This window comes from Myotis nattereri (assembly GCF_964212035.1).
Source record: "Myotis nattereri genome assembly, chromosome: 6".
Classification (NCBI taxonomy): domain Eukaryota; kingdom Metazoa; phylum Chordata; class Mammalia; order Chiroptera; family Vespertilionidae; genus Myotis; species Myotis nattereri.
The window spans coordinates 44,259,917-44,404,095 of NC_138081.1; the positions used below are offsets into that span (position 1 = coordinate 44,259,917).

General features: G+C 39.1%; 1 protein-coding gene and 1 pseudogene across 2 annotated transcripts; one reads left to right on the forward strand and one right to left on the reverse strand.

Annotated features, from left to right (window-relative positions):
* Nucleotides 1-11,656: 11,656 nt before the first annotated feature.
* CEP162 (centrosomal protein 162) lies at nucleotides 11,657-87,515 on the reverse strand. The gene is made up of 28 exons (XM_081094085.1): nucleotides 87,254-87,515; nucleotides 86,112-86,225; nucleotides 81,239-81,353; nucleotides 77,783-77,929; nucleotides 77,271-77,454; nucleotides 75,057-75,121; nucleotides 72,503-72,621; nucleotides 68,547-68,577; nucleotides 66,516-66,632; nucleotides 58,900-59,091; nucleotides 58,241-58,322; nucleotides 53,297-53,576; nucleotides 52,136-52,391; nucleotides 47,783-47,913; nucleotides 47,292-47,519; nucleotides 46,592-46,732; nucleotides 44,933-45,045; nucleotides 42,373-42,478; nucleotides 37,454-37,580; nucleotides 35,874-36,037; nucleotides 35,042-35,146; nucleotides 31,834-32,046; nucleotides 30,639-30,782; nucleotides 30,136-30,533; nucleotides 27,326-27,467; nucleotides 25,202-25,300; nucleotides 23,150-23,284; nucleotides 11,657-13,186 (listed from the first exon to the last, which is right to left on the reverse strand). Exons 2-28 carry the CDS (start codon nucleotides 86,169-86,171, stop codon nucleotides 12,980-12,982), a joined length of 4,101 nt encoding a protein of 1,366 aa, XP_080950211.1. The 5' UTR covers nucleotides 86,172-86,225; nucleotides 87,254-87,515; the 3' UTR covers nucleotides 11,657-12,979.
* Nucleotides 71,491-71,963, forward strand: LOC308521200 (transcription factor BTF3-like; annotated as a pseudogene). Its single transcript has 2 exons — nucleotides 71,491-71,554; nucleotides 71,682-71,963. The product of its transcript is annotated as a transcription factor BTF3-like (transcript).
* Nucleotides 87,516-144,179: the final 56,664 nt, after the last annotated feature.

A 144,179-nucleotide genomic window follows, 5' to 3' on the forward strand; every position in this document is an offset into this window, starting at 1 on the left:
GTCAGCTCCATCATGGGGAAAACTCCATCTGTGGACCTGTAAAACCAAGGAACAAAGGATTGGTCCCCAAGTATCTGTACTACGTGGAGAAAACCCCTCACAGACATGGGAAAAACATGCAGATCCCCCACACACAGTGGCCCCAGCCAGGGATCCGTGTTTCCTCTGACCAACATTAGAACAAAACGCCGCTGAACAAAACAGCATTACTTGGAGACCTGCTTCTGTGTGGTACCGGAGGAGAACTAAGGCTCTGGGACACGTAGTATATTGCAAAGCACGGATCAGGCCAAGCTGGGCTTCGAGCAAATAATGAATCTCTGGAAGGCTTGAATGATTCCTTCTGTTGGTCAGTATTTATCAGTATATACCTTTTTTCTCTCTCTAACTTTGGACCTTTGTCTGTCTGTCATTCTTTTTATCTTTAAATCTATGTTTTAATTTTTACTTTGTTTCAGGCAAATAAATGAAATCTGTGAGGCTATCTTTTACTTGCAAGTTTATTCTGTCTAAACATATTGTGATTCCTGATGATGTTTCATTTCTCACATCTGTTTTGTGATTTTTATTTATCTATTTTTCCTGCTTTGTATCATGTAGTCATGGCCAAGAGCACGGGGCCTATAGATAGCCTGTCGGGGCTCGGATCCATCCCTTGCTAACTGTGCAGTCTTAACCAGGACACCTCGTCTCTTAGAGATTCAGTTTCCTCTGTACAAAAAGGGGTACTACCCAACTCAAAGTTTGTGAGCATTAAGTAATAAAATATATAAAACACTTAGAATAGTGACTGGCCTAGCCTACACATTCCATTTTAGTGCCTTTGTATTTATTCTCTTTTTAAGCAAGTATTTTAGAGATTACTCCTGAATTTTAATGAATACACTAGATGTTAAAAGTTAAAGTCTGTTGTTTAATCCACCCAATTGAATTGTATATCAATTGTTATATATATTTTATTTTCATAAGGTCTGGGTTTTTTAAATTGATTTTAGAGAGAGGAAGGGAGAAAGAGAGAGAAACAGCGATGTGATCAGTTTCCTCCCATACGCTATACGCGCCCCACCTGGGTACTGAACTTGCAACGTGGGTAGTGCCCTGAATGGGAATCGAACCCGGGACCCTGGGGTGCATGGGACAGCACTCCAACCAACTGAGCTACATCAGCCAGAGGCTATTTGTTCTTTTTAAAAAATATGTTCTGTTCTTTTTACCTGGTGTCCTGATTTTATTACACTTTCTATGGTTTATTTTTAAAATGATTCATCCGTACTTCTTCCAGGCTCTCTTTTAGGTTGCTTCATGTGGTAATTTTAGGCTCTGGAATACTAAGCATCCTAGGGTTTTAGGGTTTGCTTTTTCTACTCACAGTAAATTATGTTTGGCTGTTCTTAGTCCGTGTGTGTGTGTGTGTGTGTGTGTGTGTGTGTGTGTGTAGAATTGTGTGAGTTTCTCTTTAGCGAGGATCATTTTATTTCCTGTGATTGTCCCATGAACCCCGGTTTATAAAAGTTTCCCTAGAGAACAAATCTGTGTTGCTTATCCTTAGGCTCCAAGTGATTTGCTCAATCTGGAATTCTGTTATATTTTGCTTGCAGATTCCTGTATCCTAAGTAGAGTATAACTAAGGATCCCACATCCACATGAAGGATGAGCTGAGGGATTAGCTTTTTGAAGGGAGACTCTTTTTTCCTAGCGACCCCAGTAGCACCAGCTTCCTCATCCCTCTCTGGTGGCAGTGTGTAGGTCCTTTGCGTCTCCTTTTCTTTGACTTCCATGCAGGGAGTCTCAGTCAAGCAAGAGAGTGTATCAGGCATGAATCCTTTTTCCTGAAGGAACATTATTACGCTAATCACTCACCGTGTGGATTAAAACCCCTTCCCTCCAGGGCACCGTGGCGCCAGCCCACAGCTTCCCGTTCTGGCTTTAAGTTTCCTGTTTGTTTTTGTCACCTGGGAATTTCTTTTTCCTTCACAGTTAGCTCACGGTTATTTTTTGTTGTTGTATTTTATCCAATATTACTAAGAGTTGTACTTTTAAAGGGACTCACATTAGCTCAGCTCACCACGTTTCTGGAACTGAAAGCTCCCGTGCTAGAGTATCTGTCAGAGTCTTCTCAAACATACTGCTCAGTGTATTTCTCTGGTGAAAGCCTTTGTCTTTTCATCTATTTTGTCCATTATTTCCTCCATTTTATTGGACGTATTATTTTATAGTCTTTATTTGCTGGCCCTGCTACCAGGGCTTGCATTTGTTGTCTAATGTTTTTTATTCTCACATTATCAATCATATAGGCTTGACATATCACATGTCTAGCAATTTTTTATTATTCAGCAGACACGGTGAGCAAAAAATCCAGTGACACTATATGCTGTCACCTTCCATGAGAGCAATTTCTCCCCTTCCTGTTAGGCAGGTCGAGTGAGGGGCTGATCTACTCACTCTAGTCAGGCTTGGAGATGGGTCAGGACTAAATTGCAATTTTAAAAATAAATATATATTTATTGATTTTAGAGAGGAAAGGAGAGGGAGAGAGAGATAGAAACATAAATGATGAGAGAGAATCATTGATCAACAGCCTCCTGCACATCCCCACTGGGGATTGAGCCCTCAACCCAGGCATATGCCCTGACCAGGAATTGAACCTTGACCTCCTGGTTCATAGTTCAACGCTCAACTACTGAGCCTCACTGGCCAGGCCTAAATTGCAATTTTTAAAACAACTTTGCAGTATACTTGACAAAATAACTTTCATATGCTTAAAGTATTTAATATGTTTTGACATATGTAAATTCTAATAATATCATCGCCACAATCAAGATATGAACATATGCATTAACCACAGAAATTTTCTTGTGCCCTTTGGTAATCCTTCCTTCCCCATCCCTTCCCCTGAAACCAACACATGTGTGGACAATTTATTTTCAATATGGACACAAAGGGAATTTAATGGGGAGAACATCTTTTCATCAGATAGTTCTGGAATGATTACATGTCAATATGCAAATAAATGAACTTTGATCTGCTTTTTATTGATCTGCTCTCTGTCACTCTATACTGGTTTGCATTTACAAGATATTTGTATGATGCAATCATGCAGTATGTACTCTGTTATGTCTGGCTTTTTCATTCAGCATAATTATTTTGAAATTCATCCAGGTTATTGTATCAATAGTTCATTCCATTTTATTGCTCACTATGTTTCATTGTATGGATAATCATAATTTGTTTATTTACTTGTTGATGGACATTTGGGTTATTCAGAATTTTGGCTATTAAAAATAAAAGTGCTGGGAATATTTGTTTACAAGTCTTTGTATGAATATATACTTTTATTTTCTTTTGTGCCTAAAAGAGGAATGTCTGAGTTATATGGTAGGTAAGTGTATATCTTTATTTTTCACTTTTCTTTTGCATTTTAATTTTATTTTTTAATTTAAATTATTGTTTAGATAAGTGTATATCTTTTTAAAAAACTAAGTTGTTTTCCAAAATGGTTGTATCATTTCAAATTCTCTGAGTGTATAAGAATTCTGGTTGCTCTGGCTCATTGCTAACATCTTCTAAGGTCAATATTTTTAATGGTATCCATTCTAATATGTGTGTGTAATAGTATCTCATTGTGGTTTTTAGTTGCGTTTCATTAATGACTGATGGTATCCAGTATCATCTTATATGCTTATTTTTCATCTGGATATATTTGGTGAAGTGGCTTTGTTATGCCCAGATTTCAAGATCCCCCAAAGGACATCACCAGGGAGCACCGAGTCCAATGCAAAAGCATAGAGTCTTTATTCAATCCTGGGACTTGGTCCCTCTGCCTCCCCTACCAACTCAGCGATAGGGTGCGAGAGGGCCCCGAGTTCCAAGAGAACAAAGAATTTATAGGGCTTGGGGTCGGGGGGTGGGGGCACACTCTGACCACTGATTTGGCCGATTCCCGTTGGTTGAGTGAGGGCCGGGGGCTAGTGACACAAGGGCAGGGTGCAGCTAGGGTCTGGTTACACAAAGACTGGGTGGGGGAGGGGGAAGGGTGGAGGGAGGAGGGTGGCTAGCATACTTTTGGCCTTGGGCTAGTTTCCCCCGCTTTCCCATTGGCCGAGATAAGGGCAGGCTGAGTAACTGATACATTCTGGGGCTTTTTCTTGGAAGAGGGGTTAGGGACACAGCTATCAGACCTGTTCTGTCCTTTCAGCTTTTCAAGTCTTTGGCTCATTGTTTTTTTGTTTTGTATTATTATTGAGTTTTGAGAGTTCTTTATTCTGTATATGAATACTTCATCAGATATATAATCTGCAAATAGTTTATTTTTGTCTATGGCTTGTTTTTTTCATGTGCTTAATAGTGTCTTTGAAGAGTGGTAAAGTCCAATTTGTCAGTGTTTTTTTTAAAAACATTCACTTTGACAAAATAAATTAAGCTTTATTGTACTACTAAAACGGCTTACACTTTTAGTGTTATATCAAATAAATCTGTGCCAAACTGGAGGTTATAAAGTTTAATCTTATGTTTTCTTTCTAGAAATTTTATAGTTTAGGTTTTCTGTGAAGCTCTATTATCCATTTGGAGTTAACTTTTGAGTATATTGTTCACTTCTTTGTAAATGGATATGTAATTGTTCCAGCACCATTTCTTGAAAGGATCCTTGAAAGGATCAATTGCCTTTGTGCCTTTATTGAAAATCAGTTTTCAATCTATGTATTGGTTTATTTCTGAATATTCTATTCTGTTGCACTGGCCTATTTGTCTATTTTGTGCCAATATCAGACCTCTTGATTACTGTAGCTTTATAGTAAGACTTGAAATAAGATAGTATACGTTCTTTAATTTTGTTCTTTTTTTTTTGAAGTTGTTTTTGGCTATTTGGGGGTCCTTTGCCTTTATGTAGGAATTTTAGAATCAGTTTTTATTTATTTATCTTTTAAATATATTTTATTGATTTTTCACAGAGAGGAAGGGAGAGGGATAGAGAATTAGAAACATCGATGAGAGAGAAACATCGATCAGCTGCCTCTTGCACACCCCCCACTGGGGATGTGCCCACAACCAAGGTACATGCCCTTGACTGGAATCGAACCCGGGACCCCTCAGTCCACAGGCTGACGCTCTATCCACTGAGCCAAACCAGTCAGGGCTAGAATCAGTTTTTAAATTCTCTTTCTTAGATACTGTTCTGCCAAAATTCCACCCCTTTCTTAAGATTAACCTCCAAAGCCATATATTCCAAAACAAGTTTTTTTTTCTTCTGTACTCCATTCCCACTTCATAACACTCCTATTGCATTTATTCACAGTTGGCTTTATGTGCTTGTCTGATCTTTCCTGCCATACTGTAAACCTCCCAAGATCAGAAAACCTGACTTGTCCCCTCTGTGTGCTAAAAAGCCTCGATTTGCAGGAGTGAGCCTTGCATTCAGAGAGGGCTGCAGAAGACATCTGTTCATTTCCTGCATATTGTTAAGGAACCCAGCAGATTTAGAATGATTTATTTTATTTTTTGTTATCTCCAAGATCTCTCAACCTTTATTATTTCTGTTGCTATTACTGTACCTTCAAAGAATAATGGGACAATTATTTTCCACATGTCAAAACACACTCATTGACTTGTGATAATCATATGCAGCCGTGTCAATCTATTTATTGTTCAGATACTCCTTCAACATTGAGCTCCTGGGAGAGTGTCATATCTTTAAAGCTATCAATGATCTCTTCGGTTCCATGGCAGTAGTAGTACCTCAACTCAGACCTGTTGTATTTCCATTGGTTCCTTCCAGCTCTGTACTAGCCCTCAACAACAGTTACAGCTTTCCCTTTAAAAAGCCTGTTATTCTCAGGAAAAAATTTTGCATGGAGTATCATCATGTCCTATCTATCTATCTATCTATCTATCTATCTATCTATCTATCTATCATCTATCTATCTATCTATCTGTCTATCTGTGTTTTTATTGATTTCAGAGAGAGGAAGGGAGGAGAGAGGGATAGAAACATCAATGATTAGAGAGAATAATTGAATTGATCTGCTGCCTCCTGCTCACCCCTCACTGGGGATTGAGTTTGCAGCCAGGGCATATGCTCTGACCAGGAATCGAGCCTCCTGGTTCATAGGTCAATGCTCAACCACTGAGCCACACTGGCTGGGCTAATCATGTCCTTTTTTTTGAATATATTTTTGTCTTTTTTTATTGCTTAAAATATTACAAAGAGTAGTACATTTGTCTCCTTTTTTTCCCCCTTGACCTTCCCCCAGCCTCCCCTACCCCCCAGTGACTTGTGTCCATTGGTTATGCTTATATGCATGCATACAAGTCCTTTGGTTGATCTCTTCCTGCCGCCGCCCCCCCCCCCCAACCCTCCCCAGCTTCCTGCTGTAGTTTTACAGTCTGTTTAATGCTGCTCTGCCTCTGTATCTATTTTTGTTCATCAGTTTATAGTGGTCTTTATTATCCATAAATGAGAGGTCATTTGGTATTTTTCTTTCACTGACTGGCTTTTCACTGAGCATAATGCTCTCCAGTTCCATCCATACTGTTGGAAATGGTAAGAATTCCTTCTTTTTTACAGCAGCATAGTATTCCATAGAATTCCACAGTTTTCTAATCCATTCATCTGCTGATGGGCACTTAGGCTGTTTCCAAATCTTAGCTATGGTGAATTGTGCTGCTATGAACATAGGGATTCATATATCCTTTCTGATTGGTGTTTCTGGTTTCTTGGTATATATTCCTAGCAGTGGGATCACTGGGTCAAATGGGAGTTCTATTTTTAACTTTTTGAGGAAACTCCATACTGTCTTCCATAGTGGCTTCACCAGTCTGCATTCCCACCAGCAGTGCACGAGTGGGAATTTTCTCTGCATCCTCTCCAGCACTTTGTTGATTTGTTGATGATAGCCTTTCTGACAGGTGTGAGATGGTACTTCATTGTTGTTTTGATTTGCATCTCTCGGATGATTAGTGACTTTGAGCATGTTTTCATATGTCTCTTGGCTTTCTGAATGTCCTCTTTTGAAAAGTGCCTATTTAGGTCCTTTGCCCATTTTTTGATTGGATTTTTTATCTTCCTTTTGTTAAGTTGTATGAGTTCCCTATAAATGTTGGAGATTAAACTCTTATCGGTGATAACATTGGCAAATATGTTCTCCCATGCAGTGGGCTTTATTGTTGTTAATCATGTCCTTCTTATGGGAGAAATTCAGCCCATTGATCTGGTAGCAAGGAGTATGTTTACTTATTAGGAACAGATAAAATGGGAAAACTGTTTTATCATCCAACAAATTAGCAGCATAACTCTATGAGTAGGAAAATCAGCTTTCTCATCACCAAGGCGCCATGTCAATGTGACACTCACTGTGGGTAACGATTTCTCCTGTGAGCAGTTTGAAGTTTAAGGCACTTATGAATGGATTTTGTTTTTCTTCCTTAGTAATTACATCCTCTAAGATTGTATGGATCCTGTGTATTTGTGTAGCACAGCTCTAATCTTTATTAAAGCATCCTGTGTTTAAGGGCTAGTAGACAATTTGTTAGAAAGTAAAAATCTTAGATTTTTGTCCTAAACTAGAATCTTGATTAGTGATTAAAGAAAACTCACATTAAAATCTTAAAAAATTATGTATAATGTCAGAGAGGTACTAGACTTATCAAGGTGATCACTTTGTAAGTTAAGTAAGTGTCTAATCACTATGGTGTACACCTGAAATTAATATAATATTGTATGGCAAGTGTAATTTAAAAATTAAAGACATTATTAAAAAAATCCATGGCCTAAAAAGTCTTAACTACAGTGACATAAAATAAAAAGACAAACACTGTAGCAGTTATAAGCCCATTTCTGTGGCAGTGTAGCAATGATTCCTTCTTTATAAGAGTGTGAGAGGCCTGTGCCATCATTGTCCATGTCATTGTCATTATGGAATTGGTGCCTCTAGGCATTAGGAAAATAAAGAGATGGACAGGGGATGCGTGTGTATGTGTGTGCGCGCGCGCGTGCACGTGTAAACAAAGAACGATAATTAGACATAGGATGCAGAAAATATGTTCCATTCAGAGAAGAATGTGATCATGAAAACCTGGTGTGGTGGACAGAGGAAGTGGTGGGAGTGATTTGGTCCAATGGGAGCACGAGGACACAGCAGAGAAGATAGAATAAATGTCATGGTTAGAAGATTAGTAGTTTGGTTTGAATGAGGGGAGTGTGAAAGACAGAATCCACCCTCTTCCCCCCACCAAACCAAGGTAGCCACCTGTGAAGATATTACTGTTCATGGCGAAAGGGGCTTTGCAGATGTGGTTAACGCGCCTAAGTTGGGAAGAGGCCTGCATTATCCAGGTGGGCCCAATCTAATCACGTGGGCCCTTAAAAGCAGAGAAACCTTTGCAAGCTGAGTTGAGAGTCAGAGGGAGATGGGACCGTGGAGGAATGCTCAGCGAAGTGAAAGGTTGCTGGCTGTGAAGGTGGAGGAAGGGGGCAACCGCCAAGGAGTGTGGGTGCCCTCTGGAAGCTGGAAAAGGCAAGGAAACATTCTGTCCTAGAGCCTCCTGCAGCTTCCCTGATTTCAGCCCAACGAGAACTGCATTGGATCGCCGACCTACAGAACTGTAAGATGACGGTTAAGCTGTTTTAAGCTGTGAAATGTGTGGTGATTTGTTACAGCAGTAATAGAAAACTGACGGAGGATTTGTTTAGATTAGAGGTCTTGGAGTGTGGAGAGGAAGGCTGGGATCAGACGGAGTAGTACCTTGAGGCTAAGGTAAAAATTCTGATATTTACACCTAGAAAACAGCAGGGTGAAATGGGGTGGTGGTGTAGAGTTTTAGGAAGAACTACCTGGCAATGCTGTTTTGCTGACTGTTTGGAATGAGAAGAGCATTGGGTAGAGAAAGCAAGTAAACCTCAATCAAAAAAGCAAGCAGTAAAATGGTGACTGGGCTTCAGTGGAGGTGGGTATGGACAGGGAGATGCGTTATTTTGAAGGAATTGGCTACAGGTTTGATGACTCCATGCGGGGGAGAGTTAGCTAATGTGTGGCCTAAAGGTTTGCGCCTCCTCGGAATTCACAGTGAAACCTCATACTTGGGGCCTTTGGGAGGAGATTAGGATTATGAGGTTGGGAGGGCAGAGCTCATATGAACGGGATTAGTGCCTTTGGGAGAGTCTCAAAAGGGCTTGCTGTTTTCCACCACATGAGGATTCAGGAGAGAGCCATCTTCAAACCAGGAAGCGAACCCTCACCCAGACTCTCCATCTTGGACTTCCCAGTCCCCAGAACTGAGAGAAATGCTTGTTGTTTCATCTATGGCAATTTGTCAGAGCACACCGAATTCACTAAGGAAGTCAAGGATGCCTCAAAGTTTAGGACCGACTAAACAATGTTGAAATCCAGGGGAGCGGGCAGCTGGTTTCAGGGAGAGAAATTAGCTGGTTTCAAACATGTTGACTTTTATGAGAACGGTGAGTAATTGGGGCAGGAATTGGGAATAGGGGCTGGCCCTGAGGAGAGGACAGGCAGACCCAATGTGATCCCGCTGTCCCTGGGAGCAGAGTTGTGCTATGAATATGAGAATAGCTATGGTCTCTGGGGTGTATTTGTAGGTGGAGGTCAAGGGACAAAAGAAGGCGATTTGTTTACTAAGCTCCTATGTGTGAGGGACTGGGCTGCTGTGAGGGCTCTGGCCTCAGGTCAGGGGAGTGAGCACCTGGCTGTTGTCAATAGGCTCCTTGCATGTGGCCATAATGAGCAAAACAGATACGAAGACAAGGGCATGCAGGTGTGTGGTTATTTACACTGCCTGCCTGGAGCTGGTGGGAGGCAAAATAAAAGCTGCTTCATTTCACTGCCTTCTCTAATAAGCAGGCTCAGTTCCACCCTTTTATACCAATTCTGTCCCTCATGATTTCACTTTTACCTTCCTCACAAATCCTTCCCCAAGCCCCTTCCAGACTTTTCCCTAAGGAGTTACACAGGCCATGCGCCGTTGTCCTCATCTGTCCTCTGCAGCAGAACTTCACTGTGACATAAATACCCTGAGGTAGGACCCCCCCATCAGCAGGCAACCTGGAGGGGTTCAAGTGCAGAGCAGGCTGAGACTAGCTCTGCTGGGCCAAGCTCCTGGTGTGCGCTGGCCTCTTCACTTTTGTGCTCCAATGCATACTTGGTACAATTGTCCTATTGTTTTTTGTCTTCTCCTCATAAGGTCTAGTCCATTTCTCGTTCTATAATTTACTAAGAACTCATTTTATTCTAATGAAACTTGGTGCTTCTCTTCCTCCTCTGGAGAGTTCCTTTTATTGATGCTGCCCTATTACTTACAACAATCTTATAAAGTAGGTGTAGGTGGCAAAGAATATCTTTCTTCCTGTTTGTACTCTTTAGGTGGTCATGATTGACGCTTTCAGCAAATCTGGAGAGAAAAATGGATCTGTGGTTTAAAAACGGATCTATGGAGGGAGGAAATGGCTCACTAGCACTAGGTCTACTCTTACCAAGCTGGACAGGTATTGAGAAGAAACACGTGGCCCTAGCTGGTTTGGCTCAGTGGATAGAGCGTCAGCCTGTGGACTGAAGGGTCCTGGGTTCAATTCTAGTCAAGGGCATATGCCCGGGTTGCAGGTTTGACCCCCAGGAGGGGCGTGCAGGAGGCAGCCGATCAATGACTCTCATCATTGATGTTTCTCTCTTCCTCTCTGAAATCAATAAAAATATATTTAAAAAAAATACATGTGCTTTTTTAAAAAAAATCTTCTACATGTGCTTTTTATTAAAGACTTCTATAGAAACTGAAGAAAGGCCATAAATGGTTCAAATACTACAACAGGATTACTCATAACTTGGAAGGATATTCAAACTACACTCTTTTCACCACTGAGGAGCTCTTTGAAACAGGATGGCTGTTGTAACTACAAATAGGAAAAAAAACCTTATTCTGAGTAAGGTTACGTCTTATTTCATGTGCGTGCAGATCTTGGACTACTTAGAGTCCTCGCTGGTATGGGTGGGAAAGGGAATGCTTTCACCTTCTAGACCTTTAGTCATAAATTTAGGATTCTTGCAATATGGAATGAGATCTTAGTACTAAAGCCCGGATTTCCCAGGGTAGCTAGTAGTTGTAGGATGCTATGGGCTCACTCAGAAATCTCTCTGCACAAGTGTGTTTCAGCGGTAAGTCATGCTTTCTGATGAGGTTCCTGAAGGGAAGGCCTGTGGATGCCTTATGACATTGTGAGGAGGTGGGACTGGTAGGAGGACTGATATTTTCTGGATCTTAAATCTTCATACAAGTGTCTAAAGTTGTCTATCTTCCATGTTCTCATCCTGGACCTTTAGTGTATTGACTAAGGGATGGAATATGGTTCTTGCTGGTTTTAGTTGTAACTAAAAGTTCTGAAAGTACTTATGGATCTTTAATCTGTAAATAGAACTGAAGATCTGACATGTGCACAGCTTACTCCAAAACAGAATATAAAATCCTCATCAAAATAGGATGCACTTTTGCTGTAAGTAATCATCTATTCGATGCTTGCGCTTCTTGTGTTTCAGAATCAGTCATGTTTGTGCCTGGAATGAAGAGCCCATGAATAGTCAGTCAAAAAGACAAAGTGAGGAATGGGTGTAGCCATAAATTAATAGGTTTGAAGATAAAAAACACATAGAGCAAATAATAACCAAAACAGTTTATATTATAACTTAAATTAGGATTCTTTCACATGAAAAAAAATAGCAAGCTATAATGCTTTTTCTACCCTCTTAGGAAAAGGACATTAAAAAATGCTGAACATTGACATTAATTTCCACATTTCACATTTGCTATCCATAATTCCACCAAGACCTATTTCACGAGTCCTTTATACAGTGCTTCACACTGTGATTATTATTCTAGAATTGCATTTATTAGCCTGTGGTTATTGCGCACTTGGAATGTGGCTAGTCCAAGATGAGATGTGTTTATAAATGTAAAATATACCAGAATTTGGAGAGTTCGTATGAAAAACTAATGTAAAAACCCAACTTTTATATTCACATTTTGAATATATTATATAAATTTCCAAAATCAGTTTCATTTAAAAAATATTTTTAAATGTGGCTACAATAAAATAAAAATTATACGTGGCTCACATTAATTATACTTCCGTTGGACAGCGCTGGGCTAGAACATCTGAAAACAAAGTGGCTATAGCTTTAACTGACCAATATCTTATATACTCACTATCTGCTTCTGGAAATGGGAATTGCAAAGTAAAATAACAATCTGGCTGCTTTTGTGCAAGCTTTTAGTTTTTTTTCTAATGAACATATATTACCTTTTAAATAGAAAAAGTAAAAATGTTATGTTCTGTCTACAATCTTAGATTTACAAAAAATGGACTGGCACTTAAGACGTGTGGCATAGAACAATTAAACCACATCTCCCTAGTACTTGTTTATATATTTTGCACTTATAGCAGGTGACAAAAATGAGGCACATAGAGGTGGGAGTGGAAATCTGGGTGACACAGTTCACTATCTACTACACGGAAATTATAATCCTTATTCAGGTTATTGCGGAAACTCCTGCTCGGTGACTGGCGATGTGGCTGTGCAAGCCACTGTGCTCACATCCTCCCTGCGTCTCCACGAGAAAGAGGACCTGCTTTTCTGGCACTTAACAATGGCAGAGTAGGTGCAATTTTCTTTTTTTTTCACATCTAGCATATAAGTGAGAACTTTTACTATGAAATTCACTAATTCTAATCACCTGACATAAAGAGACTTGTCCGTAAATTATTTAAAACATGACTGGTTAAAGATTTTCAGTAAAATATGCTACAATGCTTTTTTTTTTCTTATTGGTTAAGAGCAATTTATTTTGAAATGTTGCTTTTGTGTTGTTTCCTGGGAACATCCTGGAACACTTGTTTTCAACAGCCTTCTCTGACGAGGCCCGATCCCAGCCACCATGCATCAGGCCCTTCCGGGAGGTCCTGTGACGTCTGAAGTTCTAGCTAATACTGTGGAGCATTCACTTCCTCCGCAAAGGCAACGGGCACAACCACCCCCTGCCGCTGCAGCTCTCGGAGAACATCCAATATCGAGTCTAATTCTGTGCGGAACTTGTCCAGCTCACGATTCTTCAACTGTGCGAGTCTTTTCCATTTCTCAATTTCTTTGTTTTGCTCAGTTTCTACTACTTGGTGTGTCTGCTGTATTATCTGTAAATAAAATAAAAAAAATTTCATCTCAATGTTAGAGTTCACAGTGGTGGTGAAGGACACTTAACAATTCCGAAGAGCTAACGTGGGACAACGCGGACAACAGTGAAGCTGTGGCCTGCACAGGCTTCACTGTGTAACAAACAGGATTGCAGGGAAGGTGGTAAGAAGAGGGAAATTTAGTATCTAATTCTGCTAGGGAGTTTTACAGTATTTTTTTTAAAGCTGTGAATAAGAGTACCATTTAAAGCATCAGAAATTATTTCTAATACCTTGGTATGAATCCAAACAAATCCAATTTGGTCAAGGTGCACACCCAGCCTGTGGGAGGCAGCCTGGCCCCAGAGTCCCTGCTGTTAACTATCACAATAGGCTGCCTTGCATTTGGGGGTCAATTTTTTCAATGATGAAGTGAGGGTACCCTGTCAAGTACCTGAAGCGAATCATTAGGCACAAGCATTACAAACCATAGAAAGCTAGACATACAAAGACTAGTTAGGGCAACAAAACCAATAATGTTTCTAAATGTTAAACATGCTAAACATCTTCAATATAAATTTTTTTTTTAATCTATAATCCTGCCTTGCTATAGAATAACTTCATGATTCTAAAATAAAAGCACTTCAGAAACATTGCGTAAACAGGTGCTTGAGTTAAGGGGAACACAAAATGCTGCATAAATGTTCCATTCTAAGCTAACACCATCACCTCACGTAGTTTCAAAATTGTTTCCTTGTGATGAAAATTTGATTTACTTTCCTAGCAATTTTCAAAAACACAATACAGTATTGTTAACTATAGTCACCATGCTGTACATTACAGCCCCAGAACTTATACTGGATGTTTGTGCCTTCTGTCTTTATCAAGTCTCACCCCCCACCCCCAATTTTATCTATGAGGTTTTTTTTGTTTTGTTTTGTTTTTAAGATTACACATGAGGTCAAATAGTATTTGTCTTTCTCTGACTTGTTTCACTTAGCATAATGCCCTCAAGGTCCATCCACATTGCTGCAAATGGCAGAATTTCATTTTTTATGGCTGAGTATTGCTGCACTGTATGTATACACCCACATTTTCTTTATCCATTCATCCATCAGTGGACATTTACATTGTTTCTGTCCTAAATAATGCTGCACTGAACATGGGGGTTCAGCTCTTTGGTGTAGTGATTTTTGTTTCCCTCAGATATGTAAAGTGGAACTGCTGGATCACTTAGAACTGTTTTTGGTATTTTAAGGAACCTCCATACTGTTTTCAATAGTGGCTGCACCGATTTACATGCTCACCAACAGTGCAGAAGGGCTCCTCTGTCTCCACATCCTTACCAGTGCTGGTTATTTATCTTTCTGATGACAACCGTTCTAAACGGCTGAGGTGGAATCTCATTGTGGATTTGACTTGCATTTCCCTAATAATTAGTGAACTTGAGCCCTTTTTCATGTACCTTGTTGACCATTTAAATATTTTCTTTGGAAAAATGTCCATCCAGGCCCTTCACTCATTTTAAACCACATTCTTACTGTTTCTGGGTGTTGAGTTATGCGGGTTCCCTGTACACTCTGGACATGAACTCCTTATAAGACGTGTGGTTTCCAAATACGTCCTCCTACTTCATGTTGCCTTTTTTATTTGGGTTTGTTGCCTTTCATTTTGATTGTTTCTGTAGCTGTGCACTTTCTAGCTTAGTGCAGTCCCACTAGTTTACTTGTTTTGATGCTTGTACTCTAAGTCTCATATCAAAAAATTATTAAGGTACTTGTCAAGCTCTTTCCCTGTTTTCTTCTAGAGTTTTATGGTTTCAGGTCTTACTTGAAGTCTTTAATTCATTATGAGTGATGTAAGACAGGGATCTAGTTTCATTCTTTTGCATGTGGATATTCAATTTACCTAGAATCATATATCAAAGGGACTATCATTTCTCCACTGAGTATTCTTTACTCCCTTATCAAATACTAGTTAACTGTATATGCATAGATTTATTTCTGGGCTCCTGATTCTATTTCACTGGTCTATGTGCCTCTTTTTATTGCAAGTACCATACTATTTTGAGTACTGTAGTACTATAGCTGTGTAATATAGTTTGAAATTAGTGTGATGCCTCCAGCTTTGTTCTTTGTTAGGATTGGTTGGGCTATTTAGGGTCCTTTGTGATTCCATATGAATTTTAGAACTCTTTTCTTTTCTAATTATAGTCATGAGCTACTTAACAAGTGGGGATACATTCTGACAAGTGTGTTGTGAGGGAATTTTGTCATTGTGCACACATAATAGAGTACACTTATACAAACGTAGGTGGTATAGCCAAGAGCTTGGACTAATAATTTCCTCAAGCACGAGGGAGAACACAGAATTCATTTTCCTTGAGCACACAGGGGTTGTGACTGATGCAGGTGAGCCAGGTTGTAAAGGTAAAGTCGCTTCAGCCACAAATACTTGCAGTGACAATCACTGGGTTGTAGGCCTAGGCAGGTTAGCAAGTGCAATGCAGCTCCTTAAAGCCTCACTGGTACCTAATACTTATGAGGAATTTAGCAGTGTATGTTGCCATAAAAGGAGTTTATATTCAGTTAAATGTGTGTCAGAGTCTCCTTCAGTGTTGATATTCTCAGTGAGAAAAAGAAAGCATTCCCTGCACATTTAAAGCTTTTTTCCTTTGTGAACAGTCAGGTGTCTAAGGAAGCTAGGTTTTTGGCTAAAAAATTTCCCATATTCACTACAGTCATAAAGCTTAGCACCAGTGTGAATTCTCTGGTGCTGAGTGAGGTTATAACTTTGACTGAAGGAATTCCCACAATCAGGACACTCATATGACTTTTCTCTAGTGCAGTGATGGCGAACCTTTTGAGCTTGGTGTGTCAGCATTTTGAAAAACCCTAACTTAACTCTGGTGCTGTGTCCCATATAGAAATTTTTTGATATCTGCAACCATAGTAAAACAAAGACTTATATTTTTGATATTTATTTTATATATTTAAATGCCATTTAACAAAGAAAAATCAACCAAAAAAATGAGTTTGCGTGTCACGTGACACGCGTGTCATAGGTTCGCCATCACTGTTCTAGTGTGAACTTTGTGGTGTTTACGGAAATTAGACTTTTCACTGAAGGACTTCCCAAAATCAGTACATTCATATGGCTTTTCACCAGTATGAACTCTGTGGTGTTGGATGAGGGTAGATCTAGGACTGAAGGACTTTCCACAATCACTACACTCAATATATCTTTTCTCCAGTGTGAACTCTGTGGTGGTGAATAAGGGTAGAGCTTCGACTGAAGGACTTCCCACAATCAGGACACTCACATGGCTTTTCTCCAGTATGAACTCTGTATGTAGAACGAGGGTAAACTTTTGTCTAAAGGACTTTCCACAATCACTCTACGCAGATGGCTTTTCTCCAGTGTGAACTCCCTGGTGTTTTATGAGAGCAGTGCTTTCACTGAAGAACTTCCCACAATCAGTACACTCATGGGGCTTTTCTCCAGTGTGAATTCCATGTCGATAGAGGTTAACACGTCTAAAAACTTTCCTACATTTGTTACCCTCATAATTCACTTCTGCAGAGCATATACCCTGACGCTGAACAACTTTCTGCAGCTTTTTCATATTCACCCACTGATAATAAGTTTTTCCACTGAGAAATTCCTGTGAAATCTCACTGCCACTGTGTGGCTCTCCAGTGTTGAGAGTGGTCTGGTGCTGGAGAAGCCATATGATGCCTGCGAAGACTTTCCCAACCTCCCTACTGATTGAAGGCACCCAAGATAAGTAGAAGTTGCATCTGCTCACAAACGAGGCCTTGTCCGTAGCGTCTTTCCAAGACTTCTCTCCACTGGCATCCCTCTGTTGCTAGTGAGGGTTTGCAATGAAATAGAAGTTTCTCAAACATGCATCACTAAAGAAGCTTTTCTGCTCAAATAATGCTGCTTGTGACTCTGTCAGGTGTAAAATATCTTTTAACACCGAGACACACCACTTACACACGAGTCTTCTGGGTTGCTGGAGCTGTCTTAGAAGGCCTGATCTATGACTCTCCTTATACAAATGCACTCTCTCAGAAAAGGCCTCTGCATCATCTGTTTTATGCCAACCTACAGATGCTACAAGTGCAAAGACTTCCAGCATCACATTGCATTACAGAAATCTCTGAGCCTCATCAGGGAGCCCCCACTCTTCCTCAGAGAAGGCAATGGCCACGTCCTCAAAGTTCCTATCTGTTCTGGACCCTGAGACCTGGGCTGCAGGACCTGAGAGGCGCCCACACCTGAAGCTGGAGGGTTAAATTGGGTGAAGTTGAGTTGAACTCTGTAAGCAGAAAGGAGTCTGGGAGGCACAGAAGCCCCAATCCCGCAGGTTGCAGCTCAACAAACCTCAGACACACAGTGGGGAATCTGCCTCCTCCTACTCATGATCCTCTGCCCATTTCTAATCTGATTTATTTTGGGGGGGTGTTAAGTTGTATGAATTCCTTATATATTTTGGAGATTAACCCCTTCTTGGATATATCATTGGTGAATGACTTCTCCCATTCAGTAAGCTGTATTTCCATTTTGTTGGTTTTCTTCGCTGTGCAAAAGCTTTTTAGTTTGATGTATTCCCATTGCTTAATTTTTTCTTTTGTCTAAGGCAGTGGTTCTCAACCTTCTGGCCCTTTAAATACAGTTCCTCATGTTGTAACCCAACCATAAAATTATTTTCGTTGCTACTTCACAACTGTAATGTTGCTACTGTTAGGAATCGTAAATGTTTATATCTGATATGCAGGATGGTCTTAGGCGACCCCTGTGAAAGGGTCATTCGACTGCCAAAGGGGTCATGACCCACAGGTTGAGAACTGCTGGTCTAAGAGAATATTCAGAACTATTAATAAGGGTGATGTCAAAGAGTTTACTCTCTGTTTTCTTCTATGATTTGGGATCTTGCTTAAGTCTTCAATTCATTTGGGATTTCTTTTTATATACAGTGCAAGAAAGTGACACAATTTAATTCTTTTGCATATATCTGTCCAGTTTTCACAATACCATTGGTTGAAGAGACTGTCTTTACCCCATTGTAAATTATGCCCCCTTTGTCTGAGAATAATTGATCATATAGGCATGGGTTTATTTATGGGCTCTCTATTCTATTCCATTGACCTATGTGTCTATTTTTATGCCAGTATCATGCTCTTTTTATTACTATAGCCTTGTAGCATGTTTGATAGCAGGTAGAGTGACATTTCCAACTTTGTTCTACTTTCTCATAAGTGCTTTGGCTATTCGAAGCCTTTTGTGGTTCCATGTAATTTTTAGTATTATTTGTTCTAGCTCTGTGAAAAATGCCATTTATATTCTGATGGGGTTGCACGGAATCTGTAGATTGCTTTGAATAGCATGGACATTTTAATGGTCAATTCTCCCTATCCATGAGCATGGTATACGCTTCCATTTATTTGTATCTTCTTTAGTTTCCTTTTCAGTGCCTTTAGTTTTCCAAGTACAGGTCAGTGCGCTCCCACAGCCAAACTCCCATGGCCGGCCAACCTCCTGTGGTCAGCCAACCTCCCGTGGTCCCTCCCCCCGGCCCCGATGGCTGGACAAGCCAAGGGACCCCACCCATACACCGGGCCTCCAGTGTTGAATAAAAGTGGTTAAAGTGGACAACCCTGTTTTGTTCCTGATCTTCAAAAAAAATTTTTTTTTAGCTTTTCACCATTGAGAATGTTAGCTGTGGGTTTGTCATGCAAGGCCTTTAATAGGTTGAGGTATGTTCAGGCTGGGTGCATGAGTTGGGAAGGGCATTGTCTCTAGGAGTCACCAGGATGGGGTGAATGGTGTCAGCCAGGTTAATGGAGAGCTACCATTTGGCCCCAACCTTCATCTCCCAGCTGGGTGGGAAAAGGGCTCAACAGAAGAACATTGTTGCCTGCCAGTGCTTTGGTCCCTGGAGAGAGCTGGCTGCCCTTGCTCTGAAGCTAGTCAGCTCAGTTCCTCCCTCATATTTCCCTGATGCTTTTTTGAGCTGTTCTGCCTGTGCTCAGGTCCAAAGGGACTGAGTCTGTGAGCAAGTGAGTTTGTGCACAGCTCCTCAAGAGGATCACCTGGTTCTCCAGCAGCACTCCATCTCACTCAGGTGCAATTCCTGTTGGTTTTCACAGCAAGAAGTTATGGAGCCTCCTCTTCCTTAAAGTGGTGTCCTAGGATGGGGAGTCTGATCTGGGTGGCACCTCTAGTACCACAGCTGAGATCTCTCTCCTGATTCTTAAAGAATCACCACACTGTAGGTGTGGGACCGGCCCATTCTGTGTCTCCATCCCTATAGTCTTGTGTGGCTTCTTTATTATATCATTAGTTATACGACTTTTGTTCAGCTAGTCTTTATGTAGTTCTCAGTTGTGAGAGGAGGCAAGCATAGTGGTTACCTACTCTGCTTCTTGACATCAGATTTTAAAATATACTATTTAACAAAGTTCAAATATACAATACTAGAGGCCCAATGCACAGAATTCCTGTGAGGTTAGGCCTTCGCAGCTGCGATGGCCTGCCTTGATCCATCGCAGCAGAGGCGGCTGCAGCCCCGGCTTCATCCAGACCTTCGTTAGCATATTAGCTCTTTATTATATAGAATAGTATTATTAATTGTAGTCAACATGCTGTACATTACATATCCATGACTTATTTTAACTGGAAGTTGGCACATCTGACCCCCTATTCATTTTACCCATCCTCACCTCCCACCTGTGGGGACCATATTGTATTGGGGTACATTCCCCCCATACCCCATTTTTTGAGTTTTACCATGGAAATAACTTGAATTTTGTCAAATTTTCTGGATGTATTAAAATAATCATGCAATTTTTATCTCTCATTTTATTGTGACACATCACATCAATGATTTGTGGGTGGTGAACCATTCTTGCATCTCTTGAATAATCATGATATGTGATCCTTTCAATGTAGTGTTGAATTTGGTTTCCTAATATTTGGTTGAGGCTTTTTGCATCTATGTTCAATGGGAGATATTGTTCTGCATTTTCTTTTCGCCACAGTATCCTTGCCTAGTTTTGGTATTGCTGCTCTTGTAAAACAAGTTTGAGAGAGATCCCTCCTCTTATACTATTTGCAAAAGTTTGGGACTGGTATTCATTCTTCTTTAAATGATTTGTAGAATTGGCTAGTGAAGCCATTGGAATTTTAAGGGATTTTTGTTCATTGATTTAATCTCTGTTCTAGTGATTGGTCTGTTCAAATTTTGAATTTCTTTATGATTCTGTCTTGGTAGTTCGAATGTTTCTAGGAATTTGTCCATTTCTTCTAGGTTGTTCAATTTATTGGCCTATAATTGATTGTTCATGGTAGTGTCTTATGATCCTTTCTATTTGGTATCAGTTGTAACATCTCCTCTTTCATCTCTGATTTCATGTATTTTAGTCCTCCTCTTTTAGGTTTGCCTTTATCTTTTTAAAAACCCAACATTGTTTTATTGACCTTTTCTACTGTCTTTTAGTTTCTATCTCATTTATTTCCACTCTGATCTTTATTTCCTTCCTCTAATTAACTTTGTGCTTTGTTTGTTCTTCTCTTTCTACTTCTTTTGGGGTATAAAGTTGTTTGTTTGAGATCTTGTCTCTTGATGTAGGCATTTATTGCTACAATTATCTCTTAAAACTGATTTTGCTGCATATCATAAGGTTTGGTATATTTTCATTTTTAGTTGTCTCAATATATACTTTCTCATTTTATTTGTTCTTTGATGCTTAATGTTTAGGAGCGCATGGTCTAATTCACATATTTGACAGTGCTCCTCCTGTGTGGTTTCATAATTTCTTAGCGGTATGCTTCGAGTACTTTGTGTCTTTTGTGTATATACTATAAGCTTATCTTTGTGGTGCCATGAGGATTATTTACATAAGACAACTTAAGTTTTAACACATTCTAAAGCCCTACATTTTTCTTCCCTGTTTTGTTTTTGATGTCACAATTTCTATCTTTTTATCCTGAAGAAATTATTAGTTATATTGTAGGTCACTAGCTGGAGGTGGAGGTTTTTAGTGAGATTTTGTCTCAGCCACCCCTCCTACCCCCAGAGGAAATTGTTCTATTCGTAGCTAAAGATTTAGTGTGTCCATGGCAGGAGGTGAACTTTGTAGTCACAATCTGATTGCCAGTGGTTGAGCCCCATAGATTCTCCCTGAAATCTCCAACAAGTGAGACTAAGTGGGCCTCCTGGGAAGCAGCCCACGTGGTGGGCAGGCTGGATGTTCACCGTGGGCTTTTTCCCACGGGAGAACCTGTAGGCCGCAGGGTACCCTTTGGTGCAGCGCTACGCCGGCCTGTGGGAGGCGATGCTGTCAGAGTGGCTGCTCCTCTTACCCTTTTAATGCAGTGCTTCTTGGTCTCTGTGGGACAGAAGAGTACTTCAGACTCACCTGTGTTTTGATATTTTTCACAATTGCCTTGCTTATGAATTGTTGGTTGCTAATTGGTCTTTTTGTGAGGGAAACTCAAGTCAGAACAACCAATGTTGCCATTTAGATAACATCTTAATTTAGCATTTTACTATGAAACTGAAATCCATCACCTTCTCTATGAATCAAAGATATTTTTAAAATCCTACTGCACTTTATTGCTTTAGCAAATAAAACAGTCAAAATTAGAAAACATATTGCAATAATTGTCCCAAAAGGTGTCTACACACCTTAACAGCTAATAGCTCAATTTTGAAAATGAAATGTATTTTAATAAACACTACCTTTATAATTATTCAAACTGTGTGTACACAATTTTGTGACACCATACTAGTATATGTAATTTTTCAATAAATACATATGTAACATTAATCACATTTATAGCACTATAAAATAATTGTCATTAGGCTATATGTAATACAGTATTTATACAAGAAAGAAAATTTTCTACATATTTATCAACAACTTACAACCATTTTCTAAATAGGCATTAAAAAGTGACACACAAGGATGGGTTCTGGATAAATAGTGATGCCCTATGATGCTTTAACTCTATTGTGGATGATTATTTCTCGGTATGCAATGTGTTTTTAAGAGAAGTCCACAAATAAGAGTAAGAATGAGAAATGAATTTCATTCATCTTGACATGATTAAATAGACCTAGGGTTTCTCTGTGGAACTCGGGTCAATCATAAAGCTTGCATGGATGTGGTAATTTTTATTTGCAAAGAATATTTAACTTACACTGATTTAGACTGAATATGTGCCACCCTCCTACCCCTTCATATGTTAAAGCCCTAACTCAAAGTGAGGCTGTATTTAGGGTAAGGAACTAGTTAAGCCAATATGAGGTCCCAAGGGCGAGACCCCAAACATAATTAGATGATGGTTGGATTAGTGTTCTTAAAAGAGGCACCAGAGAGCTTTCTCTCTCTATTTTCCCTTTTCCACCCTGCAGTGCACACTCTGAGGAAAGGCCCTTTACAAGCCAGGATGAGAACTTTCACTAGAAAATGAATCAGCTGGAACTTCGATCTTGGAATCCTAGCCTCCAAAATATGAGAAAATTAGTTTGTTTTTTAAGCCTCCCAGTTTGATATTTTGCTTTGTCAGACCAAACCAAATAATAACAAATTCATAACTTTGTTCAAGCAAAGTTAAATATCAGCACCAAGGCTAGTCCCCAAACTGCATCATCATGCCCTTCTGCCATTTTTAATTTCCATTAATTCATCTGTTTGTGATTAAGAACAGTAATGATATTACTAGTGCTAGGCACATAAGAACATGATACAAGTTGTTTCTCTATTTCTTTACATATAAGGCAAACCAATCTTCAGGTATTTGAGATTTAAAGTCATTTTTCTCTGAAAAGCTATATATTTATTAAATAAGATCAATATATAATGGAAACACTTTACAAAGTAAGTTTTGCTAGGGATGACAAAACTACAGCAAACTGGAGGTACTTCAAAGTGAAGAACTATACAAATATGTACATGTGATTTACTACTTTACCTGTTGAAGTTCTTGCTCTCTTTGTTTATGTCTCATTTCCATCTGTTTAATTTTCTTTTCTAAGCCCATGAAATGTTTCATCTCTGGTGTATGGTTTTCTTTGGCCTCTCTCAATTCTTCTAAGAGTTTTGTAATCTAAAATTGAAGTATGAAGTAAATGAAAAACTATGATAAGGGAGTAATTAATTTTTAACAGGTAGTCTTAAGAAGGAAGAATATTAACCACATATTTTTTGTGTAAAATTTCACTAGATAAGAGGTTTCTTGTCAACAAGAGTTTTTTAAGTTGTTAGGATAATAGCTTTCCTTTCCTAGTCCAGGAAGTAAAAGGGTCATCCTAGATCTGAACTAACCTCACAATCCAAAAGTTTCAGATAATTGGCCCAGCTTTCCCTCCCATGTATGCCAGGCTGGTTTATGTCATTCAAAATTAAGCTGGGCACTTATCTTTGTTATAAAGTATTTGTTAATAGAGTGATTAATTTTAAGATTAAGTAATACAGAAACAGTTCAGTAAATATGGATCCTTCTTTTGTCAACTCCCTATAATCCTATTTGTACTTCTCTTCTGGCTTTTATCATTTTATAATTCATCCCACAAATAAATGTATGCACATGAAATAGAGATAATGAAGTAATAAACTTTCTGTGCTTGCTGTCTTAGGTTGCAAAGATGAAAGACACATGGGGAATTGCAGTTTAGTCCAGTACCTCTTTTTTCTGATTATAGCACACAGAGAAAACGGTAATATTTTATGTCAACAGGGAGTTAAATGGAGGGGATCTGAAGGATCTTTATATTGGGTTTGATGGAACAATTCTATTTTCTTTATATCACATAATTATAATTTGCTAATATCAAAAGACAAAATAATTAACAAACAAATGAAAACAGATAAAATTAACAAATTCAATTGTTTTACATGGAAACACCCACTACCTAATAACATTGACAATACTAAACATACACACTTCCTAAATTAGTTTTAAAAATGTGAAAATACAAGCAAATTGAGTCAAAGGCGAATCAAAATATTTTTAAATAGATATGTAGACTTTAATTGGATGATCTGCAGAAAGATCAGCAGAAATTTAGTTCAAAATAAAAATACAGAAAATTTCTCTTCATTTGTATCTACTTAAATGCACCTTTAAGGGTATAATTAAAGTTGAATACTTATTTTTATAAAATTCTTGCATTTTGGTGAATATATGTTGATAACTGGATACATAAGCAAAGACTGATCAAAAATGCTTCCTGTTACTTAGAAAAAAATGGTGCCGAAACCAGTTTGGCTCAGTGGATAGAGTGTCGGCCTGCGGACTGAAAGGTCCCAGGTTTGATTCCGGTCAAGGGCATGTACCTTGGTTGTGGGCACATCCCCAGTGGGGAACATGCAGGAGGCAGCTGATCGATGATTCTCTCTCATCGATGTTTCTAACTTTCTATCTCTCTCCCTTCCTCTCTGTGAAAAATCAATTAAAAAAATACATTAAAAACAAAAACAAAAACTGGTAACGACCTCAATGTTCAACGAAAGGGCTTGGTTACCTCAGGCAAGTTATTTAATTTTTCTTAGCATCAATGTCTTTATAAAATGGGAGTAATAGTGCCTAAGCTTTGGGGTTATTGTGAAGAACCACATAGAGCTCATATCACAGTGCCTAGTATATACTTAAAGTAAATACTTAAAAATTGATAACTCTTATTGTTATGAGTTTTTGAAAAAAATCTATTTCCTGTAGTTATATTATTGATGATCTAACACCACTGTGATGATTACTTTACCTATTTACTAACTAAATTAGCTTAGTACTTAATGCAGAAATGGCTTTAACCATCTAATTTTACCTACTAAAAATCTACCCCAAAAATATCAATATCTGGGGAAAGCAGGTTTCCAGAAACAAGATATTAATATTATCTTGACTGTGGTATTTTTAGGTTATGTCTATTTGTACATTTAAGTTAAAAATTAATGCAGAAATATTAATATGATTGAAATGGCTAAGATAAACTTATGTTAGCCCAATATTTTCGTGATTTCTTACCTCTTTCTGTAGGATTTCTTCTCGAACTTGAGAAACTATAAGAGATTCTTGTTTATCTTGTAGCTCATTAACTTGATTTTGGAAATGTTTTATAAGTACCTAGAAAATTATGGTAGAAGTTCTGAGTTAAGAAAGTTCTTCCTTGAACATTATTTGAAAAAATATAAGAAAGCCAATTAATGACTTTTGTTTATGCTAAAAACATAAAGATCCTAATATTTTAAATTACAAAGTTCTAACATAGGAATAGGTTGCCATAGGAATTAAGTTCATTGAATTAAACTCATTGAATAAATTCATTATTTTGTTTCTTTCAACATTTAATATAAAGCATCACATATTACAAATTAATGACTATGTAACTACATGGCTTTTTATCTCTAGTATTTTTCTCCTGAAGGCTTTAAGATAAACCTCTAAAAAGTGTAAGCATTCTTCTCTGGCTGGTGTGGCTCAGTTGGTTGGAGCGTCATCCCATACACCACAGGTAGTGGGTTTGATTCCCAGTCAGGGCCACATACCTAGGTTGCAGGTTAGATCCCTGGTTAGGGCAAGTGCACCTGTGGGAGGCAACCGATCAGTGTTCCTCTCATTCTAAAAATCAATAATGATTTTTAAAAAGTCTAAGCATTCTGAAGAAAGTGGCCAATATTATCTTTATACTTTGTGATTAAGTAGAATATTAGCTTTTATTAAAGAGCTATTGACTAAATAAAGATAACACAAGCTTAATATCTGTGAAATAAATGTTAGTCTCATACTTTTAGACAAATAAATGGAAATAACACAATACTTCTATCAAGAAACTGAAAAAACAGGAAGAATTCATCTCTTATCTCTAATGTTTTACTTTTATTGTTTTTATCATCAGACTATGATGATTTCCATTAACTCGAAATTTGCAATATTATATTTAGAATTCTGGGAAAACAATGCATTTATGGCTCTAGGGCATAATACTACTTTTCCCACCTCTTAGACCGCTCCTTACTATATAATCACTTGATATAATGTTTACACTGCACACTAACACCCACTCTTATGAGGAAAAAGACCACAGAGCTTATCTACAAGTCTATATAAGGGTTACTTTTGAAAAGTACTTTAAATCTCTTTCATTTAAGTATTAAAAAGAGTCACAGTTATTTCTGAGCTGAGACTAAATTATAGACCTCATTACATTTCACCTTTAAGTACCCCAAATACTTCAACATGCATTTCCTTAAAGGGTATTTTCTCTAAAAAACACAGGAACATTTTTACACCAAAAAAATTGACAATAATTTCATAACATCTAACATATAACCAATATTCAAACTTCCTCAACTGGAGGATTTGTTTTTTAATTAAGATTCTACTAAATAATTATGGGTAGGAAAGGTGGTGGTGAAATAATTATTTCTTTTATTTTTAATCCTAACCCGAGGATGTTTTTTATTGATATTAGGGAGAGAGAGAACCACGAATAGCTGCCTCCCATACCTACCCCGACTGGGGATTGAAGCCACAACCTAGTTATCTGCTCTGACCAGAAATTTAACCTGAAAAAGGGCCACAGGGTAGATATTCATAGGTATCTGAGTAGATATACACAGTAAGACACTTTTGAGGAAATGTATACCCTGTCAGCATACCCTGTCATAATTTTAAAAAGACTAATTTAGATCTCTCTGTTCATTATTTTATCCCAGGTGCCTGTCTATAGACCCAGAATCATTATTTGTTTAATGAATAAAAGGTAATGGGGCAAGAATAACCAGGACAATTACTTGTCAGTTGGGACTTGGGGTAAAGGGAGGTTTTTTAAACATTCAAGTTCAGGTACTAAGGTTACAATCACATTAGACACAGCCCTCACCCATCCATTAACACCTACTTAGAAGATCTACTTGAGAAATGTAGGGATGAAACTGTACCAGTAAAACACTTATTTAGAGTATAACTTTAGAATAGTTTAACATATGGCAATGGCATCCTCATAAACATAAAATCAAGCCAACAACACCATTTCTATCACCAACATACCGAAGTGAAGTTAAAGTATTTCCAAATTAATGTTCTGTTAACAGCACTGAAAAAAAAAAATCACATTTAAGTCTAAGAAAGTTTGTTAAAGTCACCTACCTCTTGAGTTGCTATTTTACGATTTAATTCAGCTACTTTGGAAGAGGAATTTTCTACTGCGTTTTGGCAAAGGAGTTTCTCTATTTCCCTCTGATGAGATGCTTTGAGAGATGTGATGTGTGCTGCAGTGTCTTCCTTGACCCTTTAGAGCAAATGAAAGAAAACCACATATAAAAGCAGCTCTTCAACCGTTAATTCAGAAGCTAGCACAACAGCAGTGTAGAAGCAAAGGGAGAGAGGGCACCAGTATCCACTGCATTGTGCTGGGGGACTCACTCATTACTTACTGCCTAGAACCACTCCACGAGCTCACAATTATTGACTGAGTTTAGGAGAGAAGAATGTATCTAGGATCCAGATCAGTAAGCTGCAGACCTGTGGTTCGAGCCAGCACATCTGAACCTTAGAATCCAGGGCAGGCCTTCCACTCTATCCCCAGTGTGGGGCTGCACTTTCTGAGGGAATTGAACGTTCTAAATGTTCTGTGTGGATTTAAAGCAGAGGGTCTGTCTTGTCTTTTCAGAAAGACTAAGATTTCTTGACCAGATTGTTATTTGGATAATCACAACTGTTCCCTTGAAAAACTCCAATGCTTTGTCTAGCCAACATTCTTCAGTTTCTGGCCTATGCGTATGACTCTGGGCTAGTTGCATGTTGTGAGAATAAAATTATTTTTACAGTAATTCTCAGGACACAGGATAACTGAACCTAATTAATTTGTACTGTTAAGTATGAGAGACTATTCATTTGTCTCTGTGACAAAATTTATGCATTCAGAGGCAGTTTAGTAAATGGTGAAGTTACAACTAAAGAGCTGATACATTACTTATAGCTAAGTATTTCCTCTCTTATTGGAAATATTATTTGAAAATGACAGGATTTTAATCAAAGCAGATATTTAGTAAATCACTGTTGATACCTATTAACATAATAATTCCAAAACTACAAACATCAGTTGCTCATTTGATTATATGAAAATCTCTTAAATGGAAACTATGTGATTAGGGTCCTAAGAAAAGCATAAAAATCTGAAGCACCCATGGTATAGTGCTCATAATAAAAAACTGCCTGAATCTGGAACCACGGAAGGTTATATCTCGATTCTCAGACCCAGAGCTGTCTGAGAAACAGATTAACAATACTCAAAAATTATAAATGTGTATACAAAAATTTACAGAAAACAAACCCTGAATTTTAAATTATTTCTAGGAAAGAATGTGATTATCTACAAATAGCTTCATTGATACTATCACATTCGGGACTATAGAAAAAGTTTCAACGTGGAAGCAATATGGTTACCATGATGAGTCAATGAGAGGTCACCACCAATCAATCAATAAACCTCAACATGTTAGGTATTATCTGTTCTCATTCTGCTTCCTATGCTCATTTTGCCTGTATTCTACCTGGACCTACCTCTTCCTTAATTCAAGAACTCATTACACACCGTGATACCTCTAACTCTGTGTTCCCTGAGTAGTCAAATGTATTGACATCCTCATCTTCGAAGTGCGTTACTGTATATTCAATATGTAATTTATATATTGCTTTATAAACATTAAATTAGCCCTAACCGGTGTGGCTCAGTGGATAGAGCGTCGGCCTGAAGGGTCCCAGGTTCGATTCCGGTCAAAGGCATGTACCTTGGTTGCGGGCACATCCCCAGTTGGGGTGTGTGCAGGAGGCAGCTGATCGATGTTTCTGATACTCTATCCCTCCCCCTTCTTCTCTGTAAAAATCAATAAAAAAATATTTTTAAAAAATTACATTTTTGTACACCTAAAGATTTAACTCTCACACTCAAAGCTATTGTGTTTACAGGTTGTAAAAGAAGTATAATCCTAAATCAGTTCTCAAGGAGCTACAAGATAGAGTTATGATTAGTGTTTCGTGGTATATAAATTACATAAGAGCTCAAAGGCAGAGGCAGGCAATTTCCTGGGAAGGTCTAGGAAATATTTTGTGGAAGAGGCAGGACTTGAAACATGAACAAGCATAAGGCAGTGAAGAAATTCAGCAAGTCAGGCTTAGAAAGTCTGATTTTTGAGGAGGGAGAATAAAGAGAAGTCATGAGTCAATTAAAATGAACAGAAAAAAAAGTTTTAGTCAGAGTGGCCAAATCATGGAGGTTAGGGAGGGAACTACTCAAGAAAGCAGCACAGTGGACAATGTCAAGGACAACGAGGATGGAGACAACCCCACTGGGCTGGGAAAAGTCATTACTGAGAGACCAGGTTTGAAAGAATGAGGAGGAGAGCCACATGGGGAAAAAAGCAGCAGCTACTTGTGGGAAACTGGTACAGAAAGCCAGAAAGGGGACCAGAGCTTGGTGTGATCAGGCGAAAAAACTGAGCATGTTGGAAACCTCAGAGGAAAGACAGCGATAGTACTTGGAGATTCTGAGGAGGAAAGATGAATGAATGTGACCACAAGATTAATTTAGAAGAGTTAATCTGGAAAAAAGGACCCTGTCCTCTTCGAATGTCACCCCTTTTTCCTAATAGCTGTTTTTGACAGGAATCTGCCTATGGCAATTACAAATAATGACATTCATTTGCAAGAAGGCCCACTAGCACCATTTGAATTCTTGCAGAAAAGACAAGACTGGGCAGCCCAGGACATGGTGTGGGTTCACATGGAGATTCAGGTTCATCAGAATCTGGTTCCAAAATGAAAGAGATCTATGCTTAGCAATGTAATACTACTTCTTAAAATTCAGTTCAGGGTATAACTAATTATCTAGAGGAAATACATCTTATAATTTAAAAACTTATCTTTTGTCTCCACATATTAACAAATTTACATTTTACCTTTTCATGGAATTCTCAAACTGGTTCATAGCTATGTCAGATTTCATCTTCAACTCATTCCTCTCCACAATTACTTTCTCCAGTTCATTTTTCAATCTGCAGTTTTCTTGCAAAACCTCTGAAATGTGGGAATCAGTGAAAGTATGTGGCTGGTAAAGCTTGCCATCCAGGGTTCCAGGGAAGGAGTTGGCACTTCCTTTACCTGCGTGCGAAACCTCCTTCTTTACCCTTTTTGCAGTCATTTCCTCCCTCCCCTTGGAGTGCTGACTGGATAGCATCATTCTCCTCTCCTTCTGCAGTGTCTCCACAGTTCTCGAAAGGTCTCGTATTTCTCTCCCCTTTGCCGCCAGCTCCTCATTGAGTCTTGCCAGTTTAGCTTTAGCATGAGCCTGTTCCACCTGGAATTCGATAGACTGGAAATCATTATCATCTGTATTTTTCTTGAGTTCTAACTCAGCATTCTGTTGTTTAAACGTGTCTATTTCAGCTTCAAGGTTTCTTACAGTGATTTCATGGGCTTCCTTAATGTCGTGAAGTTCTTTCTCCAGTGCTTTAACCCTGGAGTTGTCATGTTGGTTCTGGGATGCTGCCTTCAATTTGTGAGCAAGCAGCTGCTCCTGTTCCTCTAGTCTCTGTTCATACTGAATCTGAAGAAAAGAATCCATGTAATGTCAAACCACTGCTAAATATTTCATTAGTTACTGAAGCCCTATATCCTACCAGGACCTACCAATTCCTTTTTACAGGCACTCATTACACACTGTGATGCCTCCAGCTCAGTGTTCCTTGAGCCAAATGTATCAAAGTCCTAATCTTTGAAGGGCATAACATTATATAGTCTCAATATATGTTACACAATTTCAGAATTAATGTTGCTTCATAAACATTAACTTACACATGTTTTTGTATCCCCAGTGCTTATTTTAAACCTTACAATCAAAGCTATTATTGTATACCCTTCTCTATGCAAATTGACAAACTATATACTCTTTGAGGATAAACAGGAAAAGCGATTGGGGATACTGAAGTCTTTAAGGTATAGAACATTTTCAGCTCCTAATAGCAATTTAGAAATCTCATATGGAGTTAAGTAAGTTAGGTTAAAATTTGTATCCTGGAGATTTTTATTATAAATGAAATAACCTCAATAGATTACTCTGTGGAAAGAGACACTGATACTGTTAGCTCATTCATTCAATGAATATTTATTTTGCTATCACTGCTTTCCAGGCACTGGGCCAGATTCTAGGGATAGAGAAACTCAGTTCTTGACTTCAAAAAGTTCACAGCCTGGTGAGGAGAGTGACATGGCAACAGTTCCGATGTCCTATGACCCCCTGTAGTAATGGGCCTTTGAACATGCAAATTTCAGTGGAAATATTTTCAAGCATAGCAATTAAAATATTTTATACTGAATATATATCAGAGATGCTTTATTCTGCCTTTTCATGACTTAATTTACACTGACTCTAGTATCACTGAGAGGGGCTCATGTAAAGATTATCCTGTGCTTGATTATTTCACGTTTCAAGTTACTGAAGGGGGACAAAAAGGTAGGATGAATCTAGGTTGCTTTTGCAGCTGACACTCAAGGTAAAGGTTTTGTGAGAAAGGATGTTTAGAGCTATTTGTTAAGATGAGACCTAAGAAGTGTCTGTCCCATGGTCCATCTCTAAGTCCCATCTTTACGGCACTTACCTTCATTTTCTGAAACTCTTGTTCCATGGTACGAAGGCTTCTCTTTGCTTCTTCATCTTTGCCCTCCAGATCGGCTTCTAGTTTTTTAATTCTTTTTTCCATAAATTCCACTGTGTTTCTATCTACTGTATCACCGGCTGCTGATGCAGCCAATATTAAAGCAGGTAAAGAATTAGGATATCTTCTCTTTAGAATTCCTTCCATTTCCTTAACCTAGTAAAACATTTTTGTATATATGTAAGTTTGCAAATATATAATTAAGCAGTTTAATATAGATTACGCTATATCAGTTATGTCAGAGATACTTATATTGTATCTCACGACTGAACTGAATGCACAAAAGCACAAATTAATTTCAAATTTTACAACCTTAGATTGATTAAAAAATCTTACAGTATAATATCTAATTAATTACTGGTGAATTTATAGAAATCATCTTATATTCATTTGAAACAGATCTTGGGACTATTTTACTATTAATAATCAGTCTTTTTGATGACAAAGCTCTTTTCCCGCCTTTTTTCTACAGATCTCCTCTAATGGTAGTTATGCTGGCTATTGACTGAAATATTACTTATATGCACATGAATGTGCAAACTTATTGCAATAAGCATACCCCTTCCTGCAAGAATCTCCATCCTACCCTAACCCCCTCCAAATGAAGTATAACCTATTTTAAAATGACTTCAATTAGGAAGAAGGATTAGATGACAAAAATGTCCATTTAGCGTATAAAAACAACATATTATATGGTCTTCCTGGAGAAGAGAATGACACCAGGGCCCACGGAAATTAGAGTTTGATTTTATATATTCATATGTGTGTACTCCTTCTTTTGTTAACGGTATTATGGTTAAGATATCTTTGGAAAACATATACTAAAACAATATTCTTTTAACAGTTTCTAGTCTCTGAGTATGCAATCAAATAAATAAATAGCACCTAAGAGACAGTCTGTGCAGCTAGAGCACATTTGCTGTTAAGACTGTGCCTGTAGCTTTATGACCTGCGTCAACTCCTTAAAATCTCTGCTGCTTCATTGGCAAAATGGGGATGATAATACCAGTTTCATGGCATTGATACAATTAAGTGAGGAACAAATGACGTTTATTTTGGTAAAGGGCTTAGCAGAGTGCCCACCATCTAGGGAGGCTTGATATTACTGTCTTTTATTTTGAGCTGGTCTCAGAAACTACCTCCCTTAAGGTAAGATGGGTTGCTGGTGTTCAGCATCCTGTTTATAAATTGAACATCGTTCATGTTAGGTATTGAAGGGTCACATCATTTGCAAAGTTAACAGCAGATATTTCCGTTCATAAAAACTGCTTGCACAGTCACAGATGTACCATAAACTGGGATGTATTCAGATATAAATATTGATAACTTATTTGTCTACAAAATTGTCAAAGCTTTCCTTCCTCTCGTATTTAAAACCTAGTTATTTCCATTAGATGTAAGCATATAAGGGTATATACATATACACCAAATGTATTAAAAAGAAAAGATCTAACTCTTAACATATTTAACAATACATTCCTTTAAAATTTTAAGAAATATTTTCAATCTGATTTTGATATCTTGAAATGTATATTTTTACCTTCTTTAATTTTGCTTTTTAATATTATTCTTTAATCACTGATACTAGTGTGGCTGCCATACAAAGTAAAAAATTTTTTAAAAATTCTCACTGGAATATCTATTAAATAAAAGTATGAACAAATGCATATAATTTGATTTTCACTATAATATGCATTTAATTAGCTCCATTTTTACTTATGTGCTATTTAGAAAAGAAGATATATTATTCTGTAATTAAGCTATTTCAGAATATATGGCTCCAAAATGAGCCTGAATATATATAATATATCTTGATTATAAAATAAGTATTAAGGTTTAACATCATTAAGATAGAAATGTTTATGGGAATAGAGTTAATAATATCTAAAATGTACATGCAGCCAACTATACAAAATACTACTAATGATAATATTTTAGAAAGATATAATCGAAGATGATACTAATACATTTTTAATGGAAGTGTTAATGAAAGAGGAAGGTTATGAGGGGGGAATGGACATATGTAATACTTTCAACAACAAAGATTTTAAAAAAAGAGGGAGGTTACTTTTGTAAAGCATATTTCTGGTCATTATCACCATTTCACATCTTAATTTTGCTATTAAGCATGCTTAATATTTTTCTCACACATTCAGTTCTATATTATTTCTTTTAAAATAAATGTATCTATTAGAGAGGTATTTTCTTTGGTTTTGTTTCTCTCACAAATCTGGATGGCTAATCTAAATCTAAGCACTGAAAAAGAGCCCAGCAATCCTGGTTACTTCAGAATATTTCTAGCTCTTTAGATCATCTTGTGGTTCCTTTCCGGGAACTGAATCACACTCCGTCATACCTTTTAATATAAGAACAGAGCCTATAAAAGTAACAGAGGTAACTTTTTGCTTCGTCTTCCTTCTTCTCATGAAACTGAAATAATATTCAGCTTAGTGATGACCTCACAGTTTGGGGTTTGTGATGGAATAATAGCCATACACTTAAGTGTCATTACTTGACTGAAAACTCATGCTCTCCATCAACAGCGCTGGAATACCTTATTTTAATATTTAGTTATGAATAGAAAAAACTAATTATAGAAAGTTTAAAAACAGAAGGAAAACATTAACTAATAAATATTCCACCCCACAAAATTACTTCAATGAAAAAGAATCTTTATCATAATAAAAATCACTATATGATTTTTGACAAAGGTCCCCCAGTTACACTAACTAGGAAATGATTATTTTTAAGCCTAAATAATGAGTAAGAGCTCAAAATTATCGCCAGCTCTTTGGGTGCTGAATGTTCTGTTCCCAGGGAGTCTGGTAATGCTTCCCAGCATTGCCAACATGTTCCCAGCTCTACACCGAGTTTCTAAATTCGGCTTCCTCTTCCTTCATGTCTAATAGAGCTGATGTAAAATAACCTGTCCTCAATAGGTCTACCAGCCAATGAGGCACACAAGTTTAACTCTTTATGCATAAACTACAGATTATATAAAATGATACTGTTTACTACTTTTATTAATATTATTTTAAATACGTATGTCAAGTAGGGGCAGTTTTATATTACCACATCTTATAGAAACTGAAACAAGAAAAAACACAATAGACTACATATACCTTAATGAAAATTTACCCTGAACACATACTTGTCGCTCCAGGTCCTGGATTTTTTTGGCATCAGCTGCTTTATCTTTTAAATGTGTTTTCCTCTCAAGAGATGGATTTCCAAATTCAGCTTTCAGTTTCTCAGCCTATCAATAAGTAAAAACGTGTAAAGAAGCATATTTAAAACACACCCGGGAAACACAAGGAGGAAAGCTCAATGGAGTTTATTCATTCGTTTATTAATTTACAGACATGGCACTGTGCTGGCAAGGTGGGGGTGCACAAGCCAAACCAGGTCCCTGCTTTCTTGGTGCTTATGCTCTAGTGGAAGGAGAGAGTTGATAAGCTAATAAATTAATAACAAAATAACCTCAGAGAGTGCCTTGAAGAAAAAAAAAAGAGTGAAGGAATGGGAAGAAAGGGTCAGAGAGGACAAGGTTGGCAGCTACATTAGATAAGGTGGTCAGGAAAGGTCTTTCTGGGGAGTAGAAATTTGAGCTGCGACTTGAACAAGGAGAGACAAAGGAAAACCAAGGACAGAGTAATCTAGGTGAAGGCAACAAGTGGTGTGAGCTTGGCATGTTCAAGAATCAGTGAGTGCTGTGGTGTGGCTGAGGGAGAGTGGTTTGTGGAAGTGTGGTTTGGATGAGGCTGAAGAGCAGGCAGAGTGCAGACCACGTGGGAACTTGACAGGTCATGATAAGGAGCTTGGATCTATTTGCAGAATAATCTAAACTAGACTACACATCTAAAAGCAAACCCAAACCAGCTATTTTAATTCAAGAATTTAGAGTATTAATGACATAAGGCTAAGAAAAACTGTTGAATGCAATAGGGTGGACCCACAGAAATACACTCTAAATGATCTATTACCTCAAGTTTGAGCCTCTCAATTTCTTCATTTGCTTCTTTAAGTCGAACTGCATCTTTATCCAGAAGTTCCTGATTTTCCGCATACCACTGTATTCTTTTTTGCAAACGACTAATTTCTTGTTTATGTGTTTCTTCTAAAATTTTTATTTCATATAATTTTTCACCTATAGGATAAAATAACTCAATAACAACTAATTTTTCAAAATATGAAAATTAAAGATTTTAAATGAAAAACAATGCCTAACTAATAAAAGCATTATGAAAAAATAAGAGGCAAAAACCACTGATGAGATGCAAGGTAGTGTCTAATTTAACTTATTAATAAAGGGAGGTGAAAACTGTGTTCTTATCTTAAATCCTCAAACTTAGCAAAGTTAGCTATGTAGACATTTTCGATACATCAATTATCTTCCCACTGACTTTCATTATAAAAGTAAACTTGTGCCCTGACCGGTTTGGCTCAGTGGATAGAGCGTCAGCCTGGGGACTGAAGGGTCCCAGGTTCGATTCCGGCCAAGGGCATGTACCTTGGTTGCGGGCACATCCCCAGTAGGGAGTGTGCAGGAAGCAGCTGAATCGATGTTTCTCTCTCATTGATGTTATTAACTTTCTATCCCTCTCCTTCTCCCTTCCTCTCTGTAAAAAGTCAATAAAATATATTTTTAAAAAAGTAAACCTGTTTCCATGGAAAAATAAATATTGGATTCAAGATATAATAAAAATAGAGTATTCCTACAATTATTTAAAAAGTAACAATAGCAAACATTAGTAGGTGCTTACCATGCATGATTTTTAACACAACTTATATGATGGCTTTCATTCTTATTCTCTTCTTACAGATGAGGAAAATAAGTATAATTTCCTTACAAACAGGTAAGTGACTTTTATTGTACATATCTTGTACTGAAATCATAATATTGCAGAGGAAATATCTTTACTTTGGCAAACAAGAACTTCTGATCTACCTTTCTGGCCCTATGTTCTGCCATCCAACCCACAGTGCACTCAGCATCATGCTTATGAAACACTAGAACAGCAGCCTGTTCTTCACTTCTGAATCTTACCCTTTGCCAGGACCCAGCTCAAATGCCACACCTCCCTGAAACTCTTGCTTAGCACCCTGACTCATATTTATTTGTAATTGTTTCATATTAAACTTTTTCATTCTTCTCTTACTTTCTCTTCTTTTCCCTGGTAGAAAATGCCATATTTATCCTTGTGTTTTCTACAAACACAGTGCAGTGTTATTTGTTCTTTGGCAAATACCTGAGAGCCTACATTTTAGACCTGGGGATAAAAAGGCAGACCAGACCCTCAGAAAGGTCACAATCTAGCTGGGATGACAGATGTAAACAACTAATGCTGCGAATTAAAAATAGACCTTGATTTTCTTTGATCTTATCATTATCCCTGATAAAGCCAATCAAATACACATACCTATTACTAATTAAAAAAAAGTTTCTAACATTACACGTATTTCAAGGAATAGCATTTGATTATACTGTCCATATGCTATTACTTGAATTCCTGATTAAACAGCTATGAGTATAAAGGTGAACTGTTTTAGCTCAGTGTGTTACCTGTGACATAAGCAACCTGATCTCTGGCATGGTCTCTGTCTTTCTTCATTTTTTCCAAGTCTACTTCAAGAGCTTGTTTGTCTTGTTTCAGTCTTTTGATGTCTTCCAATAAACTGTTTTTTTCTTTCTTGATATTCATAGAAATACCAAAGCAAATTTTTTTAAACCAACATAAATTGTAGCATAGTCTCTTTCACACAACCTATTACAAATCCTAATTATCTTTCCTAAATTTTAGCTCTGACTTTATCACACACACACCCCAAATTATTAATAGCTCCCCACAACCTACTAGAATCAGCTCTAATCATCTAACTCAGTACAACCTGAAAGACCTTCTCATCTATTGTTCTCACTTCTGGATACTGCAATAACCTGCCTCTTCCACTCTCAGCATCCATAGTCTATTCTCACAGCAGCCAGAGGATTGCTTTAGAGAGTCCGTTAATATCACTCCTTTGTTTGAAACTCTCTGGCTGCCATCCTCCAAGGACCCAAAGTCCTTACCATGACATTCAATGTCACATACAGCAGCCTTGCTCACATTTCTGACTGCACCTACTACAATCTGCCCCCTCCCACTCCACTCCCCCGAGACCTCCTAGTTCTTTGAACACGCCCAGCACACTCCTACTCCAATGTGTTTGCACTTACTATTTCCTGTGCCCCCAGATAGCAGGTGGCTTGCTCCTTCACTTTTCAGGAATTCTGTTCAAATGAAGCCCCAGGAAGACCTTCCCTGATCACTCTCTAAAATAGCAACCCCTATCCTGGCTCCCAGGTATAATGCTTTATTTTCTTCTAACAACACTCATCACCACCTGATATATGCTTGGCACATCAAAAAAAAACGTGGAGTGAATTCTCAATATGCCTTATGTTCCACACTCCTCTCAATGGCCCCCATCCTGGTGCTTGACAAAATCATACCTCTCCTTCAAAGCTTAGTTCAGATGGGGCTATTCCTGATTATTCCCTCCCTTGCGCCCCCACAAACTTTCACTCTACCTCTAGTAGAGCATTTGTTACTTTCTGTTTGTGTACATGCCCTTTCTCTTTATTAGGCTGAAAGCTCTCTGAGGATCCAGACTGATTTATTACTGCCTGTTTACATTATGGGGCTAAGCACATGGCAGATAATAAATGTACACTGAATTGAATTCTTGGGCTCATGGCAGTAAACTTGATATAGTTACGTTCCAAAATAAAAATTCTTACAAATTATATTTCCTTACAATTTAAAATCTAGTCTTATATATGATCTTGGTTTCTATCTCCATCACAGACTTAAACTGAATCATTTCACTGTTTCATCTTCTGCAGATGTCTTTTCAGGAGAGCAATGAGTTTTTGAATGCTCAAGTATCTTTCTACAAATACCCTTTGTTTTGTTTAATTAATTCAGCCAATTTAGAAATGTTCTCTCGTAGTGTCTACTTCATAGCATTATAGAATTTTAGAATTCAAAGGAACTTTAAACATCTTGAGTTCAAACATGCAATCACTGCTTAAATGGATGTCCATTTTATGCTTGCATCTGTCCAAGGACTGAGACTTCCCACCAGTAAGAAGGCCAGTATGCCCACGTCAATCCAAGTACTTCCCCTCCCTTGTACTGGGAGACATCCAGATAGGGCCTCTGCCTGCCTCTCTGGTCTTACCTTCCATCACTCTCGTCCTGACTCACCCACTTCTGCCTCAGAGGCCTCTGCTTCTGGAAGGTAAGCCATTTTTTATTTAGGGCTTGTGTTTTCCCCATGGCTAGAAGGATTGATCTTTGCAGTTAGCTGCTGCTTCTCTTTAGCTCTCAACTCAGACATCCCTTTCTCAGAGAGTGCCTCCTCAACCACCCAATTGGATACTGCCTTCCCCCACCCCACCCACCATTATTCTCTACACTAGAGGCCTGGTGCACGGATTCGTGCACATTGAAAGGAAATTAATTAGAAGGGCTGGCAGGGTGGGACTGGGCAAGATGGGCCGGACATGCCCTCAAGCCAACCTCCCTTGGTCCCTCCCCAGCCAGCCGTACCCGGGGCAGCACCAGGGCTCGAAAGGCGACTGTGGAGTGAGCGGGGTCCCTTTGGCAGGGCAGGTCCCTTGGCTCAAAACCGACAGTCCAACATCCCCCCCCCCCCCCCGAGGGGTCCCGGAGTACAAGAGGGCACTCTGCAAAGTTGCTGTTGCTCGGCAGCTTCTGCATTAAGCATCTGCCCCCTGGTGGTCAGTATGCGGCATATCTACCAGTCGGATGGTTGGATGGTCACTTAGGCTTTTACATATATAGATTTACTTTCTTCAAAGAATTGACCACTATGTGCAGTATTTCATTGGTTTACTTACTGTCTTTCCCACTAGAATATATGTTCCTAATGAGCAAGGTCCATGCCTACCCTGTTTTATCTACTGTTTTCCCAAGGCCAGTGTGAGTGCCTGGCACCTGGCAGGTGCTTGATAAAGACTGATGGAATGAATGACCTGTGGTCAGCCTCATTCTCCTCCCCACCCTGGTTACTAAAAGGAAAGGGCTCAAGACCTTTGTTATTAGTATGTATCCATCCATAGTTTATAAAGAACCAACTCACATGTTAAGACTAAACCAATTAGTATTTTTAAGATACAAATTAGACTGTACACAAGTATACTTGATGTGAATATCATTATATTACAGATTTATCCCAGTAGGAATAATGTTTGCTCTAAAACTACTTAAACACAGAATACCAAAGGGAATAAAAATAAAGGTATTTACATCCCACCTTTTAGTATTTGTACAAATAAACAAATCCCCAAAGAATTTTTACCTTAAACTAACACTTTTTCTTTTCTTAAAATTTCTTTTAAGGTTTTCTCTGCCTTTGGTAGTTTCACCATAATGGGCCTAGATATAGATTTTTAACTTATTTATCCCAAGTAGGACTCACTGTGCTTCCTGAATTTGAGAATTCATCTCTTGTAATTTCTAGAAAATGTTCAGCCATTACCTTTTAAAAATACTAAATACTCTAACATCTCATATTTCTGATAATCTCCATTTCTCTATTTTTCTGTGTCTCATTCTAAGTTCTTTAGATATATCGTCTAGTTTACTATTTTTTCCACAGTTGTATATGATTATTTAACTTCTCACTTATTTTTTAGTTTTCAGGAATATATTTTATTTCAAAAGTTGTTTATTTTACTCTGAATTTGCCTAGTCTGTTTCCTTCTTTTGCTCATAGTTTATTTATTTAGTATATTTAATAATTTTAAGGCTATTTATTTTATAGTCTATTCAGTAATTCTATTGGGGTGCTAATCCTAATGTTTATTAAATCATCCCATGCATGCTCATTGTGGATTGCTTCTTTGGGTTTTGTAATTTTGCACGGTGAGCATACTGTCAGCGGGATTTTATCTGTAGGAATGCTGTGTGAGCTCAGTAAGGCTGTATACCTCTAAGAGTTGTTTTGCTTTGTTTCTTCTAACACATTAGGGATCATCACTGATTCTGGACCACAGTTTATTTTTCTGCTGTTTGAGCATGACTATCCCCTGCAGGTAATGTCAATTCATAAACTAAAACACAAATGAAGGCAGAAGAAATGATATTTACACTGAAGAACCAGGAAAGCACAGGCATCAAGCAGATGAGACTTTTCGCCTTCTCTATCTAGAGATCAAGTGAAGACAGAAAAGCTTACTCGACATCTCAGCCACCTTATGAAGGTGGGTGGATTTTCTCCTAGTGCGCTGCTTCACTGAAGGATGTAGCCGCCTGATGTCCTGGGATCTTGTCTCTATCTAATAGTTATTCTGTACATACTCGCATCTGAAGAAAGTTCTCTAATGGATTCATATTTGCAGTTGCATTTTATATACTACAAAAACCTGTTAAACATCAATTATTAAACTACTAGAGGCCTGATGCATGAAACTCGTGCAAGAGTAGGCCTTCTTTCCCCCGGCTGCCAGCACTGGCTTCCCTCACAGCCCCGGCTTCGTCTGGAAGGTCATCTGGTCTAATTAGCATATGATGCTTTTATTATTATTCTAGATGGTATATGTTTAAATTTCTATATAACCATAACCTCAATTTATATAATAAATTTCTGATTAAAATGTGATATGTAATTGGAATTTTTCTAGTTTTCATAATCCTTCAAATAGAGTGGAAGGGCTTTTTAGTTTAGTGCTATGGTTCTTATGGGGAGAATTAACTGCCCTCCCACAGGGAGTGTTTGAAAACATGGCAGTGGTTTTGATTCTTACAATGATTGGTAGGTGCATTGCAGAGAGAGCTTATAAAAATTATGTAATACATGACATTGTTCTACTTAAAATAGAATTAACCTGCCCCAAGTGTCTCCTATTGATAAATACTGCTCCATAAAATTCTAGGCCATTTTCTTTATAATACTACAATACAATTAATAAAAATAAAGAAAAAATAGGGAGTAACTATTCCATTTTACCTTTGTGGTATGTATGTCAGACACAAATCTTTATAGATATAGTCTCTGCCCCCTATAAGTGCATAGTCCACTTAAAAAGCCAACTATGTTTTTAAGGTGAACAATCATCTTCAAATTATTTTCCTATTTAAGCTGTACATTTTCCATGAGGAATCTGTTTGAAATAATGTATGCATACACTAGATAAGTTTAAGCCTCTAACATGGATCCATATAATAAAAGCCTGAAGAGAGGCTGTTATAAAGAGGATGCCATCTATAAAGCCAGAATTACATTGTTTCCTCTACATTAAGGTTACATGTATGTGCTAAATGCTAATCTTTGATATTTTTTAATTTTTAAGTGGTATGAAATTTATAAAAGGATCTTATTCATTCATAAATTACAAAGATTTTTATACATATGCTAATTTTTAAAATAATAATCTTTACTATTGTTAATAGTCAAAATCCTTATTCCACTTACCTGTGCCACGCGTAGTTCTGTTAACAGATCTGTAAAATTCTGGTTTCTGGTGGGCTCTGAATCTTCAACTACCTGAGACAGGAAACGATTTCTTTGCATCTGTTCTCTGATTTATTTTGAAAGTAAAAATGTTTTTTTACAAGGTATTCTTTTCAATGCAAAATTTTCAATTTTTAAAAATTAAAAACTCTATGTGAGTCACTGAAGCTAACTAAAAATAGAACTATAAAATTCTTTCCTCTCAATTCCCAGAGAAGAAGAAATCAATGTCACAGAAAGATGTGCTGCATATTTCCTGTGGTGCTGTGTACTCCCTGTCACATCATTCTAGACTCCTTTCTGAGAAACACAAATTGCCAATCATACACATGGCAACTAACAAACCCAAACAGTCTACTATTTTTACCGTAGGCTCAATTTTTCTGTCTGCTTTTTTCCCCAGAGACATTATATAAGAAGTTTAAGAATCCATATATGATGATCTAACCCTAATGTACAAAATAAACCGTTTATTTCATTATGAAAGTTCATTTAGAGTTTCCGTTTTCGACCCTGGAATAGCTCTCTTTTAATAGCCAGGTAGTATATGATCTAATATTTTTAAATACTTTATTGAAATATCTGTGAAGAAAGCAGATGTAAAGCTTTCATGCATCAGAACTGTGCAGATTATTACCCTTGGGATGGGGTCGCACTTACCTGTGAAAAAGAGAGTTGTTGTTTTTCTAATTTACAAAAAAGTGGCATTGCTTGCCAACCTCTATACCTTCTAGCTTTGTCTGTCTATTAGAAGGTGCACTTTTTCTATTTCCCATGAAAGATCAGTATAAGCCAGTGGTTGGCAAACTGTGGCCCCTTGAGTGTGGCTCTTCCACAAAATACCACTTGCGGGCACGCACGCACAGTGTGATTGAAACTTCGTGGCCACACTCAAGGGGCCAAAGAGCTGCATGTGGCTCGTGAGCTGCAGTTTGCCGACCACGGGTATAAGCTAACAGCAGCCCTGCCTCTTATACCCTAGATCAGCGGTTCTCAACCTGTGGGTTGCAATCCCTTTGGGGGTCGAACGACCCTTTCACAGGGGTCACCTAAATACATCCTGCATATCAGATATTTACAATTTATAACAGTAGCAAAATTACAGTTATGAAGTAGCAACGAAAATAATTTTGTGGTTGGGGGTCAGCACAACATGAGGAATTGTATTAAAGGGTTGCGGCATTAGGAAGGTTGAGAACCACTGCCCTAGATCAAGCATGTCAAACTCACGGGCATGCCTCATTTATTTGGCCTGTGTTAGCCTTTAAGTTTGACGTGCTTGTCCTAGGCCAGTGGTTGGCAAACTGGCCCCTTGAGTGTGGTTCTTCCACAAAATACCACGTGCAGGTGCGCACGTACAGTGCGATTGAAACTTCGTGGCCCATGCCACGGGGCCAAAGAGCCGCATGTGGCTCATGAGCCGCGGTTTGCCGACCACTGCCCTAGGTTATCTCACAGCAACAAAAAAAGAGCAGGAAGTATGAATAAATACAGCATTCATGACATTCACAGCCACAGAAGCTTCTTCTGAGCAGTCCTAAGAGTTAAGTGTTTATGTGAAATGATGCACAACTGGTAGTCATCTCCTAAAGGCAGAAGTGTCCTAGCATGCCCATGTTTATGGATTCAGCTTTTTCACTTAGTATGTGAAAGCTGGATGTAGTAACATCCCAAAGACCTGAAATATCTTCCTAAGTAGGTGCTCATGCTCCATCTGCTCACTATGGTTAGTATTGGTCGATAACTCAAGATTCTCCTTCTCTGGAGAAATGCCTCAGGTAAACAGCAACTCCTCCCCTTGGTCCAGAGCAGTGGTCGCCAACCAGTGGTCCATGAGGTCTGAAAGGTTGGCGACTGCTGGTCCAGAGGATATCCCTCAACTGCTTCCTGGGCTCCTCATGGCCAGTGACAGACTTGCTTGGGATACAAAAGGCTGCCCTCTCTTGCTTCAAATGGGGACCAACTATGTGGTGCAAGCTGTTCTCCCAAGCTTCCTGGCGAGAGCAGAATGAAGGTACTCTCAGCTGAGAACACACTCTTACCTTCCCTCCCCCTGCCCATCCCTCATCTTGCTTCTCTTGCTCCTTTTCTCCTGAGTAATCCCTAGGAATCACCTCCACAAAGACCTCCATCTGAGACTCTACTTGTATGGAACCTGATCTAGGACAGTAAGTGATATTGTATGATTTTTGTTTTGCATTATTATGAAAGGCATTATTACTACTATCATTACATAAGCATCTCAGGCTTCATGATCGATCAAGAGGAATATTATATGTTCAGTTTTCTGAAGGTGATCCCAAACTCAAATATAAATATGCTGAATACTTATAGTATGTATTTCTCATCTAATACCAAAAGAAAAATCTGTTAAATATTCAAAATATCTAAGTTATGAAACTGTAAATCAGTGTATAAAAGTTTTTCATTTCTAAGTATAACTAAGTGTATTTTTAATATAACAATAAAGTGCTTAGAAGTAGTATAAGTATTTTATTTTAAGAACTTAAAAGGGACTTACTTTAAGGAAGCTAACTCACTGAATAAACTCTGGTTTTCCTTGAACATTCGTTCCTCATTTTTCTTGTTTTGTTCTTGGAGATCTTTCACTTGATTATACAATCTTTCATTTTCCTTTTTATAAATAGAAAATTACATTTTAGTTGAAAGTAGTACTTACATAAGTACATATGCTCATAACAGATATACTTTAACCATTTTTAAGGTGTTAAAAAATTTCTTCAGTTTTTGAGTAAGCAAAATCTTTTAAAAATTCTTTATTATCATAGAAGGATAATCTATCTGAAAACAGTTCTTTCCAAAATGCTTATTTTTTTAAAAAAAGTTGCAGTGATTCCCAAAGCCAAAGCGCCTAAGGTCAGAATGAGATACTGCATTTCACAAGAATAAATGGGTGAGTGACTGCAGGAATAATCACATTCCAACACTGTGTTCCAGAGGAAAGTACATAAATATATAGGAACATAAATTTTGTGTTATCATTGTGGGAGGGGATGGTTGGCAAACTTTTAGGTCTGTGAAATCCTCCTAAAAACCCATGCTCTGTACAGCAAGATCAGAATGGCAGGCCAAGCGTTCAGAAACGTCTTATTCAAGGGTAATATGTCCTACAAAATCAGTCCTATTTTGGTCAGCTGGTGTGGCTCAGTGGTTGAACATTAACCTATGAACCAGGAGGTCATGGTCCGATTCCTGTCAGGGTACATGCCCGGGTTGCAGGCTCAATCCCCAGTGGGAGGCATGCAGGAGGCAGCCGATCAATGATTCTCTCTCATCAGTGATGTTTCTATCCCTCTCTCCCTCTCCTTTCCTCTCTTTGAATCAATAAAAATATATTAAAAATCAAACCTATTTCATTTATAGTAACTGTTGTACTCTCTGATGTGGTAATGCTTTTTTTGGGATGTCCCTGGATGATAATGCTTGTTATTGGTAGGCTCAATGTTTAAGTTATGGTTGTCAAAACAGAAAATGGTAGTAAGATAGAAGGAGAAGGGGAGGGAAGAGACTAAGATGAAATCTCATGCTGGAGATTACTAAACCTATCCTGGTTGACTGTCAGGTCAACATCACCAAGATTCCATCACATATCACGGATATTTGCCTTCTGTAGGACACATTTTCTCTCATTTAATTCAAAATTTTTTCACTCTCAACTGATTCACATTTTTCAATTGAATAAACTATTCAATATTATCTACTGAAAAGCTTTATAGAAAATAGGAAAGTTTTTAAGGAACATGACTATTAAAAATAATGACAGGCAACATTCATTGATTGGTTAGTCTGTGCCAGGCACTAAGAGGTTAGTTTGTGCTGTTTTAATTTTATAGCTGCCTTAGGAGACAGGTACTATTATCATCATTCCCATTTCATGGATGAGAAAATTGGGTTAGAGAAGTAAAGTCATTTGTCCAAGACTGCACAGCAGATGGTAGAGCTAAGTCTAAAACCAGGTTCTTCGAATTTAGAACCTGTGCTCTTAACCACTCTAATTCTGTCCATGAGAAATGGGCAGACTAGTCAAATTATCACTACCTCATATTTGCCAGAATTCCCATTACCTGTTAAATGAGCACACACACATTTTAATATTCCTTGTTTTTATAATCAGAGGATCACAAGAACAGCCTCACTATGTGCTGAAGAACCACCATACCTGTTGGTATCCTTGAAGAAGTGTCTCTTGTTCTTGTATTTCTTTTTGGATTTGCTTCAATTTTTCTTCAGTGACAGGATCAGTTGTTTCTCCAACATGTAACCACCTTTGTTTTTTGTTTGTTTCTCCAAAGCTGTTTACCTTGAGAAAATGTGGAAATTGTTTTATTTGGGGAAAGAAATGATGAAGTGAGAAGTGAGGAATAACAGTTTATAACCACGGTGGAATAAACATAACACCAACTACAGTTAAACCATTAGTATCGTTTTGTGCTAATGGTTCTGAAATGGAAGTAACTCAGAAATGCTACAGAGTGCCATTCTCTTCATTCTGACCTTCTAGAGTAGTTCCTTCTGAACTGTCTTCTTTGAAGGTCACAGTGAACTAAGGCAGCAGTTGCCAACCGGTGGTCCGTGAGGTCTGAAAGGTTGGCAACCGCTGAACTAAGGGATTTAGTTTAAAAATACTGCTAAAAGAAGAAAAATATCAGAATGAGCTAGTATATGTATTTTGATTCCCCCCCAATGGAGTTGGAATTAGAGTCTTGTGTAAATCAGCACTCTCAGGAACTATGCTCATGTTTTATACAGCAAATACATCAAGCAAACAGCCCGAGGGAACAAAAGGTGCCAATGCATTTAGCAGAGAGTACAAGTTCTTTTTTAATCAATAAAAAAGAATAGAACAATGTGTCTAGTACCTTGGTTTGAAGAATATAATTGTCCTGACTCAATTTGAAGAGTTCCTTTTCCTGTTGCCTTTTTAGTTCTTCCATCTTATTTTCTAACTCTCTCTCTTTTTCTGAGAATGTGACTTTAATTTGCTCAATTACGGCTTGTGCACCCCTCCATTTTTCCTCTGCTTCTTGAACTCTTTTAAACAAAATTAATTCTGTATCCATGTTCCCATCACGGTATCCTGAAGAATCCTTTTAAATAAAAGCATTACTTTGTTATAGATTTACATATAAGATTTAAAGACAGGTGATTTGAAAAAAAACAAAAAAAAACCCACAAAGAATAAAATGACAAGGTTAATAATGTTCTGCTAAATAAGAAAAGCAATACCTGTTCAATAAGTGAACACTTGAAGCAAAAGAAGTTTCATATATTTAATTACTTATAATTTGGTTTTAATATGATTTTAGAACATAAAGACACAATGAATATTGTTTTGAAATTTAATACCTACATTTTGAAAATGAATACAGGAACCAGTTTCTGTAGCGTCGTCAGACTTCTTAGGAGTAGCCAGGCAACTTTCAGTTTTGGGAGCTGGTTTACCCAATGCAGCAGGCTTGAGTTTTGTTTCAGATAAGATTTCTAAATATTGAAGACAGTAGATAAAAACACCACAAATGCAAACAATGTTGAATGTGTAATCCACAAACAATGGATTATGAAAATTCGGTCAAATTGAACAATTACATAACAATAAGATAAATGAGGATCTTAAAAAGGCTGATGTATAAAACACTAAACTCAGAACTGTTGTCCATAATCAACATTCTACTCAATTTGACACAGAAGGTTAATGGACCTAGGATTCATGTCATATGACAAATGGAGCTAAATAAATGTGAGAATGAGGATTGGGATAATACAAGTTTTGCTACTTTTGAATAAAAATTTTTTTTTTAAAGTTCACAGCACTAAGTAAGAATATCTAAACAATTAAGCAAAGAGCGGCTAATAACTTTATGAAACACTTTAGTTGAAATTAAGTGTGCTTTCAAAACATACTTTTTATAAGTAGTGTGTATCAACATATTATAGTATCAGTGAAATAATATAAATTGCATGGAAACTTTATAACAGCTAGTCAAAACTGATTTTAAAAGATACAATACTGCTCTAATACCCTGATAATATATATTCAATTAGAAAAAATGTGATGACTGTATAATCTGGTCAAATTTTCAACTTATAAGATACCTTGTAAACCCCAAACAGTAGAAATAATTCCAAAGCCAATAAATTCAGTTAATAATAAAAAAATTAAGGGAAATACCTACAAGAGATCTTGAGGTCCATATTCAAATACTACAAGTTGTGAGCTGATATTCAGGTAAACATTACCTGATTGCAAAGCAGTGATTTTCAACCTTTATCATCTCATGGCACACAAACTAAATTTCTGTGCACACACACAAATATGTTTTTTGCCTATCTGACACAAATAAGTATATTTTGACTGACACTGGGTAGCTATTATTGTGTTGGCTGTTGTCATTTTTTAATTTGACAATCTAAGGGACAAGAGGTCAGTAGCCCCTGATAAATATGTATTACAAATTTTGAAATTCTTACGGCATAGTGGTTGAAAATTGCTGCCTTCTCTAAGAATGAAGAATTTGAAATTTATATCTTCAAGATGCTAAATTTTTAAGTCTAAAGTTTACTTTTCCATTAAAAGTGAAATACATGGCCGAAACCGGTTTGGCTCAGTGGATAGAGCGTCGGCCTGCGGACTGAAAGGTCCCAGGTTCGATTCCGGTCAAGGGCATGTACCTGGGTTGCGGGCACATCCCCAGTGGGAGATGTGCGGGAAGCAGCTGATCGATGTTTCTCTCTCGTCGATGTTTCTAACTCTCTAGCTCTCTCCCTTCCTCTCTGTGGAAAATCAATAAAATATATTAAAAAAAAAAAAAGTGAAATACATGGTTATTAAAGATGTGAAAAATAAAGAAAAGTCTAAAGAAGAAACAAGTTACCAATAGTACCTCACCCAAAGATTTCAATCTTTTTTCCAGGCATACAGAGATTTCCTTACAGAACAGTAATCATGTTTAACTGGACTGTTTGATTTAGGTTTTCTGGAGAAATTTCTTAAAGCATTTAGTAAAAAATGGTTTGAGTCATTAGAAAAGTAGACATTAATCCTTCCAAATCACTGAAGGCTCATTAATGTGGCAAATGAATAAGTTGTGGTTTGCTGGCATGGTGATTCTCCCTAGGACAGGGCAGCCAAGAGTGACAGGTGGATCTTGTTCAAGCTGTAGTCAATCATTGCTTTTACACCAGAATTCTCCCTAAGTTCTTAATTTTGATTTCACTAAGTAATTATTTTCCAATGATATGCAGACAGTATTTTCTCTCTTTATACATAAAATAAAAGTATCTAGATATAAAATTCAAGCATGAAAACAGAATTTGGAACCCATGAGCCCTTCTTGAAAAAAAAAAATAATGATTACGAAAATTCAGTCAAATAAGAAACCAATCAAAATAATTCCAAAATGGAGAAGCTATGGCTGGTGAAAAGCATTCAATCTCTTTAAGAATCAAAACCAAGATCTAAATTTAAAAGCTGAGGGAAATTATAGATGTAGGAGAGAATAAATATATCTTCAACAAGAAAAATTAAACCAACAAAAAAATGGGTACGAGGGTGTGAATGGGGGATGTAAGAGTTACACTTTATAGAAGGGAAAACTAGTAATGTATAAAATTTAAAAATGCAGTTAAAAAGAACACGGTTTCGACAACCTTTGAGGGGTTTTCATAACCTATTTTCTTAAAGCAGTGTTTTTCAACCTTCTGGCCCTTTAAATACAGTTCCTCATGTTGTGACCCAACCATAGTTATTTTCGTTGCTACTTTGTAACTGTAATGTTGCTATTGTTATGCATTGTAATGTAAATATCTGATATGCAGGATGGTTTTAGGCGACCCCTGTGAAAAGGTCGTTCGACAGCCAAAGGGGTCGCGACCCACAGGTTGAGAACCGCTGTCTTAAAGGGATCTTCCAGGATATAGTATTTCTTAGAATGAAGTTTTTTTTTCTTTTTATAGATTTAAGTAAAACCAAATCTAATATTTTATTTAAAAAGAACTTGTAAAGTGTGATCTTATTTTTATAAAATATTTTGTCCATTTATCCATAAGTCTGCCTCTCTCCTGCCTTCCAACTATTCAAGCTTGCTTCTATCTCTGTAAGTACATACATAGTGAGAAGCATGGGCCAGTTGTTTCTGACTAAATTACTGCTTTCTTCTTTTTACTTTTCTGTATTTTTTACTTAAATAATGAACTATTCCTTTCATGAAGACAGAAGTCTTTGATGCATAAAAACATTTAAATATGGGAATTCCTTGGAGATATTGTGGGTTTGGCTCCAGACCACTGTAATAAAGCGAGTATTACAACAAAGTGAGTTGTAATCTGTGTGTTGTGGAGGGTCTTGCCCTCCATCTGTAAAAAACATACCTCCAGTGAAGCTCAATAAAGCAAAGCGCAATAAAATGAGATATGCCTGTACAAAGTGGTCCTGAAATGGATAGTTGTAAGGAAAGGCAGGGGAAGATACTTTAAGCTAGAAATGATTTTTCCAATGAGGACAGTTCTCTGACAACTATCACCATATTACAATGATGAAATCAGTCACTTACTTAATTTAACAACAAAGAAAATGTCAAAATGTTTCCGGCTCTATTACTGTTCTACCTTTCCCACTGGAGTCTAAAGGCAGCAGAAATATTGGTGTGACCTGAACATTTCTCTTTATTTTAATAGTTGCATGGGCTCCAAGTTAAAAATTACCCTTTCCAACTGCCAATATAAATGACTACATTAGGAAATAAAGAAGCATTATGATGTATAAAATATGCAATATGTGATAAATAAAACATCCTACCTCTCCAAGTCTATACTGAACTAATGTCGAGACAATCTATCAACCTTTATTTGTAGGTAGCCATTCGCATTTTGAATTTATAGCTCTGGTAAACACTGACTATTACAGAGCCAACCAGATCAGGAAGTTTGACTTTCCTATCTTATAGTCACATCCCATATTTTCTGGGTATCATTCAGGAAAACCCAGAAGTAATGATGAAAAACCTTCTATAAATTCAATCTTTCAGAAATGAATGTGTATCTTAAAGTTAATTCTTTTCTATGAATAAGGAAAGTTCATAGAAGGGAACAGGAAAAGTAAAGAACAAGGAAGGTAAAATAATACACTACCGGTGACCCTTGAACAATTCAGGGGTGAGAGGTGCCAACCTTCTATGCAGTCGAAAATTCACATGACTTTACTCCCCAAAAGCTTAAGTACAAGTAGACTATTACTGACTGGAAGCCTTACTGATAACATAAACAATTAACACGTATTTTGTATGTTATATATAATACATACTGTATTCTTACAATAAACTATAGAGAAGAAAATGTTATTAAGAAAATCATAATGGCCCTAGCCGGTTTGGCCAGTGGATAGAGTGTCGGCCTGTGAAATAAAAGGTCCCAGGTTTGATTCCCGTCAAGGGCACATGCCTGGGTTGTGGGCTCGATCCCCAGTTGGGTACTTGCAGGAGGCAGCCAATCAATGATTCTCTCTCATCAATGTTTCTATCTCCTCTCCCTCTTCCTTCCTCTCTGAAATCAATAAAAATATATGTATTTTTTTTAAAAAATCATAAGGAAAATACATTTACAGTGAAAAAATTTCACATGTAAGTGGACCTGCGAAGTTCACACTCACATTCAAGGGTCAACTGTATAAACACAGAACTTTATTATGAAAAGAGTATATGATGATTACCTTTTTTCCTGGCTTGATTTGAGGTGAGAATGGATCTCAAATTTTTGCTTTTCATCATGTCCTTTGAAGTTTTCTTTTCAAGAGTAGAAGTCTTGCATGGTGAACTGGGTTTTCCATAGCCCGAGCTCCTAACTGACGCATATACACCACTCTGGGGTTTTCTTTTAGCTAAAGGAGGTGCATTTCTGGCCTTCTTGTATGGTACCTCTTTACCAATTACAGCCCCTTCTCCAGAACTGAGTTGAGGTCTAAAAGTCTGCATATAACAAGTACAAATTCTTTAGTACTTAAATGAATTTCAACTATAGTTGAAAATGAAGAGTTAACAGATGGCAAAATCATAGTGATTACTAAATAACATAGTTTGCTGAAGGAAACCACTATATTAAAATTCCCTAAGTCCAGGTCATCAGAATTTTAGTATTTTGCAGCACATCTTTAAAGTTGGGAGTAAAACAAAGCAAAATAATACGAAATAAGCCTGCCAGAAAGCAATATATGTAATTTTGAGAATTAACACAGAGGGGAATGAGAAGAAGATATTTTGAAATGGCAAATTTTATTTACTTTTTCCTCCAGATTTCTCAAGATAAAAAAAAAGAAATTTAATACACTGCCTAATTCTACACACAAAATGGGAGATAGTTTATGATAAACACATAATTCCAAATTACAAAATAAAATACTGGGATCATGAAACTGTAAATCAGAGTAAATCAAGGACACAGGAAAAAGGAACAATGATATACAAGTTTCTCAAAGGTTTCTGATAGCATTGATATGAAATGCCAACTTAACCTACTTTTGCAGAACAGACTACTGGAAAGATTGAATGAAAAGCACTAAAATGATGAATAAACTTTATTTTATTATGCTACTCAAATACTGAACTATGCTTACTAAAAAAAAAAAAAAAAAAAAAAAAAAAATTAATCAAAGGATGGCCTTTAAAAGAAAGCTAATGCCTTAGAGGTACTTTGAATTTGGGGACTGCAGGCTGTTGTAATAAATATTGCTCACAAATATCCAGGATCTATGTGGAGGTTGGTAAGTAATCAATCCCACAAACTTAAGAAGTACTTATGTATTAAGAACACTTATATAATTTTATATAACTTCATTTATCAATATGTCAAATTAATTTAAATTATAAACACTTACTTTCTTTATTTTGTCTTCCTGAGGTAACACTGAAGGAGCAACAGATATTTTTTTCCGCAAAATGTCAAGGTACATTTTATCTATACATTCTTCTGTAGTATTTACTCTTGGGCAGCAATTTTCTATACTTTCATTTGTTGTCTTTTGCAAAACCACATTCTCTTCATTTTTGTTAAATAATTGGTTCACATTTTGTGGTTCTTGAGACACATTTGGCTTCATCTTAAAGGGTAAGGGGCTTATGACTTCAGTTTCTTTACTATCAGCCTGTTTTTTATAGCTGTAAAACAAAACAGGACACAGAGGACACATACTCTATGACTCCTCAAATATCAGTTTTATTAATACACACACACTATATATTTATATACACACACATTTAATATGCATAATTATTCAAATTAGGTAATTAATATTAAATACATTATTTACAATTCTGGTCAACAGGGCATACTCACATAGTATCGTATAATAGTTCTGAATTTCAAATAATAATGTTAAGGCAGTATAAGGGAATACATGAATGACTCTGAGGCCTATTTCAAAGGAAAGCCAAGCCAAACAAGACTAAGATTGCTTTTGTATAAGAAAAAATAAAATATGAACTTTTTATAATATATCGTTTACCTATACCTTATAATTTCAACATGCATTTGTGGCAGAAAAAGCATTTTATATATGTCTAGAAGAAACTAAAGAAGTAATCATAATTTATGCCAATGAGGTATAGAATATAAATATTTAAAGGCATACATTTCATCACAGTATAGGAAAATTTTTAAAGTAAAACAAAGTCACGAGGATTTTGAAATAAAGTCATTTCTGTGGTTTAAAACAGTTAAATGCAATCTAACATTTCAGACCATTAGATTTAAAAAATACGGAAAATATCCCTTGAAATTTCTAAATGTTGTTAAAGATCAGCATATTATGGGGACTCCAAGAATATGGATATTGTGAGCTCAGCTTCTGGCTGAGCAGCGCTCCCCCTGTGGGAGCACACTGACCACCAGGGGGCAGCTCCTGCGTTGAGCATTTGCACTCTGGTGGTCAGTGCACGTCATAGCAACCAGTCATTCCACTGTTTGGCCAACTTGCATATTATGCTTTTATAATATAGGACTAGAGGCCGGATGCACAAAATCTGTGCAAGGGGCTTGGCCCTTGCAGTCGCGGCAGCTTGCCTCTCAGCCCTCACAGCCACGACGGCTTGCCTTGGCCTTCACAACCACTGTGGCTGCCTCAGCCCTCCCAGCCCCAGCTTCACCTGGAAGGTCGTCCAGAAGGTCGTTCGGCTGTCTGGTCTAATTAGCATATTACACTTTTATTATTATAGACTAGAGGCCTGGTGCACAAAAATTTGTGCACTCAGGGGGGGTCCCTCAGCCCGGCCTATGCCCTCTTGCAGTGTGGGACCCCTCGGAGGATGACCACCGTCTGGCTTAGGGGCTGCTAGCTCCTAACCCCTCTGCCTGCCTGCCTGATCACCCCTAACTGCCTCTGCCTGCGGTCCTGATTGCCCCTACCTTGCCCCCCTACTGGCCTGATCAACCCTAACTTGCTCCCCAGACAGCCTGATCGCGCCTAACCACCTCTGTCTTGGCTCCAGGCCTAAGCCACAGTCTGGCCTCCCTCTGCAGGAGGTGACCTGGTGGATCAGGGGAAGGCGCTGCCCCCATTACCCCACTGCTGCTGCCACTGTCAGCCTGAGCCTGGGCCCTTCGCAGTCACCTGAGGCTTCCTGAGCCTCAGCCCTCACAGCCACTGCGGCTTTGTCCGCAAGGTCATCCAGAAGACGTCCGTCCTAATTAGCATATTACCCTTTTAATAGTATAGATGGTAGTTCTTCATTAAGAGCAGAATGATGGAAAATGGCCTAATTAAGGAAAATCCCCATTTGAAAGGTGTGTGTGCGCGCATACGTGCGGGGTTGGGGGTGGTGTCTTCAAAAGGTCTCTCCAGTGGATTTCAATTTGCTAATGATTACTGTATTTTCCTTTCTGAATGGGAGTACTTGTTGCAATTCACCATTATATATATCAATGGTAGGAGTGAGGCAGTTATAACTTGCCTTTTTAAATCACTGGTTATTAGACAATCAGGAGCCACATTCAAATTTGATGGAAAGGACTACACTTTACCTGGAAATCCTGGCCTTTTTGAGGGATACAGTCCTGAATGGGACTCTGAGCTGCCTGCTATGGGAGAGAGTTAAGTGGGTCTGTGTATGAAGAAGAGTGAAATAGAAATTTGTCTATTGGAAGGATATATTCTGGTTGATTCTGCCTAGATGCCTATCAAGCTCATTTATTTTTCTCTCTGGGTATACAAGCAAATCGCATTTCCCAGACCTCTTGGATCTTGTTAGCTAAATATGCTAGGTCTTATCAATAGAATGTGAGCTAAAGCAGTGGAATACTGTTGTGTTGAGGCATAAAAGTATGCGACACCATTCTTTTTCTTTCCTTATCAACTGGTTGGATGAGGCCATGATAACTGTAAAACCATGTGTTTATGACAGAAGAGGCCTGAGTCCCTAAATGACTGTGTGTAGCAGAGTCCCACTCTGACCCCACTCCCACTGACACTCATGAGATTATGATGTAAGCGAGAAATAAACTCTGATGATGCTAAGCTAAAAAATTTCAAGGATTATCTGTTACAGCAACTAGGATTATGTACCCTAGAGTTTACTAAAGAATTTTTGGATATGTGTACTAAAGTTTATACTACTAAAATTTCTACAATTATTATTATGCCTTTAAGGTAAATATACTTGTCTTTGACTTTTAAACACAAATGTAATAATCTATATTTTAGAATTCACATTACTAAAATGCCAACAAAGACACAAGATACAGAAAATCTCTTCAGTAACACTAACATATCCCCAAACGATACTGGTGAGTAAGCACAATATGTCTTTTAAAAGTAAGTAGCACTGAAGATCAGTGGAAGAATACTAGACTTAGCATGCAAGTAGATGGGTTTTAGTGTAAGTTTCACTGTATCATTTTTGCTCAACTAGTATAAATGTAGAAACAAGGCCAAGAAATCACTGCAAGTGGATTTCCATTACAAGGGGCTCCAAATGTGTCTATTAAAACATAAATGAATGAATGGATGACAGACTTTTCAGACATATTTCATGGACATCACAGATCTGATCATGTAAGTGGTTAAACACGTGGACTTCCTGTGTATCCTTTAAAGCTTATTGTTCTTACTTGTGAAATGAAGATAATAATGGAATAAACTTCATGGAGTTGCTCTAAGATTAAATAAAATAGTGTATGTAAAGAATTTTGCATAGTACTTGGTCCACAGTGAATATATGATAAAAATGCTGGATGTTATTGTTATCATCATCATCATCATCATCATCCAGTTGTTGTGAGAGCTCCATGACTGAAGTGACTTTATTGTAGTCTCATCACTTGAATGATGGGGATTAAGGATGCCTGTCCTACTTCTTATAAAACCCCATGAGGCCCTACCCAGTTTGGCTTGGTGGATAGAGCGTTGGCCTGCGGACTGAAGGGTCCCAGGTTCGATTCTGGTCAAGGGCACATGCTCAGGTTGTGTGGCTCAATCCCCGGTGGGGGTTGTGCAGGAGGCAGCCAATCAATGATTCTCTCTCATCATTGATGTTTCTATCTCTCTCTCTTCTTTCCTCTCTGAAATCAATAAAAATATATTTTAAAAAAATTAAAACCACATGAGATAATGAATCTGACACTCTAAGTCAGTGGTTCTCAACCTTCTGGCCCTTTAAATACAGTTCCTCATGTTGTGACCCAACCATAAAATTATTTTCATTGCTACTTCATAACTGTAGTGTTGCTACTGTTATGAATCGTAATGTAAATATCTGATATGCAGGATGGTCTTAGGTGACCCCTGTGAAAGGGTCGTTCAACCACCAAAAGGGTCGCGACCCACAGGTTGAGAACCACTGCAAGTGATACACAAATGCAAAGCTGTTTCATGATGAGGTTATTGTGATGTGCTATTCTGTATCAGAGCTGGAGCATTTTCTCCAAGTCCACTTCTCTTGTGCCCAAACTCATCCTCTGGAAGGATGGCCAGTCCTAATTACAAAACTAACTGGCTTATAAACAAGAAAAATCTATGACTCATCCTATATAATAAGGAGGTAATATGCAAATTGACCCTCATGCCCTCACAAGCAGGCTGCGTGGGGTGACCAGGCTGGCAGGGGGGTTAGTGAGGGACAAACAAATGACTAAACAAGTAGGCTGCATGGGGCGACTAGGCCAGCAGGGGTGGGGGGGGGGCAGTTAGGGGCAACCAGGACAGCAGAGGGGCACAGTTGGGGGTGACCAGGCCAGCAGTGGGGGCAGTAAGAGACGACCAGGCCAGTGTGAGGGGGTGCATTTGGGGATGACCAGGCCGGCAGGGGGGGGGCAGTTAGGGGCAATCAGGCCGGCACACAGAGGCAGTGAGGGGTGATCAAGCTGGCAGGGAGGGGCAGTTAGGGGCAACCAGGTAGGCAAGTGAGCAGTTAGGAGCCAGCAGTATCGGACTGGAGAGGGTGCAGACTGGGCTGAGGGGAACCCCCACCCTGCATGAATTTCGTGCACCGGGCCTCTAGTATACAGAATAACATTCATTTTCCATCCCTTCATTCAAAATCAACTGTCCCTGAGCTATTTAAAGCTGAAGAGATTATATTTTTCAGTAAAAAGCTTTAAGACTACATAATAGCATTTATCTATTATTTTCTTATTTTAGCACTAGGAGAATTTTGATGAACTAATTGAGTAAAAAGAAGAGAGTAGTGGCTCATAGGTAGATACATACAAGTTACACTTTAATCATTCACTAGGAATGATAATGTAGAACAAATGATTCCACAATTTTCCAGAGACAAAACAATAACCAATCAAATAACTTGCACAATCCAATGAAAAAAACACATACCTTATAGGTTGTAAATCCAAACCACTGATCCCAAAGGAATCTATTTTGATAGTTTTCATCAGCTCCTCTACTGTGGGCAGATCTAAGAGGGGAAAAAAGTTAAAATAGCAACCAAAAATGTTAGGTCATTTGCTTCATTTTATGTATCATACCAACAAAATTACTTTTTCTCTGATTGATATAGTTAACAAAATGACTCATACAAGAAGCCCATTGTAAACTTCCTTGTACCAAGACAACTTCCGTTGATAGTTATTATTTGAAATATATATAACTATATATTTAATGCATAGGCATACAAGTCTCAAATATATGTATCTGGGTAGAGCCACATACACTTTTATTTGCTAAATATGTATTTAGTTGATCCCTACTGTTCTCTATTTAAAAAATAACTTTAGTATATGTTCATGGAAAAGATTAAAAAATGTGAAAACAATTCAGTAATTTTGTAATTTGGTCAAAGCAGATTAGAAAGGAAACTGAAATTTTATCCCATGTTCAGCTCTAACTTTACAGTTAAATCACTGATTTCCAGATTTCATTTGAACAAACCCTTTAAATAAATCCAGAGATTGAGAAATAATCATTACGGCAAATTGTGTCTAAATTACACTAAATTGGAAACTGTTCAGAGAGGATCTTAAATAAGCTTTTACCAGATTCCGTAGTAGAAATGTTTTTGGAGGACTCTTCACTTTCTTGAGGATGACCTTTCTCTGAGTTCTTGACATTTTCCATGGCGGCAATCTCAATTCTTTGTTCATCAGAATTTCCCAAGGAATGGGCTATATGACAATAAGCCTGATGAAGAGCTTCAATATCACTATTGCTTTGTCCATAAGAAACACCTGTTAAAATGAATGTAATCTCCAGTATAATCCACAAAACATGAGAAATATGTAATACTAATGTCATCCCTTAATCTGTGAAGAATGGTGAACAAGGCATAGGACAACAATGACATTACAGAGTTACTAGTAAGTACAAAATTAGGTAATATGTAGGTAATGGCCTACCAGTATAAATCACAGCAGGCTCAATAACTCTTCAGAAAGTTGAGATGTGTCCTGACATGGTAACTATAAAATCTGACTCCACTAGTTAACTGCCCTCTCTTCCCACTACCCTTAATTCAAAATAGTTGAATAAAACTATTCCTAAATTTCCTAAAGTGGCCCAATCATCTCAGGATTTTGTCTCTCCCTTATCAATACCACTCTTTTAGCTTTCCTGTGTCACCAAGCAGTAGTCTGCATTTCTTCAACTGAAATTCACTCTTCTAACTTTGCAATTACATGGGTGTTTGCAATTCAGTGTGTGCCAACTTCCTGCAAAAGCTGCTATAATGAAAAACAATTTCCTAATGGCCAAATCCGGTCATCTTTAGTTCTCAACTCCGTGAGACATCTGACACTGTCCTTTTCCTGGGATCTGTCCTGCATCCCTTCTCCTTGTTCATCCCATCACTTTAATGGCTACTTTTCCATCTTTTAAGGTAAAATTAGAGGCCCGATACACAAAAATTCATGTAAGAGTAGGCCTTCCTTCTCCCCCAACTGCAGGCACCAGGTTCCCTCCACCACCTGGGACCCGGGATTCCCTCCTCCAGCCGCCGGCAGGCACCGCGACCCAGGTGGCTTTGCTCCAGCCCCGCCAGCAGGCACCCGGAACCTGGGCGGCTTCCCTCGGCCCTGGCTTCGTCCAGAAGGATGTCCGGAATGAAATCCGGTCGAATTAGCAAATAACCCCTTTTATTATTATAGATTACTAGAGGCCTGGTGCACAAAAATTTGTGCACTCGGGGGTGGGGGGTCCCTCAGCCCGGGCTGTGCCCTCTCGCAGTCTGGGACCCCTTGGGGGATGACCACCTGCTGGCTTAGGCCCGCTCCCTGGGGGACTGGGCCTAAGCTGGCAATCAGACATCCCTCTGGCAGCCCGGGAGCCCTTGGGGGTTGTCCACTTGCCAGTGGGGAGCAGGCCTAAGCTGCAGTCTGACATCCTTAGTGCTGCTGAGGAGGCGGGAGAGGTTCCCACCACCACTGCTGTGCTGGCAGCCATCAGCCTGGCTTGTGGCTGAGCAGAGCTCCCCCTGTGGGAGCACACTGACCACCAGGGGGCAGCTCCTGCATTGAGTGCCTGCCCCCTGGTGGTCAGTGTGTGTCATAGTGACCAGTCATTCCCAGTCTTTCTGCTGTTAGGGTCAGTTTGAATATTACCCTTTTATTATATAGGAAAGAGGCCTGGTGCACAGGTGGGGGCCAGCTGGTTTGCCCTGAAGGGTGTCCTGGATCAGGGTGGTGGTCCTGCTGGGTTGCCTGGCCAGCCTGGTGAGGGGCTGATGGCTGTTTGCAGGCTGGTCACACCCCCTTCAGGTTGGGGGTCCCCACTGGGGTGCCTGGCCAGTCTGGGTGAGGGGCTGAGTGCTGTTTTCAGGATGGCCAAGTCCCCCGGCAACGGAAGCTCCCAGCCTCTCCTTTTTTTTTTATTTATTCTGGGATTTGTTTACCTTCTATAATTGAAACTTTGCTGCCTTCAGTGGAGCTCAGAGCTGGCTGCGGCAGGCGGGAAGCTTGGCTCCCTCCATCACTGGAGCAACCAAGCCTCCTGCTTGCTCCAACTCCATGGCTGCTGGCCGCCATCTTGGTTGGGTTAATTTGCATATAGTCGCTCTGATTGGCTGATGGGCATGGCTTAAGGTACAGTCAATTTGCATGTTTGTCTTTTATTAGATTAGATTATAGATGGCTCATCTCAGGGCTCTATCTTTAGCCTTCTTTTTCAAACTACCTTCCTACTCTTCTTCCTTTATGCCTAACTTTCATCAAAACCCTTAGCTTCATCTATTACATATACGCTCATGATGCTCATATCTGTGTTATCCTTTTTTAAAAAAGGTTTTTTTGATTTTCAGAAAGAGAGAAAAGGAGAGGGAGAGAGAAACATCAATGTGAGAGTGAAACACTGATCAGCTGCCTCCTGCATTCCCTGACTGGGGATTGAGCCTGCAACACAGGCATGTAATCTGACTTGTAATCCAACTGGCAACCTTTTGGTGCACAGGATGACACCCAACCAACTGAGCCACACCAGCCAGTGCTGTCCCTATTTTTTTTACTGACTAAAGACATTTAGATTGTTCTGTAAGTCACATCTAACATATCCCCAACTGAATTTAATATATTCCCAAGTAAAATTTGTTTTGCTACCAGTATTTCCTATTTTAGCTAAGGGCATCACTAATCACCTAGTCATCTGAAATAGAACATGATGTCATTGTTCACTCTTCCTTCCTTGTTACCATTCTCCTCCTTCTCCCAACTGATAAATTCTGAAAAAAAGAATTCCAGGAACCTAATGAGAACAATGGTCTAATATTTCTATGAGTATTCTCTTACATTTTGTAACTTTCATTATTAACAGTGGAATTTTAAAAATTAGAGAAAAGAATAAGAATCATAGAAAAGTGGAAAAAGAGGAGAGACATGGGATGACCCATCTCCTTTTCTTTTGATACCCGTGATTAATTAATTAGTGCTTAAAAATACAACGGTATATGCAACCTCATCTTCCTCTATATAAACTTTAATTTGCATAGTATACAACTCTAAGGGGCTATTTTTAACTTTAAATGTAAGAGGCATCCAAATGCCACACAAAAGACTGTAAGAATGCCTTACAGTGGGTATCTTTCTAATGCTAAAGGTCACAACTGCTATTTGTATGAAGCATGCCCCCAATAAGTAATAGATTTGCTTTAAGAAATTAAAAACAGCCCTAGCTGGCTTGGCTCAGTGAATCCTGCGAACTAAAGAGTCCTGGGTTCGATTCCAATCTAGGGCACATGCCTGGGTTGCAGGCTTGATCCCCAGTAGGGGACGTGCAGGAGGCAGCCGATCAATGATTCTCTCTCATCATTGATATTTCTCTCTCTCTCTCTCTCCCTCACCCTTCCTCTCTGAAATCAATAAAAATATATTTTTAAAAATTAAAAACAAAAAGGAGAGATACTTAGAGCAGAACTGTGAACAGTTAAGTGGCAAGAGGCAGAGATTTTTAAATAGGACTTGAGGAAAAAGATCTTGCCTGTTAAGTAAGCCTAACTCTTCCCCTAGCCATGTTACACTGAGTAGCATGACTGAAGGAGAAAATTAATCTTTATGAAGAAAGGAAAAAAGGCACAGGTGTTTCTTTTCTCCTCTACAAAAATATCCTGAGTAGTTAAGTATCTGCTGATATATGTAAAAGAAATGACCCCAATGGTAAGTAGCACGGCAGTACTGAATGCTCATACCTAATTTATCAGGTGGGAGGTGTCAGAAAGAAGTTCAAGGCCTTAAAGCAACAGTAGAGCAAACATGCAGAAAAACAAATGACCTAAAAGTTACAAATTAAAAGTAGAGGATAGAGAGGTATAAGGTGCTGCTCAGGAAACAGCAGGGAGGGATACTTTTCTCCTAACTTTACCCAAGTGATATTAAAATATCTGAGTCATACAAGTTAACTTTTTTCATGCCCTTTATGAAAAAAGGCCTGACTAGTCTGCCTTTTACATTAAAAAGAGAGTATTCTATGTCGCTTATTTTAAATATTATTATTATTATATATTTTTATATAAAAAGCTTGTATTTTTCCACTTAAGAAAGTTGAGACAGGTTAAACGCTGAGTTACAGAGGCAAGCGTCAGATTGTGGAGCAATACTGTCACCTTGTGACTGCTCCGGTCATGCAGCCATAGCACAAAACGGTACTGCCTGAGGGACAAATGAAAACAAATGGAAGGCTAGATCTGGCCTGGTGTTAGGAAAAATTCAATAAAGCACAAGAATTACATCAATGTTATTTTAAAAAGATGATCTTTGACAATGCTGCACCTAATCTGAGCCTGCTTAATCCTAAAAGAATCATGGTAAAAACAAACAAACAAAAACAGAAACTCCACTGATCTTTTCAGTTCTTAACCCAAGTTCAGATACTGATTTGAAGATTTCAAGTGTATTTCTGAAGTACCAGGTAAATTCAATATCTCACAGCTAATCCGATTTATACTATAATGCTTTCAGGTTCTTTATTATAACTTGTACTATTAACCAACAGTTGATATAAATTATAATGATAACAACCACTGAGTTGCTATTACTTGTTGAATCTTAACAATGTACTATGCAACATACGTTATTACAGCTGACCATCACAAGGCCTAATTTTAAAGAAAAACAGGCTCAGAAGCATTAATTGTCCAGTGTCAACCAGGAGATAATTGGCAAGGATGAGAATAAGAATCAAAGGGTACATGACAATAAAGTCATACTCTACTATATTTCAGAAACTGACTCATCAAAATATTTCAGAGACTAGAATACTTAAGAAATAATACCAAAGCCCTAACTAGTTTGGCTCAGTGGATAGAGTGTCAGCCTGCGGACTGAAGGGTCCCAGGTTTGATTCCAGTCAAGGGCATGTTCCTTGGTTGCAGGCACATCCCCAATAGGGGGTGTGCAGGAGGCAGCTGATCGATGTTTCTCTCTCATCGATGTTTCTAACTCTCTATCCCTCTCCCTTTCTTACTGTAAAATATCAATAAAATATATTTTAAAAAAAGAGAAATAATACCAAAAAACTACAGCTTTATATAACTGCTTGGATCATGTCAAAAGAATTTTTACTTTTAGCAATACATTTTTTTTATTTTTGAGGTTTTGTTTTAATAACCTACAGCAGTGGTTTTCATATTGTATTTTATAAAATCATGGTATTTCAGGGAAAATCATGTGTTCCACAGATCTTTGGTTGAAATTTCATTTTTAAATGTGCTTTAAAACTTAAAAATTGTACAGGAAGCTAATCTAAACACTCAAATGTGCCACTTATGTAACTGTAGTACTTTGAAGACCATCAGAGTCAGAACTTTGCCTCTTGCTTTGTTTTCATGCATATCTTAGAACAAAGTTTTTCTGGCCATACTGTACATACATGACCCTATAACAGAGATGGCGAACCTATGACACGTGTGTCAGAGGTGACATGCGAACTCATTTTTTTGGTTGATTTTTGTTAAATGGCATTTAAATATATAAAATAAATATCAAAAATATAAATCTTTGTTTTACTATGGTTGCAAATATCAAAAAAATTTCTGTATGTGACATGGCACCAGAGTTAAGTTAGGGTTTTTCAAAATGCTGACATGCCGAGCTCAAAAGTTTCGCCATCACTGCCCTATAATGTATCACTGATTAGAAAAACTATAGCTCTACACTGGTCTTTTAAAAGAATTCATGTCTGCTTACTGAAAACTCTGCAAGTGGATCTACTATCACAGCACTTAAGTGAAATGAACTTAAATAAACAGCAGTAAGACTGAGGAACATGCTTTTGTCATAGCAGAATACTCAGGTATTAACAAGTAAATGAGTAACTTGTCTTGATGGGAAAATTCTATTGTAGTTTTTGACTTTTATATATTTTAAAATGGAAATGGGTGAAACAAGTAAAATAGTGGTGACTCTTAACAGTGACTAGAAAAAAAGAAGTCTGAGTAGACTTTGTAGTTTGGGTCATGATCTGGTTGCTGATTACATGGGTGTTTCAGTATTTGAAAATTCATTAAGTTGCACTATTATGACACACTAGAGGCCCAGTGCACGAATTCATGCACCAGTGGGGTCCCTCAGCCTGCCCTGTGGGATCGGGCCAAAACTGGCTCTCCAACATTCCCCTGAGGGGTGCCGGATTGCGAGGGAATGCAGGCCAGGCCGCGGGACCCCACTGATGCATGACTGGGGCCGGGGAGGGACCGTGGGAGGGCTCCAGGGCATGTCTGGCCCATCTCACTCAGTCCCAATTGGCTAGACCCCAGCAGCAAGCTAACCTACTGGACGGAGTGTCTGCTCCCTGGTGGTCAGTGTACATCATAGCGAGCGGTTGAGCAGCCTTAGCATATCATTAGCATATTACGCTTTGATTGGTTGAATGGCCAACCAGTCAACAGGACACTTAGCATATTAGGCTTTTATTATATAGGATGTTATACTAGTAGGTATATTATACTTTCTTATAGATATACTATATTTCTATTAAGGAAGAAAAGAATTAAAAATAAAATTCAAGTAGATATTTGGAGTTGGGTTAGTGATTTATCAATTCTATTGCTCTTGTTTTCCAAGTGTTTAGATTGGTTTACTTGACCATACTGGTCAACTGAATCTTGAAAAGCAAGCTGATTAAAAAGTTCCCATTTGTAACTATTTATATAGTAAGTCAAGAATATTTTTGCATTATACAACAAAAACAAAATATACTAACATATTAAATCTGATGGTGATATGAAAATATAACAAATATCTATAAACTTACGATTTCAAAAGTTTCAAAGGAGCATTTTGTTTTATCTTTACTTGTAAATGTTATAAACGTAAACATTTATGTTTATACTGACAAAATACCATTTTTATCTACATAGAGTATACATAAGATTTCATTTGGAGATAGATAGGATTCCACTGCTTTAAACAAGTTTACAAAGACAATGTCCTAAAGATCTTTCCAAACTTAAGTCTAGATGGTCCTAGGCATCTCAAAATTTTGGGATGTGATCCAGCTTTTTCCTACACAAAGGGAACTATATAAAATCACAATAACACTGAAGTTTTATTTCTCCTATACATGGCAAATTTAACTGAATACCCTGGACAGGGACAAAAAAGTTAGTATTTACTCACTGTGCTACACATTGTATGAACAGCACTCACTTATTAATAAGCATTTACTTAAAAACATATTTTATTTGGCTGTCTAGCATTAGGTGTCACCATTAGCAAGTTCAGATTACTGAAGTTGTTAAATATGGTAGAAAATATGAGATTTTAAATTTTATTGTCAATAGTAGAGGCTTGGTGCACGAATTCATGCATGGGTAGGGGTCCCTCGAACTGGCTGGTGACAGAGGCCTATCAGCAGGCCAGCCAGCCAGGGGAGAGGGAGACAGACCCTGGGAAGTTGTCCAGCTGGGGGGTGAGGGGCCAGGGAAGGTTGGCTGTGGGAGTGCCCTGACCACCAGGGAGCAGCTCCTGCATTGAGCGTCTGTCCCCTGGTGGTCGTGCACGTTATAGCGACTGGTCGACTGGTCGTTCTGGTCATTCGGTCGTAATGGTCACTTATGCTTTTATATATATAGACAGTTATTATATAGTTATTATGTATTATGTATAAATGAAGTCAATTAGTCATAAAATATTACACATTTAGAAAATACTGAGTTTTCAAACATTTTTACCTGTTCCTGTCATTTCATTGTCAGTTATTTCGGGCAGAACCTTTGGCATAGTAGTTGCTTTATCTTGTTCATCAAGGTTGACCTCTGCAACAGAATCGAATGAATCAAGCAGCACCACTGGAACAATATACAAAAAAAGTTATTAGGAAAATAAAGAAATTTGCATGGTCCCTTTAAGAAAGTATTTTAATCATAGGCAGTCCATATAAAAACAAAGATATTTACACATAAAGAATATAATCAGGTATCTATTATAAGCAAGCATGGTTTTCTCCTTATGTATAAAAGAGTAAGTTTACATTAACATACATACCTATGCTTACATACAGGCCTAATGTACATTTATATGTGGAAGGTAAAGGGCCTGAGAAAAATAAAATACCCCAACTTTGTTGAGGTATACCTGACACTTGACAATGTGATATATTTATACTTTATGAAATATTTACCGCAAGGAAGCAAATTAACATCCACCACCTTGAATAGCTATTTAGCTGTTATATGTGGTGAGAACACTTGAGATCTCCCCTCTTAGCAAATTTCAAGTACATAATACACTACTGTTAACTACAGTTACACACTAATCTCTTGAACTTTTTATCTTGCATTAACTAAAACTTTGCATCCCTTATCCAACATCTTCCTATATCCTGCTCTTCCAGCGCCTGGTAACCATTATTCTATCCTCCCTATGATTTTGGCATTTTTAGATTCCACATATGAGATCATGTAGTATTTGTGTTTCTGTGTCTGCCTTACTTCACTTAACTAAATGTCCTCCATGTTCATCCATGTTATTCAAATGGCAGAATTTACTGTTTTTTTACAAGGCTAAATATATATTATTATTTAAGTATTTAATCCATTTCACATTGATTTTTGTACATGTTGTGGATAGGGGTCTTCTGTATGTGGCCATTTTCCAAATGCCATTTATCGGAGTGACTATTCTTTCCTGTGTATTCTTGGTCAAAAATTGACCATTTATACTTAGGTCTATTTCTGGACACTCTATCCTGTTCAATTGACTTATGTGTGTTTTTAATACTAATAGCATGCTGTTCTGATTACTACAGCTCTTTAACAGTTTGAAATGTTAAGTAGAAGGACATGTGATTCCTCCACTTTTGTTCTTTCGCAAGACTGAGTTGGCTATTTGGATCTTTTGTGGTCCCATATGAATTTTAAGATTGTTTTTGAAAAATGTCATTGGAATTTTGATAGGGAATGTACTCTATTTGTAGTTTATTTTGGGTAGTGTGGACATTAAAACAATACGAATTCTTCTAATCATGTACATGTAATAAATTTCCATTTACTGTGTCTGCTTCAATTTCTTCGATATTTTGTAGTTTTCAGTGTACATATTTGTTACTTCCTTGGTTAAATTTATTCTTAAGTGTTTTATTCTTTTGAATGTAATTTTAAATGGAAATATTTTCTTTTCATGATGTTTCTCTGATTTTGGTATCAAGGTGATCTCGGTGTCATAAAATGAATTTCAACGTATTCCTTTCTGTTCTTTGAAAGATTTTTAAAAAATTGGTATTGATTCTTTGAACATTTGGTAAATATAGCAATGAATCAATCCAGTCCTGGGCTTTTATAAAAAATAAATTTTCTTAAATATAACAAGGATTCAAGATAGGGAGAAGAGACATATTATTGAGACAATCTGTGAATGTTAATTCATTGGAGATATTAAAAAAACAAGTACAGCCATGACTGGTTTGGCTCAGTGGATAGAGCGACGGCCTGTGGACTCAAGGGTCCCGGGTTCGATTCCAGTGAAGGGCATGTACCTTGGTTGCGGGCACATCCCCATTGGGGAGTGTGCAGGAGGCAGCTGATCGATGTTTCTCTCTTATCGACATTTCTAACTCTCTATCCCTCTCCCTTCCTCTCTGTAAAAAATCAATAAAATATATTTTTAAAAAAACATAAGTACAAATAGTGGTTTATTCAGAATTATTTAGATGAAATGCTGAACAATTTTTTGCCGACTAAAACGTAAGTATACACAATATTTACCATTGGCCAGCATGCCAGTTTTCTCTTCTTCCTAAATTAAAGGTAGAAAAGAATTGTATCATTTAAAACCAGCGTTATGTAAAATGATAATGGAAATAGTAACAAAATTTGAAAGCCAGCGCTCTACTCCATTATGAAAAGATCAGGAAATATTCTTTCTAGGTTTATCACCTTCAGTCAAACGATAATTCTGGGGAGTGTAGCTATTCGAGAAATTACAGAAGTTTCTTCAGAATCTTGGCAATTATCAGTAATCCTATCTAATAGACAAACATGGTAATTGACTGTACCTTCGCTACGCCTCCCATTGGCTAATCAGCACAATATGCAAATTAACCACCAACAAAAATGGCAGCTAATTTGCATACTGCAGGCAGGGCGGGACAGCGCCATCCCGGGGCAGCCGGGCAGGGCAGCAGCAATTGGCCGGCCCGCCCAGGCATCCCATGTGCGACCCGACCCAGGGCGGCCGGGCGGGGAAGTAGCGATCAGCCGGCCCACCCGGACGTCCCGTGTACGACTTGTCCGGGGCGTCCCGTGCGCGACCCGACCCAGGGTGGCAACCCAAGCCCTGGAACGGCCCTTCCATGTGCGCGACCTGGGGAGGCGGGGCAGGCACCGAGGGATCGGGACTGCCATCTGCCACCTGGGGAGCAGGCCTAAGCCAGCAGGTGGTTATCTCCCGAGGTTTCCCAGACTGTGAGAGAGCACAAGTGGGGCTGAGGGTCACCCCCCCACTCCCCCTCCCCCGCCAGTGCACAAATTTTTGTGCACCGGGCCTCTAGTTAATTTATAAAAGCCTTGTTTAAAGTATCCAGATGCCCTCTGCTCATCCACTTTGCTCAGAAATTCTTTTTTTAACTCCAGGATAACATGAATACCTCATATAAGAGTCTTTCTAATATAACATCAGCATTTCCCCCTTACTGTTAAAAATTAATGATTAAATATAACTTGTACTCATGGTTTCATCTACATTTTGAGAGAAAATTTTCAAAAAGGTAGGCCACCAAATGGTAACATAATTGAAATTCATCAATATTATAGGATCCCTTAGAATAAGTTTTCTAATTAGTGTCACCTATATTCTCCACTCAGATAGGCAGTATGTAGGATTATCTATATATACTAGAGGCCTGATGCACAAAATTCATGCAAGAGTAAGCCATCCTTCCCCCGGGCTGCCGGCACCGGCTTCTCTCTGGCACCTAGAACCCAGGCTTCCTTCCAGCCACCAGCAGAAAGTCGGGATCCAGGCTTTCCTCTGGCAGCCGACAGGCACCCAGGACTGGGGCTTCCCTTGCAGCCCCGGCTTTATCCAGAAGGCTGTCCAGAAGGACATCTGGTCTTATTAGCATATTACGCTTTTATTAGTATAGATAAAAGCCAAGCAACTGCAATGATGGAACAACCAGAACAACCAGTCACTATGATGGGCACTGCAGCAACCAACCAGCCCCACTGGGGCCTTATGGGCCCCCCTAACCTCTCACAGCCCCTCCCCCTGGCCTGCTCCGCCCCCGATCAGCCCCCCCACCCCCATTGTGGACAGGGCCTGCCAGCCAACCACTCACAGCCTCTACCCCCCACTGGCCCGCCCCAATCAGCCCCCATCAGGGCGGGCTGGCCAAACCCCACCAGTGTATGAATTTGTGCACTGGGCCTCTAGTCTTATTATAACAGAGCTTTATTACCTTCCTATTTTTTTAAATATATTTTATTGATTTTTTACAGAGATGAAGGGAGAGGGACAGAGAGTTCAAAACATCGATAAGAGAGAAACATTGATCAGCTGCCTCCTGTACACTCCCCACTGGGTATGTGCCCACAACCAAGGTACATGTCCCTGACTGGAATTGAACCTGGGACCCTTGAGTCCGCAGGCCGACGCTCTATCCACTGAGCCAAACTGGTTAGGGCACCTTCCTATTTTGATCCTTACCCAGGCAACTCTCTCCTAGGTTTCCACATTTAGGTTAACACATTTTAATGAAGGCTATCCTTCCTTAATATAGCACACCACTACTGATGTGCCGTCTACTGATCTATTTATTTTTCATAAAATATTATAATTGCCATATTCCAAGTATAAACCCCATTACATTTCTAAGGATACTCATCAGATCTCTTTAATTTGGGGGTATTTCTAAGGTCACCTGGGTTTTTCCACCCAAGTTACATGATACAGACACTCAAAGGCAAATTACTAGGTTAGAGTAAGATAATTTTCTTAAGAAAATAATATTTATTAAAACCTAAAAGTGTTCCTTACTTCTTTTTAGATAGTTAATGGCTTCACACATGTTCAAAACATCTAGTCCTAACACGTAGTCCCAAAAGAGACTGTGTTCAGATCAAGACCAACATAATAATAATTGTCCTACTGGTTACTATTAGATAGGTCAAGGATAAGTTTTATCAGATAGGCAATATGCTGCAGTACCCTTAACTAGGTTAAAAACTGAAAAATGAGACAGAGTACAGCAATGTTGAATGTGAAGAGAATAATTTATGATCGCAGACACTAATGTTACTACTAGCATAAATCCTAAGGAGGGGTATTTATTGTATTCACAAGGACAAGACCTACCAAAGGAAAGTGTAATTTATTATGTCTGCTTAAAATTTGACTTGAGATTTTAATTAAGTTTTCAACTTCTAAAGCTTAAGTTAAGGAAATTACTTGCCAAAAGATACCCTTAAGAATATTACCAACTGCCATGATATTTCATTAAGATTTACACCACACTGACATCCTGAGTTAAGGAAATGTCTGTATGTTAAGAGACCTATAACTTTACAACAATAAGCAAGACTATAAAGAACTGATCTTGCATCCCTGCGTGTGTGTGCTTCTTCTCAGCTGGTCTGCCCTAAAACCCCCCACTCAGCCTTAGTCCCCCACTCAGCCCGTTTCCTCTCCAACAAGATGAAAGAAACTATCATGAACCAAGAGAAACTTGCCAAACTGCAGGCACAAGTACACATTGGTGGGAAAGGAACTGCTCGTAGAAAGAAGGTGGTTCACAGCACACGATACAGCAGATGATAAAAAAAAACTTCAGTTCTCCTTAAAGAAGTTAGGGGTAAACAGTATCTCTGGTATTGAAGAGATAAATATGTTTATAAACTAAGGAACAGTGATCCACTTTAACAACCCTAAAGTTCAGGCATCTCTGGCAGCGAACACTTTCACCATTACAGGCCATGCTGAGATAAAGCAGCTGACAGAAATGCTATTAGCATCTCAAACCAGCTTGGTGCAGGCAGTCTGACTAGTTTAAGGAGACTGGCTGAAGCTCTGCCCAAACAATCTGTGGATGGAAACACGCCATTGCTACTGGAGAGGATGAGGATGATGAAGTTCCAGATCTTGTGGAGAATTTCGATGAGGCTTCCAATAATGAAGCAAACTGAATTGAGTCAACTTCTGAAGAAGATAAACTTAAAGAAGTTTCTGGGAGCTGGTATTTTCTATTATGACTGCTTTTTCAAATTTTGTTTATGGATCTGATAAAATCTAGATCTCTAATATTTTTTTAGCCCAACGCCCCTGGACATAGCAGCTCTTTTCAGTTTTTGCTTATACATAAATCATTCTTTGCAGCTAATTAAGCTGAAGAAGCTTGGGAATAAAGTTTGAAACAGGTTAATAAAGTTCTCTGCCTAGTATAGTTTTATTTTTTATTTCATTGACACTGATTCATACACAGAAAGCAAAGTTGTTTGTAGAAAGCTAATCATGGCATATAATATGACATAATCTTTGATGGAATTTTATTAAAGATTTAACTGGTAGAATCATGTAATAACAAAGAAACAAACAACAAACAAACAAAAAAGACTATAAAGAACTCCATATTTCGAACTCTCCAAATAATAACAGCTAAAGTGATAAATTATGAAGTTATAAATTTTGAAGTTTCAAAATTGTCAAATAGATAATTGATATGTACCTGTTTGGGTGCACTTATTTTTTCTGATTTGGAATTTTCTTTGGAATTTGTTTCTTCATCTTTAGTAGTCAAAGGTCCATCAATATCCTCCTCATCTTCAAAATCATCACTGTAATTTTCTGAAGAAAAAAATTTTAAAAAATATAAGGATCACATAAAAAAAATCAATTTCCAGGAAGTGACTGATTTCAAAAGGAAGAATTCCACATAAGAATAATTTATTGAAATATTGACATAAATATAAATTAACAGATTTTTTTGCAAAGATTTAATAATTCAATTTTTAAGACTGTCTTAATTTTATTCCATTTTTTGTCCTTTCAAGTACTTTTATTTTTAATCTTTGATAGTGTTAACTGACTAAAAGTATGTAGAGCTACCCAAGATTTTATATCATCTTTAAAACAAATTTTAATATTTGTTTTTTAAAGACAAAAATCTCAAATTGCTTACTTATAAAAGCCAGCACTTTTGTAAAATGTTGACTCATAAAAGCATGGCTTTTGCTTTTTTTTAAAAAAAAGTGTCTTTTAAATTGATTTTCGAGAGAGGAAGGGGGAGAAAGCGAAACATCGATGTGAGAAACATCCATCAGCTGGCAACTATGTGCCCCCTACCAGGGATCGAACCCACAACCCAGACATGTGCCCTGCTTGGATTGGTGCATGGGACTATGTGCAACCAACTAAGCCACACAGGCTAGGGCTATTCATTTTTTAAGTTGATTGATTTTTTTGGTATCTATAGGTATCTCTACTATAAGCTTTAAATGCTACTCATGAGAGGTCTATCTCTGATACTTCCCTGAGGAAATAATGGCCTATATGACCTTCACTGTTTCCCAACACTGGGCACTTCTCAGCTAAAAGTCCAAATTATATCTCAATGACTTTGCAGCAGATGGGAAGGGTGTGTCCATGTTAACATGATTCCATCAGACTATTTATTGAGAAGACAAGGCAGGGATGATTTGGCCAGGATCTATTCAACAATTTGTAACTTGTTTATAGCTCTTATGAAGAATTGACTGAGACCTACAGGCTGTAAAGCGTAATAACCTTTACAGGGTAGAATCAACCATTCTAGAAGAAAATGCAATCTTACTTTTAGTTCAAAAGATAGATCACATTCAGAAACAGGATGGCCTGATGGGAGAAAGACTGCATGAGGTACTAGAATCTGCTTTTGGAAAGACTGTCCTTCAGTCTTCTTTTAGAAAGGAGGAGACAACTTAAATGTAGCTATAAATAGAAGTGTGGGAATAAACTTGAGAGGGCTTGGAAATTAAACAGAGATGCTTCCACTGAGATCTGCCTACAGAAACATTTCCACTTTAGTTCATAAGGAATATGAGGTTGGAACAGCATGGTATTATAACCTAGACAGATAAGCTAGGTTACCTGGTTAGCATCTGTATTTCGAAGTTGAGAAGCTCACCTTTGTTTCTCCACCATTTGAGAAAAAACAGTGGGATTTTTAAATATCAGTAGACACAATTAAATTCAGTTATTGAGAAATTACTCTGTATTAGACATTGTTCTAGGTTCTAGGACCAATATGAAAATGATGAAGATTCTAATATTCTAGGTAGGAAGCACCAAATTTTAAGTAACCTAAGAGATTAAATTTGTTTAAAAAGAGATGATGTACAAGGAGGGGGGAGACAATGAACTTAGACAACTACTTGGGATTTGGGAACTACTTCCAATCAATGGAAGGGAATGTAGTATTTATGGGATTACAAACAGGTAGTATAAGAAACAGTGCAAGTAATATAACACTTAAGAGCGCAACCAGGAGCCAGTAGTCTTGGACTCACTACCTAGTTCTACTACTATCAGCTATAGAACTGTCAGCAATTGTAAAATATTGTTTGAAAGTAGACTCTAATAAGATAAAGCTGCATATTGTGAATCTTAGGGCAATTAAGACAAAAAATACAGCAAAAATAGGTATAACCAGCCAAATGAAGGGATAATGGAATACTATAAATACTCAATCCAACAAAATGCAAGACAAAAAAACCACAAATAAACCAAATAAAAAAAAAGATGGAAAGATACAAAAACAAATAGCAATACAGTAAATAATCAATCCAAGAAATATATTTTTATAAAGTGTAAAAACACTTGAATTAAAAGTCAGAGATTGTCCGATTGGATAAAAAAAGCAAAACCCAGCTATATGGTATCTATAAGAAAATCATTTTAAAACACAGATACATTAAAAGTCAGTAGATGGAAAAAGATGTACTGCCACAATCAAGCTTTAAAGGTATTTGTCTTGGCTCCACAGGTTTCCCTGCTACTAGCACAAAACTCCTTTTTTCTGTCTTCCCAACTGGTCCACAGCCCACTCCCAACAAATAAGGCAGCGGTGGACTTTTAACAACTTCCTGGTGGCTCAGGTTACAACACAAGCAATTCGCTCTACCTGTTTGAAGCTCTTTCCAAGACAATATGATTTCTCTTTAATTATTTTTTTCTTACCAATATCTTTATTAAAAGCTATATTATCTTTTCAAATACTGTAAACTTTAAACCAATGAAATTACCTGCCAGTTCAAGTTTTGACTCATTCTCATGTTTATCTTCGGTTAGTTCTATATTAGCTTGATTACTAGAAAAAAATATTTATTTAATTTAGTATTACATGTTAATAATACATTTCCATGAAATCCTTCGTGTATATTTTTTAAAACCTCTAATATTATGTATTTCTTCTCAAGTTCTATCAAAAGCAAAAAACTTGGGAGCTATAAGCAAAACATTTTGAAAATAACATTTCCTTACAGCTTAATTGTAGCTGACAAAATAATACAAAGGAAAACATGCCATAATTTTTAACTCTATACATAAATTTGTGCATTTACATGTCTCAGGCTCCAGATGTCCTTTTTACACTAAAGATTAGGACTTGACAAGTTATGAGAACCACTGAAGTCTACAAGGAGGCCAGGAAAAAAATACCATAGTCATTTACATGCTAACAAGCAACTTACTCCTGAAATAGCAGCTAAACAGGAGTCTTACCAAGCTCATGGCCAGTCAAACCCATGGCCAGTGGGCCTCATGCCTCATTTAAACCCGCCAGCCACGAGTTTGACATGCTTGCAAGAAAAACTCAGCAAGGTAACAGAGAAGCTGGAGCAAGTCTGAATTGCACTGGATATATTAGTTCAGATATGCTTTTTTTCAAACCCAGGAATCAGTTCCACCTTTTTCAGTCCATCAGTCCTGTTGCCAGTGAGATTAAAAGGTCCAAAAAATTGTAAAACTACTAGAGGCCCAATGCATAAAATTCTGCAAGGGCCTCTACTGCGGTGGCCCCGCCCGCTGTGGCTTTGTCTGGAAGGACATCTGGTCTAATTAGCATTTAACTCTTTTATTATTAGAGATATTAGTAATAACGGAAAATAATTTTGCATTTCAATACTGTGCTGCACTCTGACTAGTCTGTTTTAGAGCAAAAATATCAGTAGTTAAGAATTTTGTTAAGAAATCAGAAAAAAAGTTAAATATTGCAAAGGGGCAAAATCCTGTGACTAATAAACCTATACAGGCTTAATCTATGTTGTCACTAAGGCAATCACCATGGGTCTGCATGTTCCTGATGGGTATGCCAAGAATGCAAGGCATGAAACCCCCCTTTCCTAGTCATTTCTCAGGGTTGTGTTGGCCGTGAGCAACCTTGAGAGATGAACCAATGTTTCTGCCCAAAGAGAAGGCTTGTTTCCACTTTACTATAAAGCAGTAGATTCTCTAAGCTCAGTGACAGGTCCTCTCCTGTAAAGTAACCCGCGTGTGCCGACAGCCATCATGGACCCTTTGTGTTGCCCTGTGGGCCGTGTGGGGCATAGGGAACTGAGGCAAATAAATTTGGCACTCAGGTACTGAACTGATTCTGTTGAAATAAAGCCTTTATTTTTGAGAAATAAAGCCCTTTGTTTCTGACCCAGAAATCTTGTCAGCATTCATAAAACTGGCAGGCTAACTTGTTAACGTCCAAGTAGGGTAACAATCTCAGAGCCCACACAGTACATGGTAGTCACTGCTTTGTCCACCATCTGTAAGAAACTAAGCCCCGTGAGGAAAGCAGGTACTAATAATTATAGTTTGGTGTTCTTCAAAATCTTAGAATTATAATCTGACTTTCACTTAAAATTAAAATATTAAATGATATATAAAACTGAGGAAATGAAAGATTCAGGTTTCACAAAGATCTTGAAAATGTCAAAAGTCTACCTTACTTACAGAGGACAAGCTCAGTCAACTAGCAGGATTTCCAGAATAAATGAGGTGTTCAAATAATCATTAGGGTCAAATATACACAAAGGTAGGACACAAACCCTGGTTTGTGTCTTTGCTCCCTGGTTCCCCAACCCGTTTCTGTTCCTTTCCCCTCTGAGTATCTAACAGCTACCTGAAGTCAGTTATTTACCTTATCTGTGGAAAATCACTTGGTAAGTTACCTTCCTAGTAAGGTCTTTCTGGCAATGTGCTGTTAGTCTCAGTAATATCTCAGGCATGACATTCAGATATCTGGAGGGAGAGTGGGCTCTCGAATACAAATCAATGTATTCTGTTCACATAAAAGAAAAACTCTGACCAACATAATAAACAGAGAATAGAGTTAAAAATAAGATTCTACTTTTGCCTGTTATAATACTTACCCATTTTAGTCCAAGTATATACCAGTCTTCCAAAAAGTTAGAAAAACACACACAAAAAAATCATTTAACGATTAGTTTATAATATAGTTACATTACCTATGTAAAGCTTTAAAATGTGTGGAGTCATTGGAATCCAATTCCTTATTTAATCTTGAATAATCAATGGAAGATGTTAACCCTTTCTCAAGTCTGGCAAAAAATTGCTCTTTTTCTTCTTTTTCTTCGAATGTGTCCAATCCCAATCCGAGAACACTATGATTGAGCTCAGAAACTACTCTTTCTAAATGAAGGCACAAATACATTTTATTAACATACAAAATTTTGATAAAATTAATTTTAGTGATGCATTTAACATTATATAGTAAAATTTTAAAAAATATAAAACATACTTTACTTAATCTTTCACCCAATATAGTATATTCATAATCAATAAGCATAGATGTATATTCATAATCAATAAGCAAGATTATAAGGCTTCTCTATAAGTGTAATTGTAAACTTTTTAGAAAGATATTAAATCTAAGTGCTTCAAGATTGTAATTTTTGTAAAAATTCTGATTATAAGCATAGTAACTAACCTATCAACTCATACGTCTCACATTTCTTACCATTTGTTTCTAAGCTGTCAATACTTAGGATAGAGGTCCCACTGCTCTTGAGAAACTGAATCCTCTCAGCAGACTCCTCTTCTATTTCCATAATAGGCTGAGAAGTCACCTTTGTTTTCAGATAGCTTACATTGGTTCCAAGCCGTCCTAGGGATGGGATTTAATATAACTGGATATTTATATTCAGGACATTGTTTTGACAACTATGCCAACACCATACTATTATACTAATTTTGTGGACAGAAGCTATAAAATAAATCTAATCTATTAAATAAAAATCCATCAAACCTAAAATTCACAAAAGAAAAATTACATTTGTTTGCAGTGTATCTTAAGAATATTTTAAAATTTTGCATTATGAGGGTGAAAAGAGCACAGCACTTTTATACAGTGCACCATGCTATTTTAAAGAACAGTATCTGCCCTATGTGAAGGAAGAGTAGTAAATAACCAGCTGAAATGGAAAAGGGAGACAATTCCAGGTAGAGGGAAGAGGTACAAAGGGTCAACAATGCGAGGGAACAGCCATATCAGAGGATGCAAAAAAGCCAGTGAAGGTGGGTCTAGACTAGAGAGTAAAGGTAAGTCAGGGTAGAAATAAGCCCAGAGCAGGAGCTGATGGTTAGACCATTCTCATCCTCAAAGGCCAGGAGTGAAATTTTCTCTTTATTCCAAAAGCAATAGAAAACAATGAAAAAGTTATGTAACATCAAAATTTCTTTATCCCAATGCTACACGTTTGTTGTAAAAAACTGATAGAGAAAATAGATATTACATGATAGAAATACGTATTAAGATTAGGAAAATATAACTTTTGCTTTGCAGGAAGCCTTAAGAAGTCACAAATTTTGTATGCAATTTCCTAATTAGTGTCCTCTTGGAAAGGGTTCAGAATCTATTTATTTTATGGCTTTAGGTGTGCATAATGGTTCCATAACTCAAATAACTTCCACAGCTGCAGAAAATCAAGAGACACGTCAAAGGAGAAAGTGCATGCCAAGGCTGGGGTGCTGTCTGTCTGGGTTTCACCTGGTTCCAATGCTGACGCAGGGATGTGACCCATGCTAACCGAGCTCACAAGAGACTACTATAACCGAAACCACGGTGCAACTGAGTTACTGGTAATGAAGAGGACACCAGCAGGAGGATTAGACGGTTTTACCCTCTAGGCCAGTGGTTCTCAACCTTCTGGCCCTTTAAAACAGTTTCTGATGTTGTGACCCAACCATAAAATTATTTTCGTTGCTACTTCATAACTGTAATGTTGCTACTGTTATGGATCGTAATGTAAATATCTGATATGCAGGATAGTCTTAGGCGACGCCTGTGAAAGGGTCGTTCGACCACCAAAAGGGTCGCGACCCACAAGTTGAGAACCGCTGCTCTAGGCAGAACATTTTGTCCTTATGGTAACTCAAAGAGAAAGCAAAATTATAAGGCTGGAGTTCTCAATGCTGACGTTTAATGGCATCTATCTAGGGTGGGTAATGGGTTCCTCTCCTCAAGAGGGTGTTGCCATCTCCCTCAGAAGCTTCTACACCTGGATGAGAGGAATCATCTAGTACTAAGAGTCACCTGGTACTCAGAACATACCATAAACTCTATTACAGTTTGTGACTTAACAGGGATCAGGTTATGCCCTTGGGTGGAGAAACTCTCTCCCTTGTGTGTAAAAGGACAATGTCAAAGTTTGTTTCTATTTATGTGTTTATTTATTAAATATGATTTTATTTATTTCAGAAAGAGGAAGGAAGAGGGAGAGAGTGTTAGAAATATCAATGCTGAGAAACATTGACTGGCTGCCTCATGCATGCCCCCTACTGGGGATTGAGCCCAAAACCTGGGCATGTGCCCTGACCAGAATTGAACCTTAACCTCATGGTTCAAGAGTCAATGCTCAACCACTGAGCCACACCAGCTGGGCAAAGTTTATTTCTTAAGTATCCTTCCTTGCATCCTTTACTAGTCAAATCCATCACTGATTGATAAATCCTTTTAAAAATTAGTAATACCTTTAGTCAGACTACCTTCCAGTGTTGGTCCAGGACCTATTCTTTCCCTTTGAAGTGAATTTACACATCATTCCATCTGATTATTTTCTAGAAAAGAGACTTTAATGCTAATTAACTCTCAAATCTTTGTCAACAATTCCAATAGCACTTCATCATATTATATCCTTTACAACGGACGGAAAGATTCTAAAAAAGAATTTTTCACATGCAAACTTTAACGCTGTTGTATAGTTTGGGGATTTATGAAAAAAAAAATGCACTGAATTTTTCAATTAATCAATTCCTTATTTACATTATTAAGAACAGATAAATGACTGTCAAATTCACTCTTACATTCATTTGTTAAACACATTAAGGGTCAGGGGATACAAGGAAAAGAAGTGTTTCCTGCCCTCACAAAGCTGCCGATCTCAGCAGTAGGTTACAAGTATAACCACAATGCATAAATGCTATTATGGTGTTTTGACACTGAAACAAAGGAGGAAATAATTGTGTTGGTAAGGGAGTTAGAAGAGTTAGGGAAGGATTACAAAAGAGGTGATACCAAACTTGACTGGACAAGAAGGATGAGAGGAAAGGCATTCTAGAGCAAGAAAGCATGAGCTAACGCACACAGGCATGGAGCCAATGATGCTTCCAGCAGAGAAGGAAAAACAGAATATGGCTGGAGCGCATAAGGCTAGAAAGGAGGGTTCCAGTCAGATTAGGTAGAGCCGTAACTATCACATTAGGGCATTTGGGCTGTTTTATGGGGAAAAAACAAAAGCCATGGGTAAATTTTCCCCCAAGAGAAGAGATACTAAATCTTATCAGTTTATAAAATGGTGCTTAATGACCCGCAAGCAGTGTGAACATAGGTATTTCATGGTAGTCTCAGTTCCTTAGAGATACAGCGATCACCATACACAGTACACTGAAGAAAACACTCCAGAGCAGCGGTCGCCAAGCGGTGGTCCACGGACCACTGGTGGTCCTTGAGGTCCGAAAGGTTGGCGACTGCTGCTCCAGAGAGTAATTTTCTATTTGTAACAATGCAATGAGCAATAGTTCTGTGATAATTTATTTTACTAATGTTATAAGAAACTGTGATACCAAAATCTATAGATTTGTTAAATTCTGCCCATGCAATGACATTAATATGTTGTCAGGATATTTTATTAAATCACCTTAAATCAATTTACCATTAAATATAATTATATATAAACATACTGATATTATTCATCATCTTAATTTGAGTAAATAAAAATGATCTCAATGTAAAATAACCTAATAATGCAGAAACATAGACTCTCAAGTATATAATACTGTATATAATAAAGTGAAGAAAGTAAATTCAAATTACTGTCTTTATATATTTATAGTACAGTAACAAAATCCAGAATTAAAGGTCTTGACTGACCCCTTGTGGTCAAATAATGTGAAATGAAAAATCAGCAATATTTACCACCATCTTCGAAATCACCTTCTGTTATCCACCATGGCAGTGTGTCTTTCTTTTTCACTTCTCTTTTAGGTTGTCTGGGTGTTTTGTTTGAATTTTCAAAAGAATCATCTGAAAGCTGAATCAGATATAAGCTACTAAATTTTAAATTTGAGAATTCCAGATTCATCACTAAAATGTTCCTTCCTTCTCTCACAGTTCAACTATTCCATACATAAGCAATATTCTGAGCATTAATGTATGAATTCATATTTCTAAACATATATGACCAAAATAAGTTAAAAATCAAGCACATATCTCTGAACACCAATTTCATACACAGAATTAAACACGTAAACTAACTAGGGAGAACAATAACAACAAATAAAGAAAATTTGATCAAGAAAATCAGGAAAGGAAAAAAAGAAAAATACAATCCTCTTTTAGACATTTTTGAGGGTCTAAGAATAAATAATGATTGAGCAAAATTACCTAACATCACTCTAGAACACAGAATTCTAAGACCAGGGAGAGCTGAGTTTTAGGTGTTTACCAGAGAAATTAGCATTTTGTCACAGTAATTGATAGGATTTAACAAATATTTATTTGTCCTTTTCAACTCTTCAGACCCAAATTTTACTACAACCCTAAACTCCGTACTCTAACCCCAACCTAGCCCCCTGACTCTTAGCCAGTAACTTGGCCTCTCTCCGCACTGAGAAAGTAGAAGACCTTCAATCAAAACCCACCCCCTTCCCGCTCACTCCATCACTAAACTCACCTGTTAAAACATTGCTTCTCTCTCTCAGAAGAGAAATTGTTTCTTCCACTTTATGGAGAACCTGCAGAGGGGTCACTTCCCACCTCTCCAAGTTGTTACTTCCTTGGTTACCCCATTTTATCTTTGTATCTTAATCCCTCCTCCCCCTCCTCTCACCCTTCCTTCAGATGAAAAACCTGCTCATCACTGCATCCCCAGGCACAATTGTGGACTGGAAGAATGAACACTCTGGGCTACTCTGTTTAAAAAACAACAACACTAAACCAAGCCAAACAATCCTTAAAACCTGGTTCTCATCCAAAACAGCTCTCCTCCAGGTACCATGCTGGGGTTCAACCCCAGCGGGCCCAGGGGTCCCCAAAGGTGTGGACGGAGTCGGCGAAGAAGGAATGACACGGAGACAGCGTTCAGTTGATCAGCAGCCTAGCCAGGATCTCCAGCGAAGTTCTGTTTAGGATCTCCAGCCAGGTTCTGTGTCCATGGTCTCTTGCTAGGTTCTCCAGCCAGGTTCTCCAGGTTCTCCAGCCAGGTTCTGTAGCCATGTTCCCTCGCTAGGTTCTCCAGCCAGGTTCAGTCACCAGGTTCTAGTCAGGTTCTCTTACCAATTTCTGTAGTCAGGTTCAGTCCAGGATCTTTTGCCATGTTCTCTCGCTAGGTTCTGTCTCTAGGTTCTGAGGCCAGTTTCTGTCCAGGATCTTTTGCCATGTTCTCTCCAGCGAAGTTCTTCTGTCTCTAGAGAACGTTCTGTGTAGGTTCTGTGCCAATTTCTGTCTCTCTCTGTCTTGTTACATCTGTATTTATACCAGTTGATTCCAATCCTATCAATCTCTATTTCAAAGGTTAGGGCGTTTCTTATCTCCATTCCAGGGAGTAAAGATTATGTAGCTTAAGCATGATTGTTCGTAGTTAAAGTGATTAATTACCCACTTGGCACTTAGTTAAGAGGTTTTATTCCCTCCCTAACTTCAGGGGAAAATCCCTACCTGGGGAAACAACCTTTCTCAGAGACCTTGGTTAAAACACATAGTGCCTAGAAGGTGAGCAAACATATTAAGAACAGTATGCCATATATGCCAGGTCCCTTGAAACAGCAAGCATGGACTGGCTCCCGGCAGTACCAAAGACCTCCTAATACCACCAACAAAGGACCACTGTCAGCCCCCTTCCCTGATCACGTCATGGAACTTGATACCGGTGACCAACTCTGACACTTCTTGAAACTCCCTATCTCTGACTTCACAGCATTCATGTCCTCCAAGCTCTGTGGAAAACTTGGTGGTTTGGTGGGAAAAGCTCAGTAACCTTCCTCACCCACCTACTTTAATAGCTCTTGGCAATGTCTGTTTCTTTAACACTAGCCTTCCCCAGGACTCTGCTCTTGGTTCCTTTTATTCTCATTCTACGCACTCTTCCCAAAGAAGCAGTCAACATTGATCCTATACCTGTTCTATGTCAGGATCTATTCTCAAATTATCTCAATCTTGAAGTAATCTAGAAGAGATTTACAGACAAGGAAACAGTTTAAAGAGGTTAAACGAGGCTTAAAGAGGCTCCTGCTGGTGTTACAGAGCTGGGTTTCAAACTGAGATCTTTGTGACTAAAACCTTTCCACTTTCTACGACACTGTTTAGTCTCCCAACAAGGACATTGCTACCAGAGTGACCTTTTGAACTTCCAAGATGACAACACACATTTCCACCTGCCAACCAAGCAACTCTAGCTCAATGATTTGTAAGACTGTCAATTTTTAAACGTTCAAAAACAACTAATTGTCTTCCCTGACAACCAGGCAGGAAGAGAGGAGGGAAGAAAATATGTTATTTATCCCACCTGAATTTTAGTTGCATCACCTTCCACTCAGTCTCTAAACTTCACTATCACCTCAAAATGCCCCATTTCTCTCTCCTCCCTACATCTTCCTGTTTACCAAATTCTGAGAATCTGTCTCAGACTCAGTCTACTCCTTCTAAACTCCATGGCCACATAAGAGTGTGGAAGGAGTATATAGGTATGGGGGCCTGACAGATCTGAGTTGAAACTTCAACTTCAAAATATGCTAGCTCTATTGCTTAGGGAATATTCCACCTCTTTTTACTTAATTCATCTGTTAAAAATAGTCATAATAGCACTGACCTTGCATGCTTGGGGCAAAAAATCAAAAAACATAAATAAAAATGCAGAATGCCCACCCTATTGTCTAATACATAGTAGGTATTTCCACTTTTGACAATATTGCACTGCTTTCCAGATTACAATAATTAAAAACAAAACAGCCCTAACTGGTATGGCTCAGCTGGTTGGAGTCTTAGCCCATGCACCAAAAGGTCGCTGGTTCGATTCTGGTCAGGGCACATGCCTGGGTTGCAGGCTTGATCCCCAATTGATGTCTCTCTCTCTCAAATCAATAAAAACATATTTAAAACAAAACAAAAGCTCTAGTTGGTTTGACTCAGTGGTTAAAACATCGGCCCATGGACTGAAGGGTCCCAGGTTTGATTCCGGTCAAGGGCATGTACTTTGGTTGTACATTCCATTTCCCAGTGCCCATCAGGGTGCATGTGGAAGGCAACCAATCAATGTGTCTCTCTCCCACATCAATGTTTCTCTCTCTCTGTCTCTCCCCTTCCTTTCTACTCTTTCCAAAAATCAATGTGAAAAATATCCTCAGGTTAGGATTAACAAAAACGATGACAAAAACAAGAACAACAAAAAACAAAAGAAAAAAAGCTGGTCCCCAAGTAATTAACCGTGCTGCAGGGATATGAAGAAATTGGAACCCTAATACACTAATACACTGCTGCTGGGAATGGAAAATGGCACGGCCACTTAGAAAACAGTCTGGCAGTTCCCCAAAAGGTTAAACTGTTACCATATGACCCAGCATTCCCACTACTAGGTATACACAAGAGAAATGAAAACGTACATCCACTCAAAAACATGTGCATGACTGTTCATACCATAATTATCCATAATTGCCAAAAAGTGGAAAGAACTCAAATGTCTATAAACTATTAAGTGGGTAAACATGTGGTTAACCCATACAATAAAATATTATTAAGCTATAAAAAAGAATGAGACATTGACATATGCTACAACTTGTCATAGATTAAGCATTCTTATGATGGGAAACAGAAAATAGACCTATATAAGTAAAATAATACTTGCATAGTATTATTATGCTTTTGTATGGTATAAATACATGGTATACTAAGTGACTTGGTGGTTTCTTTCTTACTGGATGAACAGAAAAAACCTTTTCTGAGGTAGTAACATTTAAGATGAGATTTTCGCCAGCCCAGTGAAGAATAGGGGAACAACATTATTGGCAGAGGGAACAGCCAGTGCAAAGCTCCTACTATGAGTTGAGCTTGACATGTCTAGAGTGGAAAAGGCCACTGTAACATAAGTGGGTAATAAGTAAGAGTGATATAAAGTCAGTGAAATAGGCATGAGTAACATCATCCAGGGCTTTATAAACCCTGGGAATGAGTTTGGACTTTTATTCTATACTCGAGGCCCAGTGCAAGAAATTTGTGCACGGGGGTTTGAGGGAGGGAGTGTCCCTCAGCCGAGCTTGCACGCTCTCCAAGCCCGGACCCTTCGGGGGATGTCCGGCAGTCGGACATCCCTCTCGCAATTCAGGACTGCTGGCTCCTAACTGCTCACTTGTCTGCCTGCCTGATCGCCCCTAACCGCTCTCCCCTACCAGCCTGATCACCCCTAACCACCTCTGCCTCGGCCCCCGCCACCGTGGCTTTGTCCAGGAGGACGTCTGGAAGGACGCCTTGAAGACGTCCTGTCTAGCATATTACCCTTTTATTAGTATAGATAACAGCAGGCCAACAGAGCCTGATTTATATAACACAGCATGCAGGCTGCAGAATGGTGAAGGAATGCTGGGACAGTACTTGGGAACTGCTGCAGTAGCCCAGCTGAGCTGTTGGTGTCCTGGACCAGGATAGTGGTCGTGAAAAGGAAGGGAACAGAAGGATAACAGGTATAACCTGGAGACAAAGCTTGATGATGGACTGGATCTTAGAGGTGAAAGAGAAAACTGAAGGGTGACTTTCTTACGAGACCAATTGACAATACACCTTTTAAAAAATAAACACTTACCTCTTTCATGAACTGTTCAAACTCTTTGTCCAGTTCTTCTTTGGAACAGTGAGCCATCATCACTGGTTTTCACTTGCCAAGATAAACACTCCGAAGTATTTCAACACTGGAACACTAAGTAACAAGAAACAAGAAACATCTTTTGAGGAAACTTGTATCACACCATGAAAACAAGCAGACTTGAACCTCAGACATTTTTTCTGATTTCAGTACATATGCACACTAATGGACCAGGAAGCTGGGCGAGAGTCCTAATTCATTCACAAAACTGATTTGGAAAAGCAGCTGTCACAGTCTGCCTTTTACTTCGAGTCCAGAAATACATTTTTATTGTTAACATCCTATTGTTCAAGGCCTCCACAATATTTCCTAACTCTATCACGTGGGTATGCGCGCGCGCGTGTTAAAATTTAACATCCCTTAAACAAACCTGGTCCTCTCAAGGAATCTTTTAAAAATTAAAAATTAGGAAATCCAAAAACACCGTTTCTTTTTGGCAAAGCACAGGACAATTGGGGCTGACTCATCACTCAACTAATTATCAATCCATTATTAAGAGCTTTGCAAAACAGACTTTCGAGGCACGGGGATGTTTCCAAATACTACGGACAAGTGGAATCAAATGGAGCCGATTAAGTCTCAAAATCTACCTAAAATAAAATTAATGGAGTATACACATCAACCAAAATCAAGTCGTTCCTTTTGTCGCGAGGGAGAGTCAACAAAAACGATGCAGCAGTGCCTTGCAGCATAGAGCTCTCCGCGCACCCTAGGAGCTCACCTCCCCGGCGCGCCCCGCACGGCAGCCTCCTCTCCGGGAGGCGGGAGAGGGGAGGCGCGCAGAGCCCCCCACCGCGCAGCCGCACCTGCGGAAGAACACCTCCTCCCCCTCATCAGCGTCTCGCCACCGTGCAAGGGGCGTGCGGTGACGGCCTCGGCCTCAAATTCCTGGTCACAGCGGATCCCACCCACAGGGACCCCACTCGGCAGGGGTCCCGGCTCCAGGAAGCGCGGGTTCCGGTGGCGGCGGGAAGACAAAGCGCACTTGCAGCTGGAGTCCGGGCGGAGGTGGGGAGGGACCCAAAACGAAAGCTCCGAGGACACTCTCGGCCCCGGGGAACCAGCGTCCGCGCCTCACCCACCTGCGCCTCCGAATTCCGCGCTTTGCCGGGAAGTCTGCTGGGGGACCAGCAGTTGTCTGGGTAACAGACGTCAGCCTCCTGGCTCGGAGTCACATGACCCGGGCTCGTCACGTGGCTCGTGGGTCCGCCCGGACGGCGGTTAGCGTCTTTTTGCCTCAGAGTGAAGGCGGGAATGGCCCCGGCTTAGGATCCTGTGGCGGTAGGAGCCATCGTTGCCACACAGTAGGGACCCCGCGTCTCTCTCTGTGCTCCTCGGAAACGTGGAGGCGCCGACCGGTTACGAGAGCGGGAACACGTGCATGATGGGTGTTGTAGGTCCAGCCCGTGGGCTTCTGGGAAATGTAGTTTAGCTCCCCTAGTCCTTGTATTGCCTTGCTTCTCATCTCTTTCTAACCTTCCCCACCTTTGTCGTTTCAGCTCGCTGCTTAACAAGCGAAAGTTTTTGAAAACGTTTAATGGATTGGGTTTCTTCTACGTGCAAAGTCCTCTGTGGCATTGTGAAAGAGACTCAAACCTGTGAGAAAGCATCCAGTTGTCGGGATAGGGACTCTGTTCCACCATCTAGTGGGCAAGAAATTTAAAGTACACCCTAACACACCCACCTGCTACACCTCCTTTTCCCCATTGTAGCGGCATCTATATTTATTTGTGTGTGTGTGTGTTGTTTGTTTGTTTTGCTATTTCTCTAAAAATAAACCCCCAAACCAACAATTTGGAGTTTCAGAGGACAGCATTTATGGTAGTGAAAGTAAAATCGACAAGGGGTGCTGCTGGCAGACGCAGGTTATGGACCTCAACATCTTCAGCCTGATTCAGCATGTGTTTATTGTGATACCAATGTATCCTGCCAAGAGCTGTGTCCTATGATCAAAATTTGAATAATACATATTTTTTAAAAGCTGCTATTTATTGCACACTGAAGTTGATAGGAGCTTCACCTGCATTATTTCACTCAACCCTCGCAATCTACAAATCATTTCAATTCCCTTTATATTTTGTTCGGTGTAGATACATGATGATGGTAGGTACCAATTCTATGGCCCACCCATCCCTACTAGTAAGCCTCTTGCAAATCAGGCCTCTTTCACATTAATTTATATTATGCAGATCTTCTCAGCCTCATCTTTGACTCCAGCCTCTGCTGCTTAGGACCGTTGCACTCAGGCTTTCACTAGCTTCACTCAGGTGTAACTCAACTGTGTGCTGGCCCTGAGCCTGCAATGGAGACCTCTTACATTCTGATCCCTGAGGCTTCTCTGATCCTTGAGGGAATCCATTCAGCACCCATCACTTAAACTTGGAAGTGTGGGGTCTTAACCTTTGTGGGCCCATCATTGATCAAAGGAACTGGTGAATAAATGACTCTCCCCTTCAATCCCAGGATGGACAGTATTGATACACATTTCATAAGATTTCCCAGAATGTCCTATGTGATCAGAACCAGTTCACAGCAATGGCCCATTTGATAATACATTCTTATATTGCCTTTTCATCCTTCTCTATGTCATTCTCCTGTTAATCACTTCTGCTACTTGCAACACATTCTCGAATAAATTACTCTCATGCAGCTTGATGTCTCACATTCTGCTTTCAGGGGTACTGTGGGAAAGGTGGCCAGTATGAGGATTAGCCCTGGAAAGCAGATAATTAGAATGGGATTTGGGAACTGTGTAACCCACCAGTCAAATGGCAATGAAGACCCCATTGGTAATGGGATATGAGGTGGTGATAGCCAGTGACATGCAGCTACTCAGAAGCTTATATGAGGTTGGTTGGGCAGAGATACAGATGGAAGGTGAAGGGTTGACCCACACTCACTATTATAGGAGATCATCATTTCCTGCACCTGCAGGAAAGTCTGTGTTGAAAATCAGGCCCAGGATCAAATAATCAGGACAACATAGCTGCAAAGGAGACAGAAGGCACAGCCTCTTTGGGTGTACTGAGTTCAGGCCCTGGTAGAAAACAATGTAATCCTGAAATCTGGAATACGGGCATTTGAATAGATCACTGGGAATCACTCTCAGATTTCCCTGAACTCCCCACATTGGTAGAAGCAGTCTAATTCTCCTTGCTAAAAGAGAGCATCCTCCTATTGCCTTGAGACCCTGTGAAGATTTGGAGCCCTCATGTGAAGAACATAACTTACAAAATGATACAGGATGCCACAAATCATCTGTATGCCAGTACCTGGGATCAGATCTCAGACACCTGAGCAGGGAAATATCCTTACTTCAGGAGGAAATGATTTACAGTAATTGCAGGTCCCACATTAGATACTAAAAGGAACCAGGGAAAATCATGTAGGTGTTGAACTAGTGGGAGGATTAAAACAAGGCTGGCTGCATAGGGAATTTATGACATGGGAATACTCACTCATGACGTGGTGTTCAATATCCTAATAACACGTGGAGGTGGTCCTAATATGTTGCTGGGATGTTTCCTTGAAGACTGGATGTGATGATGGCCAACAGGAAAATGAGGCAGAGATGCTGAAATTGCTTTGGCTTAATATAAAGGATGACATCCAAAGGCTCATGTCAGACTGAATTTGTTACATGATATCTAGAACCTAGCACATTCCCTTCAGCAAGGCAAGGAGGAACTCACGGGTGAGAGGGACATCAACATTTTTTAACAAATTTGGTGATGCCTGTCCTCCGCAGGTGAGCGTTATTAAGAGGAGATGCTGCTATGGAACCAGCCCCCCTGATATCAGTGGGATTAGAGGATTTCTGGATGGGAAGAACCCATGTAACAATATTGCTCAGAGGCAAGCTGGTGTAATTACTGACACAGGCGGAAGTCTGTAGTAGCCAGCAGGTTGCCTTGATCTGCAGGAATCCACGGCAAGGGCTAATCATAGTGTTTTTAGAGATGAGACTAAGGAACAGCTGACCGGGTGATTACTTGTTTGTGTGTGTAACAGACAAAGAGGTCTGGAGAGCAGAATCCTATCAGTTATCCCAGTGGAAAATCTGGGTCCTTTACCCCATTTGTAGATTTATTTAACTTCACAGACCCAGATCTCATTGGTTAAAAGGGAAGCTGCCCAAACCGGTTTGGCTCAGTGGATAGAGCGTCAGCCTGCGGACTGAAGGGTCCCGGGTTCGATTCCGGTCAAGGGCATGAACCTGGGTTGCGGGCACATCCCCAGTGGGGGATGTGCAGGAGGCAGCTGATTGATGTTTCTCTCTCATCAATGTTTCTAACTCTCTATCTCTTTCCCTTCCTCTCTGTAAAAAATCAATAAAAATATATTTTAAAAAATAAAATAAAAATAAAAGGGAGGCTGAGTGCCCTTGAGGAAAGACCCTATCTATCACAAGAATGATTATACACATTCTCCCTGTCCTTTCACAATGGGCCCTATGGCCATTTACCAGAGTAACAGTACATTAAAAAAGAAGAATAGTTAGCATTTTGGGGGACTTTGGATAAGGGGTATGAACTAACACTAATGCCAGAGGACCAGAAGAGCCACCATGGTCCTCTAGTTACAATGGGGTCATATGGAGGCCAGGTGGAAATGGGGAAGAATGGTACTTAGACTTGTCAAGGACTGTTGGATGAAGGGGATAAGCCAGGGGACCTGAAATGACATCATGACACCGTGGTTATCCGGTTAGAGTAGGGGCAAATGGAGGCCAGGTGCAATTTAAAGTTCTAGCTTGAGAGTTTCACAGAAGGTACAATGCGTCTGTTGCCCTTCTGCCCTGGAGATGGTAACAATTCATCTGTACTGAAATAAAAACCTACTATGGCAATGAATTTGCATTCTCTGGCAACAGAGTCTCCACCAAACCAACACCACTAATTGAGGGCTTACCGAGTGCCTTATCCATTGGCATGACATCCCCCACACATTGCTTTTGCTCAAGGGATTAATTTACCACAAAGGTGGTGTAAGAATGGGTGCATGACCATTCCACTGGTATTACAGTATATCTCGTCACCCAGAAGCAGATGACCTGTTGAAAGCTCAGCTAAAGTTCTGGATTAGAGAAAAGATGAGCTATATGTGCTGTATTGATTGCTGAAATATGGTGCTATGTCCCTACAGGAACCAAAGGGTGTAAATGCAACCAGTTGCTTTCACCATTACTCCTAATAACCCATTTTCAAAGTTTATGCTTCCTGTTCCTGAAACCTTAAGCTCTGATGGATTAGAGGTCCTGGGTCCCAGGAAGAACACCTCCACCAGAAGACAAAGTAAAAGAGTTCCACGGAGCATGACTGTCACCTGATCACTTCGGACTCCTCATTCCTAGGACATAAGCAAAGGGGAATAATGTATTTGAAAGATTAATCTACCCTTATTAACATAAAGGGCCCGAGTAGCTGCTATATAATAGAGGCAGGGAGAATGTTCAGGAACTTGATTGGTGCATCTCCTGGTATTTTGTGCCAGGTGATAATGGTGAAACCTAAGGAAAGAAGGTCTGGATAACTCTTAGGCAAGCAGTCTTAGACCAGCTGAGATGCTGGCAAGGCTGAGAGAAATTTGGAATGGATAGTGGAGGAGAAAGATGATGACTATCAATAAAGCTTTGGGACCAGCTGCAGTAGCAGGGGCTGCAGCTATTCCATAAGCCCACTTGCAGAGGTTGTGGCTGGCTAGCATCTTGAAGGAGACCTGGTGACAGACTGGAGTTAATGAAGAGAAAGGATGAACCTGAGTAGTGCAAAGTTCTGCAGTATCAGATACTACTTGTGCATCACTTTAAATCCCCTCATCCACATCTTACTGAAGTTACTGTTTCTACAGCCAATTTTTTTAAAATAATATATTTTATTGATTTTTTTACAGAGAGGAAGGGAGAGGGATAAAGAGTTAGAAACATCGATGAAAGAGAAACATCCATCACACTCCCTACTGGGTATGTGCCCGCAACCAAGGTACTGCCCTTGGCCGGAATCAAACCTGGGAGCCTGGAGTCCGCAGACCGACGCTCTAGCCACTGAGCCAAACCAGTTAGGGCTACAGCCAGCTTTGATAGACTTTGACCAGCTTCTTGCAAGTGCAGGTGGAGAGTGCCTCACCTCTGGCCAGGGTGTGAGCTTCTTGTTTCCTTCCCTGCAGCTTTTCTGACATAGAAATGTGAAATGCCCATCGAATTGCCACACACGTGCAACCTACAAGTGGTTATGCAGTAGTCATAGTCCAAGGGGCCACCTTCAACCACAGGGGATGGAAGGCCATGGAAATTTCTTCTCCTTTCTATTTCACGGATTTCATTAAGGCTTCTCAGAAGACCTATGGCATCCAGCACAAGTTGGCCATAGCCATGGTCATTTTGATAATGCATCCTTATTTTCAACTTTTCTTCCCCGTTTTTACTCCTCTGTTCATTATTCCTGCTCTCTGGGGTCATATTCCCAGTTAAATTACCTGTGAAGAAGCCTTTATTGGAGGAACCCAGGCTGAGACAGAATCTCATCAGCTAAGTTGGAATAATAAACACAGATAATCAGGTCTTAATGTACAATTATGCTCCATTATTCATATGTACAGAAATTTAGGAAGTGATGATTTTTAAAATTAAAATAATTATTTCAACTTTGTCAAACTTTATTTTTATTCAATTAACATTTGAGAGCTAGTAGTCGCAGTAGTAAGTTGCTATCTAATTAAAATGTTCATTCTGCTATATAAAATGCACATATTTAAAGAGTTGCATATTGTGAGTAAAAGGGCTTTTTTGTGCTGTAAAGTGGAATGAAATTGTCCAACAATTTTTCTATATTGTTGACAAATTGGCACTATTACGTTCTCATGGTAAATAAATATAAAAATAAGGGAAAGGTTCTTCAATAAGAGGTCAATGTAATTTAAGGCTTTAGTTCTGTTGGTATTTGTAATGTCAGTTTACACTTTCACCATCAGAGGTCATGAAAGGACAATTTAGAACCAAAAATTTGAGCTTTGTTAAAAATGAAGTTTGAAATTTGAACTGTCACTTTCTGAGAAGGTGTTTTGAAAAAGAAAAATCATAGTCTACTTAATGTCACTTGTAATGAAATAAAAATAATTTTTAAGAATAAAATTATCTGGTGGGTTACAAAAACATCAGGCTAGTATTTGACTTTGGTGCTGTCAATTCTTAGTTTAAGAATAACATTTAAAATGCAAAGTACCAATGCTTGTCTTGGAAATATATAATGTTTAATTTCAGCTGGGTTTGTGAGGTCTATAATTGGCAAAAATAAAGAAAGGAAATAAGTAGAATTAAACTTAAAAGTGTTTAGGAATACATTTCTTAGTAAACATAGCATATACTTCATAAAGCATAGTAAAGTGTGTCTCATAAACTTTGCATCTGAAAAAACTGACAATGAAAAATGTGTCAAATATCATAATGATAGGAATACATTTCAATAGAAATATCTACTATTGATACATATTTTGATTGTTATAGGTAGCATATGTTGTTTTAAAACTTTTTTTGCTTTAGGTAAATTATTATAAATGCAAAAAACTAAGAAGTTAAAATAATTTGCATTTGGGTTTTAAAACACACAAGTTATTAGTTGTCATTGCCCTTTTTAGGAATAATAATATAAAATCTCCTTATAAAACTGATTGTTAATATTTTTGCATTAGCATAGTTTTTTATGTTTTCAGAAATTCTGTACTACATGAAATAAGTGAGTCACAAAAAGATAAATACTATGTGATTCCCAATGTATAAGGTATCTAGAATAGTCAAATTCATAGAGATAGAAAAAAAATGTGATTCTGTGGGTTCTTAAAGGGATATATAGAGTTTCAGTTTTACAAGACTTGAAAGGAGTTTGCAGATTGGCTGCACAACAATGTGAATGAACTTAACAGTATTCAACTGTATGGTTAAGATGGTATATATTATATATATATATATTTTACCACAATTTAAAAATTCAATGGGGATTTAGAAAATACTGTGGTACATAGTTGACGTTGGACAATCAAAATCCTTTCCACTGAAGCTGGAGTCTAATCACCTGTGGGGCCTCTCCGCAGCTCTGGGTCTGGCTAGCCAAGGAGCCGCCAGTGGGCAAAGGAACCCCTGCAGGGTGAGGGCTGCCTGAGAGAAACCATAGTTGACTTACACAGTAAGTTTAGATTAGAATGTGACACCGTGCACTCCAGAGTCCTCATTGATTCAATAGGTACAACAATGGCATCTACGCCACAGTGTTTCAAGGAATGAATGAGTTAAAATATGTACACATTTTGAATGGGGACTTGTACATCATAGTGCTCAATAGGTGTTAACTATTGCATTGTTACTTGTGAAGCTTGTCATATAGTGTACGTGGTTAAACAGTTTGATACCAATTATTATCATTAGTTTTTGTTCCATTTTTCCAATCTTGTGTATAAAAAGACATTTTTTTTTGTTTGTCTCTTTTGAGCCCCAGAGGCATCCAGCTACCAAAAAGCTTTAAAAACAATAAAAGCACACCCTGTGGCTGAGTAGAGGTATCCATTCTTGAGGGCTATTTAAACAGCCAAACTTTAATCTTCACTGATATCCATACAATTGTTTCTCCCCTCACTTCTATCCTCTTTTTGGAGTCAGTTCTTTTTAAAAAAATATATTTTATTGATTTTTTTTACAGAGAGGAAGGGAGAGGGATAGAGAGTTAGAAACATCAATCAGCTGCCTCCTGCACACCCCCTGCTGGGTATATGCCCACAACCAAGGTATATGCCCTTGACCAGAATCAAACCTGGTACTCTTGAGTCCACAGGTCAACCCTCTATCCACGGAGCCAAACAGGTTAGGCCACAGCTGTGGGCAAACTACGCCCGTGGGCCGGATCCTGCCTGTTTGAAATGAATAAAACTAAAAAAAAAAAAAAAGACCGTACCCTTTTATGTAATGATGTTTACTTTGAATTTATATTAGTTCACACAAACACTCCATCCATGCTTTTGTTCTGGCCCTCCAGTTTAAGAACCCATTGTGGCCCTCGAGTCAAAAAGTTTGCCCACCCCTGGGGCTGAAGTCAGTTCTATCTTAATGGGTTTACTCTCTAATCTTCCAGTGGCTCTCAAATTCTGGAAGCCTCCACACTGTTCATGTGTGCAGCCTGCTCCTATCTGAAATCCCTCTCTTTACATGCAATGCCCATATGTGGTTGTTGGCAGGGGACTGATAAGCACAGGTCCAATTCTGGAGCTTCACTACAGGCTTTATTATCTTAATCATACTCCTTTCTTGGTAATAATAGCTCTTCTAAAGTCATTCTTTGGGTTTTTCAGAAATTATTTTTGAACTTTTAGTTGCTCACACCTGCTTAGTAAATTGGTAAATTTAGGGTTCATCAATTTTAATAGGAAAACATGGCATTTAGACATGAGAACAGACCTACTACCTGTGCAAATACTGATGTGTTCTTTGTTAGTTAAAAATCTTACTCATTTTTTGTTTGTTTTGGTTAATCAATTTCAAAAGGAAAAATATAAATTAATATTTGTTATGAAATGGGAAAATATTTTATTTTTCTTGAAGTCCTTCTTTGAAGAACTTTTTAAATTTTATTTAGAAAGTCAAAGCATTTTCTAGTCACCATATAAATCTCATTGATGGAAAACAAGCTTTCTTTGAAAGAAAAAGAAAATATAAAGAGGCTCTTTCTACAATTCCACCAAACCTTTCACCAATGCGTCTAACAAGTTCCAAAATGAATTTCATCTCCATCCCCTCACTTGTTTGACCTCTGCAGGAGGTTTTAACGAGCAATGAACTGGTTCTCATGGTGAAAGACAAAGGAAGAAAAATCCTGAGTAATCCACCATCTGCATTATTCCACATTCAACAATCAAGGATATTGAGAGTAGCATTGGTTCTCTAGCACCACTGCATTATTAATGGAATCCATTTACCTTAGAGAAAAGTGCATGTCGAATTCAGATTTATTTCATGCTCACACCCAAGCCTTCAGTGTCTTCCTGATACTTCAATTGGACAAGACAGTTCTTTGCTTATATCTCTAGTAGAAAAGTTATTTTTGTTTTAAAATATTAATCGATTGGATGCTTGTTCTTTCCCTCTTTTCTCCTCCCATATCATAAACTTTTGAGGATTTGTTGTGTTATTAATATTTATATTATATCAATGTTTTGCACAAAGTAGGTGTTCAATAAATAGTTGTTGAAATTATTGGCTTCATTTTCCCTTGGTCCCATTTTATTACCTAACTAGAGGCCCGGTGCACAAAATTTGTGCACGGAGACACCCTCCCTCCCCCTTCCAACCTGGGACCCCTCGGGGGATGTATGACTGCTGGTTTAAGCCGGACCCTGCAGGGATAGGGTCTAAACCGGCAGTCGACATCCCTCTTACAACCAGGGACCACTGGCTCCTAACTGCCCGCCTGCCTGCCTGCCTGATTGCCCTAACTGCTTCTACCTGCCACCCTGATTGCCCCCTAACTGCTCCCCTGCTGGCCTGATTGCCTCCAACTGCCTTCCCCTGCCAGCCTGATTGCCTCCAACTGCCCTCCCCTGCTGGCCTGTTCATGCCTAACTGCCCTCCTCTGCTCACAACTGCTCTCCCCTGCCAGCCATCTTGTGGTGGCAATCTTGTGATGATGTGAGGGCATCGCGCAATGGTGCGAGGACCCCCTAGGCTTTTATTAGTATACACTGAGTGGCCAGATTATTATGACCACCTGACGTTTGTAGGCAAATTAGCTATAATTTCACGCTGAAGTTGCTAGAGGGCCAGACCATTATAAATAGGGAAGCAGGTTGTTTACCACGACAGAAGTGATTTTTTTTCTGAAGATATGGGTAAACAATGCAATTTAACAGCCTTTGAACGTGGGATATATATAGTAGATGGTTTAAGTTATAGTAGCACTTTTCTTAGTGTTAATATTTCCTAAATGGTTGTCATATGTATGGGAGTAAAGCTCACCACCCCTCAACCACCCCCGCAACCTTCTAGCCCTCCTCTGTGCATTTACACATTACCCTTTTGGTCTCAGCACAGATCAGCACATTATTTCTAGCAGAGCTAATTACAATTACAATAGGAATGTGGTGAGCCATGATTTGTTTCTCTAATTTTAATGATAGCAATGACAAGCATGACTAGGGATAGTGCAATGAGAGGTGTGGGAGTTGTAGAATCTCCTCTTATCAGCTCAGCCATTGCTCAGACTAACCCTCTACCCTTCCAGTGCCTAGTCAATGGATGAATCAGTTGCTTTCTTTAATCTGGATAAATACTGCATCATTGAGAAAATTCTTTCACTTTGTGTTTTCATTCCAAAGGGCTCACAACAAATAAAAAGTCCTCACTAATTGCTTACTGTTACAGAACAGGGTTCCTCAGAGTCATCGGAATTGGGATGACCACCGCTGATGACTGTCGGGATAAGGTACCTGTCCTAATGTCTTGGAGGAGCATGAAGAAGCCTTGCTATTTTTACCACATTTATCTCCTAAGTTAATGTAACTTAAAGGAACTTTCTTCGGCAGTTTCATTTCCTTCTTCTCATAACAAGAAATACATTTAGGCTGTTCATCTACTCTGAAATAAATTAGAGGTAAAATTAAAGTTATCTGTTTCATTCCAATTTACAAATACATTTATAATAAGAAAAAAGCAATAAAGCTTTGTTAAAATGATTGCATTTCACATGTTTAGGCCTATTCCACGGGCAATTCCTAATGTGAGAGCTTTGCATTTTAAGAAATCCAGAGGAGATTGGGTGCATTCATTCAGGGTGGTATGGCTGTAGACACTGGAGGAGGCCTCTAGGAGCCCCAAGAGCCTGCTAAGTGAAATAAATCCGTCAGAAAAAGCTAAGAACCACGTGATTTCACTCACATGTAGGAGACAAAACTAAATCTCATGAACACAAACAGAGGGAAAGGGGTGGAGGGAGAAAGGGGTCCTAATATAAGGTGGCAGGAGAAGATTCGACTCTGGGTGCAATATACAGATCTTGTAACATAGAAACCCACACCTGAAACCTACGTGTTCCTGCTGACCAATGTCGCCCCAATCTATTTAATAAATAAAATAATAATAATAAAAAGAAATCCATAGAATACAGAACCATCAGAAAATGTTAAAGGATACTTACAGCTTAAATGGAAATAAAGGAAGTTATTGTATATTTGTAGTAAAAATTTTATATTGTGGAAGGGGCCCAAAGTAAAAATGTTCCAATAATAAAATAAAGTCTAATAATGCTCTAATAATAAAACAAATAGAAGTCAGAGTAGGATTAAGATATGCAAGTTGAAACTTGCAACAAAACCCTCTTTTTCCATTGTTGTTTCTTTATCGAGGTCATGGTGAGTCAAAATATTGTGTCCCGAGGCTGGAAACTCGTCTTATTTTATTTCTTGGCAGACTGCACCAAATGCAGGGGCCCGGGGTGAAGACGATAATGCAATTTAGAAACGGAAGTAGGGAAAGAACAGATGATACACTTTAATAGTTTCATAAAAATACTGTACACACCTACAATTTGTAATGACAAACATGTAATGACAAACCCAAGCAGGACTATATGGAATTGAAAGGTTCCCCAAAACCCAGAATAAAAACTTTATCAACATAAATTTCTGAGGACTGCTGGAGTGCCAAAGCCTCCCAGAGCTCTGAAGAAAGCTGTAACTTGTGCAATGAAATAGTAAGTTTCCATACGTGTAAAAACAATCTATCCCTGCCTCCTACAATAATTACACTCCCCCCGAATTGATGCATATTTATCCCTCACACAATTTTCCATTTCAACTATTGTATCATTTCTCTTTCCAAAGTTAGCTATTTCGGTTTGATTTGGTTCATGTTGGCGGAATGATTACCATGTTTTGTTTTGTTTTTATCACTTTCTCTCAAATGCCTGGAGAATGATAGTTTTCAGTGTCTCCAATAGGCACCCAGCTGACAACTGACAATGGTGTTTGTTAAAGAAGCATATTGTGTGTGTTTTTCTTTTTTGCCAGAATTTAAGTGAATACCAAGTAAAAGAAGTCTCACCCCTAAAACAAATAAACATTATTCACCAATGCTTTCTGTTACTTTTCAGTTAATAGTATAAAGAATATGTTATCTTCTATTGTGTTATTGATCAAAATTTTAATATTTAGCATGGAATTGTCTTTATAAATTGAATAACTATAATAAACGCTAAAAATTGTCAAATGTGTTATTGTTATACTGACATTCTGTGCAATATTAAAAAGTGTCAAGAATTTTATCTCATTTGTAATTTGAAATCTAGTTAGAGACAGTGGCCTCTCAACTGTCTTCCCAGCACAGAGAGGCCCATCTAAATCTTAGTGTGTATGAGTATTACCCATGAGGATTTGAATAATTTTGAAATTTTGTTAGCTTTTACTAAAAAATGATGAAAAAGTTTTCAAAAGATTGCTATACTTCCAAGCTTATCACTAGTTTAGGCAATAAAACAACCACATGTAAGCTTTGCTATAGGTGTAACTTTAGCAGTATGCCAAAGACCACAACATGTTAGAATCCAGAATGGCATTGAGAGGTGCCAACTACAAGGCTGATGGTCAGTGTTGAGGCCAGGAGTGCCTTGCAGCTTCCAATTGTCTTGTGAAGTTCTGGGAACAGACAGCTCCTGCCTCTGGGCCAGAGGAAGATGGTGCTTCTACTGCTGACAGTAGGGGCCAGTGTCTTCTAGGGGTCACCCACAGACTCCAAAACATTCCCCCTTGGGGAACCACAAATTTATTCAACAAACTTTACTGAGGACATATTTTGTCCCAGGCACAATGCCTGGCTCTGACGGCACAAAGATAAAAGACAGTCCCCGCCTAGGGGAACTCACTGTTGAAATAGGAAATGAACTGTGAAAGGACCTCATAATTACAACACCCTGTGAGAAGCACTACAATAAAGTGTGGTGACCACAAACAAAAGAAGCACCAGCCAATGCTTCCCAGAGGAGGTGACTTTAGACCAGGGGTAGATAGATGCTCCTTTATTAGAAAATAAGAAGTCTTGCCCTTGGCTCAGCCATAGAGCATCGGCCTGGGGCGGGAAGGGTCCCAGGTTCGATTCCAGTCAAAAGCACATACCTTGGATGGAGGCTCAATCCCCACCCCTAGTCAGGATGCATGTGGGAGGCAACCAATCTATGTGTCTCTCTCACATCAATGTTTCTCTCTCTCTGTCTCTTCCCCTCCCTTCCACTCTCTCTAAAAATCAATGGAAAAGATTAACAGAAAGAAGGAAGGAAGGAAGGAAGGAAGGAAGGAAGGAAGGAAGGAAGGAAGGAAGGAAGGAGTCAGTCAGTCTTGAGAAAGGCATTTTTAAAGAGGCAAATGGAGCAGGTCTCCTTTGGAGAATGTTGTATAGCCTGAGTAGCTGAAGCATAGATTGCACCTGTGTTGATTTTTTGTTGTCCAGCATCTGATTCCATTTTTTTTTTTTTTATGGCCAGACTCTCCCTATGAAGCTAAAAGGTCTGCCCGCTATTTTTGTAACCCATACCACCTCCCTCTTTCTTGGCAAGGAATGGATGTTTAACAGGCTCTGCCAGCCGGCTGGAGCAAGGGAAACAGAAAAACACATTGAGTGGCGAGTCTTTCTGGTCTTAACACCATCAGTGGGGTTGCAGTTTCCAGGGGCCTGGCCGTGGGGCCTGAGCCACACTCGGCATCCAGAAGCAGTGTCCGGAGAGGGTGGTATTGGTGGTACAAAGCACAGGACCGATGTTGTGGGGGCCGTCGTGGTGGTCTCAACTGTCTCGGTTCTACAATCTGCTTGTGGCTGCAGTCTTTCTGCGTGGTCTCTCTTTCTTCCTGCCTTTTCTGCATCTGGTTCTTCAACCTTCCTAAGATGTCTGTGAGCTACTCAATATATGCTGACATAAATTCCTTTCCTGTTTTATCAGCCATAATTCTTGCAACTAATGATCCTTTGAGGTTAAAAGTGTTCACATCTGAGTTAGAAAGGCGAGGGTGGAGTGTTAACGGTCTCCTATGCCATGGTAAGTGGTTGTTGTTGTTTTTTTTTTTTTTTTTCACAGTGAAGTCTTAAAATAGGGAAATGATATGTTCATATTTGTGTTTTAAAAAGATATTTCTGTAGTCTATTTTGAGATTGGTAAGGAGGAGAATGAAGACAAAGAGTCCAGATTGGAGACTATTGTGATGGTCAGGCAAGAGTAACAATGGCTTTAACAGAAAGGGGCAGTAAAGAAGAGAGAAAGAGGATTTGAAATCTTTTTCCAGGAACTAAATATAATGGTTTGAGTGACTTATGGAGTGGGTTAGAGGAAGAAGTATTGATGATAATTTTGAGGCTTTTAGCTTAGATTAACTGATGGACACATGGGTAATGGGGCCATTGCATTGACTAAGTAAGCTAAAGAAGTCTTGAATATGTTGAATTTAAGATGCAGTTGGAAATATCCAGTAGGCAGGTACGTATGCAGAACTGAATTTGAGCAGGGAAATGAGGGATGAAAAATATGAACGACCTTGTAGGTGGTCCAGAGTACATGAAGCACCTTTGAGAGTTATAGACAGCTGGCTAAAGGAAATCCCTCAGGAATATCAAAAGCAACCACTCGCAATGCTACTTTAAAGAGCTTTCATCCATTACCAGTTATTGTGTTGCATAATTTGTAAAAGGGTATTTAAATTCAATTTTAATTGGGAAATGGTATTATTGTTCAGTTTTGTACTTTGTTTTTAAAGCAGTCAAATTTTTAAAAAGCTATGGCATGGAACCCCAATGTATGAGATATTTGAAAATAGAGAAGCTGTGGCTGACACAGGCACAGAGGCCAGGAGTCCCATCTGCTGGGTCACCTCCTCAATTTCTAACATGACCTTTGAGGCACCTCCTCAGACTCCTCAGGCTCCAGGGGTAATGTGTGTTGGTCCATACATATACACGTGTGGGTCTCTAACAGTAGATCAGCCTCTCCTTCTGCAGTGTCCCTTAATTCCTTACCTGTGCTGCCCTGGCTCTTGTTTGTCTCTGGTAGGTGTTTGCAGTGCCATGTGGAGGAGCTCCCCACTGCCACTGCTACCATGGAAATACCAGTGCCCACAACGAGGGTACTGTCTCAGGCTACTCTCAAAGCTACCTAACCAGATGCCAGAGCAATGCTGGGTACCCAACACAGGTGGGCATAAGGGCCTTTTCTCCCATGCTCTAACATAAGAGTACCTTTCTTGGCAGCCCAAAGTAATTATCAACATTTTCATCTGCCATTAGCCATTGCCTTTTAAATAAATCCAGTCAATCCCGTCCACTGGTCCAGATGGGAACAAATCCCAACCCATCTTTCCATCCATATCTGTTTCACTGTCCCTCGCCTTGATTAAAAAAAACAAAAGCTAATAAATGAAGTCAAATAGAAAGGTTTGTAAAGGAGTCCTTGTGGATATATGCATATGTTTGAGTGTATGTGTGCAGGGAAAGTGTGGGGTGTGTCTAAACCATCAACATCCAGTCAAAAATGCCCTGCTACACATGGAATACAGCTTAAAACTCATTGGACTGTTTTGGAAAGAATAATGGCTTTTTCACCAGAACACAGCCAAAATCTTATTTATGCTATTTAGTGCTGTGTGGCTTGGGCTTTAAGTTATTTCACCTCTTTGGGTATTAATTTCTTTATAAGTAAGATGGGAAGAATAATAATATTTCTCTCTCAAGATTGTTAAGATACAAGATAGTGTTGGTAATGTACTTGGCGCTGGTAGGTGCTGGGCAAATAATTAAGAAAATGGGTCTAATCTATTTTCCTAGACACTAACAATGGATATACTTAGCACATGTCCTTTGAAGTGGGCTTCCACTTTGTTTCGTGTGTTTTTCATTCAAAATTGACTTCTCCTGCACATATGTATTACAGAAGAGATATGTACTTATACACAGATGAGAGAGATATTGAATATATGAAATAATTTAATATGTATGGAATAGTATTTTTAAAAACTGTGTGTGAGCAAGATCCCATTTCAAAATGACTTGAACTGTATGAATATTTTAAAGATATTCCTAACTAGAAATCTGTGAGCGAGTGGGACCTACGGAAATATTGTGCAAAAGCATTTGTGCCTTTTGCTTCCAAACACCTAGCATGGTTGGAACAAACTTGTATGCTTTAAAAGCATTTTTCAGCAAAACTAGCTTTTGGAATGAAAATAAACACAAGGGATATTGGACAAGGCAAAATAAAGCAGATGTTGACCATTTTCACTTTGGTAAAATAGTATTTTGTCAGTTGCTTATGGTCTTTTTTTGTACCATATACTCTTCCTTTGTCCCCCTATATATCAGACACAGAATGTTGCTCATAGAGATTTCCTACTCCTTATTAATCTAGTCATCCTTTTCCCCCTCTTACATCACATGGAATAACTATTTAGTAACCAAGGCCTCGGTTTTATAGATAATGGCTTAACTTTCCTATTGCATTGTTTGCAAAGTTTTAGATTGGAAAAATATGTTAGAGTGAGGAGGAAAGTAAAATGTTACCATCAAAGTTAACAAAAAGTTTTGTGTGTTTCTCATATTTTTCCATTTAAAATATTATTACTGGAATTGAGACTGTCTATATTCAAGCTGTTCATACATTTATTCCTTCATTCATCTATTCAACAAATATTTTGTGAGTACCCGTGACTGATAGGCTGTGGATAGAGATGGTCCTTGCTTTGAACAGGGCTTAAAAATAGTCAGAATTGGAAAGATTTTGGCAAAAGTCACAGAGAACCTAGAATCTCCATCAATCATTTTCATGATCTAGGATGGAAAACTCAAGACAGTGGGAACAATATACTTCCTGTTCTCATAAGCTGACAGTCTTACTCATCACTCGCCTCTCTGCCACTTAAGTCAGTTTTATTATTCTGACATATCAATTGGGACTTAGCTCTGATAATGTGAAATAATTTGTCTGCAAACCTGATGATTGAACTCAGCTATTCATAAGTGTTATATGTAATCATATATTATACTTATGATGAATTACTTATTAAAATTTCCATGTTGCATGTAAATGCTTTCTGATAACAGTGCTATTTCTTAGTGTTATCTTGAAGAGTCTTTATCTTTATTGCTTAGTTTCGTAAGGAGAGATTATCACTGTGAACACAACAAAGAAAGCAGTTTGAACAAAGTTCTTAACTCACCACTGTTTGTTTGCTTTTAATTCAGTATGAAACTATTAACCTTTACAAAAAGACGAGGAATATGGCTAAATATTTATTTTCATAATCTCTAGTTTCACATATTTGTAAGTTCAGAACTGAAATCCTATATCTCCTCTGACGCCCTAGCAGAGTTAATGGCACAAATTCCTTTTTTGAACTTTTTCCCCTGACTTAGTCCTCTTAATTTTTTATGGCTCTAAAAAATAAAACATGAAAAGGCAAGGCCAGATATATTTTATCTTTCATGTATGACAGATGTTCCCTCACCCATGTTTCATGGGCATAATCCGTCTTTAGAAAACATAGAGATGGATGTTTCTGCCTGCAAAGCCTCATGAAAAGAAGCCTGCTTGTCTTGATTAACAAACCCTTCAGAAGGAGTCTTAGGGCCCACACTCTTCAGGTTTCTGGATGAGAGTCTACATTGAATGGGAAAAGAATTAGCATGACACTAAAATCTAGAAAGTGGCCATAAGTACACAAACGGTGTCACAGTAGCCATTCAGAGAGAACGCATTCTATTGGTGCCATTTTAAAGTTACTTTCCTGTTTTGCTTTGTTTCAAATAGTAGATGCACAAAGTGGAAGGCCAAGCATGACTTAAGGGCAGTTTCATTTTTAAGATGATCATGGAAGCATAGGTGCTCAAAAGGATGTTTTGAATGAACAAATAAGGAAAAACAAGCTTATTAAGTTCAGACATAAAACAAACCAGCGGCTCTAGCCACACAACTGCCATCAGATACAAATTTGCTTTAATCGTCACAGAAGGACAAAGATACGCTGTCTTTTGGTTAAGCCTGATCCTATCTCCTTATAAAATGCTGGCAGATAGAGCAGCTTTGCCTTTCAGATTTGCACCCAGTTATTTTTAGTCCTTCTGAAGCCTGGGAAATAAGAAATATAACCTCCTTGAAAAATCCAAGCGAGCCAACCATAGCAGGGCCTCTGAATCTGATTAGATAAAACAACAAAGAGGTTCTGTCGGGGCAGAGGCAGGAAGAGCCAAGGTGGGTGGCAATCTCTGCTTAACTCGGGGGAAATGTAGCCTCAAAGAATTCAAAAGTGGGTGAAAAAAATAACATAAGCAACAGACAACTTTCCCACATCTCAGGTCACTCTCTAAATACAGCTAGAAAAATTTTCCCCACACTGAACGTTTTTTTTATTTAATTTTTGAAGTATAATAAACAGTATGTGAATGTATGTTTATCCTAAGCACCCCACTGAGAGAGAGAGAGTTGCTCTGCAGTAATGTGTATGCTCTCTATTAACTGTTTTTCAACCCTCTCATTAGCTTAGGAGCTAAATCAGGGCCCACTTTACGTTATAAAAGTGGAACTTTATTTTAAACTCCCTGATATAATATTGAAGTAATTTGATGAGGCTCTTTCCCTCGGTTATTAAGATGGGAGAGAATCATGGGAATCAGGGTAGCTGGAAGTCCCCCCCGACACACACACCCCCTCCGGTTCTGACACTGGATTCCTGGCTTTGCAGGATTTTAGCCTGGCGAGTAGGAGGCAGAGTCCAACCAGGGAGGAGGGGGTGGCTGATGTGCTGACAGTTGTCATCAGTAGCTTTGACAGGCCTACTGAATAAGCAACGATGTGTGCGCCGGTCTCCAGCATCCCCACTTGGTAAAAGAAAGCAAACACCAGGGGGCCGGGTACTGAAATACAAGCGAGGGGACATCTGGCATGTGCTGGGCTCGGGAAGGCACTGAAGTGCCCTGTGTTTCAGCCTCACTGTTTAAGAAGGTATGACTGTCTTACATGTCACATTCATCTCATAGCCTGAAAATCTCTGCAAATCTGTACCTATTTCTTCATATATTGCTGATGTCCACAGTTAAAGCTGTGGGGAAGCTAAAAGCAGTCCAATTACAATGAGGCATTTAATTTGTTTCTTAGGTATGCGTAAAGTCAACCCTGCAACACTTCCTTTTTTCTCTCCAAGTTTCTCAATTTCTGTCCTCACATGTCAATGCCGTGGTTCTTTAACTCACAGGAGCGGCCGGAGAGGCACCCTGGCAGATGTATTAGAGGGGTTTAGTGGAGGAACCGGAGCATGCTCGGGCCAGGGAATGCCACAGTCTGTGCAGAGGCTGGGAGGCATTCAGGGCCTTTAGGAGAACGAGCTAACAGCGTGGTGGGTCAGCAAGACTCCAGATTAGCCTCTGAGCTCTTCCCTGCACACACACAGGGTTTTCCTGTACAGTCCCAGTTCTGTGACAGCTGTAGGTGCTACGGGGTATCCACAAGTAAACAAACCATTATTCACCTCCAGTCCTTCAAACCTGACAGCACCACTGAGAGGCCCGAAGTGTAGGGTCCTGGAGCTCCTGGCCCGCTGCCATTGTGGCGCCGTGCACTTGGTCTGAGATCACCCGTTTGGTCCCTGGCTTGGCTGGTCTGAGCCCATTTGGCAGTTCTGTCTCTTTCCTGTGCCTCCTTGTACAATGCCACTGCGGAGGGGACCTGGAACGCGCTTCTCAGTTCCACTTGCTTCTCTGTTAGCTCAGGGCTCCTTGGAGTCCAACTTGGAAATCTGATGACCCCACTCTGGGCAGCCACCTACACCTTTCTGCCTTTGGATTGCAAATACTCCTAGACAAAGGCATTGGGAGACTTCTGGTATTAAACGACCACACAACATTTTCTATCAGACTCTCATTTTTAGCCGAAGAAGAGACCTTGACAAGGTGTGTCGATTTATCCTCTGAAATAGAGGATGTTGGCTCCTCACTTGCACTTGCATGAGGCCAGCCTGAGGTCACCTCTACGGCTGTAGTTGGCATCTTCTTTGTTCGACGTTTTATGTATTGCTTGCCAGGTAGACGATTTGTACTAAAAAGTCCTGAATCCCTCATTCAAAATATACATTCCACAAAGAAGTCATGGAACTCGTGATCTAATGTTAAACTTCATAAGGAAGAATTTGTATGAAAATGTTAAAATTGATTCTGCAGTTACCTATCAGTCTCAGGCATATGTAGTAGATAGGTCATCATTTTCTAGCCATTGGTTTCCCAATCTTCAAAATAAAGCACCTTGCTCGGAGGGAGAATTTTTCAGTTTACAAGGTGTTTTTGCTCATGTTGCCTTTTTGATCCTTTAAGGGTCTGGGCTAGATGGTGCATAAGTCTCCTCTGGCTCTAAATTTCTATTAGTCTGTGGCTATACTCCTATGAAAGGATACAGCCTGGTTTCTAACAACAAAAACAGTAGGATGAACAGACCCCATGCAGTGGAGGGTTTCTGCATGCTCTTCATAAAGTTCTTGTATCTTTGGAGGGCACTTTAAAAAATCACCGTCTGGTGCTCAGGCTCTTTTTGTCTAACGGGCCAGAGACTCATCATCTGGGGGTTCTGAAGTGGGGGAGACAGTCTGTCAGTGCCCTGGGAGCCACAGCAGCTGAGCATTTGAAACTGGGTAGCCATCCACAGAGTGCCAAATTTGCCACCCTGGCATCGCTGCGCAGGCTCTGAATGAGGGCACAAAGAATACGGCACCTGTCCTCCCATTTCAGCATTTCTCTCACTAATCACCTCTGAACTGCATCAGAGCGAGAAATAAACACTGGCAGAGACAAGCCTCCAGCGGGGCACCCAGTCTCTCTCCAAAGTGTGTCTTGAAAATAATACCCGGATTAAGCCTCTTTGTTGTTGCAAGCTTTTTGAAAGTGGTCATTTCCTTAATGTGATAAGAAAGTGAAACATTTTCAAAGAAGTAAGAATTTGGTTACGTGTTTGCCAGGATCAATGGAGCCTTAACCAGCACGTTAGGGAATATCGCCATGGCAAGAAATTCTCTCAAGCTTCTCATTCTAATTCGGAAAATAATTGCATCAGTGTTGTGGACTGCTCCCATTTTTGAGGTGGTATAGAGCAAGCATAGGGGGCTTACTCACTAAGGAAAGACTTCAGCAATCTCAAAACATCGACTGTATTTCTAATAGGATGCACACAGAATTTAAAAACAAATTTTTTTCCTTGGAATCTCACAGAGGAAGATGGAGGTCTTTTGAAGTATTGGACCATCCCTTAACAGTGGTGTGTGTTACGAATTCTGAATTCTGCTGAGCTGTGTGAGGCGTTCTCTTAAGCACCGGAGTGAAAGCACAATGGCTGACTCATCCTCGGGTTTGGGTTACATGTGTGGGGCTGTGTTTTGGATGGAGCTTTCTGGAATAGCAACACTCCATCAAAAACACAGTGGCACACCTGTACTCCAAATGCTGGAATAAGGCAAAACATATGACATCAAAATGCTGGGAATCGTATTAAAAAGAAAAAAGGAAAGAATGCAGGCTGCAGCAAAGATAAAGACGGCACCGAGGCACTAATATACATGGGGAGTAGAAAGTTTTACGTATGTTGCTCATGAAATGATTTATCTATCATTTAACCTCTGCTCATAAGCCGTGTTTGTTCTGCCTGATGTTGACACGGACACTGCATACACAGCGTGTGAAAAGTTGCTCAGATGGCTGCGTCATCCTCAAAAATAAATTATCATCATAAGTTGCACAATGAGAAATGATTGTGGCTTATATTTCCAGAGACTCTGAAATATCACAAAGGTAACAACGTGGCCTCCTCTGGAATTTTTAATGGTAACTGATGGCACAGAATAGATTTCCCTATTTGAAGAGAGGATGCTATAAATTCATGTTTAAGTTTAAAAGGGGGAGGACTTTATGTCGTTTTTCACCTAAAACCTTCACAAATTACCTTTCCCATCAAAAGAATTCTTACTCAGGCCTCTTAGAGGAAAGCATTCATAGTGTCAATCTGATCGAAATTTTAATTTTTCATAGTTTATCTTTCATGGATACAATTAAAAACAAATGTAATAGACATTTTTTCTATCAGTTTGAGTAATTATCTTAATCATCTTACTTAATTGGCTGCAAGAAATTGTTCATGCATGCAAAGAAGTACAAGCAGGCAGGTGTAAAAATAGACCTTCTGATAGATAAAAGCTTATTTCCATCTGCCAAAACATTGATTTTTAATAACTGAGTTTGAACTTTTGTTCACTACAACTCTTTTATATTATAGACCTTCTCTTTGAGGTTATCTATACAGATTTATACTGTTTTTCCTTGTTACACAGATAATAAGACCATATTGCTCATTGGGGAACAGTTCTATAATTTTTTCAAAGAATGCCTCTATGTTGAGATTGCAATGGATTTTGATTTCAAGTAGTTACCTTCTCTCCATGCTCCCTGCTGCTTATCAACTCAGTGCTGCTCCGTGCTGGGGTCTGAAACACAGGGAGTGACCCTAACATCAGAGTTTGAAAATCCATCTTGCTAGTAACTATGCACACACTGACTGGTTCAGCATTAAGTACAAACTTTTTCCTATGAAAATAACATGAGAAATGTTTATTAAAAAATATTAACTGCTTTTAATATCGGGCATTCAGGAACACACACAGCATCTAACCTAAACGTTTGGTGCCACCTTGGTCTTTATTGAGAAACATGTGGCTGACAATTGAGAAGCCGGGAAATATCGTGTGGATTAAAGGAAATAAATTAAGAGCTGAGTTATATAAATCTTAAGGGCTCGTTGCACCTGGAATCATTTTCGTGGCAGTGCACACAATTGGGCTTTCTCCTCTTTAAAGTATCCTGGCTGCAGAATGAAAATTGCTGTTTTGAGTAAAATGCTATACAAATCTTTCATTTGGCCACTAGAAAAATATTTTTTTAAACATTTTTTTTTTCTTGTTGAGATTTTTCAAGAAGTACCAGAGCATTCTTGGTAGAGATTAACAAATTCTTCTGTCACACATATTTGATCCCAGACCAACATTATTTTCTTTGTGCATTTTCCTTTAGTTTTCATTGACTCTATCTGATTCAGCTTATGCTTTATATTCTCAGAAAATTTTGGGAATTGACACAGACTGAGTTCAGTAGAGACATTCTGGATATGGCATACAAAGTTTTAGGGTGTTTTAAAAGAGTTGGTTTTGAGGACACTGAACATACTAAATTTGTCTGTAGGACAACAGAAATACACATTACAGTTTCCCTTCAGACTATGTTTAGGGAGAAAATAAGAGGATAATACTTACGCCATTTGAGCTCCTACTTTACCATAGCATTCTGCTAAATATTTTATGTGCCTTATCCAATAATATGAACATTTACTGAGCATTTAATATGTGTCAAACTCTAGCTGAAGCCCTCTAAGTATATTAACTCACGAATCCTTACTATGAATCCTGCTGGGTATTTGCTATTTGCACTTTGCCGATAAGGAAACAGAAGCTGCCAGAGCTCTTGACCATTTTTCTAGCTTGCTCCTCCATACTCCTCTATTCTCTTAGCCAGTATGTGAAATAGCCTGGAAAAGGCATAATTATCAGGTTATTACACATATGTATGTATAATTATCATATATATACTAGAAGCGCAAAGATTGAATCACTTGTCTAAATCATATAGCTAGAAAGTAGTAGAGCCAGAATTCAACCCAGGACTGAGTGAGGCCCAAGTATGTGTTTCACTTTCACAAGAAGTATGCTTTTTCAAGAAGACCAAGTCAATGTTTTCAGAGAGCTTGTTCTACCAGGTTGAATCTGGGAGGGCTCCGGGATCCCGACTATGGGCAGTGTGGCAAGGGCACTGCCGTTTGCCCAGAGCTGCAGCCCATACACATGGTTCCAATTGGCCTCCTTACCCATGCTGCAGGGTCAGTGCTCAGAGTGAGTTGGGAATTTCAGGGTGGTGTGCTTCCCAGAGTGGACATGCGCCTTCAGAGGGGCTCTTTGAGGAAATCCCGCTGGGACTTCCACATAGCACACATACTTGTAATGCCTTCCCCTGCCTCAGGCTACAAGGGTGCTTTGTAGTTAGAACCTAGTTCATTTTAGTATCCCATCTGGTCTTTGGTGGAGCACATTGCAGAAAGTGAACTATAGATTAACCTCCAAGCCAGAAAATATTTTCATGGTTCCCATTTCCATAGGGTCACAGGGTGTATGAGAATAGAATGCTTGGCAGGAAGTAAAAATCCATACTCTCAGGAATATTCTTTTCTTTAGTTCTAACTATATCTGTTCAGATCCAGCTACTTATAAGAAGTTGTAAGCAGAGACCAATGCAGAAAGCATCCCAGTGTTCCCATGGAACTGCGTTAAAGGGGAAAGGCAGCATATTCTGGGCTCTGCATGTTCAAGTCCAGTAGAAATAAAATTTCAACAACTGCCCGTATAACGTATTATTTTTATATTATGGTGCTTCCTATCAATTTTCAGGATTACAATAATAAAATATAATAAAATATACACATTAGAACTACTCTTCATATTTTTTTTGTGGCTACAAATGTCAATGTGGTTCCTTCTCATTTATAGTATCTTCCAAATTCATGAGCACCAGAAAGTTTGTGCTTCCAACTGTCTTTCTCAGCTCATGTATGTAGTGCGTAGCCTAAACTCTTCTACAAAGGAGAGATTAATGTAATTTCATCTACGAATTGAATCCAGCAAATCAGTTAAGCCATACGAATCTGGCTCCTCTATGGTAGAAACCATGAGCCCACCATGGCCAGATTGTGAAATCTTTTAGAGCAGAAGTGATTGCCCTTGGGTCTGTAGGACATAGATAGACTGTAGGGGGTCCATAAACCCCTGACACTGAATGCAGAATTTTGTGTCTCTTAATTGTTGGACAAAGAAGCCATAGCATTCATTGGAATCTGTAAAGGGCCTATGACCCACAAAAGGGATGACTGAGAGATACATGGGAATTCCATTAGCAGTACCTTCTTTCTCTCAGCCAGAATCAAACATGATCAAAACAACAATAAAAGAATACACATATAGGCAACTTCCTTTTTAAAACAATGTTCTTCATGGATAATGTTATTATTCTTTTTGCATGCACGGGGTGTTTTGGATCAACATGGAGCTGTGCACTACCTTTTGATGTCTGAAGGCTAACATAAAATTCTGTGAGTAAACATAAAATTAGTATGTCATATGTGTAGAATGCTTCAGCTGTTTCTTAACTGAAATGAATCATATGCAATTACATTTTTAGAAAAAATATTTTGAATGATCAATACATTATTCATAAATAGCCATTGAAGGTCACAAAATGAAATGAAATTTTGTGAGTTATCTTCCATATTGGAATAAGAACATGCTGTTTGTTATCTTCAGTGATTAAAAAAAACACACACACCCATACCAAGATGGAATAAAATATTAATTTGTAAGACATTCCCCTCTCCACTCAGGAGCAGCAACCCTGCAGCTCATTGGCCAAGAATCCCTTTTTTCTCTGAGTCAGCTGGCATTGCCTTCCTTTTGCACTCCCCCTTTTGCTTGAATCACTGTCACCTCTCTCCTGACACTCCGATTTTACCTCTCAGGACTAGCATCCATGGTCTCTGAGACAGGGAGGCACTGATGTAAAGCGGAAGAGGCATTAGGAAAACCTTGTTCCTTTGCCCCATGTACATCTCTCTCCCAACTACGGCTGCTTCCCAGGAAGCAGTGCGTGGTGTAGTCAGTCAGAGCCTCAGCCCCTGAGTGTCCTTACCAGCATCTCAGTCCTTTTCCTGCTCTCAAGATGACATTTTTTCTCTGGAATATAGGTGAAGCTTGCTTAAGTCTTGTTGTAGAAAGATCCTTAGTTAACAGGAATGATGACACCCCCACACACTCCTGCCGCCCCAGGGCATTTGCACTTGTCTTTCCCTTGCCCCTTTATCTGTCCGTTATCTGCTTGGCTCCCTCTCTCACTCCTTCCAGGTCTGATCAGATGATCTCATGAGAGGGCCTTCTGGATCCATCACTCTATATCCCCCTTAACTTGCTTCATTTTTCTTCACAGCACTTGTATCATCACACTGCAATGAGCTATTTATATCTTTATTATTTTTCTCTTCCTACCAGAGTGAGGGCAAGGGCTCTGCTTCATTTACTGCTCGATGCCTAGAGCAGTGACTGATGTACAAAACACCCAATAAACATTTCAAATTCATTGAATAAACAACACCTAACACTGCTTTGCAGTTTAGAAAGTATTTTCTATTTATGGCTTTATTTAATCCACCCCCAAACCCTTCTTTGTTATCCTTATTTTACTAGTGAGAAACTTGAGGATCTATCTGCACTTTGCAACTTCCGACTCTTATTTTGGACTTTAACTCCTAAAAGATGTTTGTCCCTTATTCTTAGGTTCTTAAGCTGTACTCTGCTTGTGATTCTTGGTTCTGAGTGTATTTCAGAAATTCTTCACCCTGGCTGTCCAGTAGAAGCATTATGGAAGCTTAAAAAAGTTCCTTTTGTGAGGCTTAATGACCAACTAAATGAGAATGCAAGAGTAAGATGATATATTCTATTCAACACCTACCTATGTGATTTTAAAAAATCAGTTTCCTTACATTCTCTGGATATTTCAGTTAATTTGGTGGAATGGTATGCTCAGAATATAAACTTAAGTTACCTTTCCTTGTGAGGTCAAACCTTCTCCTTAATATGTTTAATATAGATTATTCCTGTGCCTTTGTACAGCCAAGAATGAGAATTATTACTGGGTCATTGAATGCACAGGCCCATTTTTTAGGAGTATCAATTTTACTCAAATATTTAGGAAAAATTTTTTATTTTTAGTAAAATAAATTTAGTTATGTCATGGATTCCCATTCAAAATACCCATGAATCTAAAATAACAATTCCTAGGACTTCGTAGAAATGTCTTGCTTGTGATGGCTTCAGTTATAGTACTGATTCTTCTTGACCAAAGAGAAAATTCCCCAGAAAAGTAACAGTAGGGGAAGGTTTAGGAGACAGAACAAAAATTAACATTATTCTGTGTAATAAGGCAAGGACAAGAGTTTTAGGCTTTAATGCAAAAAAAGAAAAATGAGAACTGATTTAATGAGAAATGGGAGGCCCTATGTAAGTATTCACTTAGCAAGTAAATCATTCAACAGACATGTATCAAGACTGTCCTAGACACTGGAGCTGGAAAGGCGAATTGAAGGAGCTTGCAGGCTAGTGGGAGGAACCATCACAGATACAATTACAGCTCTACCCCGTGGCCAAGGAGGCATAATGTGGGGCCTTAATTTGTAAATTAAGAGTGGGGCCTAAAAATGTGCAGAGATGATACTATATATTTGCAGAGAGTACTTTATAGTTTTAAAGCACTTTTGTATGAATTATTTGTCTGATCTTCCTCAAACACTCTGAGATCGAACAGATCATCTCCAACAAATGAGAAAAAGTATGAGACTTGGTCAGGATCATGTTACTGGGTCCATGTCCTGTAATAAATTCAGTTATATCAGGGATTTCCATTCAAAATATCCATGATATAACTGGGCAGAGATGATATTACATATGGGCAGAGATGATACTATGTATTTGTAGAGTATTTATAGTTTCAAAGCACTATTGTATGAACTATTTGTTTGATCTTTCTCAAACACTTTGAGATCAAACAGATCATCTCCAATAAATGAGAAAGAGTTAGAGACTTGGTCAGAATCATGTCACTGAGTCCATGCCCTGGTCTGTTTCTCATGACACCACCTTCCATTTATGCCCTTTAAGTATGACGCCACTGGCGCTAATTAGAAAATGGTAGAGCCATAGTGTTATCTATTTTCCTTTTTTAAAAAAAGATAAAATATTAAATTCCGTTGGGCATGAACACAATCTTCCATAACACCTGTCTGGTGCTTATGAAAAACATTGCTGCTTGACCAATAAATGGAGTGATTTTGCTAGCATTAAATATTAATAAAACCTCTGCCTGCCAACATCTAATCTATCTAAAGAATAAAATGTGCCTTTCCTTGGAAATTTTTAAGGACTCCTTTTCATTAATGACTAAATCTGTCTTAATGGTTTCCCTTAAAAGTACGTTTTCTAACGTGCACTGTGTGTGTGTTATTATAACAAATAAAAACAGAAAAAGTGCTGGGTATGCTTTTTCCTGTAGATAAGTGCTAGGTTACTAGAACATATGACATCATATTTGGCTCTAACATTTGGAAATGAAACAGTATAAAAGATGACAAGTTCTAGTAGCCACGTCATAACAGGGGATGAAATTTAAAACAAGACCGTCAAAATAAAATTTGAGGAAACTGACTATTTTTTAAATTGTACATTTATCATGACAGTTTGGGGGTTAATCTCTGGAACCAGCACAAGGCTGAATGAGGTAATAGCTGCACATGTTGTGGATAAGATAACCAAAGCGGGGGGCGTAGGAAGCCCATTTCCAGGCTAATGTGCAACTAAGATTATGTGCCTGATGGCTGGAAACTGTTGTGTGGTTAGGATTATATAGGGTTGGAAAAAAAAAAATGATGCTGATGGAATGGTGAGCAGCCCGCGGGGATCTGGAGCATTCTGAATGGGGGCATGAAAGGAGTGGGCTGGAGCCCGCCAGGACAAAGATCTGGGGAGCAAGAAAACGGGAGGTGAGCTACAGAGCGCCCTCACAGAAATGACGATGAGGGTGGGTAATTAAAACTTCACTGAAAAGTGAAACCTGATGATAACACTGGCCTAATGCTGTTCCTGTGTACATTAGGGTCTGAGAGGAGCCGGTGACACTGACTTCCACTCCTGACGACCCAGATGTTCCTACCCTCAGAGAGATGTTCCGAGGTCTTGTTTGGACCCACTTTGTTTTATTCTGTGGCTTTGAGGAAGGGGAAAGAAAGCGCTGTGAGGGATGTGTTGACTGAAATGCACCATTAATTTCATGTCTCTTCTGTAAAAAAGCACTTTTAAAGTGTGCCAAGATGTTTTTAGTGTTTTAACAACATGCTTTTGTGACAATAGAGAAATGAGGGTACATTTTCATGGTATCAATAAAAATATCGGAGTAATTTACAGGGTTGGACTGAACTCTAAGCTGGGCCACAATGAAGCTCTTTCAGTGTGAACCGAGATAGAAAACCTCGATTTTGTTCCTGAGCCACTGGGGTCAGAACAAACATGATCTCTGACTGCCTCTACGATCTGAAGTTTCGGCTGCCAGGGGGCTCGAGTGTTATGAAGGGCCCCCATTTTTGAAACTCTCTTTTCTAGCCTACATATCCCAGATTTATAAGCTTTGAGGCCTTAGAAGGAAAATAAAAAAGGCTTATTTGTTTTTTTCTTAACTGGTGTAGGTTTCCAGATGGTATTAGAAGCTATTATTGGCTGAGAAGAAACACTTGTTTGTGTCCCAGTCTTGTACTTGGGACTGCAAATTTGGCAAATGGCTCACTTTGAATATCTAAGCAAATAAACAAAGCATTTTCAGTATTTGCTGACACTCATTATCCTTTCCTTCTCAAACTCTGCCAGATGCAAACACGAAGGGCCAGTTTCTCTAGTTTATGTTCTGTTCAGAATCCCTTAGGGAAGTGCACTGGTGAGATCTCCATATCGGATTCTTGGTATTAATGTGGCTGTGATCACGTGGTTCCATGGCTGCTTACTGATGAGTTAAGTTGCACATGGCAACAAGGTAGGGGCTTGTTGATCTAACCCCCTCGGTGTCATGCCAGTGGCACACTTTTGTGTCACTGTCACATTATTTAAGTTCCTACTGCTCCGTGCACAGAAGGAGGCACTCTGGTATGCAAAGATGTGTAAGACCAAGTTTCTGACCTGAATAGTATAGTATCCAAATACGATAGAGCAGCGGTTCTCAACCTGTGGGTCGCGAACAATGAAAATACATCCTGCATATCAGATATTTACATTACAATTCATAGCAGTAGCAAAATTACAGTTATGAAGAAGCAACGAAAATAATTTTATGGTTGGGGGTCACCACCACATGAGGAACTGTATTAAACGGTCACGGCATTAGGAAGGTTGAGAACCACTGTCTAGAGACATTGATGAGTACAGTTACCACTTTGTGAGTCTGTTGCTCTAAGACAAATAATGAAGGGGACAATGAGGCTTGATGGAAAGAGACAAAATGGATTTTGAAGTCCACATGGGCTTTAAAGTTCACATTTTGGCTCAGCTGCTTCCTTAGCCAGAGCATAATCCTTTACCTCCCAGAACCTTAGCTTCCTTATCTGAGAAGTGGAGAAACTGACATTACGTCACAGGGCTGTTGTGAAGGCTAAATAGGCTAGTCCCTGAAAACTGCCCAGCACTATGCTTGATACATAAGAAATGCTCAGCAAGCCCTGGGTTCCTTCCTCCAAACAAGCAATAAAGGACCCACAGCTGAGGGGATTAGGAAATGCTCTACTACCTTTGAACAGAGTATTGAAGCACAGGTAGAATTTCATACTAGCGATTTATAGAGAGCACCGTACGGCAAGACAACATTCTTCATAAGAAAGGCAACATTTTTGGGGAATAACATGCAATCAGTTTGACTAGTAAGGGAGCTCCGTGTAGATTTGGGCTACAGATATGACCACGAAGGTCCTCCAAATGCAACGTGAGGGATTATAAAATTCTGAGAGCAAAAAAGTATCAGTGACATGGGTAGAGGGGGCACTACATAATTGGAGTCCGAAAGGAACATTACTCTGGCAGCATATGTCCATTGGATTACAGTGGGAAGAGGCAGAGGCCAGGAGATGGGTTAGGACCATTGTAGAGTAGTTCAGAAGAGAAGTAATGAAGGTTTCATTGGTGGTGGCTGGACAAAGGCATGCAGGTATGAGATGAACAAGTGGGACCTGGGATGGCTCCTTTAACTTCTGCCTGAATAACACTCTCTTTATTCCCTACTTGTCTCTTTGTATTTATCACACTGGACAGAATGTTGTTTACAGGCGTGCCTCCCTGCTGAGTTTTCTGAGAACTGTATTTTGTGTATTACTCATCTTGGTATTTCTAGACTCTATCACAGAGTCGGAGAATACAGTCAGCCCTTGAAAAGAATTTGTTCAGCACAAGAATGAATGTTGAATACATGTGGAAGATAGACAAAAAATGGGATAGCAAGAGGAAAATAAAAGAAAGTGGAAGTATGAAAACAAGGGGAAGGAAGTCAAGAGAAAGATAAGAAGGTTGTTTTGGAACAGCTTGAGTTCATTCACAACCAGGGATGTGAAACTGTAGCCATTAAAAATTAGATTAACACCTCCCTTCTTTTTTTCCTTTACCCTGAAGCCTTAACCCCATGCACTGCTCTTAATAAATAATACTTGATGAAGATGGTGATGATGTGTCCTCTTCATGTTAATCCAGGCAGCTCTCAGTCTGTGAATGGGTTAGATTCCAAATGTCTGTTGTAAGTCAGTTGTTTGGCTATTGGAATGTATTTTTCCTTTGAGACAATCTAACAGTCAGTGGTTAAATTCTCCAACTACTTCACAAAAGGCTATTTAATCCACAAAGGGTCGGAATTATAGTGCTAATGTACTGTAGAGCAGTAATTCCTTATAGGCATATTATATGCATCTTGATGGTTTGCAAAGTGCTTTTGCATTACATTTACAAAATGGACTGTCTCTGCATAATATTTTTTCCATGGGAAAATGTGTTCCAAGTTTTAAACGAGGAGGCCAGTAACACATCCTCCACCCACTCTGACCTCTATGAAATGACTTGGCTTCCACATAGAGGCTCCCACACTGCCCTTCCCAGAGGCGCTGGATCCGAGGGAGACCCAGAGACAGAGAAGTGGAGGTGGGTGGGTGTCGGTGCAGGAGAGCTCTGTGGTGAGGGGCACCATCCTGGTTTTGGAGTTCAAAGAGTTAGTCCCCATCTTGATTCTGCCACGACCAGCTGGTAACCTTGTGTGTGCTCCCCTTATGCGAAGTGGAGATCATGATGCCTACCTCATGGGGTTTTGTGATGTTTAAGATGAGATAGTGTATGAAGGAACACACAGCATGGTGCCTGGTACATAGTATATGCTCAAAAAATGTTCTCCTTATACTCTTCCCACCCGCCCACCTCCACCGAACTCTGAAATGGAATGGGTAATGAGAAGGTCCTGCAACAATCAGCTCAGCTCATTGGGCAGGGCAAGGGGTCAGGAGCTTGGGGGAGGCTCTAGTGGGGGTGTGCCTGGTGGGTAGGTTCCCAGACCAGGAGCAGTGAGGGCCCCACAGTGCGGATTCTCCCAGACACCAGTGGCAGCTGTGGCGAAAGTTTCTGCATCAATGCTGTGCACAGCTCTATCCGAAGGGGAAGCAGGGTCAGGTTGTGTATTTGCTGTAGCTGATGTACCCCAAATCTCAGTCACTCAGTGCTGTAGACTGTTAGTACTTACGCTCACAGGATGCCCTGCAGGTGGCTTTCCTCTGGGTGGTGTTTCTTTAATGCATGTTCTTTCCATCTTGTGGTTCTGCCGTCTTCACTATCAACCTGGCAGCAGAGGGAAGAAAAAGTGCCATCGTGGGCCAGGCCCGTAAAAAATTTCAGTGCACATCCTACAACACACCATTCACATGTAACACTGGCTAGCATCACATGAGCCCAACGGCTGCAAAGGATTGGAAAGTGGAGTCTTGCTGCTTGCCAAGAAGCAAAGAAAACCAACTTTGGTGGTCAGCTAGCGTCTCTGCCATAGATGGGGGCAAGAATGGTAAATAGCTACTCAACGGTACAAATTGCTTTCAAGTAACTCTCAGTAAAAGCACACCTGACTGCAATTCAAGATAAGTAAGTCAAGCTGAAAGAATACCAGAGAATTCACGGTAAGAGGATGCCCGGAGTACTTAGGGAGTAAACCTTGACATGTATGCTACTTTTCTTTCTCTGGAAGAAATGAAAGAGATAAAATAGATCAATACTAAATAGCTCTAAAGTAGATTAAAACATAAAGATAATGACTCTTAAAAATGCCTCCAGCAAGAAATTGTTTAAAACAATGCCAAATTTAATAATGTTAATTAACTTCAGCTATTTTACTATAAGGGTGCTGTCTGCAGACACAAAAAATCACTGTTCGTGTTCTTTTCTTTCTTTGAATTATGTAACAAGCTGACTCAATGTCTGGATATTCAAGTCACACCCAGCGCTGTGGTTGATTAGGCGCATTATCTACAGTGAAACCTCCTCTGACTGGCCTTGTTAAAGGTCTTAGAAAGAGCACGGATTTTGGAGTCATCAAAAGGTTTCCAGGTGTTAGACATAAAATGACCCCTAAGATGTGGGATCACCCCACTAGAAGCTTACAGTCCAGTGACAGGGAGAAGAGTGTGAACAGTGGCAGCAGCACAAAGGGACAGGGCAGTCCTGGGTACTGGCGGAGGAAGGAGCGCTGAGAGGGAGGGTGGGGAGAAAGGGACAGTGAGGGGGGTGGTTAGGAACAGAGATGAGAGTAGGCAGGAGCAGCCAGAACACAAAGGCTCTTGTAAGACAAGCCCCAGGGCTGGACTCTTATCCTCCAGCTGAGTAGGGGCTAATTTCACTCTGGTGCGCAAGCCCTGGTGAGTTCAGAGAAATGTAATCGATTGATTCAAGAATCATTTATAAAAATGGCTTCACAAAACATCTCGGTGTGGTCTTCCGCTACTAAATTGTATTAGCTCAGGTGCATGGGTATGTTTTCTAGGGCATACAAACATTCTTCAGATTATAGGCATGGAGGTCTCCTATCAAAGGCAGTAAGTGAGAGTTGCAAATTATGTCCCCTGTGTCCCCTGGGCCTTGACTTACAATTTTTTTCTAAAATAAAGGTTGCCCCAAACCAACTTAAAATGCAATATAAAGGCATCCCATTGAAAATCTGGGTGCATTGCACATTGCATTGATTTAACTACTGGTTTAGAAACCAATAACTAAAGAACGGTCATTTTGCTTTTATTCCAAAAGAGTAGGGAATGGACCATAGAAGGAAAATAAGTATCTTTACCTTATAACCCAAGACATTGCAGTCACCCTGCGGCATGGGATTATTTGGAGCGTTTCTCAATTTGTGTAGCTTCTGGCTGCTAGAGAGATTCTTTCCCTTGTCTCCTCATTCGAATCACCTGGGAGCCTTACAACATTCTGATGATCAGGTCACATCCCAGACCAATTAAATCAGAATCTCAGGATATGGTACCCAGACACCAGCATTTCTCAAAGCTCCCCAACTGATTCCAAACAGCCCAGTTTCAGAAACAATGGTCTATTAGCTAGGATTACCTGTTCTGTGGAAACAGCAAGTTTCAGTTCATCAAGTCATTTAAGTCATACGCTAGACTAGACACTCTTCTGGGTACTGAGGGCTAAGACACAGCCCTGCCTTCAAATGTGTCCTGCTCTAGGACAGAGCCTGAGCCTGGGGGCTGGAGGAGGGGGACAGAGAGGTGTGATGACCTGGGTGTGGAACACTGGCTCTGATGCGCTTCATTGAACATCGTGGTAAATATTTGCTCATAGTTGTGTTTTGTAGCTGGAGAAACTGGAGTATAAATCTAGATGGACTCACTGCAGTAAAAATTTTATATTAGATGGGGATTAGAAGCCAAAGAAACTGGCTTCCATTCTGGTATATAGTTGACCATTATCTTTGCCTATCTACTCCAGATTCAGCTAAGGATTCAAAAACAAAACAATCAAGGAACCTTTTTAATAAAAATGCTTAAAAAATCAATACATTTCTGGGTAAAATTTACACAATATAATTTCTTTAAAATATACTGAAAAGAAGAATGCTAACTTGGAAAGACAATCATTTTCTCTTAAATGTTTAGAACTAAAGAGCTCTTGCCAGTCAGTAGGACAAGATTTTTTACTTTATAAGCCCTGGCAACATTCTCATAGGCTTGTGATCTGTAGTATGACAAAGATACGAAGATACATTTGCCCAATATCTGATGGATGAGTGATAAACCATACTGATTCTGATTTCTTTATTGTACATTTCCTTCATGGGTTGGACTACTTTAGACCTTTCCCAAGCTAGGATCTGTAATTGTGCTTTCTGTTCTCTTTCTTAGATGAGTTGATGTCCTGGGAAAAGCATGGGCATTGAGCCCCAGTTCTGCTCAGTATCTCTGGGACTGTGTTCCTTGACTGTAAATGTTTGCTTGAAAAGCTACAGTATTAACTCTAACAAATGTCAAAGAACCATATGCAGATTCTTATACTTATTAAGTAAATACTAATAACCTTGTGAGTGGGGACATGTGTCACTCTTCATTCTGTACAGTACGCTTAGAATATTTATTTGATATTACGTGTTGGTTCTCCCTAATTAGTTTTGCTCAGGTCCCTTTCTCCATTACCAGAAGCCATGGCATTGTCCAATGAGAGTGAAAGGACAGATTCATGGAGTTCCCATAGGGCTCATGAGGGTGGTAGCAAGGGGAAGATAGACATTTTTAGGATTAATGACCAAAAACTGAATTATAAAAGAATGTGACAATTTGACAAAAATTTAACACAACTTAAAACATAAGATAATTTATATAATAACTTATAGAACATGCTGAACATTTGAGCTCTCAAATATTGTCATGACTAACATAAACTCAAAAGGTCATTTTTATAATTCAACTAGTAGCCCTGCACATGAATCTGTGTACAAGTAGTTCGCTGCCGCTTGCCTCAGATGGCCACCCTGCCCACCGCTGCAGGTAGCCTCCGCTGCTTGTAGCTCACTGCCCTGCCCTCCTGTAGCTCTCCACCACTTGTAGATTGGTCATGACATTATGGCGTCCTGGCTAATTTGCATATTCTTCTATTATTATATTAGATGAAACCCACTTATCTTGATGGTATATACATTAGTTAATAATTTTAAGGCAATTGTTTCTAGCTGCCAGGAATAACAGGTAAGCATCATTTATGTGTGAATTCTCTGTGACTTGGCTCATATAATACAAGACCTTTCAACTTGATGCTGATGTTTTAAATTAAAATATCAAGTCAGTTCATACATCTGGCCTTACTTGGTGGTTTTCTAACTTTCCAATGCTATATCTTAAGTGTTCTCATATTAATTACAGTTCAAAATAGTCACATCACTAAATAACAATTTTTTAAAGGTATATGTTCTTAAGAATGATACCTGTCCCTCTTCAGTTTTTGTTGTAGGACCATGGGCAGAGGAGAGGGTGGGGAGGAAAAGCACGCCAAAGCTGCATTGTGGGCCATCAGCTAACTCCCAGAGCTGTTTCATGAAAGTCTCCATTCTGTTGCCAAAGTGAAGATGGAGACACATGTGGCCACACTGTCATACGCTGCTGCCAGCTGCAAACCTCATCACAGTTCCTGTGAAGTACATTTCCACAGATCAGGTTTCTGCCAGGGAAGACTTTAACAATCTCCTACTCTGCTTTCAACCAACAACAATTAGTATTAGCAAATGGTTCGGGCCACTGCCTGGGATTACATATGATTTCTCTTCAAAAAAGACAAACTTTTACTCAAACCAGACCCACATGCTGAACATTTGAGCTCCCTCCTCTTAGATATAATGAGACAGTTTCTATCTTTCATTTAAATAAAAAATCACTCTCACATTTGAAATCAACTTGGCTGTCTTCCCTTTCTGGGTTAGCCATCTGGTAAGGGGGACTTTGGGAGGACTTATGTTCAGGCCAGGAGTTTAGGAACAAAATCATTATGCTTTTGTCCTTTGGTGCCTTACTCTTTTAATGTGGTCAGACTTTGTTTTAATGTTTTCACAGCAGGGTTTTTTTCCCCCTTCTCTCTTTCAGATAACACATATGGCGAATAAGTTAAATTCTTAATATATTTTACAGCCAAAATTTGCTTTTTCAAGTTGTGAATCAAAAAAGCATATACCTGATTGAGGTCACTGTGACTCATTGTAAAACAATGGAAATTCAGAGGGTTTACTCTATTGATCTACGACATACCTGTGGTTCTTTTAATACTGCTAGGTTAGTTTTAATACTGCTAGGTTATTTTTAATACTGCTAGGTTATTTTTAATACTGCTAGGTTAGTTTTAATACTGCTAGGTTCGTTTTAATACTGCAAGGTTAGTTTTAATACTGCTAGGTTCGTTTTTAGGATAAGCTATTTCTCAGGGTAAGATAAAGTCAGTTTCCTTTCCATGTGTTTCAAAGGTTTATGACTGCTGCAAATAGAGCGACTATACCTTAGCATGTCTAGGGATTTTATTGTGTTTTTTTTCCCCCCAGTTAAATTCTCCAAAAATACAAAAACAAAAGACAAACAAATATCAGGGTTTGATGGCTACTGTCTATCCAGTCACTCTTGTGGCTTTCGTCGTGGATAAAAAGATTGATTATATATCAAGCAGTTAAGAGGCCTGTTCAGAAGAACCTCCTCATAGTAATAAACCATTACCTTCCCTTGGGCTTCAGAAAATCAGAGGCAATTCAAACTTAGAAGGTAGCTAAAGAAATCATACCTGTATTACAGATGAGGAAAATAATTTGTGTGTGCATTTTCTGTGACTTGGCTCAGAGGATTAAGGTAATTTTAAAAAGCCCATCAAGCTCAGACAGAGTGAAAAGGGGGCTAGAACCTAAATATACTTTTTACCCTTTATAACTTTACTCATCTTCCCATGTAATACAGATGTATTGCATCTTTGAATAAAATATTTTACTGATTTCAGAGAAGAAGGGAGAGGGAATGATGAGAATTATTGATTGGCTTCCTCCTGCACACCCCTTACTGGGGATCAAGCCCACAACGTAGGCATGGGCCCTGACTGGAATTGAATTGTGATCTCCTGGTTTGTAGGTGGACATTCAACCACTGAGTCACATTGTCCAGGCCTGGATAATTTGCAAGGGAGCATGAATTTTCATAAAATGCTCATTATGGAACTGCACCTCCATTAGGAGATCCATGTTTGCCTAAACTAACCTGATGTTAATTTAGGCAAAGATGACTTTTTGTAAGTTATTAAACAAGTAAATCTGTATATAAAAACACATATTTATATTTATGTGTAATACCCTAGAGTCATAGGGAATATTTTTCCTTTGCTACTTTACCATTTCTAAAGAAAATACCCCATGCATTTAACATTTTTAGATTAGATTTCTAAATCAATCAGTTTGATATTAATTTCCTCAAAAGAAAGGAAGGAAAATCAGAGGTCAGAGGTGACGTGGATGGCAAGGAAAGCCTTTGTAATGCTCTGTATGTGTTGATTGGCTGGGCTGATCTAAGTTTCCCAGAATCCTCTTTCTTGTATAGCATGGACCACAAAGGAGATTCTGGGAAGATGTGGAATAGGAAGGGAAGCAGCAGATATTTTGCAGTGCACACAGGTTCACTGATCTGCTAACTCACCTTGACATAACTCAGCAGCCAGGCTGGCCTACAACTGGGTCCCTCTGGGTCCCTCTTCACCTTCTCTGATTCCTGGGGGTGGGATGGTAGGGGTGGTGTTCAGCCTTGTGACTAAGGAGTCTTGTTTCTAGAAGATACTTATATTCATTTTCACTGCTGTTGTAACAGATTACCACAAACATAGTAGCTTAAAATAAATTCTTATCTTACAGTTCTGCAGTTTAGATGTCTGACATGCATCTCACTAGAATAAAGCTCTTTTATTTAATCCCATGTTTTTTTCTAACTTTGCATTAGTGAATTCTATGATAGCAGCATTATTTCTGTCAAAGCTGGAAAATGGTAAATTATGGGAGAATTATGTAAATATTTTCCAATGATTTTCTTCTTTAAGAATCCAGGCTGTGATATAAAAAATATAAGGGATAGCATAACAGTAAACACCTTGTATATAAATCATTTATATTAATCATAGGCAAGTTACATATTCTTTTAAATATCAAGTAAAGAGATAATCATGGGAAATAAATTTTAACAAATTGTGGTCTAGGAGAAATTAACCAACTCTTTTTCATTAAGCATTACATTCTTCATAAGAAAGGTGGAATTTAAGGTTCTTTTGTAATGATTTATGAAAAAAATTGTTTTGAGCAGGAGGCTATTTTTCTCTAGTATATTGCAAATCCACTAGAAACATCTAGATTTAATCCTGCCCCATTTTTTATCCTCCTATCTGAATGCAAGTAGAATGTAGTCATGGTATTACATGTGCAATCAAACCATATAGTGTTTTTTTTTTTAATCTTCTTTCTGCCTGCTTTTTTTTTTAAATCTTTATTGTTCAGATTATTACAGATGTTCCTCTTTTTTCCCCTCATAGCTCCCCTCCACCTGGTTCCCACCCCAACTCCAGGCCTTTCCCCGCTACTGACCTCGTCCATAGGTATAAGCTCTTTGTCCAGTCTCTTCCCACACCCCCCACAACCCCTTCCTCCTGAGAATTGTCAGTTTGCTCCCTTTCCATGCCCCTGATTCTATTACATTCACCAGTCTGTTCTGTTCATCAGGTTTTTTATTCATTTGATTTTTAGGTTCACTTGTTGATAGATATGTATTTGTTGTCACTTTGTTGTTCATAATTTTTTATCTTTACCTTTTTCTTCTTCTTCCTCTTCTTAGAGAATACCCATCAGCATTTCATATAATACTGGTTTGGTGGTGGTGAACTCCCTTAGTGTTTCTTGTCTGTAAAGTTCTTTATCTGATCTTTAATTCTAAATGATAGCTTTGCTAGGTAGAGTAATCTTGGTTGTAGGTTCTTGCTATTCATAACTTTGTATATTTCTTGCCACTCCCTTCTGGCCTGCATAGTTTCTGTTGAGAAATCAGCTGACAGTCGTATGGGTACTCCCTTGTAGGTAAACAACTGCTTTTCTCTTGCTGCTTTTAAGATTCTCTCTTTGTCTTTTGCTCTTGGCATTTTAATTATGATGTGTTTTGGTGTGGCCCTCTTTGGATTCCTCTTGTTTGGGGTTCTCTGTGCTTCCTGGACTTGTAAGTCTATTCCTTTCACCAGGTAGGGGAAGTTTTCTGTCATTATTTCTTCAAGTACATTTTCAATATCTTGCTCTCTCTCTTCTTCTGGCACCCCCATAATTTGGATGTTGGTATGCTTGAAGTTGTCCCAGAGGCTCCTTATATTATCTTCATATTTTTGGATTCTTTTTTTTCTTTTTTCTTTTCCAGATGGATGTTTTTGCTTCTTCTTATTTCAAATCTTTGATTTGATTCTTGGGATCCTCTAGTCTGCTGTTGGATCTCTGTATATTATTCTTTATTTCAATCAGTGTATGCTTACTTTCTGATTGGTCCTTTTTCATATCCTTGAGGGTCTCACTAAATTTCTTGGAGTTTTCTAGAAGATTCTTGAGTAACCTTATAACCATGGTTTTGAACTCTATATCCAGTATTTTGCTTTCATCCATTTCTTTTGTGACTTGTTTCTCTGCATTTTGGCTGCTTCCCTGTGTTTGTTTCTATGTACTGGGTAGCTGCTAAGTCTCCTTGAATTGATAGAGTGGCCTTGTGTGGTAGGTGTCCTATAGGGCCCAGTGGCTCAGCCTCCCCAGTCACCTGAGGTGGACGCTCTTGGTGCACCCCTTTGTGGGCTCTTTGCACAGTCTTGTTGTAGTTAACCCTTGATTGCTGTTGGTATCACTGGGAGGAATTGACCTCCAGGCCAATTGGCTGTGATGATCAGCTGTGTCTACACTGGAAGATCTGCTGCGCAGGAGACACCCTTATGGGGCAGGACTTGCTTCAGTGGAGCTTTGGTGCTCACTGAGTCTGCCCCCTGAGTGTGTCATTTATGGATGTGAAGAGTTGTGATCTGGTATGTTCTCACTCTGACCACTGGGTACAATGGCTGTTGGATCTTCAAGGAGGTACAAAGTCAGCCACTGTCTGGGGCCGCCCAGCAGGTGCTACAGAGACATCTGCAGATTCCTCCTCTTTGTATGGGAATTGGAAGTGCCCAGACAAGGCCCAGCTGTGAAGCAAGGCAGGCTGCTACTGCTGGGCCTTGGGCCTTCTTTTGGAAGCTCTGGGGCACTCTGTCCCAGCTGCAGTTTGACAGGTTTTAGGCAGAGAAAGGACAGGCTATTTGTATGCAAAAGCCGATGCACAAAGCTTGGGTGGGGATGTAAATTGGGTGGGGCAGAGTCTCTGGGAATCACCAGAGTAAACAGCAATGGCTGCCAGTCAGCTCTGCACTGGAGAGGTCCCCGGGTCTCTGTGTCCTGCGCCCCCGTGCAGAAACAATGATCACTGCGAGCACCTCTGAGAGAAAGCCGCCCTTGCATTCCTGTCCTGATGCCAGACAGTCCAGTTTCTCCCCCTATGTGTCTGGATCCCCCAGCGTCTCGCCCGGCACTGGAATTCAGAGCAAGCGGGAGCTTATATCTCCCTCCCGATTAAAAGAGCAGCACATACAGGTGCCAGCACTTTCTGCACCTCTGCACCTCTTACCAGTCTCAATGAGCTTTCTTCACCTCTCTAGTTGTGGAACTTCCATTCAGCCTGCTTTCCCACAGTTCTGGGTGGTAGTTGTTCTGCCTTTTAGTTGTAATTTTGATGTGGTTGTGAGAGGCAGCAAGTATAGGTGTTTACCTATGCCGCCATCTTGGTTCTCTCTCCAAATCATATAGTTTTAAAATAGAGTAGGATAGCCCTGGCCAGTGGCTCAGTTGGTTGGAGCATCATCCTATACACCAAACCCTGTGGGTTTGATTCCTGAGACAACTGATTGATGTTTTCCTCTCATTTTGATATTTTTCTCTCTCTCCCTTCCATCCTCTCTAAAAAAGAAAGGAAAAGAAAATATAATATAGGATAGGGATAGTCACAGAATTCCCACATATAATTGGCATAGACAACTCTTCCTCAAGTGAATCACACAGAGAAACATTCATATTTACTCAGACTGCCTGGAAATTGGAAAGTCCAGAAAAAAATTTTAAAATTTGGTGGATGCCCACCCATTCACACATTGGAAAGAACATGTCCAACTTACTTTCTTGTCTAACTTCATTAAAGCCTTCTGCATTTGTTAACCAGCTGGCCTGCTGATGCAGTTCCCAAGAGAACATTGCTCTCTCCAAGAGCACTTATTGAATCACCCACATCTTGGCCTGTGGCCCACTGGCACACTTGTTCCCCTTTGTGAATCAGGACTAGAGTGTAAACTCAATCTGCTACACACACACAATGGCACATTCTTGGAGCATGGCTGTCTAGACTATTTCCTTCACACAGTGGCTCAAGGTCCTTTTTGGAACAATTACTGGAATGTTAAATTGTGGGCAGTGGCTTCTTCAACAGATTCCTTACCCAATTTTGAGAGTGAAGTTTTAAGTGGTCTTCTTCAACAGATTAGTATGGCCATTAATGTGTCTATTCACATTAGCTTTAAAATGAATTTTCTACTGGATAAAGCTCTTTACCTCTCACCTGTTCTCTCTTTAGAAATGAAGAGGATTTATGTAGGCTTTATTTTAATTTTTTGGTTGGCTTTCTGGACTGGAATATATAAGTTTTTTTTTTGTTTTGTTTCTTTTTTTGGGGGGGAGGGGTGGGATAGAGTATTCAAAACAAGCCCCATATTCCTAGGTACTCTAGCTAACATCTTGAGTTTTGAACTAGTTTGAGAAAGACTAAGTATTTGAAAAAACAATTAATGCTTTTGAATACTTGAAACCATGTTTAAGCTCCATACTTGTTAGCCAAGCAAATTCATTTCCATGTGCTTCATTTTTCCTACCTCAAAAAAAAGAAGGTGCCCAAATAGTAACTATAACAAAATATGTGTTGAACATAAGGATAGGGATAGGGAAATCAGAACTGACCCGAGGGAAAATAAACTATGCATATGTTCAATACTGTGTAAGTTGTAAGCTAATATATATTTCTTTGGGCTCAAAATGACAGCTCACTTTATGTTTGGTTTAGGAAAGCCTACTCCTTGTATTACATTTTCTTTTTTCGCTTTTATGATTTATTTTGCTTTGTTTGCTAACCCAGCTGCAATATATCCTTGTATGTGTTTTAAGATAGGCATTATGTCTGATTGTCTCAACATCAATCATTGAATCCTCTTCCAATTAGTTTATAAGATACCTTTATCAAATTCTAAATTCTCCCAAACACGTGGATCTCTTTTTGGTGCATTGGCTATGCTAGTGCCATAAAGTTTTAGTTACTGTAGCTTTCTATTGTGTTCTGATATTTGACATATCAAATAAAAATATTTTGTTTAATCTTTTAGAGATAAAATTTAGAATCAACTTGTCATATTTGTTAAGGAATCTCATTTAGATTCTGGTTAAAATTATGTTGAATTTGTAGGGGTACCTAGGACAGCTGGTGATTTCATACTATTGAGTCTCCCCATGCAAGAACATAGTCTACTTAGGTGTTCCTTTGTGTCCTGTTCTTGCCCAGTTGGCACTTAACCTGATTTGATTACATTTAAAGAAGAAACAAAACAAAAACAAAACACCTCCATGATGCTTGAATTCAGCCAAACTACAAGTTCCTCTTGTGATTGTTGTACTAGAAGAGGTCAAATTATTAAATGTACTAGAGGCCCGGTGCATGAATTTGTGCACGGGTGGGGTCCCTCGGCCTGGTGCGCGATCGAGGTCTATTGGGTGGCAGCCAGCCAGGGGGAGGAGGAGGTTGGCCAGCCAGGTGGGCAGGGGCCACGGGAGGTTGTCTGTGGGAGCGCACTGACCACCAGGGGGCAGCTCCTGCATTAAGCGCCTGTCCCCTGGTGGTCAGTCGTGTCATAGCGACTGGTCGACTGGTCATTCCAGTTGTTAGGTCATAACGGTCGCTTAGGCATATATATATATATATATATATATATATATATATATATATATATATATAGAGAGAGAGAGAGAGAGAGAGAGAGAGAGAGAGAGAGACACTAGCAGCCCGGTGCACAAAAATTTGTGCACTTGAGTGGGTCCCTCAGCCCGGCCTGTGCCCTCTCGCAGTTTGCCTTCCCCTGGCTGCTGGCACCAGTTTTCCTCCGGCGCCCAGAACCCAGGCCTTTGCTCTTCGCCGGGAGGGGCCCGGGCCCTGGGGGCATGGCGGAGGCCGGCGCGGCGGGCGAGGGGCTTAGCTCCTCGCTCACCACGCGCGGGCCCCAGGGGCATGGCGGAGTGTCCACATCAGGGGGGCTCTCCAACCCCACCAGCCACCCTGGTCTCTGACCAGCATTTGGTCTGAGAGGGTCCCTGCCACTGGCACCACTAGTGTGCTCCACCAGGGGGCAGTGTGCTCCCCATGACCCTGAATTCTCAGAGCAGGGATTCCCGTTTTGCCCACCCCTAGCCCCAGGAGAGCCAGGACACCAAACCACAGAATTAACTTCTCACCCAGATTCACTCGCGGTGCGCGGGCCCCGGGGGTGTGGCAGAGGCCAGCGCTGCGGCGAGTGAGGAGCCTTGGCGAGCAAGGGGCTAAGCTGTGCAAGGGTCCCTCTTTGCTCTTCGCTTGCCACGCTGGCCTTCACTCAGTGCTCCTGCCTGGGGCAAGCCGGCTTCGCTCCATCGCTTGGCACCTATGTATGCAAATTAACTGCCATCTTTGTTGGCGGTTAACCGCCATCTTTCTTGGCAGTTAATTTGCATATTGCCCTGATTAGCCAATGGGAAGTATAGCGAAGGTACGGTCAATTACCCTTTTTGTCTTTATTAGATAGGAGATATATATATATATATATATATATATATATATCTCCTATCTAATAATAGACAAACAAGGTAATTAACTGTACCTCCAACACGCTTCCCATTGGCTAATCAGGGCGATATGCAAATTAACTGCCAACCAAGATGGCGGCCGGCAGCCAGGCAGCTGAAGGGAACAGGAGGCTTGCTAGCTCCAGTGAAGGAGGAAGCCAAGGTTCCCCACCTGCCACTGCTGGGCTCCGAGCTTGCACTCTAAGCAACAATGTTGCAATTATAGAAGTTAAACAAACCCCATGCTTTCAGCCAGCCGGCCAAGCTGGAGTTGCAACAGTGTTACAATTATAGAACCCAAACAAACCCAGATCCCTGCTTTCAGCAGCTGAGGTCTCAGAGCTGGAGCTGAGCCTCAGAGCTAAAGCCAGCTCTCAGTTCCAGTGACAGCCATAGAAGGTAAATAAATCCCAGAATAAAAAAAAAAGAAAGAAAAAAAAGTAGAGGTTGGGAGCTTCAGTCACTCGCCAGCCTGAAAACGGCCCTCAGCCCCTCATCCAGACTGGCCAGACACCCCAGTGGGACCCCCACCCTGAAGAAGGTGTGACTAGCTGCAAACAGCCATCATCCCCTCATCCAGGCTGGCCAGGCACCCAAGCGGGACCCCCCCATCCTGATCCAGGACACCCTTCAGGCCAAACCAGCCTGCCCCCACCCGTGCACCAGGCCTCTATCCTATATAGTAAAAAGGTAATATGCCTCCCAGCACCGGGATCAGCGGAGCCGCGAGGCCTTACTGCCCCGGTGTCAAGCCGAGCCGCGAGGCCTCCCAGCACTGGGATTAGAGGAGCCACGAGGTCTCCTGGCCCCTGGAGCAGCGTGACAGGGGGCAGCGCCCAAACCCCCTGATCGTCCTGCGGCTCTGTGTGTGACAGGGGGCAGGGCCACAACCTCCCTATCCGCCCTGCTCTGTTCATGACAGGGGAAGGCGCCCCAATCCCCTGATCAGCCCTGCTCTATGTGTGACAGGGTACGAAGCGCCAACCCCCTGATGGGTCCTGCTCTGTGGGTGACAGGGGGCGGCGCCGCAACCTCCCCATTGACCCTGCCTTGAGCGTGACAGGGGGCAGTGTCCCACCCCCCCAATCGGCCCTACCCTGAGCGTGACTGGGGGTGGCATCACAACCTCCTGATCCGCCCTGCTCTGTGCATGACAGGGGGCAGCGTCCCAACTCCCCAATCGGCCCTGCTCTGAGCCCAACCAGGGGCTGTGGGGCAGGCACCTAGGGATTGGGCCAGTCCTCTGCCACCCGGGAGCAGGCCTAAGCCAGCAGGTCGTTATTTCCCGAGGGGTCCCAGACTGTGAGAGGGCACAAGTGGGGCTGAGGGACACCCCCGACCAGTGCACAAATTTTTGTGTACTGGGCCTCTAGTATATATATATTAGTTGTAAAAAAATAAAGTGAAAAATATATTTTCAGGCCTGTCAGCTTCCAGCCCCAGCTTTACAACACCTCTCCTCATGGCCAGTAGGGGGTGCTCCTGCAGCAACCTACTCTCTTTCAACCCCATTGAATCCTACCAAATTTCAAACCTTAGAAAATATTGGTTTATAAGTTATCAACTGCAGTTTTCACACATTCTAACAGACTCACATCTGTGGGCATTTTATGTAGAAGACAAGTAATGGGAGAAGGTGAGATCTTCAAAGTGTCTTGTAATCGAAGAAGGCCTGTAATATATAAGCACAGAAGGCATAAAGGGATTATAACAACTTGTGTTTGGGTGAAAGAGGGAAGCCTCAGCTTTTAGGGGCTGTTCTTTTGAGCTTTGGTGCCAGCAGACTGCTTTGTGAGCTGTTAGTTTCCTGATCTTAGTCCTTTAAAGGCAACATTTTTTAAGTGGTGCTTTAAATAGGGGAGATGAGCTCAGGAGGGCAATGAGTTGGGGCTGTGGAAGGAACTGGGTCTGTTTGCAGACAAGCCTGTGGGAAAAATTTTTATTCTATCTACTGGTTTGTAACCGTTCCCATTATTGTTGAGGGTGGTGATGTTCAAAGAGCTGTGTCACTCTCCCTCTCCCCTATAGTCTGAACTCAGTCCTCCTTCCTTGTGCTTCCATACCAGCCAGGGTTAATTTCCACTTTGCAAATGTCACATTCTGTGATATTCACCTGTGTGTTTGTTTATATTCTCTTTCAGGTTAAGCAACATGAAGGCAGGATCATGCTGTATTTATCTAGAATAGGGTTTGGGGTACTGCAGGCAGCCAGTAATTATTTGCTCAATGAATGACAGGAGAGAAGAAGGCAGGTAGAAAAAAAAAAAGGAGGAACAAAGAAAAAGGTGTGTCACAGAGTGGTAGGTTGATATTATAGAGTAAGTGAATTTTAAACTGATCTAGAACCTGGAGATAAAAGTAACAAAATTCACACAGAATATTACTGGGTATAACCTAACACAATTGATAATAGAAAGCAATTTGTTTCTAATGAGGTTAGTAATAATTTTTGTAATAGCAAATACATATTGTAACCATAACCACTTCATTGTGAAACAACCATTTGATATTTATGTAAAGCTCAAAGCTTAATTGCATAATGTACAAGTGTCCTTAAAAGTAGTGAGGTTCACCCTGGCTGGTGTGGCTCAGTTGGTTGAGCATCACTCCGTGCACCTAAAAGTTGCCCATTAAATTCCCAATCAGGGCACATGCCCCTGTTTTGGGCTTGATCCCTTGTAGGGGACATGCAGGAGGCAGACAGTCAATGTTTTGCTCTCACATAAATGTTTCTCTCTCTCCCCCTTCCTTTCTCTCTAAAAGTCAATTTAAAAAAAGTAGTGTGACTCTCCTCATTCACTGCTGGTGGGAATGTAAACTGGTATAGCTACTAATAGAAAACAGTATGGAAGCTCCTCAAAAAATTAAAAATAGAGTTACCATGTAACCCAGCAACCTCTCCTCTGGCTATCTACCTGAAAATTTGAAAATACTTATTTTCAAAGACATATGCACTCCTATGTTCATTGTAGCATAATTCACGTGGTCAAGACATGGGAACAACTGGGGTTCCTTCACTAGATGACTGGATACAGAAGAAGTGATACATATATAGAATGGAATACTATAAGAAAAAATAAAATACTGCCATTTGTGACATCATGAATGGATCTTGAGAATATCATGCTAAGCAAAATAAGTGAGACCAAAAAATTTAAGAATCATATGATTTCACTCATATGTGGGATATAAAACTGAAAGCAACAAATGAACAAATAAGAAAAACAAACAAACAAAAACTTATAGACACGGACAACAGTATGGTAGTTATTAGAGGAGAGGGCTGTTAGGGGAGTAATAAAGGGTAAATGGAGTTAAATATATGATGGTGGAAGAAGACTTGACTTTGGGTGGTGGGCACACAATGCAATATATAGATGATATATAATAGAACTGTACACTGGAAACCTATATAATTTTATTAACGAATGTCATCCCAATAAATTTAATTTTATAAAGTAGTGAGGTTCTGGAATGTAATGTTCCATGTAGAATTTTATTAAAATCATGTATACTACTGAAATTCAGATATTGTAGCATCAACTCATAATTCCAATTGTGGCTCCCATGTGGTTGGATTTTCTTACCACTGCCTTCTCCCTCTCCCTCTCTCTTAAGAAAGCATCAGACATTTATTATTTGAGGAGATTAGTTCAGGTGTTTGCATTCATAATTCCTTGGGCTACCTTTCCTGGCAATACTACTAACTTTCCTTATCTTCAAATAATTACAAAATGAGGGTATTTTGAGAGTCATCATTCTTTTGGATAGCTCATTATCCAATAATCGAGTTAATGTGAATTGCTTTTAGAAAACCTAGGGTTAAACTGGATGATACAAATGCTGATTTGAATAGAACAGCATTTTACGGTGTTCACACAGCCCCAGTGTGCTTAGAAACAGTCCTCCTCAGAGCTCTTGGTTCTGGGTGTATGTGTGGATCATTAGTACTGGCTCCTCTTGCCCATAATGTGGCAATGGATAACTGATGCCCACTGGCATCCAGATTGTAGAATGTGGTGCCTGTAGGAAGCTTAAAGACAGGTCCTAGCCCTGCTATTTTACTGATAAAGACAAAGTCCAGAGTGAAGAAGTGCCCAGAATAAAACTCCTCTGCTGCTTGGCTATGTAGATTTAAAATGGGATACCTTTACTCCTTTCTTCTTTTCCAGTCCTTGAATAAGAAGTAGGACTTGGAGAAGTATCTTCATACAATAAAATTTCTCGTTCATGCAAGGCCAATGCATATATTTCTGGACAATTCTCCTCAAACTGTAGAGATATATGATGTTGCCACCTTCAGACATGACATCCAGGTTGCAGCTGAATGGGGAAGAGGCAGGGAGGTCACATTGCATATTTGACTATCTTGGCCTTCTGATCACATTCTATCAGCTAGAACCTACCTTATGATCCTATATATGAAAATGCGGATTGGGAAATATAGTACTTGCTTGGGCAGCAGAAACACATTATGAAAGGGAAAAATTAAAATTTAGGGGTCAGTTAAATATCTAGCTACAGAATCCTTTCCTGGATATATGCCTATAGACTTCTCTTACTCAGCCATTGCCATGGTCTTCATTGGCATTGGCAAGAGGAATGGGAAAACCATGATTGGCTTAAACTAACTCAGATTTATCTTTTTGGTGCTTATAGGAAACTCTTCCTTGAGTATCTGGATAAATTTGGGGTTCTGTGGAAGAAGGGGGAGGCCAACTAATATGGTCTTCTAGTTACCATGACTAATGTCCTTTTCAAAATACTTACACTCAGCTGAACATGAGCAGATAATGCATGTCACTTTAACTGCTCCTACAAGACAAGATGATATGGAGAAAATGAGAGAGAAAAAAATCCAGTGATCCTTAGATGACCATTGGATAATTTTGTCTAGTTATCACAAGGTCCATGCTCTGTCTATAGATACAGTTTCAACAGGATATTTAAGCTGAGTAGTTTTTCTAACAAAGCTAATGGACTTTGTTTGATTTAGTTGTGATGTTTTGCCTAGATTACCTCAACTGTATTTATAAGATGCCTGGTCAGACTTAAGACATGGCACATAACCAAATTAACTGGTCCAAACAAGAATCTAAACAGCCTTGATTTAATTAGCACTATTCCAAACTCCCCCCCCCCCCCCAAATTTATGGTTTATATTCAACTTCAAAAAAAAATAAGGCAAGAGTAACACATGAAACAAGCTGTTTAAATCATATATTAAGAACAGAAAAGATCATATACTCTCAAAGGAGAGGGAGAACAGTATACCAAGACATTTAATCACTGAAGCTATGCATATTAGGGATTAGAACTCATTCATGTGAAAAATGGGATAAATGGGACATTTCCTATAGGCCCTCAATTCTGAGTATTTCATTCCTCTCTTTATTTCCTCTTTACCTTTATCTGGTAGATGTACAAATATTTCTTGTTAGTTATCAAAAGGAAAAGAAATGCAATTCAAAGTACCCCACCAGTAGGACAATGCAGGATTGGTATTTCTTCTTAGGTGTCCTCCTTCCCAACTATTCATTTCTTGGTTCAATAATGAAAATCCACCCAATGATTGAATCACATGATGGAATAGGTATATGTAATGGAAACTCAGTGACATCTAATTTGTGATAATAACAAATAGCTCAGCTAATGTGTTTATGGTCATCAGTATTCAGAAAAGAGTGTATTCCGAAAGTCTGCCTCACAGGGAATGCTAATGTTCACCAGTCAGCTGTTGTTCTGTGAGAGAGCCTTCCGAGTCTCTGTACATGGGATTTGTACTGAAGATTTCTGTTTTCTTTTTAAAATGAAGAAAAAGAAAATCCTGTGGGTTTTTTTGTTTGTTTGTTTGTTTGTTTTACCCTTAACCTATCTAATGTAATCTGTTAATTCATTGTGCCTGTCTCTGGCTCTCAATTATTATTTTTCTGACTTCACCTTGTCTCGCCTTGTTCCCACCCATTTCTTAATACTTGGCTTAAAAAAAACCTAGGACTTAAGAATAATAACCACAAAGCCAGTAATAACCAGAGAATCAAATCCCCTCTTTTAGACAACACATAAATCATCTCAGTCAGGTCTCTATCCTAAGGATTTCCTCAGAGGTAGAGTCTACAGTTCCCTCAGCATTTTTTATTTAAGTGTCATAAACTCAAAGATTGTCTTTTCTTTGTCATGCAAAAGGAAACCTTCATCCAAAGTGTAAAATGAATGACCAGCTTTTGTTATTGTTATCTCTGGAAACAGGATTATGATCTCAAGAAACACTAGATACCTCTCTGTTTTATTCATCTGAGCTATGTGCAAACCAAAGAATTCTGGTCTTTAAACAAATTTCATATATTAACTAGCTTAACTATATTTTGCCATAGAGTCATTCCATGTCATATTAGTGGGCTTCCATTGAAAATGTGGTGGGTGTGGACAAGATAGACTACTCACTGTTTAAAACAATTATTTTTTAAAAAATACATTAATTTATATATAGAACCTATTAAACATTCACTTTTGGGTGCCTATATATGAACGTAAATCCCAAAACTAAATCACAAATCATAAATCTAGATATTTTTTCAGGTAGGCAAAACCTATATAGTTCATGGTCCCCAAACACAGAGAAGTTTGAACGTTAAATATTAAGTAGGCAAGCATACCACATAGGCCACTTATTTCTAAGCTGAAGCACTATTCTAAACTTAATGGCAACAGCAAACAAACGGATTTTGAGCCAATAAATGGCATAGACAATTAAGAAGCAATAAGATTATAAATGTGGCTGCATATACTAATGCACTAGACTTTACATACATGTCAAAAGAGCATACATTATGCATCAGTCTATTCCAACTTTTAAACACACAAAATGGCACTTAATGTGGACAATTTTTTCTTTTTGGAGGGGGCACCTGGATTTGAACTGGGGACCTCTTCTTTTTACTTAATATATTTTATTGATTTTTTACAGAGAGGAAGGGAGAGGGATAGAGAGTTAGAAACATCGATGAGAGAGAAACATCGATCAGCTGCCTCCTGCACACCCCCAGCTGGGGATGTGCCAGCAACCAAGGTACATGCCCTTGACCGGAATTGAACCTGGGACACTTCAGGCCGATGCTCTATCCACTGAGCCAAACTGGTTAGAGCTGAACCGGGGACCTCTTGATGGACAATTCTTTTGACTGCTCGTTGGATTAGATGATCTCCAAGGTCTCCTTTGACTCTCATTTTTTCAGGTTTTTAGTCTTAATTTTAAATAAATTATAACTTGTTTTTAAACTGTGTTGCTAGTTCCCTTGGATTCCCGGGTGGCTACTGGACTTTGGTGCATGTTTAATGAATAAGTTAACCTAGAGTCTTTTTTTATCAGCTTTCACAAGAGAAAGGAGGTTAATTAGAGCCTTTGTCAACAGACATACTAAATTTACAGATTTTATTTTGATGTATGCTACTATGCTTTTTAAATATCTCTATGTGATCAAACAGCCATTATATTTGTTTATATGAGTGACAATAAGTAGTCAGAGATACAGATACAAATTCTTATAGATGTTGATTTTTAAAGTGATCCAGTTCTTGAGATATGATGTATTTTACTATAGCAAAAATTGTAGACATCAAAGGTAGGTTATCCTTTTGGACATAAGAAATCAAAATGTAAATGTAGTGCAATGAGTCATCATAAAATTTTACTTTTAGAGTGGTTACTTTTATTTTATAACTGAAATACTTTCCATGACTGATCCAGGGCTTCCCAGTCTCTTGTAAGCCAAGATAACCTGTCTGCAGAAAATATGATTCTGACTGAATTCATAAAGAAGATTTTGAGGCAAACCTGAGCAGAGGGTAGGATAGGGGATTGGGCGGGGCAGGGGTGGGGGGGATTATAATAGGTCCTGTACTGAACTCTTTGGTGACATTTCTACAAAACTAATGAAATGCAAACTAGTGTCTATATTCATAAAATTTATAATTAGTTCTACAAACCAGATAATATATTCATATATTATCAACATTTTGTTCTAAAGATTGTTCTTTTGCTGGTAAACTTCCTACTCAAAGAAAATCTGAGAGTCCCTAAAGGAAGGGGCCACCCACATTGCTCTTAAATAAGAAAAAATACTTTTAAGGCCAGTATCTTTTTATTTAACTAATTTTAAAAAATAGAAAAAATATAAAAATAAAACATTTCAAAATAGAGAAACATGTTTTTAGTTTTGCTACCCTTCAATCTCAACTGAAGATATATTCAATAAACATTAAATTCTTTTCTATTTTACCCTAATATTTTACTTGCAGAGAGACTTATTAACTGACGTATTCTGTCCTACGATATTGGATTCAAGTTACTACAGGAAATACTCAAATGTAGCCAGGCTTAACTGGCAAACTTAAGAGGTCATTATACCTGCCTGTGTTATTAAATGTTACTTGTTTAGATATGACCAGGTTTGTAATATTAACATTGGTTTTTGATGCCTGTCTGCTTTTCTGGAGTATCAGTTTTTCAGGCTGCTTTTCTTTGCTCTTCTATGAAAGCCTGTAAAGGGGTTTAATGTAGAAAATTATTTATTTCAGAAGAAATCTAAAACCTGAAACATTTGTTTTCTTAAATCAGAGCTACAGAACATCTCGTAGACTTAATACCCGAGGGAAAGAATGTCCAGGTCAGGCAATTACATGTTTTCCTGTCCTGGTAACATGCAGACAGTGTGGTATCGAGACTCTCAAAGTGAAAATCATCTTAGAAAAACATTTTTATGCAGAAAACAATGTTTAGAATATTATTTTTTGAATAATACTTTCAAATGTCCAAGTTGCCTCTTACTCATCATTATAATGTACACAGAAAAATATAATACCAACTTATTATGAGACATTTGTCTACATCTTTACTTCTATATGAAACACATATTATTCATTCACATGCATAAAGATCTTCAATAAAATAATAAAATGAAAATCATATGCAGATGATAACCTATTTGAGCCTTCTAATTTATAAGCTGCTCATATACCACTTCTGAGTTGTGGCATACTGCCTCATGAACTGGGGGGGAAGGTAATCCTTTGAGAAGATGGATCAAAAAATGACAAGCTGGGGCCCTGGCCGGTGTGGCTCAGTTGATTGGAACATTGTTCTGGACACTGAAAGGTTGCAGGTTCGATTCCTGTTCAGGGAACATACCTAGATTGTGGGCTCAATCCCCAGTTGGAGTATGTATGGGAGGTAACCAATTGATGTGTCTCTCTCTTTCTCCCTCCCTTCCTCTTTCTCTAAAGTCAATGAACGTGTCCTCGGGTGAGGATTAACATTTTTTAAAAAATGACAAGCTGTGGACTAGTTTGGAGCACAGTGGTCCAGATGAGTGGGAATGTTCTGTTGTGGGCCTGCAGAATGTCTTGAACTGTTTTTCAATGTTTTGGGTTTGGCAAACCCAAAGTGTGTTTTGCTAAGCACTTTTCTCTTCATTTTAAGCCCATGTGTATTATAAAGGAAATTTAATCCTTATGTTTTTGATTCCTTTACACTTAACTCATCAAAATATTGTTTTGTAAGAGCTATTTGATGTCCAAGAAGTCTTTGAGTATTTTTATAACTTTAAAAAGTTTTGTCTCTCCTTAGAAACAGGAAGTTGTGTTTTTCTGAAGGAAAATGAACTAAAAAAAACCTAGAGGCTGAAGTCAGTTAGAAGACTTCAAACTTAGGCTAAATGTTAATAATAATAATATAAAGATATTATATCATACTTACTATATATTTGGTTTGTTCTAAGCATTTTTGGTGTTTCAACTTATTCACGTCTTACAATTATCATGTAAGGTGGGTGCTGTTATTATCTTCATTTAAAATATGTTTGTGTTTATTTTTATTGATTTCAAAGAGGAAGGGAGAGGAAGAGAGTGACGGAAACATCAATGATAAGAGAGAACCATCAATCAACAGCCTCTTACATGCCTCCTACTGGGGTTTGAGCCTGAAACCTGGGCCTGTGCCCTGACCAGGAATCGAACCATGACCTCCTGGTTCATGGGTCAATGCTTAACCACTGAGCAACACTGGCTGGGTGTTACTATCTCCATTTTAAAAGAGAAGTCAAGTCACCTGCCCAAAGGTCACATAGCATCTAAGAATGGAGCTGGAATTTGAAACCAGGGAGCCTGGGTCCCTGTGTTTAAACTTTTAACCACGATATTATACTGCCTATTTCCATAGCATTATCCCATAACTTAAGAACTTTGGACCTTCCTTCAAGTTAATTATATACCAATACTATACTAGATACTGAGAAGATTATATTCTTGCTCCTAAGAGAGTTTACTTTGTAATGGGAACAAATAGGATATAAAACAAGCAAGTACACAAAATAAAAACCAATGAACTCTGGATTAAATACGCATGTTTCTTTAGTATCATTTATCGATTCAACCCGCTATTTATAGCATCACTAATGTCAGGCTATCTCTGTCATTACAGAGACAGCAGTCATGGAGGTTGTATCCTCATGGAGAGCGGGTATGGTATTCCTCCCCTTAAAGCAGACCACCGGGGGAAACAAGAAAAATGCCTGGGCTGCTTCAGATATTTTTCCCAATAATATTGAAGGTTAGGAGGCAGCTAGAGTGACTGCCAGCAACCTCCAACCAGCCTGTGTTCTTGGGAGAATGTACTTCCTATGGAAGCTGGGGAGCATTTCTAGTAGCCAGCCCTGCTCTTCAGGTGCCCCCAGATATTGTCTTCCTAGCACAGCTCTTCCTTTCCTCAATGGTATCAGGAGGCTAGTATTCCTGTTTCTGTAAAATAGTTTTAATTTTTAATTCTTAGTTAAGAATAAAATACCTGGAAGACCTTTAGAGAATTTCACATTTGTTCATTTAAATTGGTATGTTTTATTGCATCTGAATGATAAACAAAAGATTATTGCAAAAACTTAAGGAAGTTTAACAGTTAACTCATTATGTTTATTTGAAAACTTTACAGGTTTTTTTTTTATTATAAAAGTAATATAAGCATATTAAAAACTATTCAAAAATTTGAATCTACCCACAAACACAGGTATAACTGATATTTCTAGTGGCTATTAATATGCAGCTTATTTTTTTATAATATATTTAATTGACTTTTTACAGACAGGAAGGGAGAGGGCTAGAGAGTTAGAAACATTGAGAGAGGAACATCGATCAGCTGGGGATGTGCCCAACACCAAGGTACATGGTCTTGACTAGAATTGAACCTGGAACCCTTCAGTCTGCAGGCCGACACTCTATCCATGGAGCCAAACCAGTTAGGGCTGCAGTTTCTTATTTTTAAGTGGCTATAATTGCTTTTAGTTACGTGTTTACTTTTTCAATAATTTTTTTTCTCATTGAAGAAAAATACCATTTCATTTTTAAAAATGAAATATCAGTAGAATTTGGAAGCTTAAATTTGGGTTTACTTTAAGTTTGAAGAAGTTTACATTTGCTTAAAGAGAAAGCTATTTAAGACACTGAGCAATCAGAATTTTTATGACATTGCTCCCACAGAGAGAACTCACCCAGGAAAGTGTAGGATGGAAGCTATGGGAAGAGATGAGTTGTATGGTGAGCAAAATTCACTCAAAGTGGTAGCCTTTTTTCATGAAATGTGTCTTGGATTCCAAATAAAAATGTCTTTTAAATGAATTTGAATAGTGTAGAAAGAATGGGTGCCACCAGCTATATAAGACCCATAAAGTGGTTAGAAAGAATAAAATTTAGTCAGCCCTATTAGAAATTTAAATCTTCCTTCCCAGGCCTCAAAAGAATTCTGAGATTAACTGTACTTTGGGAAAATTACTTTTCTCATCAATTTTGTTTGTAAGAACAAACACCTTTAAAAGGCTTAAACTTTTAAACACTTCTAAAATTCTATAAATCAAGCTTTAAAATAAAATATGCTTAAATGCAAGCTGAAAGTGTTAAAAACTGTGAATTACTTCAAAGAAAAAAGAAAGCATAATAATACTTTAATGTGTGTTGAAAAGTAATATAGAAACATACTAAGTAAAAAAATCAATACATTGAAAAAAGACATGTTTTTAATCTTTTCATTAAATACCACCAAGCAGCCAGAATGCTCTTGTTTCAAATGACTTTCTAGGATCTGCCAATAAGCCCTTCTTAGCTTTGAGAATTGTATTCAAGTGTCAAGGGAATTAAGGACAATGAACTTTCTTTGAAGAAAAAAAGGAAATCAGCCATTCATGTTTACATGTTTCAACCTTTGAATGATCTACACT

Excerpts from the sequence above, each read along its gene's own strand:
- CEP162 (XM_081094085.1), bottom strand. The coding sequence starts at position 86,171 with ATGATGGCTCACTGTTCCAAAGAAGAACTGGACAAAGAGTTTGAACAG. Across the intron at positions 23,285-25,201 it reads AAGAAATCCTACAGAAAGAG|ATTACAAAACTCTTAGAAGA; the intron begins GTAAGAAATCAC and ends CTTCAATTTTAG. Across the intron at positions 13,187-23,149 it reads GAGAGCAAGAACTTCAACAG|ATAATACAGCAGACACACCA; the intron begins GTAAAGTAGTAA and ends TTTTATTTACAG.